Consider the following 144,179-nt stretch of genomic DNA (forward strand, 5'->3'; position numbering starts at 1 on the left):
CCATCGCGGGAGGCGGCAGAATCGCGGCCGGTGGCTACAACATGCGGGAGCGCCGGAAGCGGTGGGAGAAGGTGTGCTGGGCCATATCCCACCTCTACGGGGTCCAGCGCACCTACAGCCAGGTCACCCATCGCTGGACGGACCTCCTGGACCGGGAGCGCGACCTGCTGGACCAGCTCGGCTTGGAGATCCCCGGGCTTGGTGAGTAGTAGTAGCCATTTCATCACTCACTACTATGATGTTTTCTCCTGCTCTGTGTTGTTGTATTGCAAATATTTGTTTTTTACATGGAGCAAGCCAATAATGCCGCTGATGACGATTACATGGTAGTTAAATTATATTTCAAAATCTTCTGTGCATTTCAGGTGCACTGCTCTCCTTCTCAGTGGCGTTGCTACTATGCTTATTTGTTTTCTATTTTGTGGTCTCATTGGCCTGAGTAACTATTATGTATGAGTGTACTTTACAGAACTGCGTAATGCTAGACACTAGGGGGCAGATTACATTTACAAGCCCCTTGCGCCACGTTTACGTTGCCTTGCGTGACGCAACAGCGGCGTAAACGTGCTGCATCCCTGCGAGTCATTCACAGCATGACGCATCTAGGGAGATGCGTCACGTTATAAAGCCATGGGCCTGCACCACAATGGGTGCGTTCCTAGTACGCAGGGTGGGCGGTCCGGCGACTGTGCGCCTCGCAAAATTGCCTGCGTGAAATCTACAAGATTTAACGCAGGCACTTCTGCGACGCTGCTACGTCAATTCAATTCCTTATGCCTGCTTGAAGCAGGCGAAAGGACTGACACAGCATGTTAAGTATTGGGTGGCCCTGAGCATTACTGGAGTTGCATTGCGTTGGCGACGTGACTCCAGCGATGCGCCGCTCTTACGTGACGAGATGCGTCACGCAAGTGCCTACCCTTGCGCCAGGGCGCGCCGCATTGTAAATGAGGCGCATCTGCCGTGTCGCAAGGGTAGTTTCGCGTGACGCATTTGATCTGGCGCATCTCTGGAGATGCGCCAAGAACGCGTAAGTAAGTATGCCCCTAAGGGGCAGAATTGCATTTACCGTCGCATCCCTGCAAAGTAGCAGGGATGCGCCATTAATTGTGCGGCCCGCTACAACCACCAAACATGGTGCGCCGTATTTGCAATGCGGCGCACCATGGGCCCAAAACGTCACCGAAGCTTTACTGCCGGAGTTGCGTCGCAACGATGGCGCAGCTCCAGCAATGCTCTGGGGTACCCTATCTCCCCAATGCTGGGTCAAGCCGTACGTCTGCTTCAAGCAGGTGCAGGGTTTGTGTGTCGCATCATTGTCCTAAAGGTGACTGATTGAAATTTTGTAGATTTCCCTCAGCCACTTTTAGGATGTGTTCCAGCGCAGGAATGCCCTCCCTTGCGCCGGAACGCCCCCTGATGGCGCAGGGCTTTATAACGGGATGCATCTCCCAAATGCGTCACGTTGTTATAATATTATACGCCGCACCATGGCGCCCTTTTTTATTTAGCTGCTGCGTCACAAAAGTCACGCAAGAACGGAGCAAAAGAGCCGCAAGGGGCTTAAATCTGCCCCTTCCTTTGTACCCCTGACAATAAGAAAAATAGTGGCGGTGGATTGATAGTTTGACTATTTAAATGACTGGTAATGTAGCAGGCAACTGTTAGTGTTGTCACTGATCTGACTGAAATCACAATGGAGTTTGTCTGTCACTTTGCGTCTTGCCTGCGGACTGCTGCCTGCCAGTCCTAGGTGAACCTTTCAGTACTTTGTTTAGTGAGTTACGTGACTTTCGAAGTCACAGGTCCGCAAATAAATGAAAACTAACCCTAATCAATATAATTTCGCGGAAATATTTTGTTATTGTTCTTTTGAAATGTTTGATTTGGTTGACATTGACAAGCAACAATCCTCCATGTTTTCTGTTCTTTCTTTCATGTTGTACGTCAGCTCCCCCCAGGGGCGAGGGGAGGACACAGGAGCAGCAGGCGGCGGATGCTGTTCAACAGGGCCAGGATCGGGCAGGCGAGGGCTCCTTTGCTGGCTCCAGTAAGTTTTCATTTTAGACTAGTACCTATTTTTCCTAGCGTTCCTCATTTGACTTTTTTCAAAATTGTCTTTGATCTTCTTGTAGACTGTATCTAAATTCTTATCCTGCCTCTACTATGACTCCCTGTGGTATTACTAGATTATTCTTATTAGTCTGTCTGTGTAGCTAACTAAGATTGCACGGTTGGCGAAACTCCCATTCCCATTCGACATATAGGGGACACCGTGCCCAAAGCTCGATACGGGAAGATAGACCTGAGATAGCAAGGCCTAAGTTTGAGAACACGACAGAAAGAACGGAGAGCTTTTTAATTCAAACAAACAATGAACAGAACCGGCCCCAAAGAGAAGAGTCGTCCTCGCTTAGGAACCAAGAAGCCTCCCTGGTAGAGCATACATCGACCGCGAGAATAATACCCCATGACAACCAAGAAGTGGACGATGAAGAAGATATCAGCCCCCCCACACCTCCCTTGAGTATAACACCAACACCATGCAGACCTTCTCCCACAAACGCACCCATGACTACACTTAATGGAGCAATGACGACACTCCCAGTAGTAACGGAAGGAACAATCAAACATGGGTTACAAATGAAAGGGATACAGAACTAAGAACCGATCCAATAAAGAGAAGAGCAAAGTACAAACCCCGGAACAATAGATCTGCCCACCCTAAGAAGTCACATCAGAACAGGAAAGATTTTAATATGCTCCAGAAACTTGTAAACAAGATGGCACAAATCACTATAAATACCTCACAAGCAATGGATAAAATCGAGGAGATGATGACGAGCATTCACTCCAAGGTCACGCACATCCAAAACGTGATACACCGCTCACAAAGAAAGAGTAACGAAACGATCTGGCAATTGAATCATAATGACAACAGACCGAATAGGGCAAAACCTTTATCAAAGGAGGAAACTCTGGCCTTGACCCGATCGTATGAAACACCGGAACACGAGAGAGAGGAAAGAATCGAAACAGTACCACTCGACTCATACAGAACATCGAGAAAGAATGATAGAACAGCTAATCCACACAATCTACAACAGGTACAGCTATCAGCCACAGAGAACATGAATGTAAACCTCAGCAACAAAGAAAAACCGTTGGCATGTCTACTGCTCAACTGTCGGTCGGCATTGAAACATGAATCGGATATAGCTGACCTCATCATCAACAAGGACATTGATGTAGCAGTTCTTACAGAAACTTGGCTGACGGAATCCTCATCCCCTATCATGGATCTCCTAGTACCACCCCAGTACAACATTTTGAGACTCGATAGACCTATAAAGTTAGGAGGAGGCATAGCCTGCATTCACAGATCCGAGATCGAGGTCAAACAAATCCAAGCCGACCCCCTAGAATCAAGTGAATACCTAGGTCTTAACTTCAGAACAGCTACCAAACAAAGATTCAACCTCCATTCGTTTTACCATCCACCAGGAGACAGCGAAAAGTTTACAGAGGAGCTAATGGAGATCATAACGACCAACTCTAATGACGGCGCCAATAATATATTTCTTGGCGACTTCAACCTACATTGGGAGGACCACAACGACAAACTGGTCATATCGCTGAAAGATTTCCTTGCTGAACTGAACCTTACTCAACTATGCACACAACCCACACACTCGAAAGGAGCGACGCTAGACTGGATTATTGCGCGAAACAACGATGCAGCAATCCTCTCTATAACACCATGTGACTGGTCGGATCATCATGCCATTACATTCACGTTACCTATAATGGAAAAAGCCACAACAAGACAACCCCTCAAGACCAAAAAATGGGTAAGAGACACAAGAGATGCAAACGTAGAGCTACTAGTGGAAAGCTGTGAAAGAGACCTAAAACCTCATAACAACCTGCAGAACGTAAACGAACTGACCGAACACTATTTAACAACGGTCGAAACTATTGTCAATAACACCATGCCATTAAAACTGAAAAACATCTCGGAGAAGACTAAAAATCCATGGTTTAATGAATCGCTAAATGAAGAAAGGCGTAAATTGAGAATGGCCGAAAGAAAATGGAGACAACACCCTTCATCCCCAGAGCTGAAAGCACTCAGAGAAATCAGAGGCCACTATAATATAATGATCATCAAATCAAAACAGGAATTCATACGGTCAGAACTGGAGAGTGCTAAAAACAGACCACGAAAACTCTTTGAAATCCTAAAGCAACAATCAAACAAATTAGCCAAATCTGCCCATGAGGGAGGGCGTGGCTAGCTGCATGGCCGGGTAGGACGTGCCTGCGCGCAGCTCCTGCTGAAGACTGCCCATAATCCGTCATATATGCATTAATTGGTCCCTAACCGAGAAATCCACGGCACAAAACAGTGTCTGAAGGTGCCCTGTAGGATCGGTGAGGCTCGGCTGGGCCTCCAAGCAGTAGAAGCGGCAGACATCGACGTAAAGTTTCCTGCCCGGTCCCGGCCTGGGGGACTGACAAGATGGCGGCGCCCTGAGCCCCGGTGGAAGAAGACGCCTCCGAAACATAGTGGTGGCCTGTGGGAAGCGTCCTGGCTAGCGGCGGAGGTGGGGACACGTCGTGAACGAGCTCCGGCGCTTGCCCGGGGGAGCGGACGGCCCCCCACCTATGTGCTGATCCGCCGCGAGGAGGAGGAAGGACGCCGGGAGTGCCCGCCGGGCGGAAAGAGCCCAGAGACGGAAAGATCAGGCCGACGCACCCGACCGCCGGTTGCCAGAGGCTGCAGTGAGGTGCGGGGCCGAGCGACGCGGCCCCCTTGGTGAAGCGGAAGGTACGAGGCCCCCCCCGCGGATATCCTGCACCCCCCCCCCCCCCACGACTGAGGCCTGGGGGTCCGGGAGAGGAGGGGAGAAATCAGAGGGCACAACAGGGGCACGGGGGAAGGCCTGAGACCCTGGACACCGACCTAGAACACCAAACTGGACACCGACCTAGGGTGACCCCCCTGGGCCCGGGGAGGACCGGGAGGCACGGAGGAAAACTACCGCTGTGCAGTGCGGTCGGTGGGGGCCTGACTGGCTGACTGGAGGGGGAGACCTCGATAGTGCTCCCGCAGAGAGGCTGCAGCCTACAGGGCATCCTCCTTCGAGGTGAGGTGTAAGGTGGCAAGACACGGGCCCCGGTGAGGGAGAAAGCAGAGGCTTACGGCCGACATCCTCCGTGTACCCCCCCCCCCCTCCACTGTGTTAGCGGCCCCCCGCGACGAAGGGGGAGGCCCAGGATCTGCGCTCAGGGAATACACTGTGACCTCTGGAAACAACGGGGGGGCCTGGGGACACCCCTACCCAAGTCTGTAACGGTGAGAGGGGACGGTGAAGGCCTGCCAACCGAAGGGGTCTCCGCGCTGGAGCCTTTAAGACGGCGGTAGAGACCTGGGGAACACCAGAACCTGGAGCACCATTATCCTCCTCCCCCACTCACTGAGTAGGCTCCATCATAAGGGATATCTCTGCCGGTTCCTGGCCTTAGCTGCCCATAGGGAAGGAGCGGCGGGGCGATCCGAAGTGGCACTGGAATTAGGAGCTAGGCCCAAGGAGACACTCCCTGCTCTACGCCGGCGGAGGGGCCCTGAAAAGACAATGGGGAGGAAAGACCCAGCGCCAAGGTCGGCCAGGCAGGAAACTATGGAGACGTTCACCACTCCCAAAACGCAGAAAGACCTGGCCACTGGGGGTAAGGAGAAGCCGTCGGACACGGCCATGCTCCTGGAAGCCATACAGGCCTCGAGGTCAGATATACAAAGTTCAAGGGCGGCCCTAGAGACTAAGATCGGCGAGGTGGGGTCTGAGGTCCTCTTGCTCCGACAAGACTTCCGGAACCTGAAAGACCGGGTGGGGACGGCCGAAACTAAGATCTCGGAGGCAGAGGACTCCATCACGACACTCCAGAGAGACATGGCGGAGCTACAGGCCTCTCACAGGCACCTACTGTGGCGCGTGGACGACGCTGAAAACAGGGCGCGAAGAAATAACCTCCGCTTCGTGGGCCTGAGAGAAGGGATTGAGAAGGCGGATACAGCGGCCTTCCTGCGCACATGGTTACTGTCCACGTTTCCACAGGCCTCCTTTTCAAACTGCTTCGTCATTGAAAGGGCGCACAGGGCCCTCTTGGCGAAACCACCCGAAGGGGCGAGTCCGCGCCCGATTATCGCCAGATTTCTTAACTATGCTGATAGAGACCTCATCCTACGGGAGGCGCGTAAGATGGGGGAGATCAGGTTTGAGAACACTTTAATCATGATCTTCCCGGACTATAGCCAGGAGGTACAAAAGCAGCGCCGCTCGTTTGACACGGTGAAGGCAAAATTGAGAGACCTGCACATTTCCTATATGCTGCTTTTCCCGGCAAAGTTAAAGGTCATCTTCAAAGGCAAGACTCTCTTCTTTAACCGCCCAGAGGAAGCATGGCACTGGCTGGAGGAGAGACCGATGCTGCACGAGGCAGAAGAGGAAGGCCGCAGGATCAGGGAGGAAATGGCGGCAGCCAGCTTCAGGAGGAGTCCATCCAGAACGGCGAGGTCGAGGCGTCAGCGGGCAAAACGGAAGACGCAACTCACCCCATACCCCACACAGCAGGGATCGACGAGAGGAGACCGAGGGGAAGCAGACACCGTCAGTAATCATAGCGAGGACTCAGCAGGGGGACCAGGACCCGGGAGCATACCCCCGAGGTCTGAGACCGGATCGGACTTAGAGGAAGATGCGACCCCCTCGGACATTGAAAGGCAGACGGAGGAGTCACAACACCCGTTGGCAGAGGCTATAAGGGAGCTTGAACGGGGGGAAAATGGGAACACAGAGGCGACAGATCCAGACACACAAGATTCGCATTCATGAACAGTTTGGGACTGAGATCCTTTGAGGCAGTACTTTGAATTGGGACACGCAAGTATTCTTTTGTGGTCCTTTGGGGTAGGCATTGACTATTCCATATTGTCAGAGACTAGAAAGTTGGTTATAATTTAGTGGGGTTTGTTTCAAGGGGGGGCGACAGACCTTGCTAGCTGGTGGTCCGCACCGTCAATGGTTGCACGGGCGGGTTGGCCGGGTAGCAGTGGTGGGGTGGGGAGGGTGGTGGTGGGGATTGTTCTCCTGGTTTTTCTGGTTCGAGGGGGGAAGGGGGAGGGTACTTCATTGAGGGAATGCAGTCATGGCGATAGGTACACAATGTGGTTTCTGATGAGAGATGTCCGCCCGCACCCCCTGCCCCGGGGATATGGGTCAGGGAAGCATGGATGGCCGCAGTGATGGACAACACTAAACTACAGGTAATGACATGGAATGTCAACGGCCTGGGTAATAAAATTAAGAGGGGATTAGTGAATAACTTCCTTAAGCGTATAGGCCCTGATGTCATTCTGCTACAGGAGACACACCTACGAGGCACGACGTGCACTTTTATAGCTAGGGGACGGTACACGGTTCTGGGACATGCGGGGTACACAGCGGACTCCAGGGGGGTGGCCATACTGGTTAAGAACACGGCGCCCTTTCAGATCACACGCACCTGGGGGGACCCGATGGGGACATGTGTGGGGGTACAAGGGATCTGGCACAGACGTACTTACACTCTGGTCTCGGTGTATGCACCACCCAAACTGCAGGCAACCGCAATGAAGAAACTGGCGAACATACTTTTGGAAACAGCGGACACGACTCAGATTGTGGGGGGCGACTTTAACGACGTACTTGATAGAGGTCTAGACAGGTCGGGAGAACCACGATCGTCGGGAACCCAAACGCCCCTCGCCCAAATGGTTACCACGCTGGGCTTAACAGACGTGTGGCGGCTGAGGCACCCGGACACCAGGGCTTATTCTTTTTATTCGGCTGCGCACAAGGTGTTCTCCAGGCTGGACTATGTCTTCATGCATAGACAGGAGGTGACGGTGGACGGGACAGCTAACTATCTGGCGAGAGGCCTTTCAGACCACTCGCCGCTGTTGGTGTCGGTAGGCGCGTCTACAGATGGGAGGGAGAGGACGTGGCGACTGTCTGCCTGGGACATGACCAATAAGACAATCCTCAAGGGTGTCAGGGCGGACCTCCGGGTCTACCTGGCTGAAAATGAAGGGTCGGTGGACTCGGCTGTGACCATCTGGGAGGCGCTGAAGCCGGTAATGAGAGACAGGATAGCCGGTCGACTTAGGGATGAGAGGAAGAGAGTACAGGAAGAGGTAGGAGGGGTGGAGAAGACTATAGTGGAGCTAGAAGAGGAGCACTTGCGTACTAAAGACCCAATGGCCCTGCGTAAATTGCTAGACAATCAAAAACTATATAAGGAATTGGTCACGGACGAGGCCAAAACTCAAAGCCTGGCGACCCTACATAGGCTGTATGATGTGGGGGATAAGTCGGGCAGGCTTCTGGCCTGGCTTGGCCGTAAGGAGAGGGCGGAACGCTGGGTGGATGGCATCGTAGACCAGAAGGGAGAGCTAATATGCTCGGACCCCCATATCGCAAACGTGTTCGCAGACCACTATAGGAGTTTTTACGAGGCCCAACCTTTGGGAGACCAGGCAGAAGCGTTGAGGTACTTGACTGAAGTCGAGCTCCCAGTCGTGGAATCGGAGGCCTTACCGGCACTAGAGGCCCGCATTTCTCTGGAAGAAGTTCGAACAGCCATCGCACGGTTAAAACCTGGAAAGGTACCGGGTCCGAATGGCTTCCCACCGGAGTTCTTTAAGGGCACCAGTGACATGGTGGCCCCCCGCTTACAGAAACTCTTCAACACGGCGTTCCACGAGGGACACTTGCCGGCAGACCTCACATTGGCGACCATAGTCCCTATCTACAAGGAGGGAAAGCCGCGGGAGGAGTGTGCCTCGTACCGACCCATATCCCTCTTGAACATGGAGGCGAAGCTCTTGGCCTCTATTCTGGCAGTGCGGCTGAGGGGTGTGCTCCCTGACCTGGTACATTTGGACCAGACGGGATTCCTGCCGGACAGGGCCACGAAACTCAACCTACGGCGGGCACATAACTGGATACAAGAGGTGGGGGACAGGGAGAGACCGCACTGGTTTCTATCGTTGGACGCCGAAAAGGCCTTTGATTCAGTTCACTGGCCGTTCCTGGATGCCACACTACAGAAAGCCGGCCTTGGCCCCAACTTCCGTAAGTGGGTCACCCTGCTATATGACAACACACGTGCTAAGGTCAGAGTGAATGGGAGGCTCTCTCGGGAGTTTCCGATCAGAAGGGGGACCCGTCAAGGGTGTCCCCTCTCGCCGCTATTATTTACATTGGTCATTGAGGTTCTGGCGGCCAGGATTAGGCAGCACCCTAGGATCTCGGGGTTTAGGATATCGGAAGCGGATGAATCACAGGAGAAGCTGTCGTTATATGCGGACAATGTCCTCCTGTACATCACTACCCCGGAGGTAACGGTTCCCGAAATATTCCAAGAGCTGGAGTCATACGGCCGCCAATCGGGATATGCCATCAACTGGCATAAATCAGTGCTCTACGACCCTAAAGGAACAGCGATAGGGAGAGCCCTCCCTGAGAAATTGGTGGTGTCCCTAGATGGATTCAAATACCTGGGGGTGTACCTTACGAGGGACAGGCAACGGTCCAGACAGGCGAACATAGAAAGGATCATGACGAACACCAAGGCGGACATGGACAGGTGGCGTCAGCTCCCCCTGACGCTTCTTGGCAGGGCGGCGATTTATAAAATGATTGCACTACCTAAATATCTGTACGCTCTACAAAATGAGTACTACCTGATACCGGACGCCCTAATACGTAAAATGCACGCGGATCTCCGGGCCTTCATTTGGTTGGGGAAACAGCCCAGGATCGCACTCTCCACCCTACAACGCCACCAATACAGTGGCGGTATCTCCCTGCCTAATTTGGAGGCCTATTACTGGGCGGAGCATGTGTCACCCATAAACGAATGGCTGCATGCACCGGCGGACCACCCCACGTACGCACTCGAACGGGCAAAAATGTCCTCCTCCACTCTGTGGCAATACCTATACGGGGCAGCGAACACCTCGTCCTTGCTCCCGGCCACGACTATTACCCTCCGGGCCTGGAAATTGGCCATGAAGCGCACGGGATGGGATAAAAAGCCAACCCGCCAGACCCCACTCTGGCACTGCAAGTGGATGACCGAACTGTATGGCCTCACTGGATTCCAGCGATGGGACGACATAGGCATTTCGACAATAGGTGACGTCATCGCAAAAGGAGTCTTGAAACCCTTCGCGGTGCTGAAAAGGGAATTTGGGCTGCATAACTCGCAACACTTTAAATATATCCAACTACGCCACGCATGGAGGGCGCAGAACCTGCAACTAGAGGGGATACAGGACTTTGCCCCCCTGGAGGGCAGATTGCTGCAGGAAAAGATACCGAATAAGGCGGTCTCATTGACCTATAAGACCCTCACAAACAACATGCTGGGGGACCTGGCGAGGCTTCGGTCTGCTTGGGAGGGTGAGGTTGGCCCCGTGGAAGACATAGATTGGGAATTAATACTAATGCATCCAAGGGAGGTGGCAATCAAATCCCGCCTCCGCCTCATCCAATACAAAATACTACACAGGGTTTACTTTGACAGGGCTAGGCTCTATAAAATGGGAAAGACCACGGATGACAGGTGTCTGAGATGCGGACAAGGGGGCGGAGACTTCTATCATACTCTGTGGACATGTGACAGGATACAGGCCTACTGGTCCCTTATCTTCACTGAATTACGGGAAGTGCTTGAGGTACCGTTAGAGCAGGACCCGAAATTGGCCATCCTGGGCATGACCAATGATGTGGATCTACCCAGACCACACCTGGTTTTCCTGACGTTGGCGCTGGTTGTGGCAAAGCGTGATATCGCACGTCATTGGGGGGCGGAGAACGTACCTGAGATAGAGGAATGGAGGAGGGGCCTAGACATATACATGGCTGCGGAAAGGGTGACGTACAAGGCAAGAGGCTGCCCCAAGAAGTTTAAAAGAGTATGGGCAAAGTGGAGGCACTACCACGGACTAGATGGGGGCCTGGGGGGGGGGGACACTGAGCCCGCCCAGCACTGTTGAAGAGAGAGGAACAGGGGTGAATATGTGAGATACTGGAAGGGGAAAGGAAGGAGCATGATGCACAATTAACCGGCTACTGTTAGTACACTGAGGGGGGCCCCCGGGGGGGGGGGGATGAGGGGGGAGGTAAGGGAAGGACACATGGAAACACTGCTATATGACTGCACAGTTAAGTTACTATAGGAGTGGCAGTTTAAGCCACTTCACTGAGTTCTCGTGGGGTGGGGGGAGGGGGGAGGTGTTGATAGTTGGAAATGGGAACTGTTGGAAGAAACAAAACAAAAGGAAAATAAGAAGAAAAAAAAAAGAAAATATTGCAGATATCAGAATGGCCGGAACAGGGATCTTGTTTTTGTACTGAAGGACTACATATGATTGACTTTTACTGTGTTCCGTGGGATGAGATTCAATGAGAGATGTAGACGTACAAGGTGTGGTGGCCATTGTATTACAAGTGATAATCTTGATGCTTACATCCTACTGTTTATGGAACTGTGCCACTGCTGATTGCATCATCTGTATGTCTGCAAATAAAAAGTTTAACTAAAAAAAAATAAAAAAATCTGCCCATGAGAACTCAAAAACACCCCTAAATTGCGGAGAATTTGCTACATTTTTCACAGAGAAGGCGAAATCTCTTGAAGTTGAGCTCAAAGACGCTGTGGCAAACATTCCCACTGAACAAATGCCTACGATAGATATCGCCGTGACAACGGAGAGTACCATAACAAAAAATGAGGCAAGCTGGGACACGTTCGAACTGTATGACCAGCACAGTATCGCCAAAACGCTTTCCAAAATTAAACCAAACAATCACTATCAAGATCCCCTTCCCGCAAAATGTGTAAAATAAATCAATCACGTTCTGATTCCGATATGGACCGAAATTATAAATGCCTCACTTTCACAAGAGATCCTCCCTGACTGCCTAAAAACAGGTCAAGTTGCCCCCTTAATCAAAAAACCTACAGCAGATAGATCAGACCCAAACAACTATCGCCCAGTGACCAACATCCCACTATTGGCCAAACTAATTGAAAAATGCGTACAGAACCAACTAAGCCGACACATCATCAAGTTCTCATTGCTTGATGAATGCCAATCAGGATTCAGAACAGGTCACAGTACTGAAACTGCGATCCTCCATATTGTTGACGATGCGCTACAGGCACTTGACCAAAACAAAGCGTGCCTACTGATTCTCCTCGATCTGTCGTCGGCCTTCAACACCGTAAATCACGAAGCATTATTGTCCAGGTTACGGGATAGGATGGGTCTATCAGGAATTGTGTTGAAATGGTTCATCTCTTTTCTACAGAACAGATCACAACGATTCCTGGTCAACCAGTCAATTTCACCTCCCTGTCCTATTTCAATCGGAGTCCCTCAAGGGTCTACGTTATCCCCAGATCTGTTTAACCTTTATGTTGAGCCGCTTACAGAAATTTTCCAAAAAGCAGGGATATCGTATCACATGTATGCAGATGACACGCAAACATATCTAAAGATCTCGTCCCTAAAAGACTTGGAACGAGGAAACAAGGCTTTAAAAATGGCTCTGCAATGGTTAACTACCAACCAACTGAAGCTTAACGCCAACAAAACGGAGTTCCTACTAATCTCACCAGCAAGGAGCCGTACGGAAATAAAGGAGTGGACGAAAGTGATGACTGCGCTAAACTGCACCCCAACATTAATCAAGTCAGCGAAATCTCTAGGAATCACTCTGGATGAGAATTTAGACATGAAAGCCCACATCAACGCAATGGCCAAGAATGCTCGATTCCACCTGAACTACTTAAAAAAACTGAAACCTTTCATCTCAGAGGCGGATCTCAAATTGGCTATCCAATCCTTAGTTATCTCTAGGATTGAATATGGCTGCACCACCTTAGCGGGCTTACCAAAAATGTCCACAGCACCACTGAAAGCATGCCTAAACGCTGCGGCAAGAATTATCACCGGATCCAGGAAATACGACCACATATCGCCACACCTGAAAGCTTTAAGCTGGCTACCCTATGAAGCCAGAATCCAAATGAAGATAGCTTGTATCACCCATAAAGCGCTACACCACAACACCCCAGGTTACCTAGCGAAGAAACTCCAGCTTTCGGGAGGGAATCGGCCAGCGAGGAGTACTGAAGAATTTCTACTACGGCCAGCCTTTTTCCACAAGAAAAAAACCTATGACAGAGCGTTCTCAGGAGCTGCCCCCAGAATATGGAACTCAATTCCTCCTATCATCAGGAAGATCCAAAATGTAGAAGCATTCAAGCGAGAGTTAAAGAGCTATCTGATGAAAAATACACTACCTAGAACTGATCAGTCTCGAACTGACAATGAACTAAATATCATACCTGTTTACACACTCTACCTATGATAGATATATATCCACCTACGACCTTATTTATCATCTACCTCTATCATCTACCTCATAGTTGCTTACACATCTTCTCGTGATTGAAGTATATCCAACACTGTCTATATTTATTACCTACCTCTTATCATCTACCTCATATTTGTTGTCTGTAGAACTGCTTGATATATATGTCTTTCGTCCACGCCTCATATGTAATTCGTTCCGATGCCCATATAACTGAGTGATATATATTGTCTGTCGCATACGCCTATATGTTAAGCGCTCTGATACCCACGGGTCTTGTTCGCGCTATACAAAACTTTCTAATAAATAAATAAATAATAAAATAGTCAGCAATAGCTCTATCAACTTAGTGCAGTCCTCTGGGATTGTCCATAATGTCTTTTGAAGTGTTCTATCTGGACTCATGCTTGCAAAAATTGCAAAACCTTTCGCTCAGTCACTCTAGTCTGGACCAAAAAACACAGATTGTATTTAAGTTTAAAAGCTTTATTAAAAGTAAACACATTTATTAAAATTAAGTCATAATAAAACTTAACGTTTAACTGATAATGGAAAAGTGGTTAGTGCTGACGATTAATTGAAGACATTTCTTGTGGTCGAGCCGAGCTCTCACCTGGTTTCAACTTGATCTTGTTGTTAGAAGTCCATCTTCTGTCTGTGTGGAGAAAAATGGTGCGTGTTAAAAAACCAGCCTTCATCAGTTGTGCCAAAAAGTGCAGCAAGACAACCTTCCCTGGAAAAAGGGACATTTTTTTTAACTTTAAAGTAGACAGTCACAAATTACATTGTTTTCACATGTCTTCATTCCTAGACCAAAGACTAGTGAGTGCTTTATTCTAACATTCTTAAATGTACTTTGTAGGTGGAACATCTGGTGGCGGGGCCAGCGTGGAGGTGGTGGTGCTCGACACGGAGGCGGAGGACAATTCTTCAGGGGAGGAGGCGGCGGCTGTGAGAGTTGAGACGGTGGTGGTGGCGGCCAGAGGTAAGCTCTTATATATTCCTTACTTATTGAGATTGAAGACTAGCTGGGAAGGCAAGAATATGAGATGCATGGCTGGGTGAATGATGAAGCAATGATGGGTGGAAGGACAACAGCCTGGGTGGGTGACACAGAAACTGTATGTGTCCATATACCTGGATCATGCTACTATCTGACTCTTAGATAGCATATGTGTATCTAGAGCAGGGGTACTCATAGTACGGCCTGCGGGCCGGTGGTGGCCCGGCAAGCCTTCCTTGGCGGTGCGCAGACCTTGCAGACAATCACTGCTCCCCCGGCCCCCACAGAGCAGAGGCTTTGTTGTATTTCACCTGTTAGCGCCCCTGCATCTCCACTCTGACAATCACTGCTCCCCCGGCCCCCACAGAGCAGAGTGGAGATGCAAGGCCACAAAGAGGTGAAATAGAACAAAGCCTCTGCTCTGTGGGGCTGGGCAAGCAGTGATTGTCAGGGTGGAGATGCAGGGGCGCTACAACAAACAAAGCCTCAATAATATGTTAATGGTCTTTTAAAGACCTGTTAAGTACTTTGGTGTTGTTGTCTGTGTGTGCGCGTTGAGGAAGCGGTCTCAACCCGGGCTGAAGGCTGACACAGATAGACACACACACAGTGAGATGACAGAGGGGGAGGGAGAGGGAGGGCAGGAGGGAGAGAGAGATGGAGAGGGAGGGCAGGAGGGAGAGCAGGAGGGAGAGAGATGTATGTAAATGCTGGGTCTGGTGGCTCAGTGGATGAAGGCATCTGCTGCAGGGACCTGTGTGCAACCTCATGGTCACAAGTTTTCGTTTTGCTTTAGCCCCGCCCCCTCTGACTCCGCCCCCACCAGTGCGGCCCTCGGCCACAAACTACACTGTAAATTTAGCCCCTGAGAGAAAGTTTGTGAGTACCCATGATCTAGAGAGAGTAGACGGTCAGTGGATGAACTAAGTGTAACTTTGAAGAGCATGTAACACTGCACCCGCACGTCCGTTCCAGTGTAGGAAAGGCAAGGAAAAGAAGTTTTAATTTTGTCCAAATACTACCATCAATAGTAGCAGTAGTTTGTATTGCAAGCACAGCATAGATCCGGTTATTACGGTGGCCACTCCCTACCTCTCTTAATAAGTTTAGTAGTACTCAGTCATTCATGTGTGGATGTATCACTGGTCACTCAATAAAAAGCAAAGCACCTAAAGTCATCCCATATATAAGCAAAAACATCCCATGTGAAGTGATAGATAATCAGATTATTTATCTTCTTCAATTTTCCATTTCTAGTACTCATTTCCACTGTAGGGTGAAAGTTAAATTAATTAAGCAGTAGCCCTTGAGTTGTAACAGAGTATTCTCAGTGCCACCCGTAATAGAAAAGTAAGAGCTTCACCACCTGCATGTACTGGACGGGTACAGTAACGCAACGCAAGTCTAGGTCACTCCTCATGGCGTGCGTCTCTTTTTCTCGGGTGCAAGTTTACTGCGCTGGCATTATGCCGGCTTGCAGAAGATAACGTACCAATTTTCCTAAACAAGAGACAAGAAGAAGAATAAGACTGGTGTACTTTCATAGTCGACTCCAATGGAAGTCCATAGTGCTCGTAAAATTTGTTCCTTAAACTCCCACTAATGTTAGAGCAAGGATGAAGAAGTGTGAGGTTAGATAGATACTGGCCTCAATAGTTATGTAATGCGCTTGCAAGTTGCTAGTTGTAGTGCAACACAAATTTCTGCTGAATGATTGAGTTAATCTTAAAGAGCATTGGTTACAGACTATGTCTTTCTTTCTTCATATAGGTTCTCCCTCCAAACGAACAAGGAGGAAGGAGCTGGCTAGAGCGGCCCGGCAACGGAGGATCGATGCCACTGTGGCCGAATATCGGCGGCTGGTGGCCCTGGAGGACGAAGAAAGTGTGCAGTCGACCACAACAACTACGTCGTCTGCATCGGCCTCCGTGCCCCCACGGGCTGCCAGTGCCACCCAGCACAGTGGTCCACCCAGACTGAGCCGGGCTGCCAAAGCCAAACGCCACCGCCGAGTAGCAAGGACAACAGCTTCCTCTCACAGCCGTTGCACCTGCAAGGCATTGAAGGCACGCCTGCGCCGCAGTACCCTGATGGTGTCCCGCCTCCAGCAGGAGCTCCACCACTTTTCAAACGAGTTGGAGGGGCTCCGCGTAGAGCACGCCTTGCTCCGCCAGGAGCATGGTGCCCTGGCCCAAAAAGTAGACAGCATCCACCCATAGTGTCCCTTGCCCCTTTTTTAGAGACTTTTGGGGGGTGGGAATTGGGAGTTGGGTTTTTGGGGACTTTTGAAGGACAATCGTTGGGGTTAGGGAGGGTCTTGCGGGAGATTATTTTGTTAGGGATATAAATATACTTTTTCAAACTTTATCTGAGCATACCCGTTTCTTACTGCTTGCCTGGTGGGTGGGGGTTTAACAGTGACTTTGTTTTCCTGAAAGTTTAGTTCCATTTTCTTCCTTTAAGTGTAAATGCCCAAATGTTTTCAACACTAAGTGCCTCTCACAGAGTAAGTGAAGTGAATCCAAGAGTCCTAGGACTTTAGTAGTACTACCGTCAGTCTCTCGTCTCTCCTACTAATACTCCATTATACCCCCAAACCACCAAACGCTTATCTTACCTGTAATTTGTGTTTGAAAGTAGGGCTAGACCCAGGGCTGGCTCCACGGGAAACAGCGAATAAGGTTGGCAATCTTGGTCGGATAAAATTTCCTCATAGCGGTGGTACTAGTGGTGTGACACAGTGGCAGTTGCATGCCTATGAAAAAAAAGAAAATTAAATCTGGTTTGTCCTCCTGAGCAATTCAACGGTACAACTGAGAATATAGCAGGTGACAGAAGTACACTAGAACAGTGCCACATTGTAGCCTAACAAAATGGTAAAGTATAACTACTAATTCGGTTGAAGTTCTTTGACATTAGCCATGGGACTTTGTCAAGCAGAGTAAGAATATATCCTCGGATTTCTTCACCAGCCTGTTGCTATCACCTTATCCTTCCCAGCAAGTGTGTGGATTTATTGCTGTAATTTAGTCACACATCAATCAAAACCACACAGCCCGGGGGAAGAGGGTTAGGGTTTGAAAAATGGATGGGTACGGGGGTTTTTGGGAAAGGTTTTGGGAGACAAGAAAAAAAGCACAGCATGGACAAACAATTGTGAACATAAACAAATCTTTGGGTACAAACCTATCCATCAATCTTTGAAAGTGCATGCACTACTGCATGCATGTCAGTGAAAAGTAAGTAGTACTTTCGACAACTGTGGAAGAAAGAATGCGACAGTACAGGGCCTGTGTGGAATTATTGATAACGATATTCAACATAAGGTCTCTGTAGCCAGATACCCGAGAGCCTTGCTGGTCACTATAAATCCATTCACAACAACACTCAATGGGGTTGGTCTGGAAGGTATAGTAGATAGAAAAGGAGAAATTGCTTTTTTTCTAGGTGTCCCCTCACTCACCGGGGTTGCCCCTTGGTGACATGCTTCATCATTGGGGCCATCCCAGTCCTCTACGGGCTGGGGCGTGCTGCGACTTGCGAATTACGTAGGAGCACTTACAAATGACTATGTGTGGTGCAGATGTGATAGTGGAGTGGACTAAGTGATGTGTTAAGGGATCAATTTAGAAGCAGAGAGAGATCCAAGAAATGCAGTCACAGTCAGAGAAAAAGGCAAGGGATACTGTATCTATGTGGTTGTAGTTGTCCTGTTGGAAGTGGTAAGTAAGTTGGCTGCAGAAAAAAATACCTCTTATTAGCGGCACTCCTCCATTGCAGCCGACGCTTCGTCCATCGATGTTGGTCACCAGAAGACACCCTGTAAAAAAAGCACAGCATAGACAAACAATTGAACATAAACAATTCTTTGGGTACAAACCTATCCATCAATCTTTGAAAGTGCATGCACTACTGCATGCATGTCAGTGAAAAGTAAGTAGTACTTTCGACAACTGTGGAAGAAAGAATGCGACAGTACAGGGCCTGTGTGGAATTATTGATAACGATATTCAACATAAGGTCTCTGTAGCCAGATACCCGAGAGCCTTGCTGGTCACTATAAATCCATTCACAACAACACTCAATGGGGTTGGTCTGGAAGGTATAGTAGATAGAAAAGGAGAAATTGCTTTTTTTCTAGGTGTCCCCTCACTCACCAGGGTTGCCCCTTGGTGACATGCTTCATCATTGGGGCCATCCCAGTCCTCTACGGGCTGGGGCGTGCTGCGACTTGCGAATTACGTAGGAGCACTTACAAATGACTATGTGTGGTGCAGATGTGATAGTGGAGTGGACTAAGTGATGTGTTAAGGGATCAATTTAGAAGCTGAGAGAGATCCAAGAAATGCAGTCACAGTCAGAGAAAAAGGCAAGGGATACTGTATCTATGTGGTTGTAGTTGTCCTGTTGGAAGTGGTAAGTAAGTTGCCTGCAGAAAAAAAATCCTCTTATTAGCGGCACTCCTCCATTGCAGCCGACGCTTCGTCCATCGATGTTGGTCACCAGAAGACACCCTGTCCACTGCCTGCCTGATGCTGAATTGTGGCTCGCTACTGTGAAACCTGACTCCATCCTTTTTTCCCCATTGCAGAGACTGAAACCCGGCCTGTAATTATTCAACGAAAAACAGGAAGTGATATAATATTACAACACCACTGATAAATAAATATAAGGTATGTAGGCTGTGGAGTGCAAAAAGTCACAATTTGATTTTCCTAGTAGACAGTACAATATTTTTGAAAGTGCGTACTCTGTCTGAGTCACCTTTTGAAGGATAAATAAGTAGGGGCAAATTAATGTAGCGGATCTTTCCCCTCAAGCTAGGTGTACTGTAAACTGTGTTTTAGAACAAAATTAGCTCTTCCTAGCAGTGCTCCCACCCAGACCCTTACTAAAGCCAGTCGCAAAAATGTAGAAGACCCCCAATCAAATCTCAAAAAACGAGGCCTAGCAAAAAACTGGTGACAAAACTTACTTTGAAAGTAAAAGTAGGCCGAAGTACCCCCTTCCTAATTACCCCTTACCCACCGTGGATTGCATTCAAACCACTTGCAAGCAACCAAGCAAAAGTATCCATAGCCAGCATCGCTCCAAGACTCGAAATCCCCTCCACTCAAACACATGCAATAGAAATACTGCTAACCTTAAGGAACCCTAAGTTAAGAATAGTGGCAAAGGCTTTCTTTAACTATGCCAAATCCCCCCTTTCCCACCATGGATTTTCTTCAAATGACTTGCAACCAAAATTACACATTCTCACGAGTGCTCTAAGACCCCAGAACTCAGTTGCAAAAATCTAGAACACCCCGAAACACATGCAATCCTGCTGCTAGGGCTAACCCTAACGAACCCTAAGTTACAAAAAGTGCCAAAAGGCTTTTCCGCGAGGATTTTGTCCCAACCACTTCTACCCGGTATTAGACCTTCCCAGGAATGCCCTAAGACCCGCCAACCCACCCGCCAAGAAGCATAACACCCCCAAACAGGCCAAAAGCAAAATCTCATACTTGCAATATTTCTCGGCCTTCGTTCCAAACACGCTGCGTAGCTAGGCCATAAGTCGGGGTTGCCACAACGGATTTCCTGAAAAGCAAATGCAATCAAGATTAGAGTGTCCCAGCAGTGCTCCCAGACCACGAAACTCACCCACAAACACCAGGAAGCCCCCCAAACAGGCCCCCGAAAACGCTACATCGAGCAAAATGTCAGAAATAGCCAAAAAAAAATCGGCCTGGATTTTGTCCCAACCACTTCTACCCGGTATTAGACCTTCCCAGGAATGCCCCAAGACCCGCCAACCCACCCGCCAAGAAGCATAACACCCCCAAACAGGCCAAAAGCAAAATCTCATACTTGCAATATTTCTCGGCCTTCGTTCCAAACGCGCTGCGTAGCTAGGCCATATGTCGGGGTTGCCACGACGGATTTCCTGAAAAGCAAATGCAATCAAGATTAGAGTGTCCCAGCAGTGCTCCCAGACCACGAAACTCACCCACAAACACCAGGAAGCCCCCCAAACAGGCCCCCAAAAACGCTACATTGAGCAAAATGTCAGAAATAGCCAAAAAAAAATCGGCCTGGATTTTGTCCCAACCACCTCTACCCGGTATTACACCTTCCCAGGAATGCCCCAAGACCCGCCAACCCACCCGCCAAGAAGCATAACACCCCCAAACAGGCCGAAAGCAAAATCTCATACTTGCAATATTTCTCGGCCTTCGTTACAAACGCGCTGCGTAGCTAGGCCATATGTCGGGGTTGCCACGACGGATTTCCTGAAAAGCAAATGCAATCAAGATTAGAGTGTCCCAGCAGTGCTCCCAGACCACGAAACTCACCCACAAACACCAGGAAGCCCCCCAAAAAGGCCCCCAAAAACGCTACATTGAGCAAAATGTCAGAAATAGCCAAAAAAAAATCGGCCTGGATTTTGTCCCAACCACTTCTACCCGGTATGAGACCTTCCCAGGAATGCCCCAAGACCCGCCAACCCACCCACCAAGAAGCATAACACCCCCTAACAGGCCAAAAGCAAAATCTCATACTTGCAATATTTCTCGGCCTTCGTTCCAAACGCGCTGCGTAGCTAGGCCATATGTCGGGATTGCCACAACGGATTTCCTGAAAAGCAAATGCAATCAAGATTAGAGTGTCCCAGCAGTGCTCCCAGACCACGAAACTCACCCACAAACACCAGGAAGCCCCCCAAACAGGCCCCCGAAAATGCTACATTGAGCAAAATGTCAGAAATAGCCAAAAAGAAATCGGCCTGGATTTTGTCCCAACCACCTCTACCCGGTATTAGACCTTCCCAGGAATGCCCCAAGACCCGCCAACCCACCCGCCAAGAAGCATAACACCCCCAAACAGGCCAAAAGCAAAATCTCATACTTGCAATATTTCTCGGCCTTCGTTACAAACGCGCTGCGTAGCTAGGCCATATGTCGGGGTTGCCACGACGGATTTCCTGAAAAGCAAATGCAATCAAGATTAGAGTGTCCCAGCAGTGCTCCCAGACCACGAAACTCACCCACAAACACCAGGAAGCCCCCCAAACAGGCCCCCGGAAACGCTACATTGAGCAAAATGTCAGAAATAGCCACAAAAAAAATCGGCCTGGATTTTGTCCCAACCACTTCTACCCGGTATTAGACCTTCCCAGGAATGCCCCAAGACCCGCCAACCCACCCGCCAAGAAGCATAACACCCCCAAACAGGCCAAAAGCAAAATCTCATACTTGCAATATTTCTCGGCCTTCGTTCCAAACGCGCTGCGTAGCTAGGCCATAAGTCGGGGTTGCCACGACGGATTTCCTGAAAAGCAAATGCAATCAAGATTAGAGTGTCCCAGCAGTGCTCCCAGACCACGAAACTCACCCACAAACACCAGGAAGCCCCCCAAACAGGCCCCCGAAAATGCTACATTGAGCAAAATGTCAGAAATAGCCCAAAAAAAATCGGCCTGGATTTTGTCCCAACCACCTCTACCCGGTATTAGACCTTCCCAGGAATGCCCCAAGACCCGCCAACCCACCCGCCAAGAAGCATAACACCCCCAAACAGGCCAAAAGCAAAATCTCATACTTGCAATATTTCTCGGCCTTCGTTACAAACGCGCTGCGTAGCTAGGCCATATGTCGGGGTTGCCACGACGGATTTCCTGAAAAGCAAATGCAATCAAGATTAGAGTGTCCCAGCAGTGCTCCCAGACCACGAAACTCACCCACAAACACCAGGAAGCCCCCCAAACAGGCCCCCAAAAACGCTACATTGAGCAAAATGTCAGAAATAGCCCCAAAAAAATCGGCCTGGATTTTGTCCCAACCACTTCTACCCGGTATTAGACCTTCCCAGGAATGCCCCAAGACCCGCCAACCCACCCGCCAAGAAGCATAACACCCCCAAACAGGCCAAAAGCAAAATCTCATACTTGCAATATTTCTCGGCCTTCGTTCCAAACGCGCTGCGTAGCTAGGCCATAAGTCGGGGTTGCCACGACGGATTTCCTGAAAAGCAAATGCAATCAAGATTAGAGTGTCCCAGCAGTGTTACCAGACCACGAAACTCACCCACAAACAGACGGAACCCCCCCTAAGAGCACCTCAAAGGCAAGCAAGTCATCAAAAAGACAAAAAAAATTCTGCCTGGGATTTGGTCCAAAACACTTTTATCCGGTATTAGAGCTTCCCAACAATGGTCCCAGAGCCGTCAACTCACCTGCAAAGAGGTACAACAACACCCCCACAAGTGCTGAGTCTTTCTTCATTGGGCGTAAACCAGCCCTCTGGTTTGATGGAAATAGGAGTCTGGAGGAGGAGGATAGAGGAGCATGTTCTTCTGAACTTGTGAACCTGAGGAATGCAGACTGCGGCAACTTCAAATCAATTAGCAAACCAGTGAAGACAGTTCTGCTGATGGGCTTGATTTTGTGATTATCTGATTAAAGTTTGAAATATATTAACTGTGCACAACAAAGAAAGACAGACACACAGGAATAAAAGTGAATAAGGACGAAAAAGAAAGTTATTGATTCGTTGTCTCATTTTCAGGGCTCGGTATCACGGTCCAGGAATAAGAATAAGGCTTCGTCATCATACTCTGCGAATTCAGGCAGGGTGAGCTCAGTGTCACCTGACAGAGTAGAAATTCCCTCATCTATGTTGCTGGCCACCTCCTCTTCATCCGGCACGCTTTCTCGTACTCTGAAATCTGGTGGTATGAGGTGCTGATTCATCTTGATCATTGTTAACCTCTCCACATTTTTGGGCGAGAGGCGGCTCCGTTTGGGAGTTACAATGCCACCAGCAGCACTGAAAACCCGTTCAGAAGACACGCTTGCGAGTGGGCAAGACAAGTAGTTTAAAGCCAGGTTGGTGAGCTGTGGCCACAATTCTTTTTTCCCATGCCAATACGCCAATGGGTCAGAATTAACATAGACCTCTGTTGAGTCATTCAGATAGTCCTTCACCATCGACTCAAGGTCCTCATCCAAGGTTCCTCCACTTTGCTTAGCTCTTGCTGTGCCTCTGACCTTTTGAGAACCAAACCCACGCAGAGCTAGCCAATCCTCTTCAGCCTCCAATGTTTCTGTTGTGTCTCGTGCAGATGATCCGGTTGCCGGTGTCTTTAACGGCTGAGAGGTCACTTGTACCACAGCCACAGGTGCAGAAGTGGATTGTTTTGACTGGGGATGGCCTGCTGATGTACTGCCATTTCCTTCAATTTCCAGCCGTTCTCTTTCAAACCTCTTGGCTGACAAGGCTAGCCAACGTTTGTACTTTGGAACATGTTCATCATCAAAAGGAAAGAATGCTTGGCCTGCCAGCGCCTTTTTGTAGCGTGGATCCAGAATAGTAGCACAAATGTAATGCTCTTCTGAGTGGATCTTTTTAAGACGTTCATCACCTTGTAGGAGCTCTAATAATTTCTCAGCCAGAAGCAAAGAGTCTTTGTTTTTTTCATCTTCTTCAAACACAGAACACACCTCCTTCAGTTGGTCCTCCAGCATGTACAACAATGGGATAGCTTTTCCCAAATTAGAGTCCTCCTTGCTGACTGCACGCGTGAAGAACTCAAAAGGACGAAGCATGCGTGTCAGGCTTTGAACTATGTTCCATTGCGCCGCACCCATCCTCAGCTCCTCTGTACCCTCTGTAAGGAAATATTGATCGAGTTCCTTATACTGCTCATACAGACGCTCAAGCATGTAGAAGGTTGAGTTCCAACGTGTTACCACCTCCTGGATGAGTGCTTTCACTGGCATTTGACGTTGATATAGCAGGCTCCTCAGCTGCTTCCGGGCCTTAAAAGAATGGCTGAAATGCTTGCACATTTTTCGGCAGGTGTCCAATACACTGTACGCTGCACTGCCTTTATTACCCAAGAATTTTTGGACAACCAGGTTTATACAGTGCGCCAAACACGGCACTCTGAAATAGTCACCTTCCCTCATGGCCTTAACTATATTGGAGCCATTGTCCGTGGAAACATAACCAACCTTGCGTTTTAGTGGGGACAGCCAGTTAAGGACCTTTGTGTTAAAGACATCCAAAATGTTATCTGCTGTGTGACGTTTCTCCAAACCAAACATGGCTAGTGTTGCATGTTTCCGAGCAGCTTTAAAAACAATGTCCGCGTCAACACCTGCGTTTAGCTTTGCTTTAGCCCCTGAAAAAGAGACCCAGTGTGCAGTGATGCACATGTAATCAGCGCCTGAGCCACTGGTCCACATGTCTGTTGTCAGATGTATAGTGTGAACAGCACTCTTCTGCAAAGCTGCCCCAATCACCTTCAGAACATCTTCATGTAGTGCTGGAACCGCAACTCGGGCAAAATAGAACCGGCTAGGAACCTTCCATTTAGGGAAGAGCGCTGCCACTAACTCTAGAAAACCAACCCCTTCTACAAAAGAAAAAGGGAGAAGGTCCAGAGCTAGCATTTTAGCCAGCTTAGTGTTATACAGACGCGTCAGTGGGTGGTTGCGTCAATATTGCGCTTCTGTAAACAACATCTTTTTAATGTTGCCCTGGACCAAAGATTTACGGGATGATGATGATATCTTCGACCCAGTTACGCTCGCTGATGAACTTTTTCGCAATGGTGTATCACTCTCTCCCACACTCTTAGTGTGGCTCACATGAGGTGTGCTGCTGACAGGGGTACTGGGTGTAAGTGAAATGTTTGACACGTCTTCTTCCTCCTCGTCATCATCAGATGAAACATCATTACGTGCAATTCGGCCTTCCTTGATCGCCTGTAGGTGCGCAAACCATTGGACAGCGTGCTTTCTTTCAAGATGACCTCTCTGGCCTCCGGTACCATAGTTGGAACCAAACTTACCACGACTAACTGCCAACTTACAAATGCTACAAATGGCGAGGTTTTCCTTTTTTGTGGAAACACTAAAGAAGTCCCAAACTGCGGACTTGAAATGTCTTTGGGGGCCGGAGGAGGCGACGATACTGGTGGTGGTGGTCCTGCTGCTAATGCCAGGTGAAGTGGAGGATGTGGATTGCCGAACTTCAGTACGTTTTGCACTTTCACCACCACGAATTGAGGTCGAGGTGGATGGAGGTCCCTTCTGGCGACTAAGAAATATGGAAGCGGTAGGTGTTGGTGTACTAGTTAACTCCAATGATTGTGGTGTTTCTTCCATTGCCTCCTCGTCAACATCATCATCACGCTCATCAGCTTCTCGGGATAGGGTCAAAATGTCTCTTTGCTGCATGCCCGGTGGGGCTGCAGTGACCTTTGTGATGACTGGCTCGTCGTCATCGTGAGAGGCTTCATCACCAGCAGTATCTGTCACTTCTTGTTGAGCCTCATCACAATCCATAGCTATGAGTTTTTCGACGACCTTCCTTTTACGCTTAGGTACCTTTGTCAGATCATGGTGTGCCTCACTGTCAGACCGCAGTTGTGGATGCCAAGACGGATCACTTGCATCAGAAGGAGGTGGGCTTGAAGATGATGTAGACACCCCCCTTGATCTTTTCCTTGCTAGGGATGTGGAAGACAATGAATGATCATCAGGAGGAGTGGCTTCCAATACCTCTGCTTCATTGTCGATTTCCTGATGTGCCCCTACTTCGGGAGGAACAACTATTGTGGGCACTTGTGAACCTCCATGCACCTTTGCTTGCGCATCTCCTTTTGCTGCCTCTCTTTCCACATGTACTTGGGCGTGTACTTGCACATGGTGTTGTTGTTGCGGCTGTGGTTGGTCAACACTTGTCAGATGAGTTACAACAACCTGTGTTGATTCAGGGACATTGCTGCTACTTTCTTGCGATGAGCCAACATCACTGGTCGATGGTGATTGGAGAAGTACACTGACTGCCTCTGAAGCACTCAAGGGCTTTGACTTAAGTTGGCGTGGTGGTGAAGGCACTGAACCCAATGGAGCAGGGGTGCTGCTCCCAGCTTGGTCCCCAGCAGATCCTGCTGCTGCAGGCGTACTTTTTTTGCTCCCAAAAAACGTGGCGGGTGGCACACCAGCCTTCTTGGTAACTTGCTTCTTCTGCTCCTTACTAGCAACTTTCTTGCTAGAGGAGCTACGGAGAATTTTTTTTGCGGCCATCTTCTTCAGAGCAGGTCAGACAGCAAGCCGCAGTTGCACGAATTGTAGAGTTGTCTGAGGCCAGACGTGACGTCGCGTGACGTTATGCTGCACACACACACCGCTGCAGGACTTCTTCCTGGCACTGGTGGTTCTCTTGAGTCTTGTGCACCTAAAAACAATGGAAGACAGAGGAACATCAGTTCAGTTATACAGCACAAAAAAATCGAAAAACACTGCAAAATCAGCACAATCCCATTCCATCCATGCCCTCCATGATGTTTAAGTTCAAGACAGCCCACAGAAAGACTAGGCCCATGCTAGACTCAAATACCCTGCCCTGGTGAAAAGGCCACAAGTACAGCCCCAAAAAACGAAAATCACTGAAAAATCAGCACAATCCCAATCCATCCATGCCTTCCATGATGTTTAAGTTCAAGACAGCCCACAGAAAGACTAGGCCCATGCTAGACTGAAATACCCCTGGTGAAAAGGCCACAAGTACAGGCCCAAAAAACGAAAATCACTGAAAAATCAGCACAATCCCAATCCATCCATGCCCTCCATGATGTTTAAATTCAAGACAACCCACAGAAAGACTAGGTCCATGCAAGACTCACTACCCCTGGGCATAAATAAAGGTTGAAAAGTAGGCAAAATGGTTGCAGGCCTAACAACAAAGCCTGAATTCAAAATGGCCACTTGCCTGCCAGCACATGGCCAGTGCCTGTAGCTGCACTCAAAATGGCCACCAGCCACATGGCCTGTCCCTCCCCATGAACACCCCCAAAAATCGAAAAACACTGCAAATTCAGCACAATCCCATTCCATCCATGCCCTCCATGATGTTTAAGTTCAAGACAGCCCACAGAAAGACTAGGCCCATGCTAGACTCAAATACCCCTGGTGAAAAGGCCACAAGTACAGGCCCAAAAACGAAAATCACTGAAAAATCAGCACAATCCCAATCCATCCATGCCCTCCATGATGTTTAAATTCAAGACAACCCACAGAAAGACTAGGCCCATGCAAGACTCACTACCCCTGGGCATAAATAAAGGTTGAAAAGTAGGCAAAATGGTTGCAGGCCTAACAACAAAGCCTGCATTCAAAATGGCCACTTGCCTGCCAGCACATGGCCAGTGCCTGTAGCTGCACTCAAAATAGCCACCAGCCACATGGCCTGTCCCTCCCCATGAACACCCCCAAAAATCGAAAAACACTGCAAAATCAACACAATCCCATTCCATCCATGCCCTCCATGATGTTTAAGTTCAAGACAGCCCACAGAAAGACTAGGCCCATGCTAGACTCAAATACCCCTGGTGAAAAGGCCACAAGTACAGGCCCAAAAAACGAAAATCACTAAAAAATCAGCACAATCCCAATCCATCCATGCCCTCCATGATGTTTTAGTTCAAGACAGCCCACAGAAAGACTAGGCCCATGCTAGACTCAAATACCCCTGGTGAAAAGGCCACAAGTACAGGCCCAAAAAACGAAAATCACTGAAAAATCAGCACAATCCCAATCCATCCATGCCCTCCATGATGTTTAAATTCAAGACAACCCACAGAAAGACAAGGCCCATGCAATACTCACTACCCCTGGGCATAAATAAAGGTTGAAAAGTAGGCAAAATGGTTGCAGGCCTAACAACAAAGCCTGAATTCAAAATGGCCACTTGCCTGCCAGCACATGGCCAGTGCCTGTAGCTGCACTCAAAATGGCCACAAGCCACATGGCCTCTCCCTCCCCATGAACACCCCCAAAAATCGGAAAACACTACAAAATCAGCACAATCCATTTCCATCCATGCCCTCCATGATGTTTAAGTTCAAGACAGCCCACAGAAAGACTAGGCCCATGCTAGACTCAAATACCCCTGGTGAAAAGGCCACAAGCACAGGCCCAAAAAACGAAAATCACTGAAAAATCAGCACAATCCCAATCCATCCATGCCCTCCATGATGTTTAAATTCAAGACAACCCACAGAAAGACTAGGCCCATGCAAGACTCACTACCCCTGGGCATAAATAAAGGTTGAAAAGTAGGCAAAATGGTTGCAGGCCTAACAACAAAGCCTGCATTCAAAATGGCCACTTGCCTGCCAGCACATGGCCAGTGCCTGTAGCTGCACTCAAAATGGCCACCAGCCACATGGCCTGTCCCTCCCCATGAACACCCCCAAAAATCGAAAAACACTGCAAAATCAGCACAATCCCAATCCATCCATGCCCTCCATGATGTTTAAGTTCAAGACAGCCCACAGAAAGACTAGGCCCATGCTAGACTCAAATACCCCTGGTGAAAAGGCCACAAGTACAGGCCCAAAAAACGAAAATCACTGAAAAATCAGCACAATCCCAATCCATCCATGCCCTCCATGATGTTTAAATTCAAGACAACCTACAGAAAGACTAGGCCCATGCAAGACTCACTACCCCTGGGCATAAATAAAGGTTGAAAAGTAGGCAAAATGGTTGCAGGCCTAACAACAAAGCATGCATTCAAAATGGCCACTTGCCTGCCAGCACATGGCCAGTGCCTGTAGCTGCACTCAAAATGGCCACCAGCCACATGGCCTGTCCCTCCCCATGAACACCCCCAAAAATCGAAAAACACTGCAAAATCAGCACAATCCCATTCCATCCATGCCCTCCATGATGTTTAAGTTCAAACTAGCCCACAGAAAGACTAGGCCCATGCTAGACTCAAATACCCCTGGTGAAAAGGCCACAAGTACAGCCCAAAAAAACGAAAATGACTGAAAAATCAGCACAATCCCAATCCATCCATGCCCTCCATGATGTTTAAATTCAAGACAACCTACAGAAAGACTAGGCCCATGCTAGACTCAAATACCCCTGGTGAAAAGGCCACAAGTACAGCCCCAAAAAACGAAAATCACTGAAAAATCAGCACAATCCCAATCCATCCATGGCCTCCATGATGTTTAAGTTCAAGACAACCCACAGAAAGACTCAGTCCACCCACCACTGAGTACCCCTGGGCAAAAGGCCCCAAAACAGCCCAAAAATCGAAAATTCCAACATTTTAGTTGCAGCAACTGTAATGCCCCAAACAAACTTACTTGTAAAATTTCTAATCCAACAGTGATCCAAAGAAAGTCAAAAAGGCCTCAAATCCAAATATCCAGCAGCATCCACAAAAAGTAATCCTTCCAGCTCCAGATCCAAATGAAAAGTGACCAGGAGATGGACAAAGCACTGGGAGGAGCCTGCTGAACAGGAACAGGAAGTTGAAGACTGTGGGGCACTTCCTTCCTCCCACCCCCCTCCCCCCCTCCCCAAAATGGACTCCTCGCTAAAAAAGTGCAGGCAAATGTCAACCTAAGGAGTTATTCAAATAAAAATCATCGTTTCAAGAAGGTTTATGCTGCTTGCTGGTGGATTTCTTGTGCAGAATTGCAAATTTTATATTTTTGCTTGTGCGAGATTCTTGCTGCTCGCCGCATCTCAAATCTCGCAATTGCGAAGTACCGCGAGACGTGATCTCGCCGTACTCGCGTTGACAAACTATCGCTGGCAAGCCGCGATGACGTAATCGCGCTCGCCAATTCCCGTGGGATCACACAGCAAGATCCAAAATGGCGCAGCACTCGCAAACTATTGAGAAAAACAACCCGGCAAACGATGATAAACGCCGCGCGCCGCAAAAATTGTATCACCAACGCCGCGCGCCGCAAAAAAATCCGCTGCGTGCGAATTTGCTGATTTTGTGGGAAATTCGCAAATCTCGCGGATTGCGGATTTCCCGAAAATCCGCAAAATCCGCGAGTGTAACGTATTTTCCGCCCATGCTTAGTGGCAGGATGGCAAGCCACTAGGTGAGAGAACTATTTGAGTCCAGTTGTGGCAAGATTACAGACCACAATGACCAGCATGCCAGCAGCGCCCACTGGAGCGGGACTCTACATTGGTGAAATAAATAGCAGTTCTTCCATTTTGCTTACTGCCTTTCAATTGCCAGTGATCAAGAGCGTCAGCTCGAAACGCGTATGGCTGCATGAAAGGCATGGTGCTTGACAACCATACTGCCGCCTGCGGAGTGGTGTGTGTCCGGATGTGTCCAGCTCCTCACTTGGGCAACCTTGTGTTTTGTGTTTATGGCAGCTAGTCTGGCTGCAAGGAGCCCCGATGCCAGATGGCGGACCCAGAGCGAGGGTAATTACCTGCGCTCCTTGGACATGAGGAGCCTCGCCTGCAGAGGTATTGGCAGTGGGAAAGACTTGCACACACTGTGTTTCACCCTACAGGGAATTTTAGTGATGGAGTGGTAGGAGGGCAAGCCACTTGGTGAGAGTACTATTCAAGTCCAGTTGTGGCAAGATTACGGACTACAATGACTAGCATGACAGCAGCGCCCACTGGGGTGGGACTCTACACTGTTGAAATAAACAGCAGTTCTTCCATTTTGCTTCCTGCCTTTCAATTGCCAGCGATCAAGAGCGGCAGTTCGAAACACGTATGGCTGCATAAAATGCATAGTGCTTTACAACCTTACTGCCGCCTGAGGAGTGGTATGTGTCCTGAAGTGTGCGGCTCCTCACTTGGGCAACCTTGTGTTTTATGTTTAAAGCAGCTAGTCCACCCGTGAGGAGCCCCGATGCCGGAATGCAGACTCGTAGCGAGGGAAATTACATGCGCTCCTTGGATTTGAGGAGCCTCGCCTGAAGAGTTGGCAGTGGAAAAGCCTTGCACACACTGAGTTTCACCCTACAGGCAAAATGATTGATGGAGTGGCAGGAAGGCAAGCCACTTGGTGAGAGAACCATTCAAGTCCAGTTGTGGCAAGATTACAGACTACAATGACCAGCATGCCAGCAGAGCCCACTGGGGTGGGACTCTGCATTGTTGAAATAAACTGCAGTTCTTTCATTTTTGCATCCTGCCTTTCAATTGCCAGTCATCAAGAGCATCAGCTCAAAACGTGTATGGCTGCATGAAATGCGCGGTGCTTGACAACCATACTACCGCCTGTGGAGTGGTGTGTGTCCTGACGTTTGAGGCTCCTCACTTGGGCAACTTTGTGTTTTGTATATATATATATATATATATATATATATATATATATATATATATATATATATATATATATATATATATACATATATACATATATATATATATATATACATATATATACATATATATATATATACATATATATACATATATATATATATATATATATATATATATATATATATATATATATATATATATATATATATATATATATATATATATTACCTACTGGCGGTCGCCAGTAGGTATATATAGTTAGGATTTTTTCCCTATGGGATTTTTGAAAATTCTATGTCTAATAACTTTGGCGTTTGTGGACGGAATTGGCTGAAATTTTCAGGAAAATGGAACATTTTGTTTCTGAGCAGCCCCTGAAAATTTGGGGTGGGGGTTCGTCAAGGGGGGGCCGAGAAAAAAGGGGGGTCCAAAAACGCGTTTTTTCAATGTTAATTTCCATAGGGCGGTTGGCCTCACTTTTAGCCCGAACGGCTGAATGGATTTGCACGAAACTTGGCAAAATTGTAGGGACTGTTAGCCCGATGTGCCTTTGCTAGGTCTCAATATATGTGCTCCAGTGGATTTTGAGAAATTAACGTTCAAAAAAAGATATATATCTGTAAGCGCAGTCTGGGCAGCGCTCCGGTTCGCGTACTTGACGCGTAACGGAACTTCGCGAGGCGAAGCTGATTGGCTCCTGGGTGTCTGTCAACATTCTAAACAGTCCAGAGCGGCCGCTATCTTGTCTCTCGGTAGGATCAAGAGACAAGAGGAGGCCAAAACAAAGGGGGAAATGACCATAAGGGGGCATAGTAGATCCTCCCTGACCCCCTAGGTTTTATGTGGAGGTTTTAAAAGGGCCCCGCAGGGCAAAAAAAAAAAAAATTTTTTTTTTTTTTGCGTGGGGAGCGCCCGGTTCGCGAACTGGGAAGCGTTCTGGGGAGCGTACTATAAGGAAAAAAGAATGATAGACTTTTCAAATACTGTATGTTAATTGATTGTTGGTTTTGTTGATTATTTTTTAATTTCTTTATTTTTTAAGCAATTATTTATTATTGTGATTGTGTTTCAAAATTTAATAAACTTTCTAACATTTCACTGTCTGAAATGTCATTTTTTTCATTGAACATAGTTTGTAATCTCTGAGGGTGTAAAATGTCCTCATTTTGAAGGAGGTCATCTACTGCTTGCACACATTGCAGTAGTTCTTGGTCCCAAGTTTCATCCATAAATTCTATATAATTTGGATCAATTATTTCTTGGCTGCTCTCTTGCAGGTCAATTTGAAATGAAACTTTGTGTTCGCCTTCCATTTTCCCTGAAATTTGGATAAAAAAAATATATATTAGTAGAGATAGGGCACTGTTGGGATTAATTTTAGATAGGCAGTTTTTATCAGTGAATTTATCTTTGGGCAGTGTATAGTATCAGAGTGGAAGTAGGAATATAAAAAAGTGTATGTGATTTAACGTAAGTAAATTCATAATTATACAAGAGAAGCCTAACTCCATCCATAACTATAACAGAGAAGTCTATCTAAATCTATAACTACTACAGAGGGATAGTATAAAACTATCAGAAAAAGTTTACCATATTAACTTATAGTGCACTATATATTTCAGTTTTAAAAATAACAACTTACCTTTACAAAGAAGTTGAAGTGATTAGTGAAAATCCAATTGAAATGTACAACAAGAAGTAGTAGTCAAAATGGCTGTGTTTCCTTCTCTTCCTTTATATATATTCAGGTATATAACCAATCAAATGTCAGGTAATAAAAGTAGAAAATGAAAGTAACATTTTCATTGGTTGTCAATTCCAACACTTCAGATGTGTTTTGTGAAGTAATTTACCTCACGGTATTTAGAGAGGTCTACAGGCTAAATGGCTAAATGGAATTTCAATCAAATTTGTGAAAATGAAAGGGATTGGTATGTAGTATGAGCTAATCTATATTTGGTGAGAGTGTCTCCAGTCGTTTTTCTGTAAATTACTTTCCCACCTTTTTTGATGGACCGCTTCCCGGGGAGCGACCCGGTACGCGAACCTGAAGCGTTACGGGAGTCCACCATTTTGTGTTTCGGTCGAATTAAGATACAAGATGGAGGGCAAATAATGTTCAGAATGGGTAGAAGGGGGCACGGTAGACTTATCTTGACCCCCTAGGTTTTCTGAGGGTGGCTGAGGAGGCTTATATGTGGGAAAAAAACAATTTTTTTATGAAATTCCGCGAGGTTAGCTTCCGGTTCGCGTACCGGGTAGCGCCCCGGGGAGTGTACTTTGTTGAAAATTAGTGAAAAAAGTTAGAAAAAAATAATAATTGTGAGTGATCAGATGTAGGGTAGCTCTGAGAAGAGCTTTTGGGATTATGGTACATTTAGGTACTTATAAGTAGGTACCAATGCACAGTCTTAAATTCAGAATGAAAATTCTGTTGCCCTCATCTGAGAAGTGAACTCCATCTCCTCTGTAGATATCTTGCATGTAGTAACGCAAGTTATTGTTGTACATGGAGCCCATTCCATGGTCTCTCATGTAAGCTGAAACAGATTTGTTTACATGCTTCCTCGACTTCTCAATTTGTGGACAAAATTGGTTCGACCACCTCCATTTCTGTCTTTGGCATATATTTGAATATACCAAGGCAGTTTGAGGAAAAAGTGCCATTAATTGCTCAAAGGTGTCCTTTAAAAGCATTTCCAGACCTACCCCAGTCAAAGTGCCCAAATCATTACCTCCACAGTGCACAATTAACAGGTCAGGTTTTGGCAAATGCATAAAGGTTTTCACCAATGGTATCAATTGGTGACATTTTAATCCTCTTTAGCCCAACCACTTAATTTCCACATCTTGTAAATTGAGGTTAGGTAAATTTCTGTTCTCAGCATACCTTTGAGCCCAGTAGATGTAACTATGTCCAACAATCCAGACATAAAACATGGTGAGAGAAGGTTGTGCTGCAGTCAGATGAAGTGTGGTAATGAAAGGGCAGTTGAAACAGTAGGAGTTTGTAGAGAAAAAAACTGTGGAGTTTCAGTGCTAATGATTCACTAGCAGTGATTGGTGGATTTCCATTTCTGAAAACAGAAAGTTAGGGTGCATGGATGTGTTCTTTGAAAGATGTAATTTGAATGGTCAAGGAAAAAACATTTAATGAAAGATTGCACTGGATACGCAGGTGCACTGAGAGTTCAGAGTTCAATTGAAACATTGTTGTGTGAACTTGCAAACATCAGAGGTCTTTCAGGAGGTGGTTGCTATGCAACAAAAACAGAGAGGGTTGAGGGGGGAAGGGTTTTGATTTGAAAAAAGTGAGGGAAGAGTTTTGATTGGCTAACATGAGAGATATGTGTAATGAATATCAGCATTTCTGTGCTTTCTATAGCTGCAGCCTCTTGAGTGCATACTCTTTGTTCTGCTGAAGACAATTTGGTGTATTTCTGAGACTGTTTTGAAACTCAAAAAGTATTTGCTAAGGTGAGAAAAGATGTATTTAATTTAGATAGAGAATAGTATGATTTAAGGGTAAAATTATGAAGAAAGCTGTGTTTTTAAAATGTTGCTTTGTCTCAAGTGATATACAAATAGATTTTGTTTCTTTGAGAAATTGTAATTGCACATTCTGTGTAGATATCTTGCATGCAGTAATGCAAGTTATTGTTGTACATGGAGCCCATTCCATGGTCTCTCATGTAAGCTGAAACAGATATGTTGTGTTTAAAAACGTTTTTTGAAATCAATTACATTTCTGGATATGTACTGCTAGAGCTTCATAGGTTGTTTGGGCCATATTTATAAGGCATTTGAGTGTCTATGATGTTATTTTTCCCATTTAAATTGAAGAGCTTTCTCCATGGGGCAAGTTTCTTGTAAATATGCTTCCACCTGTGCTTGGCAAATTTAGATTTTGATTCTTGGAGTTACATAGCCATGTAAAAAATGACCCAAAAATGGTGCAAGGGCAATCAAAAAACGCTTTCATGTGTCTTAAGGACATTTTAAGTCATTTCCTCTTGAATGTAGGTATACAATTGATTTATATGTTGTGTTTAAAAACGTTTTTTGAAATCAATTACATTTCTGGATATGTACTGCTAGAGCTTCATAGGTTGTTTGGGCCATATTTATAAGGCATTTGAGTGTCTATGATGTTATTTTTCCCATTTAAATTGAAGAGCTTTCTCCATAGGGCAAGTTTCTTGTAATTATGCTCCCACCTGTGCTTGGCAAATTTAGATTTTGATTCTGGGAGTTACATAGCCATGTTAAAAATGACGCAAAAATGGTGCAAGGGCAATCAAAAAACGCTTTCATGTGTCTTAAGGACATTTTAAGTCATTTCCTCTTGAATGTAGGTATATAATTGATGTATATGTTGTGTTTAAAAACGTTTTTTGAAATCAATTACATTTCTGGATATGTACTGCTAGAGCTTCATATGTTGTTTGGGGCATATTTATAAGGAATTTGAGTGTCTATGATGTTATTTTTCCCATTTAAATTGAAGAGCTTTCTCTGTGGGGCAAGTTCCTTGTAAATATGCTCCCGCCTGTGCTTGACAAATTTAGATTTTGATTCTTGGAGTTACATAGCCATGTTAATAGTGACCAAAAAATGGTGCACGGGCAATCAAAAAACGCTTTCATGTGTCTTAAGGACATTTTAAGTCATTTCCTCTTGAATGTAGGTATACAATTGATTTATATGTTGTGTTTAAAAACGTTTTTTGAAATCAATTACATTTCTGGATATGTACTGCTAGAGCTTCATAGGTTGTTTGGGGCATATTTATAAGGCATTTGAGTGTGTATGATGTTATTTTTTCCGATTTAAATTGAAGAGCTTTCTCCGTGGGGCAATTGTCTTGTAAATATGCTCCCACCTGTACTTGGCAAATTTAGATTTTGATTTTTGGAGTTACATAGCCATGTTAATAGTGACCCAAAAATGGTGCAAGGGCAATCAAAAAACGCTTTCATGTGTCTTAAGGACATTTTAAGTCACTGAGGAAACACAGGTGATGTAATTGTGAATTGAGGAAAAGAAACTCTACATTTTTCAATTACATCATCTGTGTTTCCTAAGTTTATGAATAACATTGTGCAGATGAAGTTTAGGTCTGTCCACGGACACAAAAGAGATCTGGCCTTTGTTCAAGAGTGAAGTGGACATGACTTACTTCATTGGTAGGCCTTCACATGTATTATCTCCTTTGTATTCTTCAACAAGCGTAAATCTCATCTGCAATCGTGAGTAGGCCTCACCTCAAACAAACCTCTGGATAGGCCACACCTTATCGTCATCCTGAATCAATCATTTAAAATGTTAGGGACAGATTTATGATAGGTGTATGCCTGTTTTGTACCACTGTGCGTCACTTTTGTGACGCAGTGGTGGTGCAAAAGATTTGCTATGTTAAATAACAAGTAGGGTGTTAAGTTTTTGATGACTGTTATTCATTTACTGTTTGGTAATAGTGGTTAATAACATTTTTTATTATATTTTACCACAGATTCAACTGCAGATCATTTCAAAATTTGAAAATGCCAACTAAGAATCGAATTAGAAAGGCTACAAAACGTCAAAGACAGCAGGTTCTTCCATTACTGCAGCAGTCCTCTACAAAAAAAACTTGTCAAGTCACCAAGAAAGCTCCGGGTAAGACCACGAAATCATTCATAAGAAATATTTGTAGTAAAAAAAGTATTTCTACAGAAAATGTTTCAGTCCAGAAAAAGAGAAGCAATTTAAACGGAAAGGAAAGACCAATCAAAAATGTTACTGCTAGAGCAAGAGATAACTCTGTGCATGATAGTAGAAGGAAACAACAGTTTAGGGACATTCGAAAACGAATGATCCGCAACAGGATAATAGTTAATTTGTTAAAAAATATTAAGAAAGGCCAACAGAAAGTGGCATTTTATAAGAAAAAGAAAAATGTAGAGAAAATTATTGATCAGGCTTTTGAAATTAAGCGAAAGTTATTTATTTTGGTAATCAATAGAATTAGGAAACTAAATAAGGTAATTTCTGATTTCAAATCAAATAGTAGATGGAAGAGAGTAGTTAATCGAAGTAATTTTTGTGAAGTTTTTTCCGGAGAATGGATGCATAGTTCAAGTTGTGAGGCATTTTTTAATGAGGAGAGTTATTGCCAGGATAATGATTTGGTGCTTGCAGTTGACACCAGTGGTCGAGCTTATGAAGTGAAAGATGGTTGTCCAGTTGAAAAAGAAAAACTTGTGACAACAGAGACAGAAGAGGTGTTAGGTAATGGGGTTTTAGGGAGACGTCCTAAGGGACCAGTGTACACCTGGAAGTGTAGTTCTATCTGCAGTGTGCGACAGGATTCCATCAATTTGCTTTGTGATTTTGTACGGACATTTAATAAGAAAAGTTTGAAGCAGAAAATGAAGTTGTTGCAAGAATTAGATCCTTGCAGAGTGAGAGAAGCGACAGGTTTGCATGGTCATTCACTGGCTTGTCTTTCCAGGAGAGTATGCCAGAGTGTTTTTCATCATTTCAGGATGCTAGCAGTGCATCATAATAAAGTGAGGAAATTAGTGAGAATGTTGTATTATGCTAAGAGTCCAGCAATTATGCTTAAACAATTATGCACTGCTCTTTTGCATGGTTCTGAAATAGATGTGAAGAATATTTGTGAAGAAATTAAGTTTTGTTACTTTGGAAGTAAAGATGAGAATGGAAAGGGGCGACCACTCGGTCCCCCCGAACGTATGGCTGAGTGCCTCGATCCCCCCGGGAAGACATTTTTGGGCGGGAGGCGCGTCTCGGCTGGTATGCCCGAAGTGGCGTAGCCGGGGCGCGCTTTTTCCCGCCCTTGAGTGGGCTGGCCTAGACACGGACGCCGCCGGCCACGCCCTCGGGGCAGGCAGGGGCGGGTTTACGCCCGCCCTGAAGATGGATAAAAAGAGACGCAAGACCAGAAGACATCCTCTTGTTCCTGTGCTCTGAAGCTGCACCTCCCCGCTGCACGTGAGCTCGAGACGGAACGAAGAGCCAATTTTGAGCGTTTTAATCGTTCTTGTTTGTTTTTCAGTTACTTTGTTGGAGAATGCCGAAGAAGGTTGGAAAGCGCATGAATACCGACCAGATGCTGCGTGTTCTCATGAAGGAGATGTCCGAGCTAAAGAAGCGGGTGGACAAGAATGAGGAAAGGGGTCCAAAACGTCCTTTGGCGGGAGCAGCCCCGGGGGGGAAAAACAAGAGGCCCAGGAGGGGGGCAGTGGGAGAGGAGATCCCCGGTCCCAGTGCTCCGCTCGAGGCTCCAACTCCCGTGCCAGAGGAGGGGAATCCGATCACCCCCGTGTCCGAGGATGATATGCCGCCCGAGTTGGCAGCACAATTGACAGCGTGGTTGGGAAAAGGTAACGAGGGCGCCACGGCTGTCGAAGCGCAGGAGCTGATTAAGCAATTGCGTGAGAAACGGGAAGCAGCCAAGGTGCCCGTGCCGGCTGCAGTGGGGGACAAGGCACCAGGGACGGTGGCGACCACAGAGGCAGCGTCAGGTGCAGGTAAGCGGCCATTGCCGATCGCGAGGGATGAGTCAACACCCTCTCGGAGGGAAAAGTTGGGGCAACATGTTCCTTTGGCAATTAAGGAAAAGATTTGGGCGGGGGAGTATGTGAACATTTTTTCGTTACTTGTTGATCATTATGAGGTGGAGCATGTAAAGAGTCAGAAGGACCTAATGCATCCGAGTGTTTGGCGCGCAAAAATGGCCGCCTTCAAAGTAAATGAGAATATCGCCAATTGGGGCAATGCCTGGGGAATCATTACATCAATCCTGGGGGAACGTAGGCCTGAGTTGCTTTCCGAGTTCCCAATCTACCAATCACGAATCATGGGGTACTCGACATCGCACCAGGGGAATCATTGGTTTTGTTACGATAATATGTTCAGAAAGGAAAAGGAGCATAATAAAAGTTTAACCTGGGATTGTTATGATGCCTTGACCTGGGATAAAATGAAGGAGTCAGGGATGTTAAAAATGCCGTTGGTGGGAAGTAATGTGGGTGAATCCTCAAGACAATATGCGGGGACGCCCTTTCGATCAGGTTCGGGGGCCGACGATCATTCGAAACCTACCGGCAATACCGGAAGAAAGGGTTTCTGTTTTAATTACAACAGAGGAAAATGTACGAGACCGCAGGGATCGTGTAAATTCAAACATGAATGTAGTGGTTGCGGGTCGTCCCATCCTGAGGCCTCGTGCAGAGCCAGAACGGGTGATAACGGGGGGAGAGGAGGTGCCAAACAGGTCTAATATAGTCCGAGGGGCGCCTTTACCCACTCCCATTGATACCCTGGCAATGATCCCTTGGCTCAGTGATTACCCGGATCGTACTTCTGCTGGGGTGCTGCGAAACGGTTTTTCATATGGTTTCCGCATCCCGGTAGGGGACTTTCAGGGTGTGGATAAGTGTAAGAACCAACTTTCCGTCCTGCAGCATACAACCGTAGTACAGGATAAGATCCGAAAAGAGGTGACTCGAGGTCGGGTCGCTGGCCCGTTTAGTGTACCCCCAGTCCAGAATTTTGTTTGTTCTCCCTTAGGGGTAGTCCCCAAGAAAGACCCAGGAGAGTTCCGACTAATTCATAACTTATCAGCTCCACAAGGTCTTTCCGTCAATGAGGCAATCGATCCAGAAGTGTGTTCGGTGCGGTACGCATCCTTCGATGAGGCCGTAGCCATTTTGAATCGCCTGGGGCCCGGGGCGCTGATGGCGAAGTCAGATATCGAGTCAGCGTTCCGATTGCTCCCGGTACACCCAGACGACCAGCGTCTCCTAGGTTTCATGTTTCAGGGTTGTTATTACATGGATAGGTGTATGCCAATGGGGTGTTCTATATCCTGTGCTTATTTCGAGAAATTCAGTTGTTTTCTACAATGGGTCTTCACAAAGAAAACGGGTTTCCAAGATGTAATGCACTACCTTGATGATTTCTTATTTCTTGGGGCAGCCGGGGGTCTTGAATGTGGCCGGGCCTTGGCCGAATTTTGTGTGTTAATGAAACAGTTAGGCGTGCCATTGGCGCCGGGTAAAACAGTGGGTCCTACGACTTGCCTCGAGTTTCTGGGGATCGAGTTGGACTCCATTGAGGGGTGTTTTCGTTTGCCAGCCGAGAAAGTGTTGAAGTTCAGGGCTGCGCTGCAACTGTGTATAAATGCAACAAAAGTCACGCTGCAACAATTACAGCAGGTGGTGGGACAGTTGAATTTTGCCCTGAGGGTAATACCAATGGCCCGCCCCTTTTCCCGTTCAATTGCCCAGTCGATGGTCGGCCTTAAAGAAGGCCATCATCGCACGAGACTATCGGCCGAGATCCGCCAGGACATGCGTATTTGGTTAGCATTCTTGGCGGATTTCAATGGTAGAATCGTCTGGAATAAACCAGCCGTGTCTTCTGAGGAGCTGGGGCTATGGACAGATTCGGCGGGAAGCATAGGTTTTGGCGCCATTTTCGGCACAAAATGGTCGGCACAAAGATGGCCGACTTGGTGGCATGAGAAGGGTCTGACGAGTAATATTGCTTTCCTCGAACTGTTTCCCATCTTGGTGGCCTTGAGAACATGGCCCGATGGTTTCAAAAATCACTCGGTCATATTTTGGTCGGACAATATGACTGTGGTCGAGTGCATCAATAGTCAGGCAGCACGTTGTAAACTGATCTTAAGACTGCTTAAAGAAATTGTTTTACTATGTATGCAATTGAACGTGCTATTCAGAGCAAAACACGTGCCAGGGGTGATGAATCAGGCAGCTGACGCACTGTCTCGTTTTCAAATGCAGGCTTTTTCGGGTTTCCTTCCCTCAGCGGACCCGGAGCCGGCACCCTTTACCGAAGCTCTCTGGTCTCTCGGTGCCCCGAACTTCGTCACCTCGTGGGAGAGAGTCTAGCACCAAGGACGAGGAAGGCATATGAAGGGGCGTTTCGGGCCTATTTAGCCTTTTTGGGGAAAGATAGAGAGCGACTTTGGGGTCAGGAGGAATGGGTGGTGAATTTCCTGATGTCCTTACGTAGGGCTGGGAAATCGGTGGCTACGGCCCAGAGGCATCGTGCTGCCATTTCCTTTGTTGCCAGAGCACACGCTATCCAGGACCCAACAGCGTCTTTCGTTGTACAGAAAGCGCTGCGTGGGTGGCAACGCCTTGAGGGTCGCAGAGTAGATGAAAGGCGCCCGATAGGTTTGGATAGATTGTCCCAGTTGTTGGCTACACTTCCTGCCACATGTTCATCTCAGTTTGAGGCAGTGCTGTTCCGAGCCGCGTTTACGCTAGCATTTCACGGAGCAATGCGGGTAAGCGAACTAGTTGCAAGGAACAAACTGGATGTGGCGGGGGGTTTGTGCCAGGAACACGTCCAGATCAGGGGAGAAACAATGACTGTCTCCTTTGTAAGGTCTAAGACTGACCAAGATGGGATGGGTGACTGCGTCATCATACGCAGGATTCCTGGGTCCTCCATATGTCCGGTAAAGTGTTTAGAGGATTACCTAGCACGAAGGGTGGCATCATGGGGGGGGACTTTGTTAAGACACGCGGACGCCACCCCACTGACGAAATTTCAGTTTCAGCGGGTGCTTGCGATGTCAGTTGCCGCTGCGGGCTTGAACCCGGGCGAATTTGGGACCCATTCCTTTCGGATTGGGGCTGCTACGGAAGCTACAGCCAGGGGTCTTAATGTTGAGCAAGTGAAACGAATGGGGCGTTGGTCCTCCAATTGTTATAAAAGATATGTGCGGTTGCACATGTTGTGAAGCTGTAATTATGTACTCTGTACTCACGCTTCTTGTTTTTTGTTTGGTTTCAGTTACGCAAGCCTACGAGGCGGGGCGGACTATGCAGTCGACCTTACACCGGGTCAGCGGTCAGACATCACCGGCTGTGAAAAAGGAGGTGTGGGTCGTGGGCCACTCATACGTGAGGCGTGCCGCAGACGTATTCAAAGCAGGTGACATGATTCACGTAGCTGGGGAATACGGGTACAGGATGTCCTTCTACGGAAGGGGCGGTCTCTGTATTGACCAGTTTCAAACATTTTTTGAGGGTTTGTTAGGGCGGACAAGGTCACCGCCGTCTATAGTTATAGTGCATGTTGGGGGCAATGATTTGGTCACCATCGGTAGACGACTACTCCTGGAGGCAATGCTTTCCACTGTAAGTTGGTTGGCGAGGAGAGTTCCGGGGTGCACGATTGCATGGTCCCATTTGATTCCACGAAAGGCGTGGCGGGGGGCTATCTCTATACCTGCTTTGAATCACTCTGTTAGAAAGCTTAACAATAAAGTGAGTAGGTTGTTCCGTTCCAGGACATTGCATTCTATTTCTCATAGCTGTATTAATGATGACAGGATGTATTCGGGGGATGGTGTGCATTTGTCTTGGGTGGGGAATGAGTTGTTCTTAGGAGACCTCTTAGCATGGTTGAAATCTTTGAAATATGACCTTTAGGTAGGAGTTTTTTGTGGGGGGTCCGGATAGCCGGTCAACTATCCGGCCTGTGGCGGTAAGGTCATGATCGGTGAGCACTAATTGGAAGATCCCTATGAGTGGGCGTCACCCAACACGGATGGGAGCGCTCGGGGGAGGTGGCCTTTGGCCCCTCAACGGGGAGGCGGTCCCTTCTAAGGATGGGTCGCCGGAAGAAGAGGAAAGGCGGTCAAGGCCCCTTCCTGTGTAGGAGGGGTTACAGCCCCCTCCTGGGGAATTTCCCGGGGCCAGTGACATCTGCGACGGCAGATGCGGTAAGTTGTGTGGGGTTGGGGGGAGGTCTGCGATACCTTCTAGATACCTCACACGAGTCTTCGAACGACCTTTAACTGGCGTCGAGTTGATAAGTGCCCCCGTCAAGACAAGGGAAATTGTAGTAGTTGCACGTGAGTACGCCTCAGTGCTGTCGCCCCTCTCAAGTGGGGGGGGTATGTCTGGTTAGGGATCTTGACACCGGTTACGACCTTGCCGTTGGCCCTTAAACGTTAGGATGTACAATTTCAATGTTTTCAAGTAAATGTTTTGTAGGATGTTAGATCGGCTAGGAGAACCTCTGTATTAGAGAATCTGTTAAGGTTAGCCAAACATCGCAGTGTGGTATGAAATTGTACATTAATGTTTAAATGTTTTTAAATTTTTGTTTTAATAAATACGGCCGGGAGGGTCACTCCCTCCCACTTCCAAAAACTTCAAGAACTGTTTCCGGTTTCCCTCATTTGGGGATTGTGTTGAGAGGGGGTGGCGGGTATCTCAGCCATATGGAAAGGGGCGACCACTCGGTCCCCCCGAACGTATGGCTGAGTGCCTCGATCCCCCCGGGAAGACATTTTTGGGCGGGAGGCGCGTCTCGGCTGGTATGCCCGAAGTGGCGTAGCCGGGGCGCGCTTTTTCCCGCCCTTGAGTGGGCTGGCCTAGACACGGACGCCGCCGGCCACGCCCTCGGGGCAGGCAGGGGCGGGTTTACGCCCGCCCTGAAGATGGATAAAAAGAGACGCAAGACCAGAAGACATCCTCTTGTTCCTGTGCTCTGAAGCTGCACCTCCCCGCTGCACGTGAGCTCGAGACGGAACGAAGAGCCAATTTTGACCCACCCACCAGCCCCTGAGGACAGCTAGTTGTTTTAATAAAGTTGATCAGTTATTCTATTTCGTTTTCAGGTTGTTTTGGTGTTATGTTGATATTTAATGTGTAATAAAGATTGGTATAAGGTTACAAGTTGGTGATTAAAGAATGTCGGATTTAAGGTCCATTTGGACACAGGTTTTTTCGGTCATAATGGCCAATGTAGTTTCGTTTAGTTAGCACTTGTCGTATTTATTTCGGTCAGATGGTAGGCGGTAAGGTCATGATCGGTGAGCACTAATTGGAAGATCCCTATGAGTGGGCGTCACCCAACACGGATGGGAGCGCTCGGGGGAGGTGGCCTTTGGCCCCTCAACGGGGAGGCGGTCCCTTCTAAGGATGGGTCGCCGGAAGAAGAGGAAAGGCGGTCAAGGCCCCTTCCTGTGTAGGAGGGGTTACAGCCCCCTCCTGGGGAATTTCCCGGGGCCAGTGACATCTGCGACGGCAGATGCGGTAAGTTGTGTGGGGTTGGGGGGAGGTCTGCGATACCTTCTAGATACCTCACACGAGTCTTCGAACGACCTTTAACTGGCGTCGAGTTGATAAGTGCCCCCGTCAAGACAAGGGAAATTGTAGTAGTTGCACGTGAGTACGCCTCAGTGCTGTCGCCCCTCTCAAGTGGGGGGGGTATGTCTGGTTAGGGATCTTGACACCGGTTACGACCTTGCCGTTGGCCCTTAAACGTTAGGATGTACAATTTCAATGTTTTCAAGTAAATGTTTTGTAGGATGTTAGATCGGCTAGGAGAACCTCTGTATTAGAGAATCTGTTAAGGTTAGCCAAACATCGCAGTGTGGTATGAAATTGTACATTAATGTTTAAATGTTTTTAAATTTTTGTTTTAATAAATACGGCCGGGAGGGTCACTCCCTCCCACTTCCAAAAACTTCAAGAACTGTTTCCGGTTTCCCTCATTTGGGGATTGTGTTGAGAGGGGGTGGCGGGTATCTCAGCCATATGTTCAAATTGACCCAGAAGTAGAGGGTAATGTTGAAGACAATGTACAGGTTTCCAGTACAGATAATTTTCAGAAGGAAATTGACACGTTTCAGGTGAAATCAAGTGAGAGGCCTAATTTCACTTGTGTGTGTTGTCGACACACTTATTATAAGAATCAGATTAAGTTAGTGGATTTATATGCAAAAAGTGAAAGGGAAAATAGTAGTGAATGGAAGGATTTCACAACATACTTGATGGTAGAAAATTGTTTTGATTTGGGATCGGATCAACGTGTGTGTACTTATTGTTGTAACAAATTAAACCAAAACCAGATGCCTGCTAGGGCGGTTCATAATAATCTGGAATTGGTTGAGATTCCTTCTGAATTTAAGGATTTAAATACTTATGAATCTATTTTGATTCAAAGTATCCATCCCTTTCAGGCTATTGTAAGAATGTAGCCAAAGACAGGGAAGTTGCCTCCATCAGATTTACAGAGAGGATTAAAGGGAAGAATTGTTTATTTGCCTCTAGATTTGAACAAAAACATTAACACAATTGGAGTAGAAAAAGTGGAAGAGGAACCTCTGGTTATCTTAGTTAATGGGGTTCCGACAAAGAATAAGAAAATATGGCAAGATTTAGTGGATGTTAGGAAAGTCAAAAAGGCAACATTGTATTTGAAAAAAAATAATAAGTACTATAAGAATGTATATGTTGCAGAAGAGGAAGTAAGTGATGAAGAGGATAGCGATTTGTGTGCTGGCCAAATTGAGAAAGTAGAAGCCTCTAAAAGTGAAGAAATATATGAACATTATAGGGTTCATCCTTTGCATTCCAAGGAAGTCATGGGGAATGCTATTGAATTGTTTCAAATGAAACAAGCCAAAGGGAGTCCCATTAGTGTTTGGGAGGAAAGTTTGGAAGCTCGGTGTTTCCCACAGCTATTTCCAACAGGTCAAGGAGGAAGATATGATGAGCGACCTCATCAAATTCCTGCTTCTGAATACCGGACTTTACGATTGTATGCAGAAGATCCCAGGTTTCGTCAATGCATTAGCTTCCACCTACTTCTTGGTTCTAGTATGTACTTTTTCTGCCTCTCTTTATCTTTGGCTTTCTGTTCTTTTCTTTATAATTTGTTGTAACTATTTATCTATTTGTTCTCTTTGTCTCCTTAAGGAAAGAGGATATGTTGTACCTACATTTACAGCAGCTTAGCTAGTGTGCATGTGTCTGTGTGTATGGAACCTTGGAGTGCATGATGTCAGCGTGGAATGTTGGTATGCCTAGTGGACTGGAGGAGTGACAGTTGGATTGAGTGGGTGAGCTATGAAGATCAGCTCCTGGTGGGGCCATGTACTAGCTTGGATTAACTTTGTACCATCTTGAATTGATCCTGTAACCAACATACTTGATCCTGTAACTGCTTAATAAATCTCTACTTGGATCTACCTCATGACTACCATTATACTTCATTTCACATTCCCTATTTGCTTCATCTCCTGTTTGAAAGCGATCTGTCTGGACTGTCATATGCAGTAAACCACATCTTGAAAAGTGGTATACAGATGCGAAACATCTCGGCAAGTGACTTTATGCATAAAGTCAATGTCCAAGACAGTATTTTGGATTCTCACCTAATTAATCTCATGGCGTGTCAGCGTGGTACTAATGAGTACTGGTACCGTCGTCATGGTGATTTAAAATGTATGCTGAGGAACTTAGGAACTCCGACATGGTTCCTCACTCTGAGCTGTGCCGAGTATGGCTGGGAAGACTTACTTGAATTTCTACGAGAGGCAAATGGAAACATTGAAAACATTGAATTCAAGACACCCGGAGAACTGTGTTCTTTGGATCCAGTGAATGTATGCAGGTACTTCAATCATAGATTTGAAGCTATGATGTCTTTCATCATGAATAAGAAGAATCCACCTCTTGGAGAGGTGTTGGATTTCTTCTGGAGAAAGGAGTACCAAGCAAGAGGTGCTCCTCATGTACATATGCTGCTGTGGATCAAGGATGCACCTAAATTTGGAACAGATCCGGATGACTTAGTGATGAATTTCATAGAACAGTATTCTATGTGTGCTGTTCCAAACGCAACGGAGAAGAAAAGCCTAAGAGAACAAGTTCTACGTTTCCAAAGCCATCGTTGTGGAAAGTACTGTCGTCGTAAATTCAGAAACAAGGACAAGTTCTACACCAAATGTCGTTTCAATTTTCCACGACCGGTGATTTCTAAAGGAAGAGTGAACAGTTTGATGTCTTCTCTGCGACATAATGTGACGAGGAAATCACCCAAAAATACATACAATTTGAAAAGGAACGAAGAGTCCAAGTACATCAACGACTACAACCCAGTGATTTTGTCCATGTGGAATGCTAACATGGATATACAGTTTGTGGTTGACAACTGTATGGCTGTGGCTCGGTATGTGACATCTTACATCACCAAAAAAGAAAAGACAGAATTGAAGGATATGTGGGAGGATATTTCCCATGAAAAGAGCCTCAGCAAGAAGTTGTACAGTTTCAGTCTGAAGATGTTGTCGCATCGAGAAATCGGAGCTTACGAATGTTCTGACCGGTTGTCTTCAGCAAGTCTTTATGCCAAATCCAGGAGTATTGTTTGGGCGAGTCTTGGTCTTGCTGCAACGCGTAATCGAGTTCTGAAACCTGTGCGGGAAATTGAGTATTTGGCGGAAAAGGAGCCAAACAGTACCGACATTTTGAAGACCAACATGTTGGATACATATTATCCAAATCGAAGCAGTCACCTTGAGAATGTTTGTTTGTATGAGGTTCTACAAAATTACATATTTAAGAGGAACATCAAAGAAGATATTGAGAAAGGAGTGTATGCTGTAATTGGAAGTGAGGGATGTCTGGTCAAGCAAAGAAAATGCCACTTGGTAAACCATTGAAAATTGAGTGGCGAATCTGCAGAAAAAAAGGAGTTTTTCTATTTAGCCCTTTTGCAACTTTTCAAGCCTTGGCGTGCAGAAGAGGAACTGCTTGGAGATTTCCTCTGTTACGAAGACTCTTTCAGTGCCGCCAAGGAGACCATAGAATGTCCTGCTTTTCCCAAATATCAAGAAATGTTGACTTTGGAAATTGAGCAGGAAGCAACGATTGCAGCCGAGATTGCCAGAGACAGTTCTCAGGACAGTCAGAGTTCTGTTTCATTGAGTCAGGATCCACTAGGAGGACCTGTTATCGAAAATGAAGCTGCCACTGCTATGAATGAAGTGGAAAGAGCCATGGCACATGCTCAGGAGGATGTGGTTAACTTAGAAGACTTGGAAAAACAACTCAATGTTGAGCAGAGGAAAATATATGACGAAGTTACCAAGCAAATTGATCATGGATTAAGTCATGAGAAGAAAGAGTGCTCATGTACGTCGTTGAAGCCTGTCCGACTGTACGTGAGTGGAGAAGCGGGAACTGGAAAAAGTTTCCTCATTAAAGCAATTTCTTGTTATTTGCAGGAAAGGACTGAGTCATCGCTGTCTTGTGTTGTTACTGCTCCAACTGGACTGGCAGCACATAACATTAAAGGTATTACTTTGCATCGTCTACTGATGCTGCCAGTGGAGCATGACAACAAATTACAATACCACAAGTTATCTGGAGATGCTTGTTGTGAAGTTTCAAGAGTCTTGAGGAAAATGAAACTTCTTATCATCGACGAAGTAAGCATGGTTTCCAATGTCATGCTTGCCTTTGTGCATTTGAGAATGCAAGAAGTTCTTAAAACTGAGTATGATGTGTTTTTTGGTGGCAAACACATCATTGTTTTCGGAGATCTTCTGCAGCTGACACCAGTGAAAGGACAACCTGTGTTCAAAATGCTCACGCATGAAGATACCAGGAAGTGCCTAGGGAGCATTGGCAACGTCAATATATGGTTAAACTTCAATTATGCTGAACTGCATGAAAATATGCGTCAGGCAAAGGATGAAGATTACAAGAATATTCTACAAGATGTTAGAATTGGAAAAGTGACTGAGCATGGGAAAAAAGCTTTACATGCACGATTACTGTCAAATTTATATCCAGAACAAGACGTTGTGCCTGAGAATATTTTTCAGAAAATTACTGAGAAGAAATCCGGAATATGTTTGATGCCAACTCTTGCAGAATGTGCCATCTTCAACAACAAAATGTTGCATTTAGAAAAGCAAGAGATTGTGAAACTGGAAGCTATTGACAGAATAGAGCATATGGGATCAACAATTATTTTGTCTGAGAATTTGAAATCAAAATTGGATTCATTAGAGAAGACTATATCTAAAACTGCGGGTTTTGAAAAGACTTTGAATGTGTGTTTAAATTGCCGAATCATTTTGAGAAGGAATTTTCATGTTGAAAGAGGTCTGGTAAATGGATCAATGGGTAATGTTGTTGATTTTGAGAAATACAGAAGTAGAGATGGAATTGAATTTTTAAAAATTAAATTTGATGGCATTGAGGAAGTACAGCTAATTGGTCGTTGTTCTGCTAGGTTTTTGCTTGTTAAAGACATATATGTTCGCCGTAAGCAGTTTCCTGTTTGCTTGGCATATGCGGTGACAATCCATAAATCGCAAGGTTTAAGTGTAGATAGTGCATTGGTGAATATTGGCAGTTCTGTGTTCAAGGAGGGTATGGCATATGTGGCATTGTCACGAGTTAGAACTTTATCGGGATTGTACTTGATTGACTGTGATGTCACAAACATTTGTGCGGATCTAGATTGTGTTAAGGAATACAATAGGTTAAGAAGAGAGTATGCGCCACATTTGCCTCAATATCCTTTGTTTGAGAAACGTGTGGTAGGCCGGAAACGAAGAAATATCAGTAATAGTAGGAAGGTTGTAGCAAAAAGCCCAAAAGTCGATGAACCGAAAATTGTAAGCAGAAAGAAAATGGATTCTGTTGAAGATGTTGTTGGTTTTCAATTTGAAAACAGTTCTGGTGTCAACTGCTATGCTAATGTAGTTGTTAATGTTATCTTTTCACTAGAGACTTTAAAAGAACAGATTGTGATCAATTCGGAACAAAGTTTATGCTGTTTGTTGAATTCTGTGTTAGAGAAATGTAGCACTGATAGAACAAAAGTAGAAAGTGTGTCTGAAGTTCGTTATCTGTTAGACGAATGTTCAGGTCAAACAGAATTCTCTGAAAATATTCAGCAGGATTGTCAGGAGTTTTTAATGTATATGCTTGATGTATTGCAAGATGAGGGTGTAGATATAGATCACCTGTTTGGGCTTTCTTATCAATGGCAGCATGACTGCGAGAACTGTAGGGTATCAAGTACTACTAGTGTAGACTCAGAAAGATTTATATATTTAACTTTGCCAGACAGTAAATCAGTGTCCTTTAATAAGCTAGTAAAAGCAGCTGATCACAACATGGAGTGTAGCCAATGTAAATCTGAAATGATGTCAACATTATTTATACGAAGATATGGCCAGTATGTCATTTTAATGTTCCAACGATGTAGGCCTGATGGAACAAAATTGACAACTTTAATAAAAAATGTTGTTGCTTCGCAGTTGTCAATATCAGGAAGGACTTTTGTAACTGCAGCAATTATCTATCATGATGGTCCTTCAACAACATCAGGACATTACACAGCTTATTTAAAGTCTAGAAACGGCTGGTCATTCTGCAACGATTCTGTTATAACTTTAAAAAAAAAATTGCCGTATGACCTTAAAAATTCTTACCTGGTGTTTTTAAAACCAAAATTTTAAGGAAAGAATCTCGGGATGTGCTCTGAGGAATTTCAAGAGGTTCATGGAGTAGAGGGAATGTAAGTCTGCAATGCTGTCTAGATTATTGGTCAAAACTTTTGATTATAATGTCATTTTAAAAATCCAACTATATAAACCTGATCCAAGTAAGTCTGCTTCATAATAAGCAGTATCAGTGTCATAGGAAAAGTAGAACATGAGTGAGCAAGAAGGGTAAGATATTAGTAGTCCAGGATTGTGAAAGTAATCTTAAATGTTTTCTTTCTGAAAGTTGCGAAAATAGAAAATGACGGGATTTGCTTACAAGAATTCCAAGAGTTGTAAATCGCTCTAACATGATTTGGCCATGTGGAAACATGTGGTAGAATGTGAGAAGTCTTTTATCGTATGTAACATATTTTTCAAAACGATGGAGGTTTTCTTTCAGAAAGTGGCGGGCTGAAAATATTAACAGCACAACAGAGTGTAAGCTGTTCATAGTACATCCTTCGACGTCATGGAAAGTAAGTTAATTTTAAGGAGTTTTGAATTCAGATTTCTTATGTTGTATGGGTTTTTTAAACACAATCACATTTGATTGTGTGTTTTTTTCCCCGCTGTTACATGATGAATACCTTCAAGTCACTGATTTTAGTGAAATTTGATACATTCTGAGAACAGCAAAAATAAACCATTTAACATGTATAATTAATTTTCTACTTTTTGTACTTATGATATACATTTAGAAATGTGAGGTAGACATGGAGAAACTGAGACTTCTGTAAGTGTCAAAGTTAATGCATACACTGCTGCACTTCTGGGTACTGTTTCATATGCTGGACTACATCTGCACTATGAGATACCTAAGCAAAGGCAACACAGGTGATGTGATTGTGAAATGAGTAAAAGAAACTCCACGTTTTTCAATTACATCACCTGTGTTTCCTAAGTTTACGAATGACATTGTGCAGATGAAGTTTAGGTCTGTCCACGGACACAGAAGAGGTCTGGCCTTTGTTCAAGAGTGAAGTGGACATGATTTACTTCATTGGTAGGCCTTCACATATATTATCTATTATTATTATGTATTATTTATTATTATAAATTTGATATGCAACCCTGAGTAGGCCTCACCTTAAACAAACCTTTGGAGAGGCCACACCTTATCGTCATCCTGAATCAATCATTTAACATGTTAGGGACAGATTTATGATAGGTGTATGCCTCTTTTGCGCCACTGTGCATCACTTTTGTGACGCAGTGGCGGTGGAAAAGTTTTGCTATAAGGCGACAAAATTACAAATTGATGCATCTAGGCAGATGTGTTGTGCTGTAAAAAAAACGTGCCACATGAAACCGATGCAGCAGTGATGCAAAAGATGCACCATGTTGCAAGATAGGACTCACTTCATCTGCATCAAGATACTGTTAGTTTAAAATGTATATTTTTAGGACTGTGTAGGGGCATGGAGAAGCAGAGGCTTCTGTAAGTGTCAAAGTTGTTGAAAAACTGTTTGTCCTTCAATCTTTTCCCTTGTTTTTTCTAATGTTTAAAAACATGTTTTAATATTTTTCAAATGTTTGTTCTCTCTTTCACAGATTGAAAGTATAAAAATAACAAATGACTAACTTAACGACAATTATAAGGTAAATGTTTTGTACTCTTTTCGTTATATTTCTATCAATTTAACTTCTATTAGTTCCACTGCTTCATTTCTTTAACCCTTACTTTCCTGCCTTTGCTACTTCCCTCATTCCTTTGTCTATTACTTAATTACTCTACTCCTTCCACTATTTTTCTCAGTCCCTCTCTTCTCATACTTCTTCACTCTTGTTCACTCACTCTGTCTTTATTATTGTCACTGTTTCTGACTGATCAAAAAATTTGTTTTAAAAAAAGAACAGTAAGTATAAGGGAAGGAAACAGACAGTTATGTTAAAAGAAAGACAGCTATAGGGAGTAAACTAGGGATACTGTTACCCGCAATCCACTGCTGATGATGTCACTGACCATGTCATGAATGATGTAATATGTGACATCATCAGCAGTGGATTGCGGGTAACATTATCTCTAGTTTACTCCCTATAGCTGTCTTTCTTTTAACATAACTGTCTGTTTCCTTCCCTTATACTTACTGTTCTTTTTTTTAAAAAAAAATTTTGGGTTCGCTCCCGGTTCGCGTACCGGAGAGCGAACCCGGAAGCGAACTAAGAGAAATAGAGGTTGGCAGAGTTCCAAATATTCTACCAATTTTTTTATAACGGGGAGGTAGTTCTGAAAAAACTTTTTGTTATTGTTTTTTTTTATTTTTTTTTTAAATTATTTTTCTGAACTTTTTTTAGTTTTTTTGTATTTTCTGAACGTTTTTATATTTTTTTTGGTTTTTTTGGGGGGGGAAACGAAAACGATTCATTGTAAAGGGCTCAACATGAGCAACAAAAAAAAAAAGAATTTATTCTCTGGGGCGTTTCGGGCAATCATGATTGTCAATAGCTCTGTTGATTAGAGTGATGCTACTTTCTCTGTAGCAAATAAACTGATTGCAACGCACGCACACTTGTTTGATTTCCCCGAACCTCATTTGTATATTTGGGACCATCTCCCACGCCTCTGGTCCCGTCACTTCCTGTACTACTGATCTTCTGGCCATCGAAGGGGGATTATCTTGCTCGTCACGTAACTGTGCAGCTCTGTAGTTGATAGGATGCCACCTACTCATGTGCCGATGCATTGTGTAGTTGCCGTAACTGTACTTCTTCTTGGTCTCTCTGGACAGTCTATCTTTACATATAAGGCAAGTTACGTACCGTGCATTGACTTTCTTTATGCCCCGGGGAAATTTAAAAAATTGACAAATATAGTTTTCTTTCCGATGAGACCTCCTGGGCTCCTCAGTCAAAAACTGCCTCTCTTCCTGCTCTTCCTCCTCTTCCTCTTCTTCCTCTTCTTGCTGAATTATAACTTCAGCAGGTGGTCCTCTCTTCCTTGGATGTGGTGGAGGTGGTGGGGAAGAACCAGCTGAAGCTACTAATGAAGCCATTGCTCACTGATAACAAAGGGTCTTTCTCTCACAAAGATGAAAGTCAGAGTGAGGAAAGAAGGAGGGGTTTTCATCATTTGGGAAAAACAATAGTTCTAAACCAATGAAAAGTGTTATTTTAGATCACGTGACCAAGTCTTACATCATTAGGAAACCAAAAGTGAAATGAACCAATGAAAAGTGTTATTACCAAGTCACATGACCTGCTGTGTTTACGTTACGCGCTTTGCGCCGCGTCCCGGTTCGCTTCCGGGTACGCTAACTTGGCGCGTCATATGACGTATCACGCGACAACGCGAAACGTCATGCTGACGCGACGCGTCACGATGTTGTTTTCTAACGCAACAGTTACGCAAACGGAACGTTTACCGGTTCGCGGACTGGGTCGCGGCTCCAAATTGAGCTAACGGGAAGCTAACCGGTTCGCGGACCGGGAGCGAAACAATAAAAATAATTTTAAAAAAATTGTATTAAAACCATGTAAAATATATTTTAAGATTTAAAGAAGAATACATTTTAAAGGTTTTGATATTAGCTTTAAAAAACCAATGAAATTCACTTAAAAAACCATAGGTTATAGACCATATATAGTTAGGAATTAGCATTTACAAAACCTTGAAAATTCACTGAAAAAACCATAGGTTATAGACCATAAATAGTTAGGAATTAGCATTTACAAAACCTTAATTTACTCGCACAAAACCATTGAAATTCGCATATATAGTTAGTTGCGCTAACTATATATTGCGCACCCGCAATCCACTGCTGATGATGTCACATATTACATCATTCATGACATGGTCAGTGACATCACTGATGACATCACTGATGACATCTCAAATGACATCACTGATGACATCACTGATGACATCTCATTTGACATTACTTATCACATCACTGATGACATCATTCATGTGATTATACGATGAACCTCTTCAGACTCTGATATAACCTTAGATACACTCAGTGTAAACAGACACTCACAGACTGTCACTCATCCATGGAGTTACTCACACACCTAGTCAGTCATGCAAAGAATCAATCACACCTCCATTTCCTCAACTATACAGTTATACACACCTTACTTATTCGAGCATATACTAACACATATTTACTCTTTTATACAATCCCTGATACAAGTTCACAATCATCCATACAGCCACTCACACATTCACTGGCTCTTATGCACAGTAATTTATATATGTGAACTCTCACTTGTACTGTGTTTTACATATGTACTTACTTTGACATGTAGCACTGAGATATCTATTCACTCACCAATACACTCGTACACAGTCAACCACCCATACAGCTGTTTCCACATGCAGTTTTGAACCCATAGATCTAGTGAATAAACTGTTCACACATGTATGCACAGAGTCACACACCTCCCAGCCACCCCCACACACACACTCACTCTCCCATACAAATACTTGGACAACCAATCAATAACCCATACAGTTACTCATATAGCTACTGATCAACACATGCAGCAGTTTGTAGAACAACAGATATAATGATGCACAAATTAAGACAGTTTAGTCACTAACCCATGAACTCTGTGAGACACATTTAATCACTCTCTCATACAGTCAGTCATGCACCTACTAAATCCTTCATCCAGACACTTATACATCCACTCATTCTTCAATATGTAAGACATATTTTAACTTTACAGAAACAGACAGTCACTGGATGTTGTCATCAGTGATGTCATCAGTGATGTCATTTGAGATGTCATCAGTGATGTCATCAGTGATGTCACTGACCATGTCATGAATTATGTAATATGTGACATCATCAGCAGTGGATTGCGGGTGCGCGATATATAGTTAGCGCAACTAACTATATTTGCGAATTTCAATGGTTTTGTGCGAGTAAATTAAGGTTTTGTAAATGCTAATTCCTAACTATATATGGTCTATAACCTATGGTTTTTTCAGTGAATATATATATATGTACATATATATATATTCACTGAAAAAACCATAGGTTTCAAGCCTTATACAGTTAGGAATTAGTATATATAAAGCCATTGAAATTGCTCCTATATAGTTAGTATTACTAACTATATAACGTGCACCCGCAATCCACTGCTGATGATGTCACATATTACATCATTCATAACATGGTCAGTGACATCACTGATGACATCACTGATGACATCTAAAATGACATCACTAATGACATCACTGATGACATCTCATTTGACATCACTGATGACATCACTGATGACATCATCCAGTGACTGTGTGTTTCTGTAAAGTTTAAATCTGTTTTACATATTGAAGAATGAGTAGATGTATAAGTGTCTGGACGAAGGATTTAGTAGGTGCGTGACTGACTGTATGAGTGAGTGATTAAATGTGTTAGTGACTAAACTGTCTGAATGTGTGCATCAGTATGTCTGTTGTTGTGTAAGCAGCTGCATGTGTTGATCAGTAGCTATATGAGTGGCTATATGGGTTATTGATTGGTTGCCCAAGTATTTGAATGGGAGAATGAGTGTGTGTGTGGGTGGCTGGGAGGTGTGTGACTCTGTGCATAGATGTGTGAGCAGTTGATTCACTAGGTGTATGAGTTCAACAGTGCATGTGGAAACAGCTATTTGGGCGGTTGACTGTGTGCATGGGTGTGTTGGTGAGTGAATGGATATCTCAGTGCTATATGTGCAAGTAAGTACATATGTAAAAGACAGTGTATGTGAGAGTTGGCATATATAAATGACTATACATGAGAGCCAGTGAATGTGTGAGTGGCTATATGGATCATTGTGTACTTGTATCAGTGATTGTATAAGAGAGTAAGTATGTCTTAGTATATGTTTGAATAAGTAAGGTGTTGTGTGTATAACTGTATAGTTGAGGAAATGGAAGTGTGATTGATTCTTTGCATGACTTACTAGGTGTGTGAGTAACGCCATGGATGAGTGGCAGTGTGTGAGTGTCTTTATAGGTGTATGAGTGCATATGATAGTTTTGTATTCATGAGTGACTGTATGTATGAGTGATTCTATGGGTAAATGAGTGAATGTGTGTGTAGACCTAGGAATCAGTGAGTGCGTATGTAGTAACTGGTATTAGTGGTTCAATGGTTTCAAGAATAGTAGTCTGTATTTAACACTGGGTGTATCAAAGGTTATATTAGAGTGTGAGGAGGTGCATCGTATTATCACATGAATGATATCATCAGTGATGTGATCAGTGATGTCAAATTAGATGTCATCAGTGATGTCATCAGTGATGTCATTTGAGATGTCATCAGTGATGTCATCAGTGATGTCACTGACCATGTCATGAATGATGTAATATGTGACATCATCAGCAGTGGATTGCGGGTGCGCGAAATATAGTTAGTACAACTAACTATCTAGGAGCCATTTCAATGGTTTTTTAAATGCTAATTCCTAACTATATAAGGCCTGAAACCTATGGTTTTTAAGTGAATTTGCAAGGTTTTTAAAATGCTAATTCCTAACTATATAAGGCCTGAAACCTATGGTTTTTAAGTGCATTTGCAAGGTTTTTTAAATGCTAATTCTTAACTATATAAGTCCTGAAACCTATGGTTTTTTAAGTTAATTTGCAAGGATTTTTAAATGCTGATTCCTAACTATATAAAGCTTGAAACCTATGTTTTTTCAGTGAATTTGCAAGGTTTTTTAAATGCTAATTCCTAACTATATCAGGCGTGAAACCTATATTTTTTTTCAATAAATTTCAAAGGTTTTGTAAATGCTAATTCTATTAGCGGATAACGTTTATATATGTTATTATCCTTCTGGGACCACCTGAGCAGCCATCTTGTTTCTCAGGAGAAGTGAGGCACAAGAGAGCACAAAACAAGAGTGGAAAACGCAAAAACGGGGGCAGGGTTGAGACCCCCTGACCCCCTAGCCTTTCTCAGGGGGTCCCAGAAGGACCACCAAGTGCAAAAAAAAGTAATTTATTTTTCAAAATCGCGGGGTACACGCACCGTACGCATACCCTACGTGTACGGTGCGCGAACCCAGCAATTTTTTTTGTGATTTGTTTTTGCCCTTGGGGGTCCTTTTGGGGCTAGAGGGTCTACCCTGCCCCCTTTTCGTGTTTTCTACTCTTGTTTTGGGCTCTCTTGTGCCTCAGTTCTCCTGAAAAACAAGATGGTGGCCAACACTTCCTGGTTTGGACAGTTTGGAATGTTGACAGTCGACTGCCAGCCAATCAGAAATGAGCTCGCGCATGTAAGGGTACGCGCACGTTCGCGTACGGTACGAGTACGGTGCACGTACGGTGAGCGCATATAAATATATAATTTGCTCAAATTCAATTTTCTCAACAACTACTGAAGGGATTTTCACCAAATATAGAAAAGGCACTACTGCATACCTGTCCCTACCATGTTGCCAAGTTTGGTGTAATTCCGTTCAGCCGTTCGGGCTGTAGCCGTGTCTAAAGGTTCCATAGAAAAAGCCATTTGAAAAATGTCAACTTCAATTTTCTCAAGAACTACTGGAGGGATTTTCACCAAACATACAAAAGGCACTGCTGCATACCAGTCCCTACCATTTTGCCAAATCTGGTATAATTCCGTTCAGCCGCTCGAGCTGTAGCCTTGCCAGAATGTCCCTATGGAAATTAACCTTGGGAAAACACGTTTTGGGACCCCCCTTTTTTCTCGGCCCCCGCTTGACGAATCCCCCGAAACTTTCAGGGAAGGAGCGGAGCGCAGCAAGGCAAATTTAAGGAAAATTACAGGCAGATCTCTCAATCGGCGTCAAAATACCAAATAGAATGTTCGGAATATCCTATGGTAACTAGGTCCTAACTATATATACCTACTGGCGACCACCAGTAGGTAATATAGATATATATATACATATATATATATATATATATATATATATATATATATATATATATATATATATATATTCACTGAAAAAACCAGAGGTTTGACACCAGTTATAGTTAGCTGGAAATTTTACTGACATAAAACCATTGAAATTCCCACGTTATAGTTAGTTGGACTCACTATAACTTGCGCGCCTGCAATGCACTGCTGATGACGTCACATATAAAATCACTCATGACATGGTCAGTGACATCACTCATGACATCACTGATGACACCAACCAGTGAATGTGTGTCTTTCTGAAAAATAAATATGTTTTATATATGTATATGTAAAGGTCGATGGAAGAATAAATGTTTAAATAAGTGTCTAAATGGATTTTTTTTATAAATGATCGGATAACTGGCTTATTAAGTGTATCTTAGTGAATACATATATTAGCGAATAATGTTTAAAAATTTAAATATATGTATCAGTGTTTCACTTTGTGTATAAGTGGCTGCATGGGTTGGCAGAGAACAGCAAGGAGACCACGGATTTCATAGTGCTGGTAAAAACGAAATGCTCACGATTTTAACTTGTGTCTGAAAAACATGTTATTTTAAAAATTGAAAGCACTCACTTTACCTATTGCACAGCGTTCGTGTCCCCGGTCCACCGCCAAAAGTTTGGTTTGCGTGGAGGGACGGCGAACAGCCCACCATGGAGAAAGTGATTACAACTTCCTGATCCCCAACCAATCAGCGATTAGCAGCTGACTCCGCCCCTATCCATATAAACCCATGTGTCCTCGGCCGCGCAGCGGACGCGCGCAGCGGGCGCGCCGCTGTCGCGCCAAAGTCAAGCCAAAGTCCTGCCCGTCTGCGCCCGTCCGCGACCAGACGGGGCCAGGGGCCAGATCCTATGCCTCAACCTCAAACACCCCCATTACCTACTACAGAGATATTCCTCTTGCATGTAATTCCTCTCAATGCTCTCAAGACACGGCCCTTAGCTGCATGCACACCCCCTCAATATGTACCAACTGCAATTTAAGCCTCCTATCCATACCCTCCGCAATTAATTTGGAAAACGCTGACTTTCCACCGTCACGGCCCACACAAGATCTTACTCCATCCCTAAATTAATTCTCTTTTATTAGTCTGAACTGCAGGTCATTACCAAAACATAAAATGGATATCTTTGATTTACTTACAACATCACAACCAGCTGCACTTTTCCTTACTGAGACCTGGTTGAACAACAGCTCGGGGCCAGATATAGCAGCAGCCCTACCCGTGAACTATACCTACATTAGCAAAAATAGACTGCATAAAGAGGGAGGTGGGATTGCAATCATTTTTCAAAATATATACACATGCAAATGGATAGACCTTGATATCCAAAACTGCGAAGCTGGATCCTTCAAGCTCCTACTATCCCCAAATTTCATCTTATCCGGTGCTCTAATCTATCGTGCCCCTGGCACAGCCAGCACCTGGGCAACCTCCTTTCCTGAGTTCATTGCCCTGTTCCTGTTAGAGGCCGCTAACTTTCTGATAGTCGGAGACCTAATTATCCACTTTAATGATGTCTCCTGTCATATCAGTACCAACCTCATAGCTGACCTAGCAGCACTAAACCTTACTCTCTGCAACTCTGGCCCAACCCATAAGGCTGGCAATCTACTTGACCCGGTCTTTTCCAATCTTGATAATATTGTATGTAAACCGCATGTACCCATCCCCTGGTCCGACCATTACTTGGTGGAATTTACAATAACTGTCCCCCTGCCTGTCACCTCTCAGAATGCTCCCACTGGACCTAGGGTAATGAGAAATTGGAAAAAACTCGATACTGCCCAGCTGAATGCACGCCTTGACGAAACCAAGCCCCTCACTAACATAACAAACATCGAGGAAGCCACAGTTATTCATAACTGGCTTAGCTCTGCCATCAATGTATGCCTTCCACAAAGAAATAAAAAACAGAACCCTCATCATCCCCCTGCCCCTTGGTTTACTGACTCAATTAAACTTGAAAAAACTGCTTGTAAAAATTTAGAGCGTCAATGGTGTGCACACTACGACCCCTCAATAAAGCTACTATATAAAGCTGCCCTATCGAAATATCATGCTAAATGTAAAATAGCCAGAGCTGAATATACCAAATCAACTATTGAAAATGCTCAAAACCATCCCAACGATTTAGAAAAAGGGGTGGTGATGAACAGAGTGTCTGAGTTAAACAGACCACTCTTACCCAGTCCAAAGATCAGGGCTTGATCCATCACCGTTATTTATCTCACTGCCCCATCCCAGCTCAGAACCTGGCTATATGCAAATCAGTCTGTCCCTGGCCCAGTGCATCATGGGAACAGGGCAGACTAAACTACCAAGCCAATTCTTCACCAGAAAGGAGACAAGCTACCGGGGACCGGTTTCTGGCATTTCAGCCTTCTTCGGCCCGGCTTGCTGAAACTGGGATGGTGCAGTGAGCTAAAAAACGGTGTTGGATCTAGCCCTGATCTCTTGACTGGGTGAGAGCTTTCTGCTTAATTCAGAGACTCTGTCCCTCACCACCCCTTGTTGTAAATATTTTTGTCCACCTTAAGCGTGGAAGGGTATTCTCAGATGTGAGACCCTTGCTCATTGCACCATCAGGATTCAAGCAAACCGGGCCGAAGACGGCTGTAATGCCAGAAACCGGTCCCCGGGAGCTTTTTTCCTTCCCAGTGTAAGAATTGGCTTTTGTAGTTTGGTTTGCCCTGTTCCCATCATGCACTGGGACAGGAACAGACTAATTTGCATACAGCCAGGTTCTGAAACTGGGATGGTGCAGTGAGCTAAAAAATGGTGTTGGATCTAGCCCTGATCTCTTGACTGGGTGAGAGCTTTCTGCTTAATTCAGAGACTCTGTCCCTCACCACCCCTTGTTGTAAATATTTTTGTCCACCCTAAGCGTGGAAGGGTATTCTCAGATGTGAGACCCTTGCTCATTGCACCATCAGGATTCAAGCAAACCGGGCCGAAGACGGCTGTAATGCCAGAAACCGGTCCCCGGGAGCTTGTTTCCTTCCCAGTGTAAGAATTGGCTTTTGTAGTTTGGTTTGCCCTGTCCCCATCATGCACTGGGACAGGAACAGACTAATTTGCATACAGCCAGGTTCTGAAACTGGGATGGTGCAGTGAGCTAAAAAACGGTGTTGGATCTAGCCCTGATCTCTTGACTGGGTGAGAGCTTTCTGCTTAATTCAGAGACTCTGTCCCTCACCACCCCTTGTTGTAAATATTTTTGTCCACCCTAAGCATGGAAGGGTATTCTCAGATGTGAGACCCTTGCTCATTGCACCATCAGGATTCAAGCAAACCGGGCCGAAGACGGCTGTAATGCCAGAAGCCGGTCCCCGGGAGCTTGTTTCCTTCCCAGTGTAAGAATTGGCTTTTGTAGTTTGGTTTGCCCTGTCCCCATCATGCACTGGGACAGGAACAGACTAATTTGCATACAGCCAGGTTCTGAAACTGGGATGGTGCAGTGAGCTAAAAAACGGTGTTGGATCTAGCCCTGATCTCTTGACTGGGTGAGAGCTTTCTGCTTAATTCAGAGACTCTGTCCCTCACCACCCCTTGTTGTAAATATTTTTGTGCACCCTAAGCGTGGAAGGGTATTCTCAGATGTGAGACCCTTGCTCATTGCACCATCAGGATTCAAGCAAACCGGGCCGAAGACGGCTGTAATGCCAGAAACCGGTCCCCGGGAGCTTGTTTCCTTCCCAGTGTAAGAATTGGCTTTTGTAGTTTGGTTTGCCCTGTTCCCATCATGCACTGGGACAGGAACAGACTAATTTGCATACAGCCAGGTTCTGAAACTGGGATGGTGCAGTGAGCTAAAAAAGGGTGTTGGATCTAGCCCTGATCTCTTGACTGGGTGAGAGCTTTCTGCTTAATTCAGAGACTCTGTCCCTCACCACCCCTTGTTGTAAATATTTTTGTCCACCCTAAGCGTGGAAGGGTATTCTCAGATGTGAGACCCTTGCTCATTGCACCATCAGGATTCAAGCAAACCGGGCCGAAGACGGCTGTAATGCCAGAAACCGGTCCCCGGGAGCTTGTTTCCTTCCCAGTGTAAGAATTGGCTTTTGTAGTTTGGTTTGCCCTGTTCCCATCATGCACTGGGACAGGAACAGACTAATTTGCATATAGCCAGGTTCTGAAACTGGGATGGTGCAGTGAGCTAAAAAACGGTGTTGGATCTAGCCCTGATCTCTTGACTGGGTGAGAGCTTTCTGCTTAATTCAGAGACTCTGTCCCTCACCACCCCTTGTTGTAAATATTTTTGTCCACCCTAAGCGTGGAAGGGTATTCTCAGATGTGAGACCCTTGCTCATTGCACCATCAGGATTCAAGCAAACCGGGCAGAAGACGGCTGTAATGCCAGAAACCGGTCCCCGGGAGCTTGTTTCCTTCCCAGTGTAAGAATTGGCTTTTGTAGTTTGGTTTGCCCTGTTCCCATCATGCACTGGGACAGGAACAGACTAATTTGCATACAGCCAGGTTCTGAAACTGGGATGGTGCAGTGAGCTAAAAAACGGTGTTGGATCTAGCCCTGATCTCTTGACTGGGTGAGAGCTTTCTGCTTAATTCAGAGACTCTGTCCCTCACCACCCCTTGTTGTAAATATTTTTGTCCACCCTAAGCGTGGAAGGGTATTCTCAGATGTGAGACCCTTGCTCATTGCACCATCAGGATTCAAGCAAACCGGGCCGAAGACGGCTGTAATGCCAGAAACCGGTCCCCGGGAGCTTGTTTCCTTCCCAGTGTAAGAATTGGCTTTTGTAGTTTGGTTTGCCCTGTTCCCATCATGCACTGGGACAGGAACAGACTAATTTGCATACAGCCAGGTTCTGAAACTGGGATGGTGCAGTGAGCTAAAAAACGGTGTTGGATCTAGCCCTGATCTCTTGACTGGGTGAGAGCTTTCTGCTTAATTCAGAGACTCTGTCCCTCACCACCCCTTGTTGTAAATAAAACCATCCCAAAGCACTTTTTAAAATTGTGCAAGAACTCTCTGGTTCCACCTGTCAACCGAAAGCCCCTTGTTTGGACTCCTCACAGTGCAATGTTCTCGCAGAATTCTTTATAAACAAAATAGTTAAAATTTATGCAGACTTCAAAGACCCAACTTCTTCTTGAATAGTACTTGAATCTCCCAAAATGACTTCTCACTCTGACGATGTTAGACCGGATCCATCTTTAGGTAACACCCCTCAGAATTTAGCTAACTGGGATCTGCTCAATCTGTCATCATTACGTGAAATCATTAAAAGTATCAAATCTGGTTCCCCTCTGGACCCCTTTCCCCCACAAATCCTTCTGACACTTGACACCTCTTCACTTACGCTCATTCTGGAGCTCCTTAACTCCTCCTTAAGGGAAGCCAAAGTCCCCAAGGCCATGCCATGGTATCACCCTTATTGAAGAAAGCTACTGCGGATCCAGATGACCCTTCTAACTTCCGCCCGATCTCGCTCCTACCCCTATTTTCTAAAATCTTGGAAAAACATATTGTTACCCAACTTACTTACTTTACAGAAACAAATATCCTCCTTCATACATCCCAGTAGGGATTTAGAGCAGGTTTCTCAACCGAATCGACCCTTCTAGGGGTCTCCGAGACCATACGCCGGCAAGTTGACAATGGGGAAACCGTGGCACTCATCTTACTCGACCTCAGTGCCGCGTTTGACATGGTTTCCCACACCATTCTCCTTAACACCTTGCAAACTTGTGGCATAACTGGATCTGCCCTTGCATGGCTCAAACGTTTCCTTACTGACAGAACCTTACAAGTCTTTTCTTCCACATCCTCCTCAAAACCCCATGACTCTCAATGTGGGGTTCCCCAAGGCTCGATTCTCTACCCTATTTTATTCAATTTATACATCAGTCCCCTTGTTACTTTTGCAGAACAATCTGGGTTGACGATTTACTCATATGCTGACGACACCCAGCTTATCTATTCACTCTCCGCTAATGCACACTCTAACCCGTTCTCCCTCTGCTCTGGCCTTAACAACATTGCCAAATGGATGCATGATAACAAACTGAAACTCAATGGAGGAAAGACCGAACTGCTTCTGTTTGGTAAACACACTGCTTTATGGGGCCCTCAACATTGGCCACCTCAGATGGGTTCCACACCCTCTCCCACCAAAACCGCTCGCAATCTTGGCATCATTTTTGATGACCAAATGTCTATGAAACAACAAGCGGTCAGAGTTGCAGCCACTTGTTTTACCATCCTCTAATGGCTCAGGAAATAATGTGGATGCTCCCCCAGGACACACAAAAAACCGTAGTCCAGGCCCTAATCACATCTAGACTGGACTACAGCAACATCTTGTGCCTGGGAGCCTGTAAAGAAGTCACGAGGAAACTTCAAACAGTACAAAACGAAGCAGTTAGGCTACTCTGCAAATTGCCCAATAAATCTTCCACCTCCTCTGGTCTACGTAGTCTTCACTGGCTTCGAATCGAAAGCCGCACAAAGGTTAAAGCCATGTGTTTCATGCACAGAATTAAGGCAGGCAAAGCACCATCCTACCTGAGCACCCTTGTTCATCAATATTGCCCCCCAAGAACCCTACACTCCTCATGCCAACATAAGTTTCAGGTACCCAGGATAAACCGAGCAAGAATGGGTGGACGTTCCTTCTCATACCTTGCCCCTTCTCTTTGGAATTCTCTCCCCATCCAGCTCCGCACGGACAAATGCTACCTCCAATTCCGTAGGAACCTAAAAACATGGTTGTTTAACCAATAACCCTCTTACAGGCCCCTCTGTCCCCCTACTGTATTTTTTTGCTCAAAATGTCTCTAGCGCCGGAAAACCTCCTGCGCGCTCTATAAAAATAAATATAATAATAATAATAATAATAATATAGATGGTGGAATTACTGAATTGGTTGTTGTAACTGGTATGGGTATCTCCATTTTTTTGAAAATGTTAGTTTCTATTTTTGAATATGTGTTTCAAGGGTTACATTACACTGAAAGGAGGTCTGTCACTCTGTCACAAGGATGGTGTCATCAGTGATGTCATGAGTGATGTCACTGACCATGTCATGAGTGATGTAATATGTGACGTCATCAGCAGTGCATTGCAGGCGCACAAGTTATAGTGAGTCCATCTAACTATAACGTGGGAATTTCAATGGTTTTATGTCAGTAAAATTGCCAGCTAACTAAAACTGGTGTCAAACCTCTGTTTTTTTCAGTGAATTTAACAGGTTTTTTAAATTATAATTCCTAACTATAACTGGTCTGAAACCTATGGTTTTTTCAGTGAATTTCATAAGTTTTTTAAATGCTAATTCCTAACTATAACTAGTGTGAAACCTATGGTTTTTTCAGTGAATTTCAAAGGTTTTTTAATAGCAAATTTCTATAGCTCTGTAATGTAATATTTTTTTAAATGAATCCTATATTGTATATTTATGTAATACTATTTTTTTTATGTATATTAATATTTTTTTTTATTTTTATTTTGCCCTGGAGAGCACCAGTAAGCGCAGTATTCCGGCGCGCCCCGGTGCGCGTACCTGGGCGCATACCGTTAGCGCACCAAAAAAAAAATAAAAAAAAATAATGAAGGAGTGAGCATGAAGAAAAGGGACAGAGAGAGTGGTGTAAAGAGAAAGGGAGCTAGAGGGAGGAATACAAAGGGACTGTGTAATAGATAGTAAGACAGAGAAAAGGTGTTAGAGGAAGTAACTGAGAAAAGAAAAGACATGGGGAGTGACAGAGAGAAAGGACAGAGAGAGTAAAAGAAGGAGTGACAGAAAGGGACTGAGTGAACCAGAAAGGAAAGTGAGGGAGTGTGGGTGAGCAGGAGGACAGAAAGAAGTTGAATGTGGTAGGAAAGTAAGGAATAGAGAAGTAAACATGGAGGATAAGAATAAGTGAGAGAAGCAGAGTAAGGAAACAGGGGTAAGGTAGGGTGAGAGAAAAGTAGTGAGGTTAAAGCAAAGGATGATGACAAACTACATTTTTTCAGTCACACTTACCATATAATTAATGTAAACACGAACATTTAAAAAAAAAAAATTATTTGGCCTATATAGGCCTCCTAAGCCCCCCTCAGAAAACCTAGGGGGTCAGGGGCTGTCTACTGTGCCCCCTTCTACCCATTCCCAACGTTGTTTGTCCTCCATCTTGTGTCTCAATTGTACCGAAACACAAAATGGCGGATGCCCGTAGCGCTCCCGGTGTGCGTACCGGAGCGCGCACCGTAAGCGCTCCCAAAAAATGTGGGAAGTTAATTTTCTTAAGAACCACTGCAGACACTTACACCAAATATAGAATAGTCCCTACTACATAGCAGTCCTTACCATTTTCCCAAATTTGATTGTATTCCATTGAGCCGTTTAGGCTGTAGCCCTGTCTAAATATCCTGAGGTAAATTACATGACAAAAACACATATGAAACTGTTGGAATTTACAACCAATTAAAATGTTACTAACATTTTGTACTTTTATGTGCTGACATTTGATTGGTTAAGTACATGAATATATATGAAAAATGAGAGGGAAACACAGCCATTTTGTCTAATACTACCTGAGGTACATTTTGAAAGAATTTTGACAGAAAACTTCAACTACTTTGAAAAAGGTAAGTTGTTAATTTGGAAGGGGAACTATGTTGTGCACTTTAAGTTAATTTGGGAAGTTATAGTTATAGTTAGGATTTTTTTCAATGCAAAATCTCAACATTCTATTGGGAATAACTTTGGCGCCAGTTGAGGAATCTGCCTGAAAATTTTCTCAAATTTGCCTCGCGGCACTTCGGTCCTTCCCTAAAAGTTTGGGGGTGATTCGTCAAGCAGGGTCAGAGAAAAAAGGGGGTCCCAAAACGTGTTTTCCCCATGTTAATTTCCATGGGACGTTTAGACATGGCTACAGCCCGAACCGCTGAACGGAATTACACCAAACTTGGCAAAATTGTAGGGAGTGGTACGCAGAAGTGCCTTTTGTTTAAATGGTGTAAATCCCTCCAGTAGTTCCTGAGAAAATCAAAATAGAAAAATATATATATCTATAGCAGCTTACTGTAAGCTTACTGTACTCTGTACCATTTCGAGCACGAGCTGCCTGCTGATTGGCTGCCAATGTCTGTCAACACTCCAAACCAGAAAGTGTTGGCAGCCATCTTTTGCCTTGGTAGACTGAGGCACAGGAAAGCAGAAAAACAAAGGTGCAAAACACGCAAAGGGAGCAAGTTAGAAGCACCCTGACCCCCTAGGCCTGCTCATGGGGGTCCCACAAGGACCCCCCAGGCCCAAAAAAAAGATTTTTGGTTTTTTAGATCGAGGGGTATGCATACTGTGCGCGTACGTACGCGTACGGTGTGCGTACCCCGTGATTTTTCAAAACAAAAAAAAAATTTGGGGGGTCCTTGTGGGACGCCCTGAGCAGGCCTAGGGGGTCAGGGTGCTTCTACCCTGCTCCCTTTGCGTGTTTTGCACCTTTGTTTCACTGCTTTCTTTTGCCTGGTTTAAACCGAGGCACAAGATGGCTGCCAACACTTCCTGGTTTGGAGTGTTGACAGGCAATGGCAGCCAATCAGCATGCCTTCCCGAGAAAGCTGCATGCTCATTGGCTGACAACACTTCTTACTAGGAAGTGTTGGCATCCATCTTGTGCTAGTGTTGACAGACAGTGGCAGCCAATCAGCATGCCTTCCCGAGAAAGCTGCATGCTCATTGGCTGTCAACACTTCTAACCAGGCGGTCCCACAAGGACAAAAAAGGACACTTTTTTTTTTTAAACCTGGTCTCTTTTTTTAAAAAATTACCCCCCGGGGGGACCAAATCGCGGGGTATAGTGATAAAAAAGTGTGGGGTGTCCACAATGCCCCCACACTTCCCCGGAGTCCGCCGCCCCTGGGGCAAAGAAACGCAGCCCCTTGGCGCATACTGCAGGTTCCAGGTGGGCTAGTTGGCCCCCAGGGACCCCCCGTAATGCAAGGGGAATTAGTTCCCCCATTACAAACACGCCCAGGGGTTGCGTTGCAGAGAGGTGTAAAAAAGGGTGTGGCCTCATTACACCTCTCTGCAATGCATGCCACTGGTGCATACAGGGGGTTCCAGGTTGGCTTGTTGGCCCCCAGGGACCCCCAGTGTGCAAGGGGAATTAGTTTCCCCTCTCCAAATGCACCAGGGGGCTGCGTTGCAGAGAGGTGTAAAAACAAAAAGGGAGCAGGGTAGAAACATCCTCACCCCCTAGGGCTGTTCAGGTGGTCCCACAAGGATATTAACATATTTAAACGTTATCCGCTAATAGAATTAGCATTAAGAAAACCTTGGAAAATTATTGAAAAAAACCATAGGTTTCACGCCTAATATAGTTAGGAATTAGCATTTAAAAAACCTTGGAAAATTATTGAAAAAAACCATAGGTTTCAGGCCTTATATAGTTAGGAATTAGCATTTAAAAAACCTTGTAAATTCACTGAAAAAACCATAGGTTTCAGGCCTTATATAATTAGGAATTAGCATTTAAAAAACCTTGCAAATTCACTGAAAAAAACATAGGTTTCAGGCCTTATATAGTTAGGAATTAGTTTTTAAAAAACCTTTGAAATTCACTCAAAAAACTTAAAGTTTTAGGGGTGTTATAGTTAGCTGGACATTTCACTCATACAAAACCATTGAAATTGCTCCTATATAGTTAGTTGTACTAACTATATTTCACGCACCCGCAATCCACTGCTGATGATGTCACATATTACATCATTCATGGCATGGTCAGTGACATCACTGATGACATCTCAAATGACATCAATGATGACATCACTGATGGCATCATCCACGTGACAATCACATACACCTTTTCATATACTAGTAAAATCTTTCATCACTCTTTGTAAAATACAGAGTATCATATTTGAATCCATTGACACAGCAATACAAGTATTTAAAAACCCACTCATTGATTCCTAGATGTATACACACATCTAATCACTTACCTGTAGATTCACTCATACATGCTGTCAATGAACAATAGAACACTATCAAAAATATTTATACACCTATACCGACATTACACAGCAGCACATAACCTATTCACATATGAAGTTATTCTACTCGCTTACGCAAACAATAGATCATACTTACATAGCTACACACTTATACAAACACCACTTCATCTATTCATTTAGATAGTAAGTCATATTTAGTATATTATAAAATCATTATTACAAGTATACAGTTATCCATACAGTCACTCACACAATCATTGAGTCTTATGTATACTTATTTATATACAACAACTGACACATACACTGCCTTTTATTTTTCTAGTTTGTTGGACATGTACCATTGAGAAATATATCTGCTCATCACCACACCCATAAAGTTATTCATTCACCCAAACAATTGTTAGAACATGTAGTTTCAACTTCATATATCTACTGAATCAACTATTCACACATCTTTGGGCAGTCACACACCCTCTACCGAACCACACACACATTCACTCTCCCATACAAATACTCAGTTAACTAATCAATAACTAACATAGACTTTCACATAGCTAGTAACCAACTGGAGAACCTGTTTACACAACAACTGACAAAGTGATACAGATATTCACACAGTTTAGTCACTATATTTAGTGAGACACTATACATTGTTAAAGTCCTCCATCCAAATATTTATTTTTGTATATCCACTCATACTTCATTGCAAATTGCTATATATATAATGCATATTTAAATAACCAAGCAAACCATATTCACTGGATGATGTCATCAGTGATGTCATCATTGATGTCATTTGAGATGTCATCAGTGATGTCACTGACCATGTCATGAATGATGTAATATGTGACATCATCAGCAGTGGATTGCGGGTGCGCGAAATATAGTTAGTACAACTAACTATATAGGAGTAATTTCAATGGTTTTGTATGAGTGAAATGTCCAGCTAACTATAACACCCCTAAAATGTATAGTTTTTTGAGTGAATTTCAAAGGTTTTTTAAAAGCTAATTACTAACTATATAAGGCCTGAAACCTATGGTTTTTTCAGTGAATATATATATATATATATATATATATATATATATATATATATGCATCATCAAAGGTAACCCTCATGGGAGAGACGCCAACTAGGAAGCTAGGAAGCCTAGTAAATCCTTTATTTTGGTCGACATGAAGCAGGCACCCAGCATGTAACAGGCCTCCTAATAATAGCCAGACGAGTTTCAGGTTAAAGAACCTTTCCTCAGTGGCTCAGTCAGAAGAACACAGGCGGTTTTCTCAAACACTTAAAGGTCAAAGTCCCCGCCTTTGGGCGTAGCCACTGCTGTTTTCTGCTGGATCTTGTAGTGTTCGGATAATTAACTGCAGTGAGTCCGTCTGTCGTTTTTCATAAATATATTACATCTTCATACCCCATGTGGGGGGGTGCACAGTGCAGGCTGCAGCGCCTGCTTCTTTTCATGTGTCATCCTCGGAACCTCCTCCCGTATTTCTGACAGCACCAAACACGACGCTGCTACAGGCTCTCTTATCGAAATGGGCGTCATCCCGCGGCTGGGCTCAGCCACTATAATCCATCATCAAAGGTAACCCTCATGGGAGACACCAACTAGGAAGTATAGTAAATCCTTTATTTTGGTCGACACGAAGCAGGCACCCAGCATGTAACAGGCCTTTATTTACTATGCTTCCTAGTTGGCATATATGGTATATATAGTATATATATATATGTATAGTTAGGACCTAGTCACCATAGGAAAATGGCAACATTCGGTTCCTAATAACTTTGGCGCTGATTGACAAATCTTCGAGAAATTTTCAAAACGATATCTTTGTTGATATCAGCTGCTATGTTGAAAGTTTGGGGGTGATTCATCAAGGGGTGGCCGAGAAAAAAGGGGAGTCTCAAAACGTGTTTTCTTCAAGTTAATTTCCATAGGAAACTTTAGACAAGGTTACAGGTCGAATCGGTGAACGAAATTGACCCAAATTTGGCAGGGAGAAGGGGCTTGGTCTAGAAAGCATGCATTTGTTTATTTGGTGTATATTTGTTCAGTAGTTTTGGAGAAATATTGAAATTTACAGATATCGATATTTGGGAATTCTGCCATCTGATTGGCTGAGTAGTTACGAGCATGAGCTTGCTGCTGATTGGCTGCGAGCGGTTCAACTAGGAAGTGTTGGCCGCCCTTTTGTGATTCTGTTGAAGCGAGTATGAGAAAAAAAAGGGAAAAAAGTGGGAAAGAGAAGGTTAGGAGCACTGTATCCTCTGTGGGGTGTCTAGGGTGTGCTATAGAGGGGGTTCGAAGTGAAGTAATCACCCCTACCGGTGTGAAATTGGTGGGCTACGGAAATTAAGTGAGGTATTGCGTAGAGTCTGATGCTGCTAAGATGAGCTGGTGCGGGACTCGGGGATTAAAGCATGAGCCCGAATTGGGTGTCTTAGGCTGTGAAGTCATGTGCTGTGGCCGCTGCACTACACTTGTGGAAGTAGTGTCAGCATGGGTTTATAACTACTATGACGAACTACAGACCTGTACTGGTCTGAAAGTCCTGGGGTACGGAAAATATGTGAGGTACTGTTTAGAATCTCATGCTGCTAAGCTGAGCTGTATGGTACTTAGGGGGTATTATACAGGGAGTGCGAAGGTACATTCGCGCGTATCAAATTAATTAGTTATTTGTGAAGTACAAACTACTCACTGCTACGGGTGTCATGGCGCTGGGGGCATAAGCTGAGCTGCTAAAGTAGTCGGGGTAAAGTCGCTGAACTACTGACCCCTACCGGTCTGAAACTGCTTGGAACGGAAATTAAGTGAGGTATTGCCTAGAGTGTCATGCTGGTAAATTGAGTTGCCGCTGGACTCGGGGATGAAACCATGAGCCCAAACTGTGTATCCTATGCTGTGAAGTCATGTGCTTTGGGCGCTGTGCCACACCTGTCCAACTTGTATATGGTGCTAAGATGGTGCTGTATAGGGAGTGCAAAGGTAAATCAATACAGTATTTTGTAAAGCGCAAACTACTGACCCCTATGGGTGAGTAGAGCCGGTGATCAAAGCGAGAGCTCTGTGCTGCAAAGTGAGATGGTGTGGCAGCTGCACCACAGCTGTGTGGAGAATACATTTTAGCGAGAGTCTGGAAGTTGCTGTTACCTGGCGCTAAAATAGCGATGCTAAGTTGTAAGTTATAGGGTGGCTCTACAAAGAGCCCTTGTGTTCATTAGTTGGAGCTACATAGAAAAGCGGATGCACAGCTTCAAGTTATTCAGGAAAACTTGATTTCCTTGATCTGTGAAGTCTACTCTAACACTTCTGTAGATATCAACCATATCATAACGTATGTTGTTGTTGTAGATGGACCGCATTGTGTGGTCTCTGGGGTATGCAGACACAGCTTTGTTGACTTTCGTCCTAGATTTTTCAATCTGAGGACAACATTGGTTTGACCATTTCCACTTCTGTCTTTGGCATATATTGGAATAGAAAGACAGTTTGAGGTAAATGTACCATCAATTGTCCAAAGGTGTCCTTCATAAGCATTTCCAAACCTACCCCAGTCAATGTGCCTAGGTCGTTTCCACCACAGTGCACAATCATGAGGTCAGGGTGTTGGAGATGCAAACAGGTTTTAACCAAAGGGAACAATTGGTGCCATTTCAATCTTTTCTGTGGAAACCATTTAATGTCCACATTTTGTAAACCTAGGTCTAAGTCAATATGCCTCTGTTCCTCATACCTCTTGCACCAGAAAACATAGCTATGTCCAACGATCCACACTAGCATTTTGAAGGTATGGCTGAAAGGTATGGAAGATTTCTGTAGCTCATGCAGTTCCTATGTAGAATAAGAGATATGTTTAAAGACGAGGAACTAGTTTTTTTCACATACAAAACAATACCTGATTGGGAGATGAAAAGCATTGTTTTTTAAAAGAAGGGTGCACATTCGTTTTGTGGAAATCATGTTTGTGATTGGTTAAGAAAAAGCAGTTTGAATGTGGAGTAAATATTATAGGATACATTTTGCTCAACTCAATCACACCTGCTACTTGCATTTAGAAGGCACTGTTCGAACTTAAAACAATTGTGAATTTTTAACCTGCACGTGCCATTAAATGTTCGAGAAAATGTTGCAAAAAAATATTGTTAGGTTTACAAAAGTTGATGAACTTTTAACCTGCACATAATGTAGACTGTTCTAGAAAGTGTGTTGATGGAATATGTTGCACCTCTGACTTCGATGTGTCGTTGAATATGAAAAAAACAGTTTATATGGAAAATTAAAAAGAAACTAATAGAGAGAAGTTTTGAATCATAAAAGAATCAAGGAAGTATTCTAATTTGATGGTTACTTGTAATTATATGTGGAGTAACAAACTTATAGAAACAGCACCAGGAAGAGAAAGAAGCAGGGAGTGGGGGGACAGGGGTGATGGGCACAATGGCACACATGTACAATGAAGTACAGCACAAGTATAGACAGAGAATGGCCAAAATGAAACACACCAACAAGGAGCATTAGTCACACAACCTGGGAACATCACACCACTGAACGAGCATAGAAGGGAAAACCACGCTGCATTCATACAGGTTGTGTAGAAAGGCCGGTTGTGGGTGTTGTGGGATGTCTGCAACCGTGGTCATCATGGATGAGATGCCCAGTCCCTGGCACATGGGTGGGTTCACTGTGTGTTGCGTTGCCAAACAGCTGCTCCTCCCTCCAGCGAGCCCCTACACTTTTTGTGCGGTGTGCAGTTGTATCCAATGCACTCGTATGGCACAGCATTGTAATGTCTATTCCGGCATGTCCAGCCACATTCAAACTGCACCATGAGAGTGCTGTTCCCTTATGAGATAGCCCTTTGAATTTATAGCACCTCATTGTATGTGTTTGGTTGCAGTTTATATTTTATTTTCCTCACTGATTTTATTGAGAGTTGCTTACCAATGATTGGATGCTCTTAACGACCGGGGCAGTTTTGCCTAGCTTACTATCCTCATCATAGATCGTGGCACTGTAGTCCATTTTCTATTTTTTCTTTTCCAAACTACACGTATTATCGGTAGTGAATTGTTATTGCGAGAACCTCACTGCACCTCAAGTGTTTACATACACTGGGTCAGTTGGGGCTCGCCACTTCTAATAGTGTCACAAAGTTGGAAGACATGCTGGCCCGCTGTAATCCTGAAATTAGGTAAGCCCTGATATGCTGTTTATATACGCTGCATGCTAGTGATTGGGGTTAAGGACTTCATTTGAATATCGTTCACTTGTGACATAACATTTAGTGATACTGGAATCGTTATAACATCGAGATTCCGTCTGCCCACATATAGTCAATAAGCATAAAGATGGGTGTAGACTAAGGGGAGATGCACTTGAGGCACACTATGTTCTTATTTCAACTACGCCCAATTATGGAATCACGATAACTTCAAGATTCCGTTTGCCGTCGAGCAGCCATCAAGCATAAAGATGGGCACTCGTAAAGGGGACATGCACTTGAGGCATATTATGTTCTTCTTACTTCAACTATGCAAGATGTTGAAATGTTTTTATTCTTATCTTATCTTTGGGCATTCATGATGCAACCATTTCCGTGGCTTTGTGTACACGACTAGCACGTGTTATCTGATTTCATGACTGAATTTGCTGCACTGCATATATCCTGTCTCTAACTGCTATCAGAGAACCGACTTTTAAGGATGTACGAGTAGGCTCTGCTTTTTCAGATGATTTATCCTTGGTCTCATATTAAAGTTAAAGTATCGCTTTTCTTGACATGTGATTTTCAATACCTGAAGAGATAGTTCTACATTCTTCGGAAGAATAGAAACCTTAAAAGGGGAGATCGACTTTTATGCGGAAATAATCTATACAAAAAGGTGGGTTCAATCTATCTAGTTGACCCATAGATGCATCATATCTTTGAGTACAGGGGCAGCTCTCATTCTCCTGTGATTGTCTCACTGCAGCTTTTAAGAGATTCACAATCTCATCCTGTGATGGCACTCAGTGTGATTCTTCATAAATAGCGATACCACAATATTTGGGGTAAGATATATCTGACACCTTAATTGTATCCAAGATCAACTATGTAACATGGAGATCACAGTTTTGATACTCTGACCTCTTATTTTATAGGTAGCCAGATCTGCACTTTATTGATTTAGGACATACAGAATACAGCAGGGTTTAACCACTGAAATCGTCTCCATTGGTCAGAATTAGTGACCTATTGTTTTTATGTAAGTACCCTAGCGCATCTAAATAATGTAGGGGATGTCCCTCATATGAGATAATTTTAGTAAAAAGGTGTACTAGTTAGATGAGCTGAGAGTCACTTTAATGATATTGTAATGTTCTTTCTATTGTCTTTTTGTTCTTACTCCTGAATTTCTATTCTATGAGATAATGTTCATGTTGGTTGGTCACATGGGGGTCACTATGTTAGTTCTAGCATAATTACAATACTTTGTGATTTTTTCTGTCTTTTACGAGACTATATGTAGTGACTATACATATTATATATTTTTAGGTCCCCAGGGCATATGTGCTTGCTTATCTGGAGGAAGTACTGAGGAAGGTGGCCTTGCGCCGCAGAAACGCGCGTCGACCAAGTGCGAAGTCTCATACTGAGCTTTGAGATTTACCGATTGGCAGGGTTTCCTCTGCCAATTGGATCCAGTCCCTTTCTTCAGATGTTGTTGTAATGAGTGTGGTGAGGGTATGATTGTGTGAGTATGTTTGTGATAGATTGTTGGTTACCAGGGGTATAATTATTTTGGTGAATTGTGGTTTTTTTCCGTACAGATTTGTATTTTGTATTATGTATATATTTATGTACTCTTTTTCTTGAATGAAACATCAATGTATTTGTATATCTGAGATTTATATATTTATTATGAAATTGGTCATAAGCCGGAAAACGGAAAAACTTAAAAAAAAAAAAAGAAATCCTCCTTCTGAGTCGATATGAAAAAGAATTGAAACTAAAAGAAAGAATACCTTGGAAATAAGAAATAAAACTTTATACTCTTTTAAAAAAAGTAAATAAGATTGTTGCGTATTTGTCACCCATACTAAATTGAATGTTGAGCAACAAATAAAAAAGTATATATCTGTACTAAAAATTGTGGTCATCGAGGGAAAATTGTTTTTCTTGTTGCGACTAACATTCTGCTCAACTTTTCATGGACTCTTTATGGTTGAGGCCCATGGAGCGTAAACCAGCTAGTCAGCACCGACAATAAAGGATGTGACATTGTCAATCTATTATATTTGCGTGGTCAAATGGCCTGTGCCGCATGTGCCAGATGGGTGTGGTGTGTGTGCAAACCTGCCCTCAGGGAGTGGTCGTGAGATGTTGAGAACTAAACCACTGACCTGCACACCAACAGCGAGTATGCCTCCGACAGGTAGCTATGTGGGGCCAATGTTGAACGTAATCAGAGTGGTGTGACGTGGCGTGGCGTATGATGGAACAGGGCAGGAACAGACACAATGACGCGGACGGCTCGTAGTACTGCATCTGGGAGTCGAACGGATGGGCCGCAGCTGTCCCTCTGTGAGCCTGGGTCCGAACTATTCATAACTCACACTATATAAGTATTGAAAAACCATTTTGTGATTCAGTCTGTCAGCTGGCATCTGGACGAGGCATTTGTGAAAACATTTTGGAGTTATTTCTGTGAGTGATACCCTTTTGACGCTCCCTCTCCCCACATTAGCAGATAACGTACCCTCTTCCCACATTACCAACATACCCCCAACAACCTTCTTGGGCCCATAAGTGTCCCTGTGCAGTTGGAAAAAGAAGAATCTTAGTCATGTATAGATTTACATATAAAAAAAATTATTTAAAGAAAAGAACAACAAATAAGACTGAAGGGAGTCTGGTGCTGTGGTCGCTGCCACGAAGTTGGGGTCACTGTCGTCCAGGACTCAGGACACCGTTACACATGTGGGATTGGTTTGTGTTAAATAGGATTAGTGGTACCAGAAGCATTGACACTGTATGAGCCTGTGATGATGGTTGATGTGGACGGGTCGCACTGGGAGCAACGTGTCTTGCCTACTGAACTGCGTCATGAGGAATCAGGACTGTATCTGAATTTTTAGGCCTGCTGACCGTAGTGTAGGCCAGAGGTAACGATGAGGAAGGGCCCACGGGCATGTGCATATGTTGGTGGCCCCACCGGCCTGCGTAGTGCTGGTTCAGTGGCACCACTTGTCGGCAGACTTCAATCTGTAAATACTCCTCACTAATCGATGGGAGTGAGGTGCTGTGGTCGCTGCCACGAAGTTGGGGTCCTGTAATTCAGGACTCAGGACACAATTGTGTTAGAGAGAGTTAGTGCGACAAGGTGTCGCCGGCCTTGCATATCGAAATATGCCTCACTGATCGAAGGGAGTGTGGTGCTGTGGTCGCTGCCACTACCTTGGGGTCAGTGCGATTCAGGATTCAGGACACAGTTACACATGTGAGATCGGCTTGTGTTGAATAAAGTTAGTGGCACCACGTGTCGTCGCCATTGCATATGTTAATATGCCTCACTGATTGGAGGGAGTCTGCTGCTGTATTTGTCCCATGGAGTTGGGGTCACTGCTATATTAAGGACTTAGGACACAGTTACACATGTGGGATCAGCTTGAGTTGAACAGAGTTAGTGGCACCACGTGTCGCCGGTCTTCTACAGTGTACGTCAGAGGTAGCGGTGAGCAAGGGCCCATAGCCATGTGCATACATTGGTGGCCCCACCGGCCTGCATAGTACAGGTGCAGTAGCACCACATGTCGCTGGCCTTCCATATGCAAATATCTTTCACTGATTGAAGGGAGTCTGGTGTTGTGGGCGCTGCCACGAAGTTGGGGTTGCTGCCATTCAGGTCTCAGGAATAACCCTGGGCAAAGCACTACGCAACGCTTGCGTAGTTTGCGAAGTTTCCGCTACTTCGCACTACGCGAATTGCACGTAGCACAGTGCAAACACGTGTAGCGTAGCGTAGTGCAGAGGTAATTTTTGCTTGCTCGCGGTCCTCAATAACAAGTTGGCAACCGCGTGCAAGCAAAATGACATACCGGTGAGACTTTTTCCTCATTCGCGATCAGCAACATCAAGTTGCCGATCGCGAGCATGGAAAATAAACCTCCCAGCGAGATTCTCAATGCGGGGAGATCAGGTTTCTCATTGCGAGTGGTTGTTTATGCTTGCAATTCAGATAGAGTTCACGTTGAGAAAGCTGCCGCTCGAGTAAAAATCTACTCAAGTGTTTTCAATGATTGCACAGTGCTGGATGCTTGTCCGCACTGTGCAATCATTGAAAATGGCATCTTGCACAGTGCGAACAGGCTACTATGCAGTTCGCGTAGTGCTACGCGTAGCTCGCATAGTGCGAAGTGCACTTCGTGTAGCTACACATAGCGCTACTACTATTACTACTACGCTCACGGTTGCTCAGGAACCAGTTACACATGTGGGATCTGCTTGCATTGAACAGGGTTAGTTGGCACCACGTGTTGCCGGTCTTCCACAGTGTAGACCGGAGGCAGCGGTCAGCAAAAGCTCACAGGCAGGTGACGTTGAATTGAGCTGCACAGATTGGGAGCATTTGGTCTTCTTAACCCATTATAGTCTCTTACAAAATGTATTTCGCTACTAATCTTGAATTGTGAACCGTGTAACCCCAGTGTAGGGCGCAGGCAGCGGAGAGGATGGGCGCACAGCCACGTGGCGTTGAGTTGAGCTGCACAGTTAGTAGCACCTGGAGCACTCAGCGTGTGCGCACCCTGCAATGATACGTGGTCCCGGTGGGCCGCACTGGAACTAATGGCTTTTGCCTGATGAATTCTGCCTTAATAAGGTTAGGTGGCGATGACTTATGGTGCAGTGAGTTAGTAGCATCTAAAGCACACAGCGTGTTTGCAGCCTGCGATGATGCGTGACCCGACGGGCCGCACTGGGTTCAATGTCTTGCCTTGATAAGGGCATGTGGAGATGACTTATGGTGCAGTGAGTTAGTAGCACCTGAAGCACACAGCGTGTGCACATCCTGTGATGAGGCACTGGGAGCAACATGTCTTGCGAACTGGACTGCGTCATCTGCATCGCCATTGCATCTGAATTGTGAGCCCTGCTATCCGCAGTGTAGATCGAAGGCAGTAGTTAGCATAGACATGGAGGAATGCTTTTTGTCACTTCTTGACAAAATCCGAAGACATAGAGTACAATTCTCTGTGCAATTAAGAAAATTCAAAGTGTGAACCCTGCTGTCCGCAGTGTAGATCGAAGGTAGTAGTTAGCATAGACTTTGAGGAATGCTTTTTGTCACTTCTTCTTGACAAAATCCGAGGACATAGAGGACAGTTCTCTGTGTAATTAATAAATCAAGGCTGAATTCAAGTTGTGAACCCTGCTGTCTGCAGTGTAGATCGAAAGCAGTAGTTAGCATAGACATCGAGGAATGTTTTTTGTCACTTCTTGACAAAATGTGAGGACATAGACTACAATTCTCTGTGCAATTAATAAATCAAGGCTGAATTTAAATTATGAACCCTGCTGTCTGCAGTGTAGATCGAAGGTAGTAGTTGGTACAGACTTAAGTCTGCGGTGCTGTGCCACTGGGCCTTGTGTAGAAGAGGCCCGCAGCCATGGCAGCAGCCGCATGCCAGGATGAGTGCCTCCGCTCTGCAGACTCATTTGTCTTCCCAGAAGTGAACCATGCCCAGGACCTGGCCTATTTATTCATACTCCTACGCTGGAGTGGCGTACGTTGACCAGCCTACTCCGCTTCCGCTTCTAGGGGGGGACAACACAGGTACATGACTAGGATCTTCCCCACTGTTTGAGGTAACATGGTTGCGTCCACTGTGCACTACAGTATAAGTATCAATAGTATATCTCCACATGGAGAGGTTTGTGGTTTGCATAGTGAGGTCTGTGCAGCACATCAGCATTACACTTGGTATTGTGTGCAGTATTATTGATGGGTGACTTGCCTTCTTCATATATAGTTGGTTGCCACATCTGCCAACATTCAGCTATTGTGCGGCTGAGGGGACATGGTGTTTTGGGATGGTCAGTTGTCCTGTTTTGTGCTGCCTTGGTGGTAGTAGAGGGGTGGTCGGGGGGTAGGTTCTGGTGGTGGTGTTGGCGCTGGGTGTTGTGGTCTTGATGGGTGTTGGATCTGCATGATCAGTAGCTCTAGCACGTGTTGGTCTTTAGATGTGGCTGTGAGTTGGGTCTAATTCATGCAGTAGATAGTCGACCTCCTTACACCAGTTAAAGGTTGATGTTAATTTGTTACTGGTAAGTCAGCTTATAGTCTGCTTTTTGGATCGCATTGCAGATTTGGCTGGTTGTTGAAAATATGGGGAAGTGGTGTTTTTTTGCATGGGAACGCCTACTTTGCATATCATTAGCGTTAGTTGTGGCTCTCGTTTGTGGCTATTTTGTTGGCGGAAGGTTTCTATGGAAGAGTGGTGAGATTTGCAATTTTTACCAGGTTGAGAATGGAATGATAATTAAAAAACACAGAAAAAAAGATATGCTTAATGAACATTATAAGCAGAAATTAGCATTTAAAAAACCTTTGAAATTCACTGAAAAAAACATCAGTTTCATGTACGTTATAGTTAGAAATTACCATTTAAAAAATCTTTGAAACTCACTGAAAAAACCATAGGTTTTACAGAAGTTATAGATAGGAATTAGAATTTTAAAAAACCTTAGAAATTTACAGAAAAAACATAGGTTTTAGGGACTTTATAGATAGTGGGACATCTCACTCATTCAAAATGGTAGAAATTCTGCTGTTATAGTTAGTTGAGCTAACTATAACTCACGCCCATGCAATGCATTGCTGATGACGTCAAATATTACATCATTCATGACATGGTCAGTGACCTCACTGATGACATCTCAAATGGCATCACTGATGTCTCTCATTACTGTTTTTTTGCTGGAAAATATCCCTTCCTGCACAAAAACAATCACCGTTACAAAGCAGACATCCTTTCACCATGGTGCAAGGGTGCCTATATTGATGCATAGCAGTACATAGTGCGCCAGCGCAGTGGAAAAAGACAAGAATGCACTAAATCTCATAGATATGGTGCATTCCTGCACATTTTGTTTGATGCTGGGCAGCACAGCAAGATTCCTTGCAGCGCTGCCCTGCGCCAAAAACTCATAAATAAGACCTGAATTTTTGTGTTGAATATATCTTTGGCTCTGTTTGCTGAATCTCCATGAAACTTTCCAAATCTGGCCCTGTTTACTCCATCCACCAGAGCCAAGAGATATATGCAAAGGGGAGTGGCGCATGAGGCCTGCCTCCCCGAGACACAGGGGGGCCCCGGGACCACATCCCCTGGGTCTTTAAGGGGACGGTGTCACGCTGCCACCTACCTGAGCCAATAGTGGCCCGGAGACCACAAAACATATGTTTTAATGGAAGGGGCCAAACAATCTTGTCCCTGAGACACTACAGGGCCTCTTTCTATTATAAAGGAGAGGGGGTGTAGCCCCCCTCTCCATGCCACTATGGCTAGGGGCACCAGAGAACCCATCCACTGGGGCAGTCTTTTTTAAAAAAGGGAAGGGGACACACAGCCCCCCTTCCCATGTTAATATGTGGCCCAGGGACCATACCCTTGAAGTTTTCTGTTCTAAAAAAGATTATGGGGCCTGCGCACCCCCTCGCTGTTTTTACAAAAAAATAATTAATTCTTTTGACTGCAGGAGTTCCCTTTCTGACCACCTGCCATGGACTATGAGGCCACAGTATTCCTACCCTGCCCCCTTATAATATTTTTGTAATTTACCTTTAGGACAGAGGACTAAGTCCCTGAGTCCCTGAGTCCTGTAATGGTTGTGTGCAGCATTTTTCTTCATGTTGCAGGCAGCATGTTTCTCGTGTAACAGAATTGCTCCAAGGGAAAAAAAGTCCTCTGGGCCAAACAGAATGCTCTATTTTTTAAATATTTCTATATCTTAATATTTAAAAAAATAAGGAACAGATTGTACCAAAAAGCAAGCTTTCTGGACAAGATCTAGCTTCCTGCTAAAATTGGTGTAATTCTGTTCAGCAGTATTATGTGCAATTGCTTCTTTAAAAAGTTTATGAAAAATGCATGAGGATTTTGAGTTATAGGCCCCTCCCTTTTTTCTCAGACCAACTTACCTGAAACAAAGATGGCCCTGTCCAGCGACACGGTATATTAAATCCCTACAGAGTAACTACAAGTTGAATTTAGGGTTTGTTTCCACACACCTCCTAATGCACGCGATCCCATATCTTCATCCTTTGTGACAGCAGTCATAAATGATGCAACCGCTTGTAAATGGAAACACATTAATTCACACAGCAATACACAGTGGACAGCAGTCAGTGCAAAGCAAGCAGCACTCTTCCCTGATGATTGGGATGCCACTGAACTTTGGTCTCCCCCTATAGCAATGCGTAGCCTGAAATGCTAGACAGACATTTAAGAATGCCTAATAAAACTTCAAGGTTGCAGGTGTGAAGAAAAACCAACCAATATATGAATAATATATGTCACTCTTCACAGTTCACCAGAAATATCCTTTATTAAAATTATTGTTATTTTCCCTTTGACATGTCAACATATAGATATATTCTTTTTTTTCTTCATTTTTATGTTGCATAAACTTAGCCCAAGGGTATCGGAATGATTTACATGAGCACAAGAGTACATTACATGTTATTTTACTTAAGGCGTGGGGAGATTAAGGGCTTCATGTGTGAAAAAATACATGAGGTAAAAGGGATTGCAATATGTTCACTGACTTCTACCAAATTATATAGTATTTTACAAACCAACCTACGTACTAATTGGTCATTTAAAAAATACTGAATTATAGCGGCCCGCAGTTCGACCTACCTCATTATTATGCATGTGGAAGGTCACAAATTGGGACCCAATATAATTGCCTAGAGTCAAGGACCACTATGTCTGCAATTGCTCTTAAATGCAGTGCAGTGACAGCGGTTCATTGGAGCAGCCTTGCCCCATTTTTCAGCTTGACCGATGTGAGCTTTAACACAAATAAATCCCTGTAGATTGCTTTGGTCATAGTGTTGCAATTTGTTTGGACATACTTTAGGCTCTTGAATAGCTTTCTTTCCGGAGTCTACGGCCAGGAAGTTTTTTTGACTAAACCAGGATTAGTAATTCTATTTGAAATACGCATAAGGGTCGTACAACATTTTTTATTCACCGCCCTGAAGATGGTCTGAGAGATGTATACACCGCAAAGACCAAAACGTCGACAACCTCATCTATTTCTTCAGTAATTTATTTTGTAATAGGAATTGATGTCTGTATCGATCAGGTTCATTTCTGTTTATGTATTTGTTTGGAATAAATGTTTACACTAATGACCCTGGGGAATACGTTTTAGCATATAATCAGTCAACTTCGGCCATTGTGTATTTTTCCAGTCTCTTGTACCCTTTCTTATTTACATTAAAAAAGTTTGTATCTTGAAAAATTCACACCCGTCCAAAGAGTATCTCTACTAGATTCATTGTGACACAAATAAACTAATTGAATTGTTGATTGTGCCATTGTAAGTTACCGGCTGGGACTTACTAACATTATTCTATATTTCAAACTGTTGAACTAAGTGCTTTGAAAGAAATCCCTTTCAGGAACAGTTACTTATCAATAGATACATTACCCAAGCCCCCAAGGGTTAATTGGGTTCCCACTTTTTCTTAAATAAAGCAATAATATTTTTTTAAATGCATCACATTTTCCTTAAAGATAAATGGGATTGTTTTTTTTCCAATGGACCACTACCTACTTCTAATAAACTTGTTGTTAATGGTTATGAAGTAGAATGGGTCACTTGGGGACCTCTTCTTATTTGCAAATGGCTTACTCCGATCTTTGAGAAGGTGATAAACAAATAATGCTTTGCAACCTGCTTTTGGTTGCCAAAATATTAATACGTCCCTTAAGGAATTGGTATATGAAATGGACGCCCTTAGTATGTCTCTTGCAAAGACCAATTCAAAATGTATTTTCAGATCCAAATTGTGAGTCGGTAATGTGTTAGTGAATCGCAAGTTGGGCTTTGTGAATACAAAAATGCCATTTTGAGTTCCCAAAGGCTCCGATTTTTAGAAACAGAGCTTTTGTGAATGTTAAATTGTTTTGTACATGACGGCCTACGTTCTTAAGTTCCTAAATCAGCATCTCTAAACCTTAGGCCTCATCTCCTCCCCTGAATGATCAAAAAGTGCATGTGTATAGAGTGTTTTTAATCTGAGTCTCCCAAAAACGCTTTTCCATCTCAAAATCTCATTCTGTACATAGGCGAAAACATAAACAATGACTTCTACAATAGTTATCAATAGATGGAAGCAAGCCTTCACGTCCTCTCCTAACATACTTCCTATTTACTTTCTTTCAATCTACTTGTGTCATACACACCAACTGTCATAATTTAACATTATTACGATACTGTAAAAATGAAGTCCAAATAACTTGCGCTGTAACCTATCCACTGTCAGACCCAGTAGACCACCAGAAAAGAATCTTACCGAGGAGATCTTCTTCTGAAACTTTCCCTCACACAATACAAATAAAAGAGTAAGTATCTTTTTAGCTCCCTTTTTATTTAATTTAAAAATAAAACTTAAAGGGTGCACTTGAGATATGTATGACTGTTTATGAATTGCGTACATTGCTCAAGTGGACTACAAAAGAATTGCAATCTATTTATATGTTCCCACAAGTTCTAGTCCATGTCCATTTTTGATAGTGAGACTAATGATTTTGCAATGGGTTGGTGAAGGGTGATGATATATGTATGACAAGTAATGAAATGCCCCTACCATATATTAAAATGATATTTCAAGTCATTTCAGATGTGACCAGATAAACGAACTCAATATTTTACAGCATTCACCTATGTGCATATAATACTCACCAGTTGATTGGAAAATGCTAATAATGTATAATGTTGAGTTCAAAGTTCCTACACCGATGTTGGCCCATTAAGAATGTCTTCATCGGAAAATCGTTCATCTAGAATGTATTAACAAGAACTTGTAATTTAATAATGCATTCGTTATATTATCATTTTGCTAGGTTATGCTGTTTCTTTCCATCTATGAATTATAGGAATATATTCCACAACATTTCATCTAAACTTGCTATTGCTCCAGTGTAATGATTTATCCCTGGTCCAATATTTTCTCTCTGCACCTTTTTAAAAAAAAAAAACTCTCTGAATACCCATAATAACCACAACCCACACACAGACACAAATATACAAATTAACATGCAGTCATATTCCAAACATACCAGAAGAGGTGGAAGTCATTGTGATGCATAGATATATTGAAGGCTGTGTGATTATATACAAAGACTAAAACAGGGCTTGATAAATATGGGTGCACACAATGGTGAGTGGGAGATAGTGGTTGGATAGCTGCATGGATTCAAGAGGGGGATAGATAAATGCCTGGGCGTGGGTGGATGAATGTTGTAAGAAATTCACACTTCTTTTGCTTCTTTTTTTTTTGTCCTCATTCGCCTTTCCCCATAGTGAGCAGACCAACATCCCTTCTCAATTACCTATGATGACATGAGCTCTTTCAGTGGATTCTCTCTGTACCATCAGCCCGAAGGGATATGTTTTCAGCACAGAAAGCCACTTCCCCTTGATGTAGGAAGTATGAGTATCACTCCAAATTGTTCTCAGAAGACCACATGAACTCATAAGATGCCCCATAACCACATTGGAAGATTAAACTTGGTTCAAGGAGTGTACAGTTGGCATAATAATTGGACTCAAGAAAAAGAAACAAAACACCTCACCTCCACTGCAACAGCAAGTCCCAGTATGCAATCTTTTTTTCCTACTGCACACTCTGGCCAAATCCATCTTAGATGTTTCATATAGAGAAGTCAGCCAGTCCGAATGCTTGGGAGGGGAGGGTCTACCCATTGTTTACAGATATGTCTTCTTGCCAGTAAGATTGAATAAAATAGAAGAGATCTATTCACACTTCCTGTCAGGGTGAACCACAAAAGTCAATAATTAAAATATTGCTTTACCTTCTAATAGCTTGACAAAAAAGCAGTCAGGCTTAACTTAGAGTAATGTATAAAGTACTTATGCAGTACAGTACAAAAGTTCAAATAAAATGCAGTAAAAATACTAAACAAATATTAATAAATAGCAAATATTTTAATTTAAAAAATGACACAACAATGTAAATAAAATCCATTCTGTAGAACCAGAATTAGAATTTGTACGGTTTAAGTAAAAATAGCACAACCAGTGAAACATTCAGGTATGCGAAGAGGCTTTGCGGACTTTGCCTCACCAAGCATCAGATCCAAAGAAGGCTTCCAGTAGAAGCTGCAAGGATCTGCGAAGCTCTGCATCATTCAGCAATGGATCCAGTGAAGCTTTCAGCTACATTGGGAGGCTCTGCGGAGCTTCAGGTTGGATCCAGTGAAGCCTTCAAGTGAAAGCTGCACGGCTCTGTGAGTTGCTGCATTGCTTTATGATGAAACCTTCAGTTAGGCACGGAAAAGTACACTCTGACTTTAGCCAAGGGTTCAGGACTTTGAGGATAGCAGTTTGGGGATCGGGACTCGCTCCCACAGAGACTGGCAAAGGGGACCAGGGCGGGTCCAGTTTGGTCTGATCAGCTGGAAAACAGGAGAGGTCTCTGAAAGCTTGTTCTGTCTCTTTAGCTTAAACAGGAGGACAGCCAGCTGACCCCTGAAGTCACTTCTGGGGCCATGGATTTTAGGCAAGCCAGTCCAGTCTTCCTTCTTTAGACAGCAGGGCAGTCCTTCATCTGAATATTTTCAGGTCCAGGAGAGGTCTGATCAGAGTTTCTGAGGGTGCCACTTGTATGCCCATTGCTAGCTTGTAGGTGGGGGTTCCCCCTTCGTCTAACACAAAACTGAGTAAACACAACAAGATGATGGACGAGAGTGCTGAAAATGTTAAACCACTCAACCCCAGACAAGAGATCTGGGTTTAATACATCGTTCTTTTGCTCAATATGCCAGCCCAATTTGGTCCCAGCCAAGACCTGGCTTAGCAGTTCGAGCTGTACTGTTCTAATGAAGATCAGGGTCAAGACTGCTTTGCATATTGCTGAACTGGGGTGGCGAAAAAGCAAAAAAATGATAATGACTGGGGTAAGTGTCTGATAAATTTCAGCACTTCTTCCATCAGGCCTACTTGGTCAACGACCAAATCACCTACAGAAGGTGGCACCACACTTTGCTCTGGCTAAGACCCTATGATCTAGCAAGTTGCCCAAAAAACATGGTTAACAAATGAGAACCTGTTGAGATCAACTTTAGAACAAGATAGAACAAGCACTCGGAATCCAAACAAAGGACTACAAATTCAAAACAAAGCTAAAAACTGTACATTTTAGGAAAGGTTTTAAGTAGAAAATCTGATTATAGAGCACCCCCTTCACATCCACGAAGGCCTGAGGCCACTGACCAAGCATAGCAGAGACAAATAGGCCGATAATATAAGGCTGTAGCAATATAGCACTAGAGGTCAGTCAAAATGATTGCTACTTAATAGTGCTCATGCCATTTACACTAAGCAACAACCCAGTGCTGTATCCCCAAATGTTCTAGGCACAAAAGTAAGTATAGGTAAGTAGTTACATCCTTACATTTACAAGCTGCTTTGAACTTAATGCATATTCCTCAGAATTTTCTGAAGCACTTGAAAGTTGGATGTACTCAGCAAATTGTCAACGATAGAATGGTTCAGTAAAGAAAGTCACTGAGATAGAAGCTCCTAAATTTAAATACAAAGGCTCGGTGATGGCTCCTCCACTAAGGCAAAGAAGTGTCTCCTGCTGCTTTTTAGCAGTGAAATAAAGGGAAAATAAAATGATAACTTGCGTTATTATCATTTTATTTATTCCTACTTCCACAGCTTTGCATGAGGGGGGGGCAGGGAAAATTGGTAGCACATTCATAAGTGAGCAATGACCGTCTTGAGACTGTTGTGTTCGATTTTAGATTCTGTATGAATTTTCCGATTCATGCCTTTATATAGGTATAATTCACATTGCCCTTACATAGGCATAAAAATGCAGTCCTTATTTAGGTATAGCCCATGCTAACCAAATACAGGCATGGCTATTTACATCCTTTCATCTACGTCACAACAACTTCTTGGAAAACTATACTCTTAAGCTGCTAGGGACTTCCCCTTGCTTGGATATTGATTTCTCCAAGAACTCATTTATTATGCATGAACATCTATTCCTTAGGGGTTCATTCATGACGTTCATATGCCCGACTCTTACGTCAATACTGGCATTCCTAAACACCTTCAAGGTATAAATATACCTTCGCGTGCTATGGCAAAGGATGGTGTGGTTTGGTGCAGTTCGACTACCTACTTGCACGACGCAGCTTGCTACAGCAAGTGCCGAAGGAAGTCAACTCCCAAGCTGACGCCCTGACTAGAAGCTGTCATCCTCCTGCCAAGAATCCAGCTCCAGTGTTTCTGACTCCCCTTGAGGGGTGTTCGGAAATCGAGTCCCGGGAAAGAGATACCAACCTCTCTCATTATAAGGTGTGGAGCTGATTAGAACTTAGAGAAACCTTTGGCAGTTCTTGGCAAAACTAAACTATAGCTAAGACTGTACCTACTTCTTCCCTCGTACTAGACATAGGTTTGGTACACTGGGGTAGGCGTATTTTAGAAGCACCAGTTGAGTATATTAGCCTGTGTAATTTATGTATGTATTTTTACATATGTCATAGCAACAGACCATGCTATTACAGTATTATTTTATATTACTGTTTGCACTGTACGCATTATACTTCGCATTCTGTCTAACTATTGTAGCAGTTCATATCTCTTGCATGAGAAAGAAGACTGTTCAATAAACCCTTTTTATTGAAACGCCCGTTTCTCTATTTGCGTGCAACTCTGTTAAAACGAAGCATGCACGATTGACTTAGTGAAATACTTATGTATTGTTTCCATGACTCTGAAGATATTATTACAACTTTAAGGGAAACAAAGTTGTCATGTTTATGCGGTTGTCAGAGACTAATCCCTTCTTGTTTATTCGAGAAAATTTCTAGTGTCTGTCAGTCATTCAAACTACTTTATTCGATTAATTAAAATCATAAAAGTACAATACAAAACACTGAAAGCAAAAGTATTAGCTTTCAATACAAATGGGAGACATAAAAAGTATAAAATTCCTACACAAAATCTGTAATTCATCAAGGGTTAAAAAAATCAAGTAAAAACAATTACAATAAAATGGTAATTGAAGAATTCATATAACATTTGTCATAGGAAATCAATTTTTCCTGAGGAGGACAGCAGCAATAAGGAAACTAGCAATGTAAAATATATTCCAGCTGTCATCTAACAATTGAAGATACATTAAAGCTGGTCTGACCTGTAAGAAACCCTTTCTCCTCAGTAGAGGGGTTAGAAACCTCCTCTGAATGTCATTGTAAAAAACACAAAACATAATAAAGTGCATGGTGTCCTGAGGTGAAAAATTGTCACAGTGACACAGGGCTATATCATCTGATTTACAACATCCAGGGAGGTTACCCAGGAAAAAGTGAATTAAGTTGAAGCAGAACCTAATCAAGAGCCAGCGATGGAAAGGCTTAGTCACGATTCTCAAATAGGGCTCTATCGATGGGGAGGAATTTATTAGGTAATGAGCCCTAACCAAAGGTTTTTGTATCTCCTGTTCCTCCCATTCCAACCTCAGTATATTCAAGAACTGTGATTTCACCCATTTTACATCAACTTTTTTAATCCCTTCTGGGGCGTTATAAATATCAGGACGCCCTAGTTTAAGGAACATACCCTTAACATACGACAACCATGGAATGCTGCTGGCTTTATCTATGGAAACACAGTCCCTTAAGATCTGATGGTTCAAAGTTATATCTGAGTTGAGCCAAGCTTTCATTCAACAGACCAAGGGTGCCAATCTCAACAAGTCAGTCACATAACCCAAACCCAATTCCCGGTGAATAGCATAAGTTGCGGTTGATTGGGGCACGGACAAAAGGGTATGTAAGAATTTATTTTCGGCCAGCTGTACCCCTGCCAGTTGTTTATAGCCCCAAATGGCAAAGCCATATGTAGTAATAGCCAGACATTTAGATCTGTAGAATGCAAGAATTGCTTCAAAAGGCCTGGCTCCCAATCACTTTTAGAAGCCCAGTAGAGCTGACGAAGATCTAACTACTGCATTCTTTTTAGCTTTAAATTGGGGGACCCAGAAACATCTGTCATCAAATAAAACCCACAGATATGTAGAAGGCAGTCACTCTGGACACCATTACATGAGAAAGTTTTAAGTTTTCTATTTCTTTGGCCCATTGTCATGACGTGATTGTGACATGTTTACCACCAAATCCAGGGATTTCATATAAATCCCACATGCCTCCAAGAGTCTCTGAAGGCCTATGGGAGTTTGGGATAATAACACAGCATCATTCGCGTAAAGGAGGACCGGAATGGTCCTATTTCCTACACTCGGGATGTCCAGGATGGCCTGATCCAGGGTTTTATCTAGGGTGTTGATGTAAAGGGTAAAAAGTAATGGCATCAGTATACAACCCTGGGGAACGCCTTTACCTGATTTAAAGTGTCTAGTGCATTTACCGTCCTGAGTAACCCTAACAGCTGCTAAAAGGTCCCAATGTAAATCTGTGAAAAAATAAACCAGACATGGATCAATCCCTATGTCAAATAAAATAGACCAGAGCTTCGATCTGTTAATCAGATCGAATGCTGAGGAGAGATCCATAAAAGCCATATGCAGGGAACCTTTTTTGGCTACGGTGTATTTGCCTGTCAATAAATATAAATTAAGGCACTGATCCATGGTGCTTCTGCCTTGCCTAAAACCTTACTGAAGATTGGATAAAACCCCATTATCATTTACCCAATCCATGACTTTGACCAAGATCACTTTACCTAAAAAATTGACGGCTGAATCAATCAATGATATTGGTCTGTAGCACCGCGGATCCCCTCTCTGACCCTTTTTGAAAACTGGTATATTGTTAGACAGGGACCAGGATGCAGGGAACCCCTGAACGACTGAGGCATTAAACACATTTGCTAAGATCTTAGCCCAACATTTAGGATCACCCTTATAGAGGTCTGCGGGGACACAATCAGGGCCAGGTGCCTTATTGCTGGATGTATCTATTATTGCCTTCTCAATGTCCACCTCTTTAAAAACCAACAGAGGTAAGTCACCACGTGTATCTGAAACTAAAAAAGGCTCATGAACCTCATTTGATCCACAAATAATCTCAAAGTGTGATAGCCACTGCTCCTCTGGGATGTTAGTTTCCAGGCTGTTATTCTCTTGACCGAGAAAAAAGGGGTATTCACAACAGCCCAAAATTTTGAGCAATCCTTTAGGATTTCAACAGACATTAAAGCGCTCCAGGCCTCTGATTTAATCTGATTTTTGCAGGTATATACCGCTAGTTTATAATACTTCCTGAGACTATCTATCTGTTTCCTGTCTCTTGGTTTATTTTTCAGGACTTGTACTATATTTCGATGGGTCCTAGAGTAATTTGCATCAAACCACCTTCCACCTGAGTAAAGTCTAGGCTTAGTTGTAACAGTCAGATCAGTTGCAACCTGCCCGCAAATACCTTCAAAGGCTCTAATAACCTCATCCTTTGGGGTGGAATATTCCGCACACTTTGCAATATCATTTTTAGCCTTCATACATAAATTAGCCAAAAAGGATTCAGGGATAACCTCATACCATTTGAGCCTCCTCCCTTGGTCACTAGTTGCCACATGATTGACTCCCATGTTCCTATCCAAAGAGCACAAAAGATCCATATTTTTGTTTAACTCCAGGGTTACTGGGCTATGGTCGCTAAAGGGAGACAGCCTAGCATTATAAAACACCACATTAGCTAGCATTGAGGAGGACAAAAATATATAATCAATAATGGTATCCCTTCCCCTGGCCTTAAATGTCGGTGCCCTCTCAGATGGGTCATGGAAAACAGGTTCAAAGAAGTCAGCTCCTACCAGAAGATCCTCCAGAGCCTCCCCCTTAAGGGTGTGCTCAAAATGGGGTGACACTGAATAATCAGGGCCCAGATCATTATCAATATGGCAATTCAAATCACACAAATGAACATTAAAATTGCCCATAAGTATGGTATAGTAAAAAGTCGATTGCTTTGATCTTTAAGCTTCTAAAAAACATTTCAGATAAGAAACGTGTTCATTTCTAGAATCACATTCCACAGAATTATAAAAGTTAAATAATAATATTTTGGGATGAATGGGGGTACTTAGTTCTACTAACAAACAATTGTAGGAGCTTACCTTCAGCAACTTTAAGGACCCTTTTAACTTTAGGGAAAAAAGGAACACTAAGCTCACCTTGTCTCTACCTGCCTAGGTAGGACATGCTGGTGAGCAATATATTTTAAACCCATACACCAGAAGTTGCTCTCCCTCTCCCATGTCTCCTGAAGGGCAATAATGTCATATTTTTTTATAAACTTAAGCCAACTAGGATCACTCCTTTTGGATCTGAGCCCCGCGATGTTCCAACTAATAACATTACAATTAGGGGCAACATCTATATCAGTAGTTTGAAAGTTATGGCTGAATCAGGTAAACAATCATGTGGTATCTCTAGTCAGTCATTCTCTTCTAACTGGGGCAGTGGAAAGAATCTGTTTGATAGGGCTAAGCCCACCCCTACAGGACCTGTATACGTATAAAGAGTTTGCGGAACTGATGTGTCTCTGACACTAGGACTTTCTAGATAAAGTTCAGAATTGTTAATTTTGCCAAGGCTTTGAAGAGACTGATAAGGCCTCTTCAAATCAACCTCTGAGTGGGTTTTAGCAAATCCAGCTAGGCATCTTACTGGGGAATAACAAATCCCAATGGCAGGGTTCTGATACCCCTCTTCCCCTTCTCCAAGTCCAAAGCATCCCAGAACAGTCTATCAGATGCACCTCGTTTGTTAAAATTAGCAATAATACAGGCCCCTTCAACTTGTTTCGGGCATTTACCTACCCACCCCACCCGTCTAGCCATTATAATGCTAGAGGAGATCTCAGTATTTCCAGTACAGTAATGTTCATACCATTTTTTGGCTTTCAATAGCAGGGCTGGGGTGGATTCATCCTCTTCAACACCAAGTGGTGGTACCCTTACAAGGACCGCGACCAGTGGGGTTGCTTCTGGGGGGAGATTAAGACTACAGCAATTGGATTTTACAAGCCTCTCATGTGAGGAGAGGGGCTCCCTGGTAGCCAGGGTCTGAGCATTACCCATTATACCCACAGGATTCCTGCCATGAGAGCTGGAGTTCCCTCACTCCCAAGGGGGCCCTGATATCCCCAACTCTCTCCATAATACCTGAGTCTGCTCTTACTCGTGATGGAGAAATTCAAAGACCACCCATATTATCAGGTCCATAACACAGCCTGGTCTCTAATTGGGCTTTAGGAAGCATAATTGAATTAGGAGAAACATGCAAGGGTCTCAAAACTGTTAAAAAAGAGTCAATACGCTCACATTTTCTCAAAGTACCAGCAACACAAGTGTTCAGAGCATCAATAATGTCTTTAGCTATGCTGGTGAGAGCAGATTCCAAACTAGAGGTGAAAATCTCCTCCACCACATTCCGGACTGTCAAGTCTATATTTTCACTCACATCATTCCCTTGGATAAAGTAACTCTTTTTCAGACCTTTATCCCATTTACACTTTTTTCTGGTAGCTCTCTTTTTCCCAGCAAGTCCCAGGGACTGCCCTTTTTGAGCCATTTACGGCACAGGCAAAGGATCTTTAGTATCGTTGTCTATCCCCCCAGTCTGAGCGACATCATGAGTTAGGGCACCCTGCACGACTAACTGAGTCATTAACAAATCCATGGGTTCCAAGGGAATGGGGATTTTTGCCACAAGGTCTGGTGTAATGATCCCTTCATCTGGCCCTTGGCTCGTACCCTGACCCAATTCCTTTTCCGCGTTAGCAATTTCCTTGTTTAAGGCTCCCACCGCCGAAGTTACGTATGATATAATATTCGCCGACTTTCTTGGCATTTTTGCTTTTAGCCCCCCCCCTGGTCTTGGCTACATAACTGTTTCCGCTTACCCATTGTAATTGTAAGAGGGGTGGCCCAGCCTGGCCTCTTCCGGTCACTGACCAGCAAGGACGGGCCCGCCCGCGCACATCCCGCGAAGCGGGAGCCACGAGGAGCTTTATGCGCCTCCTGGCACGTATTGCTGTCAGCTGTGGGGGCTTGGGGAACAGGCTGGGAGATGTAGACCCCTCCCCCCCCGTGGGGCAAAAGTTGTTGGTGCTGGCGTTGTGCGGGGTCGGTTTTACCAGGGGGAAAGTGAGGCTGTAGATGCCGTTACTGAACTGAGGAGCCTCGATTGTCTGTGCCCAGTTTTTCCAGCTCCCCTGGTGCTTCCCGGTGCTCAGGGATCGGGCACAGACTCAGGATGTTCTTTCGAGGGGAGCACTCAACAATGAGCATAAATAATAAAGATATGTAAAAGAGGTGTAAACCGGAGCTCCCCTGCGTCCACTTTCTCAACCCCAGCTCCACTGATCTCCGGGACCGGCACTACCACTGCTCTGGCTCCTCTCGCACCAGCAGGGGTATTTCATTTGGAGCTTCTAGTGACCTCTGAGTTAGCTGGCACACACAATTAAGTTTAATGTACTCAATAGAGACATACTGACCTCAGTCCTATGTCAAATCTATAGTGTATATTAATCCAATGCGCAGAGCCTAACAAGGCTATAGGAACTACACTAGAAGACAGCCAAACAGTCTTGCGCACTACAGCCTGCGTGTAGAACATGCCCAGGCTACCAGTCAGCACCTGAGCACCAAAATACGTCGCTCAAACCAACCGTAGCAGCGTTGGTATTGGCTGACTGGGAGCCTGGGTGTGCTTCCTGTTCAGGCCAGCGAGGGACGACTACAGAGGAGAGACAAGGCGAGGAAGCGGCAAAAAGGCAAGTACATTTTTTAATTCCCGCTTCCCCTGTGTCCTCCTCCGTTCCACCCCTGCCCCCGCCCCCCTACATCCAATCAGTCCTGGCTGCGAGGGCTGCAAGTGGAACCAAAATAGAATAAAGCTTGATATTACCTTAGAGTAGTTACAAAAAAATCCTAGATTTCTGACTTTTCATAATCACAACATTTCCCACAGGAAGTTCTTCTTAAGACAAGCTGCATTGCATTATTTGAATACGCACCGGGCGAATGAACCAAGCTACTATGTTGCCACACCCAAATCCAGTAACTGACTTTTTTTAGCCTGGAAAAAACTGAAATGGCGGGACAAACCTTGCACTGGAATGACCAACCTATTCAATGCAGGGGGCCTTCCTTGACCAGGAGATTAGATGTGGGACAGGTGCATCAACATCATGCCTCGGACAAAAAACACCCCCCTTTAAATATATAAATCTGATTGCCCTGCATAAGATCATACAGAGTATAAAAACAGACTCTCCACCTACAAAATAACACTCAGTAGAGAAGACCATGTCCGAGAAGAACACTGAATCATTTACCTGCACAAAAGCATACAATGTCGAAGATCAGACCTTGCTTATGCAAAAGGACAGCCCCCGCTGTGCATGTACATGGTTAAACTTTACCACATATAAGTGGCAGCCTCAGAAAAAATATAGCTTTACTTTTAAGGCATTTGAATAAGTCATACATTATGGAGTGTACAGACCTTCATTTGAGGATGTCCTTGTGAGTGCCTGCTTTGTCACCTCCTATTTTATGCTGTTTGAGATCACAGGTGGCTTTGCATCCTTGAGGAATTAGTTAATAAATGGCAGAGTGTTAATGAGCCAGGATGTAATGGTGCACAGTATGTCCAAATCATGAGAACATAGGTTGTGGATTTCATGATGATGAACGTTGACTGGCCTCACTTTTTGTAGCAAGTACATTAAATAGGAGTTGGTGCTTGGACTCTGAGGTTGGATACTGATGATGTTTTTTCTATTGGTACATGTGAAGTGTTAGCATTTTGGGCAAGGATAGCAATAATGGATGGAAGAATTGGGGTGGGTTGGATGTAGAAACACTTTTGAGTTTGTGGGGTTTGTCAAACAGCGGAGAGTTAACCTAAAAGAGAGATTGGAATGACTCATCTGACTAGGCTTAAAATGTTTTGATATATATTATGGTCCTCGAAAGTATCAGATTACTGGGGCAAATCACTGGGAAATGTTGTCTCCTGTCTCAAAGGTTGGCTTCAAAATGAAAACGAAGTGTTCTTTTATAATGAGAAATAGAAGGGATAAGTGGATTGACTGCAGAAAGGAGAGTTAAACTGGGGATGGCAATACAAGTGGACATAGTACAGAAGATGGAAGGTGAGCTGGAGAAGGAGTAGGGGTAAGAGTAGTCATAGTAGTAGAGTAGATGAGGAAAAACCATTGAGTAGACATAATAGACAAGAGAGGAGGAAGTGCAAAGAAAGCTGAGTTTGGTAGAGAGCAAAAGAGAAAGATTAGGAGTATTAAGGTAGCATGTAAAGTATGATTAGGAGGAGTGAGAGTAAGTAGAGTTTGAAGGAATAGTAAGAGTAGGTAGCAGTAAGGGAAGGTGTAAGTGTAGTAGTGTAGCAATATGAAGAAGAGTCGAAGAATCAGACTAGGGGTTATTCATATAATGAAATTCAATCACTCTTTAGGCAGACTAATATATCGAACAGCCAATAGTTTGATGGCATACATAAAATACTCCTTAAGGCTAATTCATTATGAGAATGGCACTTTCACCATGCTATCTCAAAATAAGTCTGAGCTAGAGCAACCCATGGCTAAAGTGAGCTAACCCAAAGCTTCATACTGTGAATATATTTTTTGTTCTTCACATAAGCTCTGCCAGACAGTAAAAAGCTGTCAGTAGGGCATACCACAAAAGGAGAGGGCCAGTTGTTTTACATTTTGTAGAAAACGAACATGGAGAATAACACATTCTGGATAATTCTTGAAATGTTCCAGGAATATTCAAGAGGTGGAAAATAAGAAAACGTATTATGTCATCAAGTGCAATATGAATAGGTGAACTTCTTAGTAGGTTCAAAATGTTATTATTTAAAAAAGCAAATTGCACTTTATTACGTACTGAATGTAGATAATGGATGGAGTTCTTGTGCAGTATTCTTTGATTCATGTTTGTACACATTGTTGTCTCCAGCAGCAGATTAAATCAGAAGGCTATTAGCCATGTTGTTTAAACATAATAATAATAATAATAATATTAATAATAATAATAATAATAATAATAATAATAATAATAATAATAATAATCACCATCATCATCATCATCGTCATCATAATCATAATAAATGCTAAAATTCACAAAGAAAATTGGAAATGTGTTCCTATAGGAATATTACTATGTTTACAGATCTTTAGCTATTTAAGACACCAGTTAGTTCAATACTGTGTTAGTGAGCCGGGGGGGGGGGTATATCACACTCAGTGAGTACTTGGGCACTATGTTGAGACAAAGGGGCTGATTATGAGCCATGGGTAACCGCCCGATCTGTCAACATGATGCTACTGTTTGTCAAACTATTAATATGTTTTTGTATTTCCTAAAACACAATTTGTGAAGCGCGGGCAGTGTGGAGACTTCTGAGCGATATATCCCCATAGTGCGGGTAGAAAACGCCGACAGTACGAGTGTTCCAGTATTCGGTTCCGGGTACGGTCACCCGGAACTGAATACTGGAACATTCGCACTGTCGGCGTTTTCTCCCCGCACTACGGGGATATATCCCTCAGAAGTCTCCACACTGCCCACGCTTCACAAACGTGGACAAAGATGTAATCCCGAGCAACTTACCTTGAATACTTCTTAATTAAGCAATACTACTGATCGAAGCATCTTCACATACTCGCTGGAGAGCACCACTTCGGAACTACGAAGTACATAATCTGACGAAGACTCAACCCGGTCTCGAGCGGAGCCGGGTCGGAATTATCACCGGCACTGTGACCTGTAGTTCTACATTCATTACCCACAGCCCTGAGGAGTCGCGGAAATAGTGTGTTTTTTTCTTGCGACGAAACACGCGTCGGCTGGCTATGTATGAACAATAAAAGAGGAGCCGAAACACTGGTGGTCCCCTTCTTCGTCCATGAAAATTTGAACTTTTATGTCCATTGAGACATCTCTTGTGCTTGTACTTTATATTTAGTGTGCAGCAGGTTTTGTTTATATTGTATACGGTGTGTCTCCAAAAGACACTTTTGAGAGGTTACAGGGATTTGCCCCTCACCTGCACGCACCTTCTGTCTAAAATCATACCTCCTGTGCATTACCTGTGAGCAGTGCGCCCCGTATTTCCCTCAACCTAAAAACCCTGTCCGCATTTGTTGAAAACTTAGCAGTTTTCACTTCCCGTTACCAACAGGTTTTACCCTGCAGTAACGGGAAGTCAAAACTGGCCTTTTGACCGGCCACTCTAAATCAGACACGCGGTCGAATGGCCAAACCTCCAATAGCCCTTACTTCACAATGGAAACGGAGTATTTTTGAGAAAGTGTTATCTGCCTGGTAACATGACAAAACCCCACTCCAACACCTCCTTAGAAGCATTTCTCCAGCCTACTATGAGTGTGCTCAAAAAAGAAAGTTAGCTGGCCAAGCACCACCGTTCTTTTTCTTCTCCCCATCCTCTAGCTCCTGCTGCACAAATGGCAACAACAATCTCTCATACATGACTCACAATTTCAATCGCTCCTAAGAGACTGAGTTCCCTTAATCCCCCTCCTGACCCTCCCTCTACATTGCCTTGTGTGCCCTTGGAGCCCGAAATCAAGTGTCACCTTCAGCCTCTAATGGCCCTACAGGGAAAAGGAAGAGAGCAAAAGTGTACAACAAGCCCAAGTGCCAACAGAGAGCTCCCAAAATCCTGCAAAGAGAATCTGTGGACTATAATTGTATTTATTTATTTATTTATTCATTTAAACTTATAAGGCGCGCAGCTACCCGCAATGGGTTTCCCGGCGCCAAGGGATAGACTAGAGAAGAAAGAACTGCAAAGCTTTAAAGAGTCTGTTCTGAAGATTATTGCTGGAAAAGCCAAGTTTTTAATCTCTTGCGAAACCTGACAAGATCAGTTTCCAACTTCAGCCTAGCAGGCAAAGCATTCCAAGTTTTGGTGCCCAGGTGCGAAAATGAGCGGCCGCCCATCTTCACCAGCCTAAATCTAGGAACGACAAAATCTCCTTTACCTGCAGATCTGAGGGTACAGCTAGGTGTATAGGCATGAATAAGACTTTGAAGATACCTGGGGGCAGAGCCCTGTTTTATCTTAAAGATATAACATAAAGCCTTAAATTTAATTCTATTCTTAATTTCTAGCCAATGCAAGTCGCGAAGGGCTGAGGATGCGATATGCGGATGCTAATGATAAGATTGAGCACTTATTAGGGGTTTCATGCAAAACAGTTATTGGCACTTTGGAAATCAAACTGAAGTCAATTTATTAATGCTTGGCTGCATAATTAAGTGAACTAAATTGTCCTTGTAGGATCGACCACCAACTGCGTGCATCTTCTGACACTTTCCACCCTGTGGTCACTATTTCCCTCGCTTCTCTTACTGCTAGGGATAGTAATGTTTATTCCACAAGAACCTGTCCAACAGACAGGGTGGTCGTGCACTGATCCACCCCAGTTAATGGTGCACCACACAGGAATGAACAGGCTTGTATCAGTGGGGATAAGAGTGGTAATAAGTGTGGGAAAGGTGGAGCGTCAGGGGCTGGCTAAGCCCCCACACAAACTTAACTCTGTTGTAATTGACCTTCCATCTGAGGCATGTCCTTATGTGATTGTGTTGTCCAGTTTCTCCTGTTTGCCTGCCAATGCAATTGAGCAATTTTCTAAGCTCAAGAATAAGGTCCTCCACTGGTTACATTCATTTGTCCACCTTCCTTTCTCAGAAGCATCCAGCATATTGATGGTTCGAAGGGTGGTATGGGTTGGTCCACTCGCTATATGTTTTTCGGGCGATTTTGTAGTTGTCAACCTCAGGTCTCCCATCATTGTTTACAAGGTCTTGGTAAACTGTTACTCATATGGTGCACTCTGACATCTCCCTTTGCCCATTGAGGTTTTTTTTTACCATCATCTGCAATCTAAGCCCACATTTGCAACCCATCCACCCAGGGTAGTGCTTAGTCAATTGCCACCAGTCCCCACCTGAACATATAGAGGCATCCTACAACCTCACTGAGGTAGTTTGATTCAGACTGATGATAGTTCTCTAGAAACCCTGGCCCTCTCAGCTCACAGAAATACTAATTTAACCCTGGGGCCACCAGTATCAGTTTTTCCAAACCCTCCTTTGTATTCTTATAATTTGCAGCCCATGTCCTTTGTGACACCCTTAGATTGTGCTGCCAGTCCTATGATTGCTGCTACTACTCGAACACATACTGGCGAACATGCCCTTCCCACTTCTCCTGGCCCCAACAATCATTGTCTGCCCCAGGTACTAACATTCTCCTGTCACTCCACAACTTAATTCTAGAGCTATCATTAGCTGGAACATGGCAGGAATCAAGGCTAGGCTTGATAACCGTGTATAGGGCCAGTTTATTTACTAATATACAATGTGTCTCTTCCAGGAATCCCGGACAATTGACCACATTCTTAGAAGTGGATTCAAGAGTTTTGTATTCCAGCAAGTAGATCCTAAGCAGGGCGTCCATTGGGTGGGTTGCTTGCTTGGGTGAGTACGCTACTCTCCTGTTCCGTAGTTGAACTCCAAACGGGATCCTGGGACATCCAAGGGTTAATTTTCTCCATCTCAAATGGTATGTCTCTTTTGTTGATCAATATATGCAAACAGGTCTTCAGGAATGTTGTGAATCACCTACTCTTCCCTTGCTGGACACAATTCTGGACAGCCACTCAGGCTCCTACTATGTTGTCATCGTGGCAGGTGATTTAAATCTTGCATATGAGTCTAACACCATAATGCAGGATTAATCCTATGATGAGGATCAAATGTGGGAAATCCCAGAATTAACATCTCCATTAAAGAGAAATCATTCAAGGCTGCCCTCCAAGTAGTAGATCTTACATTAGCCCTCTGGTTGCTAGCATGTAATGGCCACTTGCCCACTGACACAACTGCTCCCACATTCAAAAGATGCTCATACACAAGTTTTATCAACTACATTCTTCCAGACATTACACTCCTCTCCCAATACTTTAGTAGGCACATACTCAGCTGTAGCCAACTAATGGAGGTCATGTTTGACAACTGGGGGTACAGCAAAGTGTGTATTGCTGAGCACATTAAACTTTTGCACATGCTCAGAGATTTTTTCTTTATAGAGTCAACAAAGGTTTCGTGGGAGGGCACCACAATTGGGCGGTACACTCAATCCTGTGGAGAGGCCAGGAATACTCTCCTTATGGCAATCAAATTGGAACTACCCAGGAGATATGGACATGCAGAGTGCAGTATCGGTTTGAAATAAAGGAAGCAAAAGCTGCATGGGAGTGTAAAACTTGGTCTGATCTCGCAGAGGCTTTATCTGCTAATGACCAGATGAAATTCTGGTGTCTAGTCAGTGCAAGTGGTGGGAATTCTAGGATTCAATCTGAGTCATCATTATTGGCCTGTGAGTGGGCCTCCCACTTTGGCAATCTCTACTAATGTGTGTACAACACAGACCCAGATATTACTGGACTTGAATGCATGTTTACTTTTATTTCTCTCTCTACTTCCATAGTGTTCTCTCTGGCAGGACCACCCTTGCAATTGAATTATTGAAACAAGGTAAGGCTCTGAGATTAGACAAGGTCTTAGCTGACCTTTTCAAATTCAACTCCAATACTTGGGTGCCCTCTATTAACACCATCACAAATGCAATTGCAGCGGGAGCAGTGATATTGTCCACATGGAGAGGGCAGAGAATATACCTGTTTACAAAAAGGGTAGTCCTAGTAACCATTCTAACTACCACCCAATTAGCCTTCTTGAGAACCCCCAAAAGGTTTTCTGAAAACAAGTTCTGGAGAAGCTATTGGAGTGGACTGTCGGCCTCTGTGCCTCTTTTGATCTGGCACCAAGGAAGAAACAATGGGAGGTCTTATATGAGACAGGAATCCCATATAACCTGTCAAAATCATTTTATACCTCCATAAGAGGAACATTGCCAGGGCTCGATGTAGCATAAAAGTAGAACTCACTGAGGCAAGTTTCCACCAGGGTGTGTCCTAGCTCCTACCCTTTTTCTTCTGTAGATCAACAATTGTGTCAAGTATTTGACCAGTTGTGTTAATAATTCCCCTACCCTTGCAGGGCATAACGTTTTGTCTCCCTTCTTCACTGATGTCACCCTCCCACTGGCCAAAATGAAGGTGGGTCTCCAAACCTTGTAGACAATTTTAGTCTCCTTTGCTCTGTTTATGGCTTAGAAGTTAACGCCTCTACGAGTAAGCAGATGGCCTATTCTAGGAAGAAAAGAGTGAAGCGCATTGTAGAACTGGAAAGTGAAGTACTGGAAAGGGTAAGAGAATTTGATTACTTAGGAATCAGCTTGGCCGAATCCAGTTCTTGGGCACCAAAGATCAATAAAAGCTTTTATATGGTAACCAATGAAGTAGAGGCAATTCTTAGGCTTGCAAAGAAGGCTTCCTGGTTCCCAATTCACCCTGCAATGGGAATTTACAGGATGGAATCACAGAGTGCAGCGCTATTTGGGGCATTGTAATTTGGGTACCTTGGGTACCAAAGAAAAACACTTTATGAGAGCCTTTACCAGGGTAGGGAGGCTAACCCCCTTAGTGCCATGGTAATTGGACCTTGTAAATTCATACTTGTATAGTGCACTACTCACCCGCAAGGGTCTCAAGGCGCTTGTACGAATACCGCTGTGGAACCCATCCTGGCTTTCCCTGTGAGGCGTCCACTCCTGGGCACCCCCAAGATGGAGGCCAGGCATCTTTAGCGTTGTGGGGGCCGTTGACATCATCCCCGTTACTAACCCGGCAGCCTTGAGACCACTGCTCTAATGGGTTTGTATTTGGGTTACTAGGAAACTACATGACTACAGAGCAGGTCTTACTGACATTATTAAACTCCAATCTTCCTACAAGATTAAGTGACTGCCATACATTAAAAAAAGCATGGATGTAGCTGGGCTTAACCAATTTTTGGCGAGAGCCTTCATTCATCTGGGCCAATGCAGGTCAAGTGGTAAAACTAAGATACTGGGAGAGAGTTGCTGCCCAAAATCAATGGTCCACATACAGGGCTAGGCTCACTAAACCTGTGCCCAGAGCAGAAGAATTCCTAGATTATATTTGTGCGGGGATTGCCCATTTGCTGTTAGGTATGGGTCTCTCCCAATTGCCCTAAAGACAGCAACGTGGGACTCCATTAAACCTGGGCCTTGCAATGTAGATTTTGCACTTCTCTTGAGGAAACAGAGGAACATTTGATGTTTTTTTTTACCTAAACATGCCAATCCTAGACAAAGGTGGACCATTCCTCTATGCCTTTGTCTAGGCCCAACTAATCGTATTCATGCACTTAGTGTCTGTAAGATGACTCTTCATCTGTGCGTATGATCTGTTAGACAAAAACTGATAGCAAACGTTTTAGTGAATTGATGTGTAATTTTAACTTTTCATCTGCGTGTGTACTAGATTTGTAATCTTTTTATTAACTACAATTAATTACTGTATTTTATGATGTATTTATTTTTGTCATTTTGCACATTTTTATGCTGTAATATCTTCAATCGATCAATAAACTTAGAAATTTTGAAGTAGTGGAGCATCTGGAGCAGAGGTATTTTACCATCTCAGACAGTGGTAAATGGTTGCATTTGTTGATATAGCTGAAGTAAACAGCAAAACTTAACAATAGAACATACACAAAGCAATGCTACCACTCACTTTTGTGGTGTGGCTTACTGGCTAGAGGCGCCAGACCCGGAAGCAGGAGTCGGCCTGGGACCAGGGTTCAATTCCTGACGCGGCAGGGCCGTGGACCAGGGTAAGCGGACTCGATAATTCTCGCCTCGGTGCCTACTCTAACCAGGGGTCCCACTCGGCAACTCTGGGCATTAGCTTGCCTAATCTCCACAATGGCCCCATCAACGCCGGGGATGCCTGGCTCCACATTGGGGACTCCCAGCAGGGAGCATCCCACAGGGAAAGCCAGGACGAGTTCCCCAGCGGTATACTACACCAGGATACTCCGGTAGTAATCATGCGCATTACAAAACAGCTTATAACATAACATAACTTTTAAACCATAACAGGCCTCATCACAGCAAGGCAGAAAAAGTGGAATGTAACAAACTACCACAATACACCACAACTAAATCAGAAATGCAGAACATAAATGCAGCAGCAAAACAAAACAACTAAACACATTATCACCTCAACAAAACTCTTCACATTTTGAGCCTACAATGAGACTGTGTATACAGGTCCTTGTTCAGACTAATGAGAAAGGATTTAGGCCTTTTCCCACCTGAGTGAAGTGAAAGAGACAGTCATCAACCTTCCAGGTTGATTGGTAGGCGGTCTACCCCTCAAAAGTATTTAAAACTGTGTGGTCTAATATGTTTTGGTAGGACTGTCCCTTTTGGGTAAGAGGAAAGTAATTTGCATGTGGTTGGTCCCTGTCTCTACTGTCACAGTTACCTCAAAAACAAAGGAGTGTAATGTTCCCATTGTAAGTGGAAGGGATTAAGTCAAGTCACTGTTTCCATCCAACGCTTTTCTTTTTCTCATTGAATCAACTTATGTGAAAATGGAATGCAAGGGAATTAGACATGAATTTTCATGTACCAGAGGGACTCAAACTCACCATTGAGGCCCGATAAGCCTAAAATAAATCATGAGTTGCTTGTGCTCATATTCAGTGTGGATGTACCCAAGCAGTTCTGGCTGGGGTTTCATTTTTAAGTGAAAAGAAGTTTGAAAGGCAGCAGATCACTAAGCAGGGTCAAAAGCACACATGCATGCAAAAAGTGAACAGGCTGTATCATTCCAGCTGGTGTGCTTAGTGCCACAGGAGATGGTGAACGTGATGGTCTAGATAGTACACGATTGAACCCTGGGGGACACCACATGTGATAGGGAGCTTTGGACTCTAGACTTACCTCTATCAACCAACTGGTGTTAGTTGAATAAGTGAGAGGAGTCAGCAAAGAATATTCTCAGGAAATCCAATTTGATGCATCGGGGTGTGAATAAGGGTGTCTTGGTGGCTGAAAGACAGTGTCTGAAAGTTACTAGTGGCTGAAAGACTCTGCAAAATCACAAGGCAGGGGTCACCTTTATCTATGGTCAAGAGAGACTATCACCTATGATTTATAAGATTTGTAATATAGCTGTTTATGTGTTGATGGATCTGAAGTTGTGTTCTGCACAAGGGTGGTCCCAGTAGGTAATGGTCTATAATAAAATGGAATTTTCTCAGAGTAATCATCAGTCATTAAAATGTATATAAGCATTTTATCCATCACTTCTTGTTTTTCTCCAGTGTGTTTCTGTAGCACCAGTCTGTTTCTCTGTAGGCTGTCAGCAATACAGATTTCCACATGATACTTGCTTTTTATGGTGAATGGTCTGTGAAAATTGGTTATATCTACTGAATCTTAAGCATTTGTACCAGTCTGCGTGATGTGCACCAGCAGGGCAGGCTGGCCTACAGAGCAATCAGGCAGTACTTGATGGCCTGGTCTGATAGATGAGTATGTGGGCCGACGTTTTAGGAGTTGTGGGACGGTTTTATATCCAGGCGGACAGTTGTCTTGCTGATTTCCCTGCTATTACCACTTTTTTTTAGCTTCCTGCTTTGTTAAAGGTGTCCACTTTTATTTTGGTATCCAGGCCTATTTTTTGCCCCAGTCCGACCCTGGGCAGAGGGTATTCTTCAGTGAAGCCAATGAAAACTAGCTCCAGAACAGCTAGGTATTGCAAAATATTTGGAATTAGTGAAATGCAACATAATTTACTTCATCACAAAGATGTATAGTGACCTCGTTGATTTGTTTACAAAGATATTCTCTCTGGTTTGGAGACAATTTGGAAACAATGTATTCAGCTGCATAGGATAATCTCTGCCAACATTTCTAGCTTTGCATCGGATTACCAAAAAGCTTCACCTATGCATTCAAAAGTGGATTTTCACTTCTCAAATAGTTTTCATCCGGAAAGGAGTGAATAGATGGAATGAAAACTAAATGTTTATCGAGCAATATCTCCTTTTTTTTTTATTCACACCAGAGAACACATCTTCACGGTACAAAAACATTAAAATAAACACCATACTTCAACAACAAAAAATTCCTGAAATCTGCAAGTTATAATACAATGCACATTACACAGCTTCATAACTAAGAGAGGAGAAGAAAAACAAACCATATGTAACATCCTCGCCGATAATGTCTATTTTCATTCAATATAACCAGCGTAAATATTGGTCCCTAATCGCCAAAATAACTGCAACAAAAATGAAACTTCAAGCCACTCCGGTTCCATCGAATGATTGGGAAATTTACTTGACTGATCTATATAAGGCAAATCCAACAAAGTCAGATGAAAAAGGCGCCGATAACATGAAGGAAAAGAATAACTCACCGATTTCTAAAACCTCGGCAATATCTATAGAAATGCACATTCGAAAAGCAAGAAGCACTGGTGCCTCAGGCCCTGACCAAATACCCATCAAGGTCTTGCAAGCAGACCCTAAGGAGTGGAGTCAGATGCTATCACCCCTCTTTAACCACATCATTAAAACCAGGCAAATACCAAAGTCACGGCAGGGGAGTATCATCATCCCCATTCACAAAAAGGGAAATAAAAACATAGCAGGCAATTACCGCCAAATAGCACTGATGGATGCTACAGGGAAAATCTTCGCCGCAGAGGTATTGGATCGATTGAAAGATTGGGCTTTCTCGCTGGGCCTAATACCCATGTTTCAAGCAGGTTTTAGACCTAACCATTCCGTCACTGACAATATTGCAATCATCCAAACCATTTTCGACAAATATGTAGTACGGAAATCTCAGGCTGTATATGCAGCATTTATAGACTATTCTACCGCGTTTGACCGCGTTGACAGACCAACATTATGGAACAAACTAAGGAGACTAGGTATACAAGAACAATTGCTGCAGATTATAGTTAATCTCCATACCAACACTTGGTGTCAAGTACAAATGGGGGATGAAAAAGGTTTGACGAAAACAATTAAAACGGTTAACAGACTTAAACAAGGGTGCCTTCTAGCTCCGATACTATTCTCCCTATACCTCAGTAACCTGCCATATCATCTACAACAGGGCTCAAGTCTGCCTCCAAAAATCGCTAAACAAAGTATACATGCGTTGCTATACGCCGACGACATTGTGATGTTGGATCTCACTCCTTTTGGACTACAAAAGCTTCTAGATATCTTGCACAAATATTCAAAGGACACTTTTTTAATTCCAAATTTAAAGAAAACAAAAATTGTAGCCTTTTCGGGGAGGAAACAAAGTGCTAAATACTGCTGGAGGCTCGGCGGAGAAAATGTAGAAGAGGTCGAAGAATACACCTATCTTGGTAGGATCCTCTCAAAGAACCTAAAAAATACAAAACAGATAAACAACTTAAAAAGGAAATCTGAATTACATGCCGGGGCCCTCTCTAGACTCTATTCTGCTACTGGGAACAGGCAATTTTCTTCACTGTTAAAAATATACAGAGTAAAGATCCCCCCTGTTTTATCCTACGCTACGGAGTTCATCCCTATAAAACAGTGGGTTTATATGGACCATAAAGAAGGAAAAATCCTGAAAAGAATCATGAAGGTCTCAGATTCCACACCAGTCCAAGCTTTACGATTAGAATTTTCTATTACAAGTTCTTATGCTACAGCTGTGGCTAATGTTATCAGGTGGTCCTATAATCTCCTCTATGCAAAAGAAGGAACATTAAGATCTTTGCTTAAAATCGAGACTTTCGAACTAGATGCTAAAAAGCAAATTTTTTTCGGGAATATGGCTGCTGTATTTCAAATGGCCAAAATTAGTTCGGACATTTTTCTCACCTGGTCAGCATCGCAATTGAAACTTTTCTAAAAATGTTTTACCCCTAAATTGAGTTATGAACTTGACTTTGCACATTGTAACAAATTATCTACCTACAAACTCTTCGTAGAATCACTGGAGTACAAGCATGTACAGCCCTATATAGGGTTCTCGCTTACGCATGGTGCAAGGAGGGCGATTACAATGCTGCGATTAGGCATTTTACCTGTGTTAACCTTTTCATCAAGATGGTTACCCGGAGGATCCCCATTATGTACTCTTTGTCAAGGGGGTGATCAGAACATTGAGCACTTATTATTTCTATGTCCTAGCTCTAACGTAGTAATAGCACGTGCAAGACATCTTGATCCCATATATCGAACATGCAGAATTACATCGGTGAAAGAACTATTATCAGTGTGCAAACAACCACCTAATGAACTTGTATGTTATAATTTTTATAAATTCTTAAAATCTTTTTTACCTTTATATTAATTAGTGACGAACTTTCTTTTATTAATTGTTTTATGTTATATTTGTGGTCCTCAGTTGAGTACCAAAACAAATAGAAACTTTTTGACTTTGACTTTGACTTTTGACTAAAGGATATGTGGCCTAAAACAGATTTCCAACCTCCTGTTACATACAATAAACCTATGTCAATCCCCGCCCCACCACATCCCCACTCCAACTTGTGATACAGGCCCAAATTCTTTCCCCCCCGCTTTCTGGCGTTCCTACCTCTACATAAATAAAGAGCTGCCTCCTGTTTCCAAACTCCTAGCAACCATGCTAGCCACATCTGAGATGTGGGTGGTTCCTTATCCTTCCATCGTGCTGCCAACATGATTTTAAATAATGCTGTGCCTTTGAACAAGCAATATTCTTGTTCCTTATTGCAACTGAGTGAGCTGTCGTGACCCTGGATTACCAGTGTGGGTGTAAGATCAAAGCCCCTACCAAATATGGTTCTCCAAAATCCAAGATTTCACAGGGGTCAATTGATCACAATCAAAAAACATATGTTTTAATGTGGCTGATCCTTCCCCACACCTGGGACACCGATCATCCTCCCGCTTTCCCCATGCAAACAGCTTTGCCGGTGTAAAATATAGATTAAATACTGTTTTATATAACTGTGCTTTTAGATTAGAGGATAAGAAGGTTTCTGCCGACAGGTCCAAGGTTATATAGATATCTAGATCTGGATTACTCAGTTTCCCAGCCCAGGATGTTTCTACTTTCTCCAGATCATCTGTCATTTTTGCCAACAGTCGAGCAATATCTTCAATGTTAGTGCCCCTGTTACGAAAGCGAAGTGGTGAAGTTGCTACCATTAGTTGATTTCACCCATAACAGTACTGAGCACTCAGCTATGAAAATGTCTCAGGGATTACACTAAATGATACCTTATCAATGCATGTTTCAAATCAAATTGTAATTATTTCCTATTGTCCTGATGCCTTGTTTCCAAATAACTATATTTGAATCGACTTGCTTATGCTCTCACCTGCTAAAATATCATCAGCTAAACATCGAAGGTTTGTCTATTTCTTGGTGATTAATTATTGCTACGGTTATCTACATCTTTTTACAAAACATGTCTCCTGCCTCCAAACCACATGTTAGTGATTTGAACGTGTGGGAGCTTTAGTGCCATAACAAACATAGGGTCAACAGAGTGCTCTACAACACTTGAATCAATCGATATCAGTGGCTCATAACCCACTCGGAATTTGCTAATTTAGAAGCTATAAATATTATTCTACCTGGACACCTGAAAGTTCACCCTGTTGTTTCTTACTCCTCATTCGGACACGTTTCCCTTTCTTGGAAATATTCTCTTCTTACGCCTAAGCTTGTTACAGTCTATGTGAAAACTTACAAAACTTTTGAAGGATGTGAATTTTAGATTCAGCCAAAGATCACATTTGGTATGGGCCTTCTCCTGTGAATCAGCTTTGCAGGGGCATTCCATGGACGCATATGGTCCGGGCATCTCATATATAACCTAGTAAAGATCCTTTGAGGAATATACACATAAGTGCTGTATTCAGCAATCGGCAACAGAAAGGAATACATGAACTATTTATGCAGGGGACCAGTTCACTATGGTCTCAGAGAGGTCTCAAAGCAAGATGGTACGGAGAACTGCACACTAGAGCACATCCGATCTACTAATTATGCCAGCACCAATTCGGTGTAAAAGGACAGTGGAGAAGATTCTTTGTGGCTTTACATCTACTCTAGCAGTGAGGTTGACTAGACCACTGTAGAGTGCTGCTGCCCCTCCTCAATGTTTTTTTTTTCTCCAGTGATATCCGAGACTAGGAAAGCCTCTCGGGAAAGATGTGAGAAGACCCACAAAATACCACCTCCCTTGGTCCACCAGCAAAAGGGCATCAGGCAAGGTGAAACCATGGAACCCCTAACCAGGACCATTTACCATCCTTTACCAGCTATGGAATTTAAAGGAAGAGAAAGAGGTTGTCTCTGGATATCATGAGAACACTACAAAAACATTCCTTAGACCAGTAATCCAGAGCCACGACACCAAATGAGCACCTAAAGTCTTTGTCTATCAGCAGAAGGAGACAGATATCGGAAACATGCGCTTCTTCTCTTCGTGAGAAAAAACAACTACCACAAATGCATCCAGCAGTCCTCCACCAGCCCAAAAACTAAAGGAATTGTTTAATCAGCTGGTAACCTAAAGGTGCAATCCTAATCAACTTCAACAAATCTAGATGGCAAAAAGCACCCTGCATATAACCCAATTAATGGAATCTGATAGTCTGATTGACAATCGGTCACTCCTCCCCTTTCTCACGCTTATATTCCCTCCCTCACGCTACTACTTCTCCTCCCCCTAACCCCCTTCCCTGCCCCTACCTTTAAATACGACATCTAGCCTCAAGCATGTGCTCCCACTGAGCTCCCATTCCCCTATTCCTCTAACCCCCACTCTCCTTATCCCCCACCTTTATCTTCTCTTTTTCACCTCCACACGCCCCCCTAACCTAATTTCCCACTTCCTACGTGAGCTTATCATTGTACTCTTGTAAATAGCACTCGTATTTTTCTGCTCTCCCTGTTACATTGGTTCGTATTGCAATGTTTTTGACCAAATGTATCGATTACTGTACTTCCTTGCACTCCTCTAAAGCGCTCTGATACCCCTTGGTCTAACCAGCGCTATATAAACCTTTAAAATAAATAAATAAACTCCACTGCCCAAACCCTCAAAGTACTTCACATCAGTCTCTCGATGTACTTCACATAAATGCAAATATATTGTTCAGGGATTCTCAAGGAGGACGCATCCTTTGATTTCATGCCACTTGACTATAGAGAACAGTAGCTGATGTGTATCTCCGTTTTCTCCGGAACCCCTCTCCCCAAGGAATCTGTGCAGAGTACAAGTTGCTTGTGCCCAAACGACAAGCATCCAATTCTACCAAATAATCTGGGGTTTCATTTTCAAGCCCAAGTATAGACCTATCACAAACACACTTAGCCGATCCCACCAAAACAGAGACCCAATCCTATAGAGGACCTCACTCCTCAAGTCTTAAACCTTAATCCACTGCATAGCTTTACAGTGCAGTGAAACAGTAACTATTGTTTGTATAAATAAGCATAACAAATGAGCGTGGAGCATCTTAATAATAGTTGGTTCATTACATAAAATGCATTGCACAATTGGTAGGTACTGATCTACTGAGAGATCCCTTCATAAATTGCAGTAGCACGTGGCCAGATGTATTAATCACTTAAATGCTTGCAAATTCTGTGACTTTGTGTTTGTGACCTTTAAGTCATTTTCTCATTGGCTAATCCCATTCAGAAAAGTTCTTCAGACTCCTAAAATGGGAGTCTGAATGGATAATCAATCAATCAATCAATCAATCAAGAGTATTTGTAAAGCGCGCTACTCACCCGCTAGGGTCTCAAGGCGCTGGGGGTGGGGGGGCTGCTACTGCTCGAAAAGCCAGGTCTTGAGTTGGTTCCTGAAGGAGAGATGATCCTGGGTGAGTCGTAGGTGGGTGGGGAGGGTGTTCCAGTTTTTGGCCGCCAGGTAGGCGAAGGATCTTCCTCCGGTGGTGGTTCTGCGGATCCGTGGGACGGAGGCGAGGGCGAGGCTGGCGGAGCGGAGCTGGCGGGTTGGCGTGTAGAACGTGAGGCGGTTGTTGAGGTATTTGGGGCCCAAGTCGTGGAGAGCCTTGTGTGCATGGGTGAGGAGTCTGAATAGGATCCTTTTGCTGACGGGGAGCCAGTGCAGGTCCCTCAGGTGGGCGGAGATGTAGCTGTGTCGGGGGATGTCCAAGACGAGTCGTGCTGAGGCGTTCTGGATGCGCTGAATTCAGTATCCGAAAAAGGCTTGTTTAGATAGTCTATACCAAATACTAATTTGGGATGTAATGTTGTGTGCCTTTTACAGTCATCTCAAAGGAGCTTGTGGACCCATTCCCCTTTGGGAATGTAAGAAAACAGTTTGTGTAGAGAAGACAGTGGACCTGAGAACCATTACTTCCTCTTATGTAGACTTTTAAAAAAACTTTTCTTTTTAAATGTAGCCCCGTTTCCTATAAGGAAAACGGACTGCATTTAAAACATAAGGTTGCTTTATTAAAACACATTCACATACATGGTCGTTTGCTGACCCCAAAAGGCCACCATCCCGGCATTCCCAACAGGTTTCGCTTTATTGCGTCAACGCATGCACATTGAGCAATTCTGTTCAGCAAATGCTGTTTACATGCATTGCAGACATAAATGCTATTTATCACATTAAAGCTTGTCCTATTTCCTGAGTCATTGCTGGGAAAAGGTAGCAATAAGAACTGTATAGAATGCATATATGAGATACACCCCTGAACATAGAACACAGTGTGAGGATTTAGTGTATATTTTTAGATTTCAAACAGCTCCTGCTTTATTCGAATAGAGCACTTACTAGTAGCTAAAATGGGAGACCAAATAGCCAATAGCATATTGTGAGAGAGGACTGTTCGTCTTGGTGAAGCCAACACCCCCTCTATGCATATTTTAAAGAATTGGTAACAATAAGGCTCGTATTCTGCATTGCTACACCAGACTTAGAACATGTGATCAGTTCCTGTGGCATACTGCTGAAAAGTGTTTTTGGTGACAGGAAACTGAAGAGATGCCACTCTTAAATGAAAATATATATATGCAAATATATGTAATGTGCAGTGGAAAGACAATCATTTTTTAACGCATTGTGCGTATAGATCATTGCTCACTTTGGCCTAGTCCACAGTACGACTTATGTAGGAACAATGCCTGATTAACCGTCAGGACTCCATAGACATGTAACTGTGCATCTTCAAGGGGATAGAGAAAAGCAATGTATCGCTTAGGTATTTCAGTTGTCTGCAGACGCTCTGGAATCAGGTCAGAATTATTTAACTGATGTTGACAAAATCATTTAACCACAGTGGAGAAAGTGTGAAATCCTTTTAGGCTAGCGCAAGTGAATCCAGCTATTACAGTTACACTCCAGTAACCCTTTGAGTGCAGCTACTGTAACTTGAAATTTAGTTTGTTATTGGCACTGATTAGTTATGTTTTGTAAGCCCTTGTGACAATGTAATGCATTTCCTTTCTTACCTTTCCTTTAATCGAATTTGTTTTTAATTGCTATTTATTACTTGATGTTTGTATTTTAGGGCCAGATTATGTCCCTGGCGGACCAGTAACCGTTGTCGCTTTTTGGCGGTCTGACCACCTGCATACCTGATTATAATACCGGATTTCAATGCAGGCGGGGAGACCGCATCCAGATCGCTGTCCCCGCCAAGATCTGAGCTCCAGCGGTGGAGGGTACAGCAGCGGTCAATGATAGTGGCACCGGCATTGGCACTGCTGTGTGTATTATGACGTGCCTTTCTTGCCATGCGAGGGTCAGTGGAAAGGCATGTCTCCGCCTGACACACACCACCAGCACAATTGTGAACTCACGATGCGGTGGGCAGGATGCCTCTGGCTTATCAGCGTTTCCAAACTTATCAGCGTTTCCAAGACCACTGCGGGCTGTTGGTCCTCCCGCCTAACTCATAATTGGACTATGATTCTTTACTGCGCATGCGAAAACATTGCATGCCCTTACAACACAGTTGTTACAATGACCGCATTGTTACCACGTGACCCAGTACATCGCAAGTCATTACAACGACTTGCTGTAGGGGGTGCTCTGGACTTAGGAATAGTATTATTTACTATTCGTACTCCAGTTTGTGCAACAGCAGGGAAGGTGTTGGATTGTAAATCCAACACCAGCGCGCCACGTACAGCAAGTCGTTGTAATGACTTGCGATGTACTGCTACATGTGGTAACAACGGGGTCGTTGCGTGGAGACACCGTTTTAAACGCTGTTTCCCACTTACCAGTGAAAATGATTTCATCCCACTTTGCGTCATGATCTTGTCTAGCTGCCCACTCCCCCAGAGAGTGGTCACCCATGAATATTCGTGTCAATTAAAAAAAAAAGCTTCCGTGAGATTTCTCATTAAGATTTTGCAATACTTGTATATTAATTCCCCAGGCACCTCGTTCATTTGCTTTTTATTATCCACATTTAACGTTTGATTTGTCAAATGTCTGTGATCCATTTTATCCCAATTAAATAGCTGAAGAAACGATCTAACGATTTAATCTTTTTGTGCAGTCTTATGCATGTTCCGCCTTGCCTGTGAGTGGGAGATTTCATCTTAAATTGCAAATGACGGACAGACTTCCCATGCAATCTGGTTTAGAGGGGGCGCCCTTGGTGTGTTTTTTACCTGGCACTACTTTACTGTCCGACTTTAAAGAAAGATCGTGTTTCAGATATCATAGTCAATTTTAGTTTTGCTTACTGTTGGAGCTGTAGAGACATTTTTGTTCTTTGAATCTGCGGACAGGTGGTTTCCATCTCTGCTGGGCCGCGAGCTGCCCAGTATCATATCTTAAGAAGTGTATATGGCCTGGTGTTTTGTTGCAGCTCTGCTCCTTGGTCAAGCTGAGAATCATTTCTTTTTCCAGATAGGTTGTCAAAAATGTTGTTTTTCACAGTGATGGTCCAATGAAAAAATCGTATGTTTTGTAGGTTATTTTTGCCTTATACTAGACAACGACAAGAACTTCAAATATGAAATAGTACATCAGATATTGAGACCACACGCCTCTTCTTCAGATGTGAACAGTAAAAAACAAACCGGGTTTTGAGTTCATATTACAGTTGTTTAACCATTTTAAATCCATATTATTCCATGAAGCTTAATTTCAGATAGAGGGATGGTTAATGGTAAAAATAGGAACAGGGCTGCGTGTGTGGTGGTCATAGAGCCAGATAGGACTTGTCACGTATTATGAAGTTTAGAGGGTGGTCAATACTATTGCTGCTCTTACTGCTGGAACAGTGGATGTTGTATTTAATATAGTCTGCTTTCCATGGGCAGAAGTGGTAGAGTGTCCCTGAGTGGGAGCAACAATTCAGCTTAATGGGTTTCTGTAAACTCGGTTTAACATTTTGAAATGTGCTTTACAAAATTCGTAAATATATAAATAAATAAATAAATAAATAAAACAAATACACATTTATATGATTTAAATAAATCAGAAAAAGACATTGATTCATAGATATTCATGCAAGCTTTTCTCTAGCACCTGCTTTCAATATAAGTTGCATTTGATTGTTTTTTTTTCGATAGGGCCTTGGAAGAGTGGACTAGGAGTAATTGTTCAGTTGGGTTCAGATTTTCTGCAGCTAGACTTCTTTTGTCTTTGGGAAAAGTTACGGCAGGACGACCCTATCAGGACGGTTTAAAGCTGTGTGAGAAACTGAATTGTTGGTTGATGGGGGTTGACCCCTATTTAAGTAATAGCGACAATCCTCACCAGCGCAAACCACAAAATTCACTAAATTAATCTGTGCTTAAGCCTCTGGTCGCTCGTGACAAAAGCAGTCAGGCTTAGCTTAGGCAATGTGTAAAGTATTTACTAACAGTAATAAAATGGAAATGTAATACAAGTAAAATTCCACACCAATTTAGAAAAATAGACTACATTTTAATAAATTATTTGACATCAAAACAACAGCAAAAACAATCAGTAGTATTGGACTTATGAATTTATAAAGTTTTAAGTAAATCTAGCGCCTAAAAGATCAAGGTGTTATAGGCAGGGGAAAACCCAATCAACCCTTGTAGGCTTGAGCACTTGATAGTTAAAGTCAAAGTATGCTATAAGGGACTTATTTAAGAAGGTAGTCAATCTTAGTTGTGAGTTGTACATTTGTAACACACTCAAATGTATCCACAGGATATCATGCTTAGTAAATAGTTGAAATAAATCAATGGAAGGTAAATAGAGAGCACACAGAGAAAGAAAGTATATTCAGAAAATTTATATTTACTGATGGAACATACAGTTGGGGAGACAAATACAGAAAAGTGAATTAAAGCAACAGTCATGAACAGAGATAGACAACCATTTCTCTACAGTTCACAACCAAAACATCAACTCCTGGTGAATATAACAGACAACCAAAGATAATTAATAGAAAATGGTTGTGTGTTTGTGCCAACGCAACGTTTCTGGAGATGATGGAAGTGTCAGCGTAACTGAGGCATTTTTAAAGCGATCACACGGGTAGCGTTCTACGCCATTGACGAACCTGCTAGCAGACGTAGGACGCTACCCGTGTGATCGCTTTAAAAACGCCTCAGTTACGCTGTTCAACTTATTTCTGCTCGAAAATCGGTCAACTGTAGTGGCCCTGACAATCTATATTCAAGATTCCAATTTAGTGCATACTGTGCTCCACATCCTTTGCCGTTCACCGTCATTTAAACACGGTTCTATCAGAAATTTCAGGGAGTTTTTTCAGCAATGAAATTTTCTGTCCTGATGATGGTCTACATGACGACTGCCCTCTAGACCGAAACGTCGACACTTCCATCATCTCCAGAAACGTTGAACAGCGTAACTGAGGCGTTTTTAAAGCGATCACACGGGTAGCGTCCTACGTCTGCTTGCAGGTTCCTCAATGGCGTAGGACGCTACCCGTGTGATCGCTTTAAAAACGCCTCAGTTACGCTGACACTTCCATCATCTCCAGAAACGTTGCGTTGGCACAAACACACGACCATTTTCTATTAATTAATTTTGGTTGTCTCTTATATTCACCAGGAGTTGATGTTTTGGTTGTGAACTGTAGAGAAATGATTGTCTATCTCTGTTCATGACTGTTGCTTTAATTCACTTTTCTGTTTTTGTCTCCCCAACTGTATGTTCCATCAGTAAATATACATTTTCTGAATATACTTTCTTTCTCTGTGTGCTCTCTATTTACCTTCCATTGATTTATTTCAACTATTTACTAAGCATGATATCCTGTGGATACATTTGAGTGTGTTACAAATGTACAACTCACAACTAAGATTGACTACCTTCTTAAAAAAGTCCCTTGTAGCATACTTTGACTTTAACTAAAAGATCAAGGTGACAACTCGGAACATCTGGTAAAAAAAGACTAATCAAAGTCAAAAACTATGGCCGACAGCAATGGAGCGTGAGTCGAATACAAAGAATGAATTGGGCCCAGTCAGCGCTTAACTTCAGGCTTCAAAGAAATTCTGATAATACAATGAAGTTGTAGCATAGATTTCTACGTTTGGTCTTTGTCTCTTGTTTGGAAGTTGAAAATCTTCAGCAGGGTGAGACAGGAGGCTGAAGCCGATGAGAGTTCCACGAGGTTGGATACCCCTTTGGCAAAGAATCACTGAACAGGATTTGCTGCTGCAGAGAAGAACATAGTTATGAAAAAGAATTGGTCCTTCAAAAATTACAATTCAATTAACGATAAATATAGACTGGAATCAGTACTATATTTTATAAAGGGTGTCCAGCCGGATGCTAATTTAATGAATCTAGGTAATTCAGTGGTTGTACAACACAGAGTGATCGAGTGGGACACAGTCCTGTATTCTTCGTAAACAAACAAAAAGACATTCACAAATAAACACACATTTTTCAGGCAAAACAGGGAAAAGCTTTTAGACAATACAATTGATCAGGGCAAGCTTTTTTTTTAAAATAATGGCTGTTGCACTGGTTTTAACAAATCAGTTTAACGTGCAAGCAGTCACAAAAGTCTATGATGTTTCTATCTATTACTAGATACTTGGATTATCATCAGGACAAGGAGATTTGCAAGCCTGAGGTAGTACGCTGCCTGCGGAAAAATTGGAACGGGGGGGAGGCAGGAGACATAGAGTTAAGGTATTTAGGGAAGGTTTGAGAATAAAAAATAAAAAATAAAAGTGAAGGTGACCTCTTGGTGATCAACACACTGTGAAATAGGTGACATGAGTAAAGGAGCGGTGGTGAAATGGTAAATGATCTAGTTTGTAGCCAGTGCATGAAGGCAACAGTGGTGGTGGCTCCTACCAGGTATATTGGGGCTGATATGATACGTTCCAAGGTTGTGGACCTGGTGAGTAGCGAGTGGTGAATTAAGACCTTGCGTGAACTGTAAGGAATTAATCATGCTAGTAACAGTGCTTGTCTTAAAGGCGCATAATTTAAAGCAGCTTACTGTAATGGTGAGGAGAGAATTGTGATCTAATTAGAACACTTGCAGCATTGCGTATATTATTACGCTGATGATTCAATTTACGGGGATCAGCATAAGATTGCGGTGTCAACAGCGGTGAGTTCAAGGACGCATTAGGAGCCGGGGCGGGTGAGCAGTTCGAAGAAGTGAGAGCAAGGCGCTTAACGTTACTATCAATGTAATTGACGGGGGAACAGCAAGGCGCTTGTTGGCAGTGCAATTGCGGTTTCACAAGGGGTAAACTCGTGAACGTGTCAAGAAGCAGGGCGGGTGAGAGGTTTGTAGAAGTGAGAGCAAGGCGCACAATGAAGTTTACTCATGCATTAGCACTGACCTGGATCGGAAGCGTAAGCTGTTAATTTTACAGAGCGAGAATAGATTCCAAGTGGTTTAAGAACTGCTTGTATAAGCTTTCTGAAAATGAAATGCGGGAGTTGTAATGCTGCTAGGGGTGTCCTACTAGAGGTGCAAGCCCCCAGTGTGCATCCAATGTGAGCGGTTGTGTGGCACATGGCAGAGCTGCTCGTACCAGGTGGTCTTTCAAGTTGTGATTTTTTTGAAAGGCAACCAGACCGCCCGCCGCTCCTGTATCCCTGCGATTCTGCTTGTGATCTACTCATACCACCGGTAAGCAATTGAAGCAACTGTGCTCATTTCCCCTAGGCGCCCTTATGTTCATGGGCCCTTAATGAGACCGTCTTCCCTTCCTTTCTAGGCTTTAAGTGTGATCGGAACCAAGCCCTTGAACTGAATAATCGGATGCTACTTGGCCATCCATGTATGGCGGCATCTACTCCTCCCAATAGGTCTTGTACACAGTAACCCCGCCATTCCGATTCGGTAAGCGCTTGCTCTATTTTAATCATGTAGCGCACAGAATCTGATGTGGTCTGCGCCATTCATGACTCAGGACTCAGCAACACATCTGAGATCGGCGGAGTATCTGATGTGGTCTCCGCCATTCAGGACTCAGGACTCAGCAACACATCTGAGATCGGCGGGGTTTTGACCGGCACGTGGAGTCCGCCCACTGCTGCACACTCCGCTGGCAACAGGTAATTATTTGCTCATGGATGCGCAGATGCGACAATCTCTCTCTCTCTCTCTCACTTCCTTCTCTTCTCTCTCTCTCTCTCTTGATTCCTTTCCTTGTATCTCTCTCTTCCTTCTCCCTTTCTCACTCGCTTTCTTTCCTTCCCTCTTTTTTTCTCTCTGGCTTTTTTTCCTTCTCTCAGTCCTTTGATATGAGCATTACACACGTCCTTATTTTGAGCTTTATTTTCCAGGCTCTGTCGTCGATATCCAGGGTCCCCACAGCACTCTCCCACCTTGTTCTTTTTTTATTATGTTTATTATGTTTGTTAAAGTTTGTTTATTGGTTTATTATAGATATATATATATATATATATATATGTGTGTGTACGCAAAACTCCAAACACTACCTCCGATACCAAACTCGGAACGGCGTAGCAAACAGGAGACGGACCACCAGGATAATTACAGGTTTTCTTTATTGCATTTCCCAGCTGGGTTGAAGGGCAAGACACGTTTCGGGCTGGAACAGCCCTTGTTCACATTAGATCGTTAGGCCAGAACTTAGCAGTGGTCCCGCGTTTTAAGTTGAGCAGAGTTGGTGGCCGCTCCTTCCGAGTCCTGGCGGCGAGCTGGTGGAATTCTCTTCCTCCGCAAATCCGGGCCATCGATGAGCTCCTTCAGTTTAGACGGGCCATCAAGACCTTTTTATTTGTTTAGCCCCTTTGATGTGTCTCTTCTCCTTTCTGCTTGCTCTTAATGCTGTGTTGTGTTTACCTTTTCAAAGCTCCAGGACGCCCCTTTGCTGGGGCAGCTGTGCACAGTACAAATAAAAATAACATAACATAACATAACAATAGACCTGATGTAACTTTTACTTTTTATAATGCTAGTGATCCTCGTGTGACCCGCCTACTAAACTGGTCATGTGACAATAAAGATAGAAAACATACTACCTAATGTGCAAAATACGCCAATACTCACACTGCATGAAAACTTCACAAGTGTCGACATTCTAGTAAGAGACATAATTTAAATAAATCATGACAATTAAAATAACAGTATAAATCCTTACTTTTCTAATAAAGTTGACGGGCGTTATGTTATTGTATAATACACCAGAGATGTTCCTAAATTGTATTCACATTACCAGATAATACTTGGGCAGGACGAGGAAACTTATAGTGCTACTTACAGTGACACCTGGTCAAATGCCTAAAGTGCAAGAAGCTATATTACATGTGCAAAACAAAGCGGGATATATATATTAATAACAAAATACAATTTAAAAATAGTTTATGGTTTATATATGTTTATAGAAAAATAAAGTTTGTCAAAAAAACAATTAATAACCTTTTTGGTTGTTTTCTTAACTGCTGTGCAACTCTTTTTTTTGTTCTTATTACTGTTATTTGATTGGTATCCACCATGGTGTTAAATTTTGGAGCACTTATCGCAGGAATACTGGTGATCTCTGCAGTTTGCACCAATCTCTGAATACTGTGTTAGATTTATCCCAACTTTAGTTGCATTAAAGTGCTGATAATGAAATGCAGGATAGCTGTCCTGTGCAAAAAGACACGAGGTGCGCCTCTGCGATTTATTCAAAATACTAAAATCCTGTATTGAATTGCACATAGGTAGTGCCTCCACGTACAGTGGACACACAAAATCAATGGAGAAATCTCATTGTATTTATATTGATTAGGAATAGTGCGTCAGGTGCTGCATCTTGACGAGATACACTGCCCAGTTCATATATTGTTCTGCACACAAAAGAATGACATCACAACTTTCACAACTGCAATGCGAAATTAATTCTGGTGATAACCCACGTTACCACCAGGAATTTTACACCTGCTCTCTGCTGGTGTTAATCAGGACGACTATTTGCAGCATGTGGTGCATATCACCCTTCTCATTGGCAGAGGTTCAAACGGCTGTATTTAGCCTGCAACCTAACAAAGCTCCGGGGGATGGATAGGATCCCGGGCGACCTTTTCAGAGATGAACCGATGGTTTGGTTCCCATCGCTTTTAATATTATACAATGCGATTCTACAGGGGTTACTTCTCCCATGTACCTGGTTGGGGGCGGAGATAATCCCCATCTTTAAGAAGGGTTCCCGCTTGAACCATCTAATTATAGGCCTATAAGCCTTATTGATGTGAGCCAGAAAATCTATGCTAGGCTTCTTTTACAACGTTTACAGTACTGGATCAATGATAATAATATTTTGACCCCGCTTCAGGCGGGTTTTAGGACCAAAACGTCAACAATCGACCAATTATTTTGGTTCCAGGTCCTTTATTGGAAGCACGTTATTCTGGATGGGGGTAGCCTATACTTAACCTTCGTGGACTTGAAGTCCGCATTTGATATAGTGGACCGGAACCAGCTCTGGACCATCTTACTAGCTATACTTATGCTATCAATTCAAACACCTCCACAGAGGTACTTTTGCCAGAGTTCGCTTTGGCAAGTATGGCCAATTAATGGGGCCGTTCCCGGTAGAGAAGGGGGTCAGGCAGGGTTGTGTGCTCGCCCCAACCCTCTTTTCCCTCTTTCTCAACCGGCTTATAGAAGATCTCCTCACTATCAAAGACATCGACTCCCCAAAAATGGCTTCCCAAAGATTCCCCGCATCAATGTTTGCGGATGACACCCTGCTGCTTTCTAAATCGCCAATGGGCATGCAGCGGATGTTGAACCAGTTCACCAATTTTTGTAATAAAAGAAACCTGGTGGTTAACATCGACAAGACCAAGTACATGGTATTCAACGCTAGTACCACCAATTGTCCCCATCCGATGATGGAAGGTAGACCCCTGGAAAGGGTCCAAACTTTGACTATCTAGGTCTATCCCTGAATGACAAAATGGGGTGGGGTCCACAATTGGCAAAGGCCAATTTAAGATTAACACATGCCGTAGGGGGTATTTTAAAAGTAAAAAAAAACTGGACAAAATAGTAAGTGCCCCACTGGAAATATACAAAGTCCAAGCTAGGTCTTCATCCCTCTATGGGGCGGAACTTTGGGGGCACTTACCATCATACGAGCTATCCATTACAGAAAACAACTTTATCAGGCAAATTTTGACTCTGCCAAGAAACACTCCGCTAGTCCCGCTTAGGCTGGATTTGAATATTCGCCCGATTGCAGATGCCATCGCCTCACGCCCACTCTTTCATTGGAGGAGGCTATGGAGTACTCCCGAGTTGGAGACCTACAAGGAGGAATTAAAGGTGGTGATGGCCTCTCTAGGCACAGGCTGGATTCCCTGGCTATCTTTTTTAAGGCATACTCTTACCTTGATTGGGCTCGAGAATCTCTGGTCCAATCCTGAGGCCTCCTGCTCAGCTATTTCTAAGAAAACCTTGGCCCACATTATAAAACTCTTTAATCTAAGGAAAGTACATTGCTCAGCTAAACCTTCAAGTTTAACTGATACCTTCCTGGATCATAAGTCACATGATAGCTTCGAACAGGAGATAGATACCATACAACCTACCTTAGCGAAGAAGCTTTATCTTCAATTTAGATATGGAACTCTGCCTTTATATTCATCGACTGACAGGTGGACGGGGGGTCCTGCCTGCCCCTGCCCAGGCTGTCGAATAAAGGATGATACTCTTGTACACGTACCCTCTTCTGTCCGGCCTATGGCAATATCCGGAGAAAGTGGATAATCCAGTTGTGTAACAACTTGGGTATTAAGAACTATCTCGCTTTTTTCAGGATCTTGAAATCTGACACCAATGCAGTGATAGTGGCCGCTGTAGCAAAATTCCTGTTCTCAATGTGGTTAACTTGAAGGAACTTGATCAGTTAAAACTGGTACACATATTACACTCAGTTCAATTGTAGAGACGTAGGGAGTGAAGGTGTACATCAAGGGTTATTATATATTTTTAAGTATTTGTAGTTTTAACTTAAATTTTCACAACTTTGAAAATCTTATCTCTTCCCATTCTCATGAACTTAAGACAATGTATTTTATATATGAAATGATCTTAAATTATCATGGTATGTTTAAAAACTGTACATTGTATTTGTATGTGCTTTCATGGTTATAACTAACCGCAATAAAGTTTTTGAACTGAACTGAAACGTAATTCTAATCGTACTTACCAGTAACTTGAATTTCCTTCCATTGGATATCACTGCCTACTATATAAAATATATACAAATATATTTAAAAATATATAAAATAAAAAAAACAATATTAGAATTTCAATATTTTTAAAAACATGTTATTTTCAATTTATATTAAAAATATGTAATGTAATTTAAAAAATAAAATATCTAAAAATAAATAGTTAAACAAATGTAGTAAATCTATATAAAAAAATAAATATAACAATTAATACATTTAAAAATGTTCATTTACAAAACCTTTGAAATTCACTGAAAAAAACATAGGTTTCAGATATGTTATAGTTAGGAATTAGCATTTAAAAAACCTTTGAAATTCACTGAAAAAAACTAGGTTTCAAACATGTTATAGTTAGGAATTAGCATTTAAAAAACCTTAGAAATTCACTGAAAAAACCATAGGTTTTAGGGGTGTTATAGTTAGCTGGACATTTCACTCGTATAAAAACATTGAAATACCTCTGTTATAGTTAGTTGTACTAACTATAACTCGCGCGCTCGCAATCCACTGCTGAGGATGTTACATATTACATCATTCATGACATGACATGCGATTGCCTCTGAAGAAGAAAAATAGACTTTCGAAACGCGTCAGTTGAATCGTGTTCTGGCTGTGTGATTGAAACTACAGACTGAACCTGGTTGTACCCTGAAATAAAGGCTTGCCATCTTGAGTGTGTGATCGAGTGCTGCAAACATGGTGGGGTTGGCAATGGAGCATTGATATATATATATCTGAAGAAGACTGAAGAAGGCTGCTGCGTCAGCTGAAACGCGTATCTATGCTGGGTCGGAGGAGGCTTATTTAATAAAAAGGCCTGAACCCAAATGGTCCTCGTGTGCGTGCTCTTTTCCTGATGGGGAGTAGTGGTTTTCCTGTTTGATATATATATATATATATATATTTATATATATTCACTGAAAAAACCATGGGTTTCACACATGTTATAGTTAGATGGACATTTCACTCATACAAAACCATTGAAATTCCCCCGTTATAGTTAGTTCAGCTAACTATAACTAGCGCGCCCGCAATGCACTGCTGATGACATCACATATTACATCACTCATGACATAGTCAGTGACATCACTCATGACATCACTGATGACATCTCAAATGGCATCACTGTGAGAAACCTATGTTTTTTTCACAGAATTTCTAAGGTTTTTTAAATGCTAATTCCTAAATATAACGTGGCTGAAACCTATGGTTTTTTCAGTGAATTTCAAAGGTTTTTTAAATGCTAATTCCTAACTATAACGTGGCTGAAACCTATGGTTTTTCAGTGAATTTCAAAGGTTTTGTAAATGATAATTTTTAAATGTATTAATTGGTATATTTTTTTATACTAATTTACTATTGTTTTCAAGTATTTATTTTTAGATATTTTATTTTTTAAATTACATTACATATGTTGAATATAAATTGAAAAAAATGTTTTTAAAAATATTGAAATTGTAATATTTTTTTTTATTTAATTTTTTTTCTAATTTTGGGGGCGTGGCCAAGAGCATGACCGGGTAAGACGTGCCTGGCATTGGCTCCGGCGAGCATCTATAATCCTACCGATATCCTGGGTCTAATCGGGCTCTAATTGACTCACAACGCTGCACAAGAGGTCTGAGACCCCCCTGACCGCGCTGGACCCGAGAGGAAGGTGCCGTGACATATCCTGGGGCGGAAAGCGGTGGCAGAGCGAGAGGCCGAGGAGTTTCCAAAAATGGCGGCCTCCGTCTTCAGTTGAGCGCCGGAGCGGAGTGTTCTGCCGGGGTCTTGGGGAGGCGACGGAGCTGTGGTGGCGGAGGAGACATACCTTCACGCACGAAATTGGCACAGTGCAGAGCCTCGGAATAGACCGGGTGAGCAGAGACCCCCCGACCTCATCAGCGAACCAACCGGGCTGCTCCGGGGAGACGTGGAGGGGAAGATCCAGATCGGAGCTCCGGTAAGAGACAGCCATATATGGAGGCCGAGGAACTGAAACGGACTGGATCGAGACAAAGGGGGTGACCCTGAAACGCACCTCCTTGGGAGTCACAGAGGAATCGTCGGCCGAGGGCCCGGGCCTCTCTCCCTGGCGGTGAGTGGGGAGCTCAGAGTGATATCGGGAGACCCGGGTGGCGCCGATGGCCGCGCACAGGCCCACGCTTTGACGAGGACCTATTGTTAAGAGAGGAGGGCGGCAGACCACCTATCGGTTACTGAGGCCCGCCACATAGGGCCGGAATGCCTGATTCGTCCCCCCCCCCCCCAGGGATGCGGCAGGGGAACGAGACTCAAGGTTTTGGCCACATCCTGGGCCCGATTGTCCGCCGTGGTGGCCGGCTTTCACCTTTGACGTCACAACCGACAAGACTGAGGCTGAGCGCTGGGACCCTGGTAGGGGTGGAGGCCCCGGCTGGGACATGGAGGACAACGCCCTATCCATCAGACAGCACACGGGGAGGTGTCTGCTCACCCCCCAGGCTGCCCACCCAGTTCTCAGGTACGTCTGACCGCCTGCGTGGGGGAGGAGTGCACCTGACGCCGACGGACTGCCGCCTCGAGTGGGCCCAGGCGGCTCTGTTGTCCCGTACTCACCACCCATCTTGCCATTGAGCACGGGGTCTCACTGTTCAGCGGAGGACCCCTGGGATCCCGGTAGACCCTTCGTGAGCGCTGTGCTCCGCCTGGCACTAGGCTACAAAGCCCCGGAATTGGTGGACGGACCGGCCTGATCCCGGACACTTGCTAGAAGTACCACAGCCTCTGCCCCAGGGACATCGGGGTGAACCATGGGTGGGCGAAGCTGCCTCTGAAGACCCCTGAGACTAAATATGACCAGAGATATAGCGCCCAGGCCACCCAGACAGAGTAAAATGGATAAATTTACCACACAACACCAACCACCGGCCCAGGGTGTACTGCAGCGGAGTGTAGATACCGAGACCTTCCTGCACGCTATAAGAGACTCGAGACAGGCCCTGGAGGGGAAAATAGGTGAGGTCACTATGGAGGTCTTGCACCTGTGGCAGGACATGAGAAACATGGCCGCTAGAGTGACGGAATCAGAGACTCGAATAGGGGAGGCAGAGGATGGGCTACGGGACTTACAAGGAGGCCTCTCGACACTCCAGGCCACCACCAAAGACTTACAATGGAGGGTGGATGATGCCAAAAACAGGGCACGACGGAACAACCTCCGCTTCGTGGGCTTTAGAGAGGGAATTGAGGGGACAAACGTTGCGGCATTCCTATACAAATGGCTACGGGACACCTTCCCCGCGGACAAGTTCTCTACCTGTTTCGTGATTGAACGGGCGCACAGGGCCCTAAAGGCGCCCCGTACGATCATAGCCCATTTCCTCAACTTCCTCGACAGAGACATGATCCTCCAAGAAGCTAGGAAACTGGGACATATTAAAATAGACAATGCACGTATTATGATCTTTCTGGATTACAGCCGTGAAGTGCAAGCCAGTAGGAGATCATTCATATCCGTCAAAGCCAAACTCCGTGAAAAGGGCATACAATACCTGCTACTCTTCCCAGCGAAGCTAAAGGTGGTGTTCAGAGAGAAAACTCACTTCTTCCAAACCCCGCAGGCGGCATGGGAATGGTTGGAGGAAAGGCCGCTCCTCAAACGGACGGAGGACCGAGAACGGCGGAAGACCCCCCCCGGGTACGCTCTCAAGACAACCGGAGGCGGAACGGATCAGGTCGCTCCGACCCAGAGACTCTTCGGGACAGTGGAGGAACCCACCCACTCTTTATCGGTCACAGCCTGCTGGCCGCCCAGCACCGACCAAGGACCAACCGTTGAACTTACAACCCTGATTGCGCTCCCGCGCTCTGCTGCTCCCAACAGAAATGGACGATGCTGCTGAACCAGACCCTCAAGGAAGCGCATCAGAGGATGAAAGAATTGCAGACGATGACGGCCAAAGCACAACATCAACACATCCTTTGGTAGCGGAGATCGTAGCAATGGAGCAGGAGACCAACACGGAACACTCACAAGAAGAACCACCGGACTCTCATTCGTGACTAAGTAATCCTGCCCGGATGACACTGGTATCGCCTTGCCCGTCGGGGCTGACAAAAGATGGCTACACACCCCTCTTTTCTTTCTTTCTTTCATTTCACAGTCCACACTTCCTTTTACCTCCCTTTCTCTTTAATACCCTTCTCTTCTTCTACACTCTGCGGTCGGCTCTCCGACTGATACTGAACTGTTCCCCGCCTCGCGGGAGTTAGACAAAAGTTGGGGGACGCACTGGAGGGTGTTCTGTTGAACCTGTAGTGCGGAGGGTTACGACCATGGGTGGGTGACAGGCCGCACCCACCACTGCAAGGGACCAACAGCGAATGGCAACAGAGTCTCAGCGGGGGGGATGGGGCGGGGAGGGATTTAGGGTGGGTTATGGTCAGTTTGTTTCCACAAGTTGATATGTTATATGGGTTTACACAAGGTAAGGTCACACTAGTAGCTGATGATACATGGATTGCCGTAGATAGGTTCACAATAGATTACCAATACGCGAATGGCCCCGCTGGTGTCACTTAATGGGCAACACTCGGAGACCCCTTACTCAGTCTACCCATGAAATGTAAATGGCCTAGGGGACAGGATTAAAAGAAGTTTAGTGCAGGCCCATATCAAACGTGCTCACCCCGACATAGTACTCCTCCGGGAGACTCACCTCAGAGGGAGCAAATGCAGTTTTTTGGGAAGGAAACCTTACACTGTCTTAGCGCTTGCGGGGTACACGACAGGGTCCCGAGGGGTGGCTATTCTAATAAAAAGGACCCCCCCCTTTAAGATCCAATGCACGTGGGTAGACGAACAGGGCACGTATGTGGGTGTCAACGGGCGATGGGGCAGGACTAAATTCATGATTATATCTGTATATGCCCCCCCCCCCAATTGCAGGCCAGAACCCTAGCGGGAGTCAGGGACATACTGCTTGATACACCGAACGCCCTACTGGTGATCGGAGGAGATTTTAACGATGTAATGCACCTTGCCGTAAACAGGACCGGGAACCCCACAAGGTCAGAGTCGGAGACACATTTAGCGCACTTCACCAAATCCTTGGGTCTTATAGATGTCTGGAGAACAATCCACCCACGAGACTCATGCTTCTCATACTACTCAGGGGCACATAAAGTATACTCTAGATTGGATTATATCCTCGTAATGCAAGGCATAAAGGGACAGATCAGAGGGGCTGAGTACCAAGCTCGTGGTCTATCAGACCACTCGCCGCTGGAGGCCACCATCGGTACAGGCACATTTAGACCCAGTGGGGAGTGGCGCCTCTCAGCGTGGGAGCTACAGAATAAAGAACTCTACATGGACTTCGAACAGACACGAAAGTCTATTTTGCAGAGAATGTAGGCACGGTCCAGTCAGGGGTGATGGTCTGGGAGGCGTACAAGATGGTTCTTAGAGATCGGGCGCAGAACAGGGTAGCGTGGGCACGGAAGAAGGAGAGGGAGGAAATGGAAGACTGCAAAGCTCAGATCCTACTCCTGGAAAGTATGTGCCTGACCCACATCGATGACCAACACAGGCGTCGCATGAAAGACGCACAACTTAACTATAGGGCCCTTGTGACTCAAGAAGCGAAGACACAAAGGTTAGCTACGCTCCACAGGCTCTGTGATGTCAGTGATAAATCGGGAAAGCTACTGGCATGGCTGAGCCATAGGGGAACTGGAAACGCGCTGGGTCGAGGAAATTCTAGACGGGGTGGGCATGCGGATACACCAGGACGAGGGGATAGCGAGGCGTTCGGTACTTACTATGGCAAATTCTACGAGGCCCGGGACCTACGGAGACCTCAGCCATAATGGATTACTTAGAGGCGATTGACCTGCCTCCTCTGTCGGAGGGGGATAGGGATAGCCTGGACACAGACCTCACACTAGAAGAAATTCGTCAGGCCATTGCCAGGCTTCGACCCAGCAAAACGCCGGGACCGAATGGACAGCCGGCAGAATGTTTTAAAAAGGGATCAGCGGTACTCGACCCCCACCTCCTGTCTCTGTTCAAAAGCGCACTAGAGGAGGGGACCCTCCCACCGGATTTGCGCAAAGCCGTCATTGTCCCTATACATAAAGCAGGGAAGTCGAAGGTGGACTGTGACTCATACCGTCCCATCTCACTTCTGAATATGGAGGCTAAGATTCTGGCAACCGTACTGGCCCTGCGCATGAGGTCGGTCATTAACGACCTGGTGGACAAGGATCAAACGGGCTTCATGCCCGGGAGGGCTACTCGGATGAACCTGCGAAGAACCCACAACTGGATGAAGGAGGCATTATCCCACACACCACCCCACCTCCTCCTCTCCCTAGATGCCGAGAAGGCATTCGATGCGGTCCACTGGCCCTTTCTTGAAGCGACTCTAGCTAGATTTGGCTTTGGACCACGATACCGGAGCTGGATACGACTGCTGTACACAGCGCCGCTGGCAAGAGTGAGGGTCAACGGCCGGCTGTCCAGAGAATTCCCAATCCAGAGGGGCACCCGACAGGGATGTCCCCTCTCCCCGCTCCTCTTTGCTCTAACAATAGAAGTGGTAGCATGTGTGGTGAGACAACACCCAGATATCAGAGGGTTTCGATTGTCTGCGGCAGATGCGGCGGAGGAAAAAATGTCCCTGTACGCGGACGACATACTGCTATACATCACCGACACTGAGACTACCCTCCCCATTCTTTTTGAGACTCTAAATAAATACTGTATGTATTCAGGGTACACCATCAATTGGCATAAATCGATCATATTTAGTCCCAAGGTGGGATACGACTGGCCATCCCTACCACACACACTGCAAGTAGCAACTCATGGCTTCACGTACTTGGGGATTTATCTCACGCCACACAAACAGCCGTCCTATTAGGAAAATATACACTGCATCCTCCTTGCTTTCAAAGAGGATGCCCAAAGATGGAAAGCACTTCCCCTTACCATATTAGGCCGAGCGGCCATGTTTAAAATGATCACACTCCCTAAGTTTTTATATGCCCTCCAAAATGAGTACTTCCCCCTTTTGCATCAGGTGTTTCAAATGATCAACGCGGAGCTACGGTCTCTGTTGTGACTGGGGAAACAACCCAGAATCGCCCTCACCACGCTATGCCGTAATCAATACAATGGAGGAATATCACTCCCAGACATAGCGGCTCATCTCACCCCGATATCGGACTGGCTTCACGCGGAAGCAACCCACCCCACTTACAGATTAGAACGATATAAAACGGGTAGGAATTCCCTGCTTTATTATTTATATGGTGGGAAAAAACACGCTGGATTGCCTCAGGCCACCCAGACAACGGTCACAATGTGGCACAATGCAAACAAAATGATAGGTTGGCACCGCAAACCCACGAGACAAAGTACACTCTGGCACTGCACATGGTTACCTGAAAATCCACAAGCTGCGTGGATTTCAAGCCTGGGACAATCTGGGCATCTCCACTCTGGGGGATGTACTGACGGATACCTCCTTTAAACCTTTCCAGAAACTCCAAGGAGACTTTGGACTCAGCACCACACAATACTATAGATATCTACAACTGAAACACGCATGGCAGGCGGAAGGTCTCTTTCCCTCCCCACTGCAGGAGTACGCGCCACTGGAGGGCGACTACTGCAAGAGCACCTACAGGAAAAAGCAGTGTCTTACACCTACAGTACCCTGATTAATAACGCCCCAGATCACCTGACAAAATTGAGAGAGACTTGGGAAAGCAATGTAGGGCCCTTTGACACCACAGACTTATGCATCCCCGGTAAGTGGCAATCAAATCCAGATTACGACTTATACAATATAAGCTGCTACACAGGATCTATTACGATAGAGCCTGGCTACACAGAATGGGTAGAGCGAGCGACCCTTGTTGCTTACGGTGTGGCCAGGAGCAAGGGGACTTTTATCACACGTTATGGGACTGTCCTATTATTCAGAAGCACTGGAAAATGGTAACGATGGAACTGGGGAAGGTATTGAATGAGACCCTACCACTAGACTCAAAATGCATCCTCCTGGGTATACCAGGAGATGTGGATCTGAGTCGTCCCCACTTTATCTTGGCCGCCCTGGCTCTGGTTGTCGCCAAGTGAGATGTCGCTAGGAAATGGGGATCAGCACAGGAACCACAACTGGGGGAGTGGAAGTCAGGGATGGACCTATATATGGCAGCGGAGAGGGTCACATATAAAGCTAGAGGATGCCCCAAAAAATGTTAAAAAGTAAGGGGAAAATGGAGGAAGTACTATGGTATGGATGGAGGGATAGGTCAACAATCCCAATCAGACGGACAGGCACTACGGGGGTGAGTCAGTGCAGAGGGACCGTCTCCACCAAGGAACGAGAGGATCAGAGGGGCCGAGACATAACTCACACGCGGAGAGAGGCGGGATCAGGCCTCGCGAGGCATACGTACCATGTCACTATCTATGTACAAGAGGGGTCCGATGGCAATGTATTGTATCTAGCTCAACTAACTGAATTGATTGAATACCTTGATTGTTTATGGTTGATTTACAATGTACGCAGAAAATTAATAAAATTATATCTAAAAAAATATATTTTTCTAATTTATATATATTTTATATAGCAGGCAATGATATCCTATGGAAGGAAATTCAAGTTACTGGTAATCAATCAATCAATCAAGCACATTTGTAAAGTGTGCTACTCACCCGCAAGGGTCTCAAGGCGCTGGGAGGAGGGGGGGGAGTGCAGCTACTGCTCGAAGAGCCAGGTGAGTTGCTTCCTGAAGGAGAGATGGTCCTGGGTCAGCCGTAGGTGTGTGGGGAAGGAGTTCCATGTCTTGGCCGCCAGGTAGGAGAAAGATATTCCTCTGGTGGTGGTCTGCGAATCCGTGGGACGGTGGCGAGGGCGAGGCTGGCGGAGCAGAGCTGGCGGGTGGGTGTGTAGAACGTGAGACGGCTGTAGAGGTATTTGGGGCCCATGTCATGGAGAGCCTTGTGTACGTGGGTGAGGAGCTTGAACATGATCTTCTTGCTGACGGGGAGCCAGTGCAGGTCTCTCAGGTGGGCAGAGATGTGGCTGTGACGGGGATGTCCAGGATGAGTCGTGCAGAGGCGTTCTGTATGCGCTGGAGTCTTTTCTGGAGTTTGGCTGTGGTTCCAGCATAGAGGGCGCTCCCGTAGTCCAGTCGGCTTGTGACGAGGGCCTGGGTGACCGTCTTTCTGATTGCAGTGGGGATCCACTGGAAGATATTTCAGAGCATGCGTAGGGTGTTGAAACAGGATGATGAGACGGCATTGACTTGCTTGGTAATCTTGAGGGAGGAGTCCAGGATGAAGCCCAGGTTGCGTGCGTGGTCCGTGGGATTGGGGGCGGTGCCCAGTGCAGGGGGCCACCAGGAGTAATCCCAGGCGGAGGGGGACGGTCCGAGGATGAGGACTTCCGTCTTGTCCAAGTTCAGTTTCAGACGGCTGAGCTTCATCCATTCCGCAACGTCTTTCATTCCTTCCTGGAGGCTGGCTCTGGCAGTGACGGGGTCGTTGGTGAGGGAGAGTATCAGCTGGGTGTCGTCAGGATAGGAGATAATGTTTAGGTTGTGTTGGCGTGCGATGGCTGCAAGGGGGCTCATGTAGATGTTGAAGAGAGTGGGGTTGAGCAAGGAGCCTTGAGGAACGCCGCAGATGATCTTGGTGGCCGCTGAGTGGAAGGGGGGAGGCAGACTCTCTGAGTTCTGTCGGAGAGGAAGGAGGTGATCCATTCCAGAGCTTTTCCTTGGATCCCGGCTTGGTGAATGCAGGTTGTTAGGGTGCGGTGGCAGACTGTGTTGAATGCCGCCGATAGGTCAAGGAGGATGAGGGCAGCAGTTTCCCCATTGTCGAGCAGGGACCTGATGTCGTCGGTGGCTGCGATGAGGGCCGTCTCGGTGCTGTGGTTTGCTCAGAAACAGGACTGCGATGGGTCGAGGGAGCCTTTTGTCTCGAGGAAGGCGGTTAGCTGTTTGTTGACGGTCTTCTCGATGACTTTGGAGGGGAAGGGGAGGAGCGAGATGGGGCGTAAGTTCTTGAGGTCTGTGGGGACCGCGGTGGGTTTCTTCAGGAGGGCGCTGATCTCTGCATGTTTCCAGCTCTCCGGAAAGGTGGCAGATGCGAAGGAGGTGGTGATGATGTTCCGGAGTTGGGGTGCGATGATGGAGTCGGCTTTGTTAAAGATGTGGTGTGGGCAGGGGTCGGCTGGGGAACCGGAGTGGATGGTGTTCATTACGTGTGTGGTGTCTTCAGTGCTGACGGAGGTCCAGGTGCAGAGGGTGGTGGTGGGGGCGTTGGTTCGGTGGTTGGGTGTGTGGTCTGGGTGCCGAAGCTGTTGTGTATGTCGGTGATCTTGTGGTGGAAGAACGAGGCGAGTGAGTCGCAGAGGTCTTGCGAGGGTGTGATGTCGTTGTTGCTGGCGCTGGGGTTGGAGAAATCTTTAATGATGCTGAAGAGTACCTTGCTGTTGTGGGTGTTGTTGTCCATTCGTTCTCTGAATGCTGTTCTTTTGGTGGTGCGGATCAGCTGGTGGTGTTTTCAGATGGCGTTCTTGTTCATGTTTCCTGTTGACTAGTCGTGGTGCCAGGCTTTCTCGAGGGTGCTGCAGGATTTCTTGGAGTTTTTGAGGTCGTTGGTGAACCACGAGACTTTCTTGCTGCCGGGTCTGCCGGGAGGATTCTTCGGTGGTGTAAGGGCATCGGCGCAGTTGGTGAGCCACTGTGTGAGGTTGCGGGCTGCTTCGTTGGAGTCCGTAGCGTTGATGTTAGGGTTCTGGCTAAGGGAGGTGGTGAGCTGGGCGGTGGTGATCTTACTCCAGCATCTTCGGGGAGCCTGTTGCGGGTGGTGTTGGGTCGTGGTTTTCCTAAAGTTGAAGTGGACGCAGCTGTGATCTGTCCAGTGTAGTCCGGTGGAGTGGCTGAAGGAGATGTGGTTGCTGGAGGAGAAGACTGGGTGAAGCGTGTGGCCGGCGTAGTGGGTAGGGATGTTCACCAGTTGCTTGAGTCCAAGGTTGGCGAGGTTGTCCAGCAGGGTGGTGGTGTTGACATTGTTGTTTTCCAGGTGGAAGTTGAGGTCCCTTAGGAGGATGTAGTCTGAGGAGGCAAGGGCAAGCGGGCTGATGAAGTCTGCGATGGCTTCGCTGAATTGTGTGCGTGGTACCGGGGGTCTGGAGATGAGAGTACCTCTGAGGGTGGTCTTGGGGTCGGTGTGTATCTGGAAGTGAAGGTGCTTGGCGGCAGTGGGGGTGTCGTCGAAGTTGGTTGTGATGCGGATGGTGTTTTTGTGGACGATTGCGATGCCTCCTCCGGTTTGGTTGACGCGGTCCCTCCGGGCGATCTTGTAGCCATCCGGGATGGCTATGGCAATGTCAGGGGCTGAGGAGGCGTTCATCCAGGTTTCTGTGAGGAAGGCAACGTCCGGCGCTGTTGTGTCGAGGAGGTTCCAGAGTTCGACGGCGTGCTTGTGGACGGAGCGGGTTTTGAGCAGTACAGTTAAATTTACTTTTCAGGAATAGCACTGAGCTGAAAGATGCAGCACTGAGGTCTCTCCTGATAACAGGTGAGTACATCGGAATTCGTAGTTTGGCTGATTTTAAAGGAATTTTTTTAAGTTCCAAAACTCCACACTTAGAAGAATTTCCAAGTAAAACATGTCAATGATAGCCTATGGAAGGAAATTCAAGTTACTGTAACTACAATTCAAGTTACTGTAAGTAGGGTTAGAATTACTTTCCAGGATCAGTAGTGCTCTCAAAGATGCACCACTGACGTCTCTCGTGATAACAGGTGAGTAAATCGGAATTCGTATTTCCGCTGATTTTAGAGGAATATTGTGATCAATAGTGAAGGAAGGGGCGGGGCCTGAGGTGACATGTGTGAAACACGTCCTGTGGCGCATTTTAGGTTGGGGAATTAATTCTTCTTTAATCCTGAGGTCCCCTGTGAGCCAACTAGCCCACCAGGTACCTCCAGTATGCACCAGGGAGCTGTGTTGCAGAGAGGTGTTCAGATGGCACGCCAGCTTTTTACAACACTCTACAACGCAGCTTTGTGGCGCTTAGTGGAGGTACCTGTTGGACTAGTTGGCCCCTAGGGGACCTCTGGATTGAAGAGGTATTAATTCCCCAACTTACAACGCGCCACAGGGCATGTTTGCACACATATCACCTCAAGCCCCGCCCCCTACCTTCACCACTGTGCAATCGCGCCCCGTAGCGCGTTCTAAGTTGGGGAATTAAGTTCCCTTGCATACTGGGGGTCCATGGGGCCAATTAGCCCACCAGGAACCTCCAGTATGCGCCAGGGGGCTGCGTTGCAGAGGTGTAAAAAGGGGCATGGCCTCATTACACATCTCCGCAACGCAGCCCTCTGGCACATTTGCAGAGGGGGGACTAATTCTCCTTGCATACTGGGGGTCCCTGGGGGCCAACTTGCCCACCAGGAACCTCCAGTATACACCAGGTGGCTGCGTTGCAGAGAGGTGTAATGAGGCCATGCCCCTTTTTACACATCTCTGCAACGCAGCCCCCTGGCACGTTTGCAGAGGGGGAACTAATTCCCCTTGCATACTGGGGTCCCTGGGGGCCAACTAGCCCACCAGGAACCTCCAGCATGCGCCAGGGGCTGCGTTGCAGAGAAGTGTAATGAGCCCACGCCCCTTTTTACAACACTATGCAACAAACTCTGTGGCGCTTACTGGAGGTACCTGGTGGGCTAGTTGGCCCCCAGTGACCCCCAGTATTCAAGGAGAATTAGTTCCCCCTCTGCAAATGTGCCATAGGGCTGCGTTGCGGAGATTCAAGGGGAATTACTTCCGGGGCGCGTTTACAGAGTGGCGCAGGGAGGGGGCGGGGTTTGAGGTGACGGATTGCACCACTCTGCAAATGCGCCCCCTGGCACATTTGCAGAGGGGGAACTAATTCCCCTTGAATATTGGGGTCCCCGGGGGCCAACTAGCCCACCAGGAACCTCCAGTATGTGCCAGGGGGCTGCGTTGCAGAGAGGTGTAAAAAGGGACTTGGCCTCTTTACACGTCTCTGCAAGGCAGCCCCCTGGCACATTTGCAGAGGAGGAACTAATTCCCCTTGAATACTGGGGGTCCCTGGGGGCCAACTAGCCCACCAGGAACCTCCAGTATGCGCCAGAGGGCTGAGTTTCAGAGAGGTCTAAAAAGGGGCATGTCCTCTTTACACGTCTCTGCAAGACAGCCCCCTGGCGCATACTGGAGTTTGATGGTGGGCTACTTGGCCCCCAGGGACCCCCAGTATTCAAGAGGAATTAGTTCCCCCTCTGCAAACGCGCCAGGGGGTGCATTTGCAGAGTGGTGCCTTAATTTTTGGGGAGGGGATCGGCAATGTACGCGTACTATACGCGTATCCCGTGATTTTTAAAAAAAAAAAAAAAAATTGGGGGGCCTTGGGGGTCCTTGTGGGACCCCCTGAGCAGGCCTAGGGGGTCAGGGTGTTTCTACCCTGCCCCCTTTTCTTCATTTTCACCTTTGTTCCCCTGGTTTCTTGTGACTCTGTTCTACCAAGGCACAAGATGGCTACCAACATTTTCTGGTTGGGAGTGTTGACAGACAGTTGACAGCCAATCAGCATGCAGCACGTGCTTGTAATTGTAGTCGTCCTGTACTTCATCTCTAGATATCACTATGATTTTACTTTTGATTTTCTCAGGAACTACAGAATGTATTTTTACCATTTAACAAAAAGCACAATCTGCAAACCAAACTCTACCTCTCTGCCAAATTTGGTGTAATTCCGTTCAGCCGTTCTGGCTGTAGCCCTGGCTAAAGGTCCCTATAGAAAATTGCATGGGGAAAAAATGTTTTGGGACCCCACTTTTTTCTCAGCTCCCACTTGACGAATCACCCCCAAACTTTCAGGGAAGGAGTGGAGCGGAGCAGGCCATTTTCTTGGAGAAATTCACGAAGATTCGTCCACCAGCGCCAAAGTTATTCTAATTAGAATGCTGCGGTCGCCAGTAGGTAGTTATAGTTAGGACCTAGTTACCATAGGAAGATAGCAACATTCTATTCCCAATAACTTTGGCGCCAATTGACGAATCTTCGTGAAATTTTGAAAACTTATGGCACGCTCCGGTCCGCTCCTATCTTGAATGTTTCGGGGTGATTCAGCATGCGGGGGCTGAGAGAAAAAAGGGGTCCCAAAACGTGTTTTCCCCATGCAATTTCCCATAGAGTTTTGGAAGGTGCTCCTGTCGTAATTTGACAATGATTGATGTTCGCGCTTTCATAGGTTTAACGTCTTTTTGTAGACAGTGGATAATGGGGTTCTCACACATTATAAAACCTTTGTTAGCATTGTTGTCCAAAACTACACCGATCCCCCTTGAATGGACAGATGACTGTCAGAATGCTTTCGAGCAATTGAGACAAGCCCTTTGTTCTGCACCAGACTTAGGTACACCAGGTTATACAAAGATCTTTACATTATATGTGCACGAGAAAGATGGGTGTGCACGAGGATTTCCTGGGTGTTTTCGAGCAGTTGCAGCAACAGCAGTGGCTATACGGCAGAGTGAGGGAATAGTTTTGTCACACAAATTGTTTGTGTTAGTTCCCCATGCGGTAGACGCCTTGCTAAACCAAACAAAGACTCAGTATCTAACTAGTGCATGTTTAACAGGATATGAGTTAACACTGTTGGCGCCACACATTACGTTAAAGAGATGTGCCACTTTGAACCCTGCTACTTTATTGCCGTATCCAGTTGCTGAGACCCAGGAGGAAGAACACCATGATTGTGTTTTCCTGACTGAAGAACAAACAAAGGGTCGTATTGACTTACAGGATACGCCACTTCCAGATGTCGATGGGGAACTGTGGGTTGATAGATTGTGTTTAAGGTTGCCAGATGGTACAACTTCTGCAGCCTATGCGATCACGACACTTAAGACAGTGGTAGAAACAGCACGAATACCGCAAAAATTGGCCCAAGCAGCTGAATTGATAGCCTTAACGAAAACATGTGAATTAAGTGCTGGTTTATGTGTGAATATCTACACTGATAGCCGGTATGCCTTTGGAGTAGCGCACGATTATGGCCTACTCTGGAGGAAACAAGGGTTTTTTACTTCACACGGAGTGCACATTATGCATGGAGAATTAGTACGTGATCTCCTGAATGTGCTATTATGTCCAAAGAAAGTGGCGATAATCAAATGCAAAGCACATAAGAAAGTGACAGACAAAGTAAGACAAGAAAATGCTTTCGTAGATCGCATAGCGAGGGAAACTGCTATGTTACAAAATGTCTCGCCTATGTATGTGGTGAAATCACAGGCTGAGCGATGGCATGGTGCCAGAGAGGAGATATTAGATATTCAGAAATCAGCGTCTGAAGCAGAACTCGCAACCTGGGCAACGGAGGGAGTGTTGGATGATGAGGGTTGTTGGAGGAGCAAAGATATGGAGAGATGGAAATTGCCTGCCGCTTACTTGCAAGCAATGGTTCAAATGACACATGGATTGGCACATGTTGGAGCTCTTGCTATTACTAAATTGCTTACACGAGTTTGGGAGCATCCTGAGATTGCCAATACGGCCAAAAGAGTAGTGCAGACCTGTCTGATATGCTTCCAGTACAATCCTGCTTAAGGGACTCATACTCCGAAAGGAGGGTTTGTTCCACCTACTGCACCATTTGAAGTGCTACAAATGGATTACATCCAGCTTGAGCGCTGCAATAATCTTAAATATGTCTTAGTGGTGGTATGTGCTTTCAGTAAGTGGATTGAGGCCTTCCCCACAAAGGATAATACAGCATTAACAACAGCTAAGGTACTGTTTAAAGAGTACTTCCCACGCTATGGTGTTTGTAAATTTTTGTGGAATGATAACGGTCCTCATTTTGTCGGGAAAATAGTGGAGTACGTCCTGAAAGGATTGGGGATTCAGCAAAAGTTCCACGCTGTATTCCACCCACAGTCAGCAGGTCTGGTAGAGAGGTATAATGCTACTCTGAAGTTGAAGCTAGCAAAGATCGTGGCATCTACGTCTTTGAAATGACCGGATGCCCCTGTCTCTAGCATTGCTATCTATCAGATCAGTACCACATTCCCGAACTGGCCTCACACCTTATGAAGTGGTGTTTGGAAGGCCTATGAATGTATGGGGAGTTCCTAAGCCTCGTTTGCTACATGATGTGCCTTGTATAATGATGAACGATTATTTGGCACGATTAACAAATGATTTACTCTCTATTCATCAACAGGTTCGAGAAGCGCTCCCTGACAATTCTATTGGAGAGGCTCACAATCTTCGTCCTGGGGACTATGTCATGATCCGATCATTTGAGAGATCTAGCAGCTTGGAGCCGAGGTGGCGTGGCCCTGAGCAGGTGTTGTTGGCTACTCGAACGGCTGTACGAGTCACGAACAAGAAGCGGTGGGTGCATTCTACTCATAGTCGTCGTGTCTCTCCGGATCTGGTGAACCCCGCTGTGCTGTCTGATTATCGAGACATCTTGGATGTAGAGAAGAGCCCAGCCACTACGTCTACTGAATCGGAGGGAGCCTTCCCGGACCACACTGTTTCTGGTGGAGAAAGATACAACCTACGGCCAAGGAGAGCAGCTGTTTTGTGCGAGAATGGTTGAGTTACCGCTCTGAGGTTTGTGAAAACGGAAGCCGAGAATATCAAGGGGGGGGATCAGTTCTGTCCAGTGTAGCGACACCCGTCTTGAATCTCGGAGAAGAAACCAGTGGCTACCTCGGAGCTCAGCGCTCATTTTTTTTAATTTTTATTTTTCCTTATTAGTTTTGTTTTGAGACTTTTGTGTTTTGAACTATGGAACTTACTATAATGAGAAACAAGAGAATTCTTGGTGCCGTGCTTTTTGTTACGACCATAGTGGTAATAGCAGTAATAGCTTGGGTTATAGAACGATGGGATCCGAGAAGAGAATATTTACTGCCTACCACTCCTATCCCATCTGAACATTTTCATTTCACTTTGCCTTATCATGAAGAAAGACATAGACAGACTTATTTAAACAACAGTTTCATTCAAATTCTACATCACACCCATAATATGACAAACACCTCGAACTGTTGGGTATGTGAAATGTTGCCTGGACATCAAAAGAAAGGAGGCACTCCACTTATTCCTCTTCCGTTCTCTCATAATGGTTCTTGTAACGCTTGGTACACTCTTCTGTTTACTTTGAGATGGCCAACAAAAGGTGGACTGCTTTTCCGGCTTAATAAAGTTTGTTACAATGACAAAGATGGTTACCCGCAAGCAGAAGGAACTAAGTTTGAGTGGGAAGAATATCGACCAGATAATGTGTCGTTGCCTCGTGTTTACACTAATCAAAGACTTACAAATATGTCTAGTCTACATGTGATTACAGTTATTGACACCAGAGCTGATCTATGTGTCCAAAATAAAGGTACTATCCTGGTAGGAAGAAGTGAATGTAATACTACTCTCGCCTTTGACACACCAAATGGTATCGCCTTTGTAGCTTCACGAAATACTTCATTTGTGGAAATAAAGGTTACCATTGTCTTCCTATTGGATGGTTAGGAACATGTTACATATCCTTTGTACTACCCCCTGTATTTATTGCCCCACCCATCTATCATAATGACTTTGTATTATACCATGATTTTATATTAAACAGAGTGAAGAGAACATTAGCAATTGATGACATTGACCAAACAGATACCTCTTTGCAGCAATATGTCGATTTTAATTTAGGCCTCTTTTCATTTGTTGGTGCTGCCCTAAATAGCAGAAAAATAAGACGGCTAACACGTGTTGTGGAAGCTGTTGCTAATGAAACAGTTTTTGCCTTAGGGAATTTGACTGAGGAACTTCAAATTACTAGAATTGTAACGCTCCAGAACCGTATGGTTCTAGATGTAGTATTAGCTGACCGTGGAGGTGCATGCCGCATTATCGGTAGTAGTTGCTGTGTATATGTCCCTGATAATTCACCTTCTGTGTATGATGCAATTTCTAAATTGCATAAAACAGCTGCTGAAATACATCCCGAAAATGGTACATGGACATTCTCAAATTGGTTCTGGACTTTACTTAGTACTTGGGGTTGGAAACTGTTGACTATATTATGCATAATAATTGGGATACTCTTCTTCCTTTGCCTATGTATTCAATGTGGCCCTATGTTATGTTCTATGTGTGTTACTGCTTGTATTCCATCCAAACGAGCCATTGCTAAGAACGGGCAAATGATTAATCGAGAGATAACGAATATTATGTTGATTAATACTGATGATGAGTATCCTGATTACATTCATTATGAGATAGCTTCAGCTAAATGCTAAAAGGGCCGTCTGTCGTAATTTAACAATGATTGGGTTAGCATTTAGCTCAGCTACACAAACTTCTTCTTATCTTGACCACGTTTGCGGGGGCCCTTTTGTATTGCTAGCTTCCATTTTCATGAACATGCTGCCTCGTGGTCAGCATGCCCTTTTTTCCTTCCTCTGTACCAATGACCATCTAACTTGCCCAGCAACAGGCTATTTTTAGTACTGGTCAAGCTTGCACATGCGTAGTCAAACCCTATGTATTAGTGGACGGTCATCACTGAGGAATGTTCCCCAAAACTGTACAGTGGTGTTAAAACTCCTCCCATGAGTTGGCTGTGTTCTAAAAATGTCCTTATATGTACCTAAACTGAGCAAATGTATTCCGCCTACTCCTTTTATTACTGTAAAATTGTATAAAAGAGGTAGCGCACCGATGTTCGGTGTGATACTTCTTGCATTACCGAAGGGTGCTGTAGGAATGTACCACCACCCCATGGGTCTTAATAAACGTGTCTTTTGCATTTCCAGTTTTCGTGCCAACTTCTATTTTACGGTGTCATGGAGTTTTTGCAGAGTGTGTAGATCTGAGGAAACCCAATAACATAATCCAGAAGCTAAAATGAGAGCATGTTTTATGTAAATTCACATTATCTTTCTCAGTCATGTGAGAATGAAGTCTGACATTCTCAGTAAAACATGTATATCCAACAAGGGCAGAGACTGTCAGTTGATTCCTTTGTGTTCTACTGCAGCTTCCCAGAGTGTTCTAAAGAACAACTAGAGAGCTAATAGCCTTACTTATGACAAAAGTATGGCATACCTGAAGTCATCTTGATTGGAATTAACTGGTAACACTTAAAACATTTAATTTAAAAAGGAACACAATGATGGCGTTCCTTATGTCATAGAAATTATGGTTAGTGCTGTAGAAAGAAAAATGAGGACATGTTTTAAGTGAGATCTCAAATATCTTCCTGTTATATTTTAACAGGACCAGCCTGTCAGTTGATGCCTTTGTGTTCTACTGCAGCTTCCCGGAGTGTTCTAAAGAACAATTAGAGAGCTAACAGTCTTACTTATGACAAAAGTATGGCACACCTGAA

Source organism: Lissotriton vulgaris, chromosome 1_1, assembly GCF_964263255.1.
Source record: "Lissotriton vulgaris chromosome 1_1, aLisVul1.2, whole genome shotgun sequence".
Classification (NCBI taxonomy): Eukaryota; Metazoa; Chordata; class Amphibia; order Caudata; family Salamandridae; genus Lissotriton; species Lissotriton vulgaris.